At 50.6% G+C, this 144,179-nt stretch overlaps 2 protein-coding genes across 4 annotated transcripts; both read right to left on the reverse strand.

The window, feature by feature from the left end:
* Positions 1-12,450: 12,450 nt before the first annotated feature.
* Positions 12,451-38,619, reverse strand: LOC144730240 (uncharacterized). Its single transcript, XM_078610878.1, has 16 exons — positions 38,365-38,619; positions 36,347-36,457; positions 35,361-35,436; positions 33,892-34,051; positions 32,529-32,577; positions 30,400-30,458; positions 25,857-25,892; positions 24,259-24,311; positions 22,845-22,977; positions 21,586-21,815; positions 20,640-20,685; positions 19,758-19,823; positions 17,719-17,778; positions 16,372-16,454; positions 15,606-15,697; positions 12,451-14,209 (listed from the first exon to the last, which is right to left on the reverse strand). Exons 1-16 carry the CDS (start codon positions 38,399-38,401, stop codon positions 14,175-14,177), a joined length of 1,326 nt encoding a protein of 441 aa, XP_078467004.1. The 5' UTR covers positions 38,402-38,619; the 3' UTR covers positions 12,451-14,174.
* A 4,499-nt stretch (positions 38,620-43,118) lies between these two features.
* ITGB4 (integrin subunit beta 4) lies at positions 43,119-105,281 on the reverse strand. Of its 3 annotated transcripts, XM_078610879.1 has the most exons (43): positions 104,687-105,281; positions 87,742-87,824; positions 87,368-87,453; positions 87,090-87,185; positions 86,007-86,085; positions 85,082-85,213; positions 84,201-84,297; positions 81,523-81,694; positions 80,213-80,476; positions 78,910-78,999; positions 77,784-77,912; positions 76,434-76,598; positions 75,372-75,448; positions 74,001-74,224; positions 73,039-73,142; positions 71,842-71,931; positions 71,033-71,162; positions 70,518-70,640; positions 69,092-69,210; positions 67,901-67,937; positions 66,990-67,175; positions 65,989-66,092; positions 65,483-65,541; positions 65,137-65,160; positions 64,472-64,620; positions 63,299-63,478; positions 62,491-62,639; positions 61,438-61,642; positions 60,604-60,945; positions 59,801-59,940; positions 58,995-59,175; positions 58,259-58,396; positions 57,679-57,861; positions 56,952-57,113; positions 56,314-56,481; positions 54,927-55,082; positions 53,767-53,862; positions 51,876-52,043; positions 50,862-51,050; positions 50,117-50,272; positions 49,411-49,581; positions 48,726-48,860; positions 43,119-46,807 (listed from the first exon to the last, which is right to left on the reverse strand). In XM_078610879.1, exons 2-43 carry the CDS (start codon positions 87,803-87,805, stop codon positions 46,692-46,694), a joined length of 5,835 nt encoding a protein of 1,944 aa, XP_078467005.1. In that variant the 5' UTR covers positions 87,806-87,824; positions 104,687-105,281; the 3' UTR covers positions 43,119-46,691. The 3 variants fall into 3 exon arrangements, with proteins under 3 accessions (XP_078467005.1, XP_078467006.1, XP_078467007.1); XM_078610880.1 differs by lacking the exon at positions 54,927-55,082; XM_078610881.1 differs by lacking the exons at positions 53,767-53,862; positions 54,927-55,082.
* Between the last annotated feature and the right edge of the window lie 38,898 nt (positions 105,282-144,179).

Below are 144,179 nucleotides of genomic sequence, written 5' to 3' on the forward strand. Positions count from 1 at the left end.
CAGGCCAGCTCACACCAGATGAGTCACGTGGGTGGTTTGACCATACTTCACCGCACTGGTTAGTGCGAAGTGGTTCGCACAGCTCTTGCCCGACCCTCAACCTGGTGGCCTTAGCGCCGTCGGGAGGAGCCGTCCATTGGGTGGTCCAGATGTCTTGTGACCTCAAATTTATTGACCCAGATATTAATTTATGTTATAAATAAACATTCCTTTAAAAAACTTAGTTCAAGAGAACTCAATTTTGGGGCGGGGGGGGGGGTCACAAGACATCTAGACCACCTTGTATGTCGCCGTCCATGTCCACCGGATGATCAAACGCCGCTTTGAAATCAGCGCAGGCGACGTCCAAGGAAGGGGTCTGTTGAACTCTCGCTCGGCGTGAGCTCGGAGAGCAGGTGGGGGTGCAAGGAGAGCAACCGGAGTGGAAGAAACCCCCCCCCCCACCCCCCCAGTAAGTAGCACGGTGGCAAATATTGATCCCGGGACAGATAGAAGGGTGAGAGGACCATTTGGCCCAGTGGTTTTCCCATATGGTCTCGTGGTCAGGATTCCTGGCTAGGATTCCTGGTTTTCACCAAGGCAGCCCAGGTTCAACTCCCAGTATGGGTGCGGGGAAAGGACGACAAACTTAACACCAACATAGTTATAAAGAAACTAGTTTTAAATCTAGTTTTAAAAGTGCACAGCTCCAGTGGCTTCCGAATATCGCAAGGAACGAACGAACATTCCAGACGGCCGCAGAAACGCATCTGAAAGCGCGCGATGCAGTGGCCGTCTTTGTTCGATGGCTCGCCAAAAGCCGCTGCCAGGATGACCGGAATTTGCGCGATGATGGTTTAATGCTCGTTAAGCAGATACCATCGGCCTTAAAAAAATAAAGACAATCCACGTCATCTCTCCATTCAGCCGGGACTCGCCCAGAGGTCCCACACGAGGCTGAACGGATGACGCCAGGCGATGCCAACTGGTGCGATGGCCACTCTTGACGATCTTCGCAGGTAAATTTCGATTTAAAGCTTTCGTGACTTTACCGAAAGAACCAAGAAGATGAATCCCTGCAGTCACGAAAGCAGCCGTCCTCGGGTGAGGACGGCTGCTTGCGTTGTGGCCGAAACGTCGTGAGAATTATTTTTTTATGTTTTATTTTTATTATTTTATTACTTCCCTTCTACGTGACTTTACCGAAAGAACCAAGAAGATCTTCGCAGGGTTCGTATCGAGGTCGGGAGATGTCCCACTGCGTGGTCGCCTCACGGCTTCATGCGCGCCTCGTGCAGTGTGGGGAGGGGGGGGACGTCGCTCTCTTGTGTTCACGTTGTGCCGCTGCTCACTTAACGATGGAGTCCTGGAGTCACTCCTTCTCCGTTTCCCCGATTTATTAAAAACAAAACCCACCGTCGTCTCCGGCACGCGTGAATGTAATTCTGTATATGGCCACGCGGCGCTCAGATAATGTAGAGAACAGGCCCCGCAACACAAACTCGGATAATCCATGCAGCACAACAAACCACGAACCCCGTCATACCGCAACAATGCACGCACACGCACACACACACAATTTAATCACCGCAAACCCAAATCCAGCAACGATTCCAACAGCAGCATTATGAACTGGGATTGGCAAATCCAGTTGTCAAGCCAGTCTGCATTCCTCTTTGTGATGGTGACGTGGGGCTCTCATGTTACCTGCTTGATCATAACCACCACGCCCAGCTTCCGTGACGAATCATTCAGTCTACATTCACGGTTTTAAGACGACGCTTCAGTCATGTTACTCAAATCGGCACGTGAAGTTGAAAAAAACATCATCTTGGATTTGTCATCATCATCATCTATCTACTGCTGGAGGAAGGTCTCCCCGAATGCTGTCGCCACCTGTGGCGGGCTTGGGAGGCCACAATCCATCTCACTGCTGCACATGAGCCGTGCTCATCCTCTAGGGCGTTCCTGTTCCTTTTGGCAACTCCCCCCTCCCCATCTCGTCACCAGGCCTTTCAATTGAGCATCGTCCCTTCGAGCCACGGTGTGTCCTACCCAACCCCCTGGCAGTCTGTGTAGTTATTTATTCATTTGAATAGTCAGTACGACGTCTCGAGCTTGCATTTGTGCCACTGTCTCTGGCTTTCCTTCTTGCCTTTTCTTTCCGCGCCATGCCCAGCGGCGTGCATGTTTCCATGCTTCAGTGCAAACTTTTCAGCTTTCGTTCCAATTTTGTTGTGGTTGTTGTTGTTGTCAGGGGTCATGTGTATATTCCACACGTGATAGCAGGTCATTCGCACCGATTAAAAAAAGGTTATTTTCTGGGCACATTGACTAGGCCGCATTTAGTTTTCTAGTTTTTCAAAAGCACTCTCTGCTGTTTCTGGCTTGCCTCATTCTTTCATCATTTTGATCCCGGACAGCTTTCAACAACTGCACAGGGGTGCACACCCTCCGTTGTGTTTTCCAGTTGTGTTCCTCCAACCATAATTGTATTCTTGTTCAGAACACTCAAGGTTTGTAGCTGCTTGGAATCAGAGCACCATTATGGTGCAGTGAGCATTTGGTGACGATTTTATGCCGATGAGTCCCAATACGGCTGAAACCGGTCTACCGTTTGTCTGCTTCTGTCTCACCGCTGTCTATTTGTCGTCACGTTTTGCTCAACTTTTATTTGATGATCACCGCAGACACGAGGACCAACAATGCAGTTCATGATGATTTTTTTTGCACAACGCACACAGGTTGGGTGATGTTTGTACATGTGTCTGTGTGTTGATTAAAACTTTGTGGATTACTTTACCTTTAGATATTACGTGAGAAAAATCGCTTAAAGGAAAGTTATATATAGATGGATTTTCACGGTTTGGCTATTTGCCCCCTTCGATAATCCGAAGTGCTAAACAGGAAAAGCAAGTTTTTTTTGTGAACGAGAGAAGCAATGTGATATTTTGTAACTTGTTTTGAAACATTCTAGACGAGTGGTTACCAACCAAAATAACAACAAGGGCCATTTTTTCGAAAATTCGGTTTAAAAAAAGACTCCATCTCAATATTGAAAGAGCCGCATTGCGTGTGAATAACGTCACGAATAATGTCACGAAGCAGTCCTTAAAGAGCCGCAAGTCACCGACTCCCTTTCTCTAAACCCACATTTTTTTGTGTGGCCGTTCAGTGGCCTACAAGTGATCAGCTTGTCACATCTTCTGACACCCATTTGTGCCGTTTTGTTCTGGCTAGATTTAGCAAACCCAGAACTATGAATAATGCACCGACAAATCACACAGCAAATGAATAACTCAATTTAAGGGGACACATACACACACACTAAACAGCTGAAGTTATTTCTTCATGCCACTACTGGTGGATCTCCGTGAGAACGAGCTCCAAATGATATTTGGACTCATCTTCCATGCTGGACAGACATCCCGGTCACAACTACTGTTCAGCTAACCGTAGTGTATACATTTATATTGCTAGGTGGACAGAGGCAGGCGGATATAAGAAACGAATAACAACAACAAAAACTCGCGATAGAACGTGGACCTACATGGTGCCTAGCAGGGGGAACTGCAGCAAAATCCGTTGTTGTCCTGTACCTCTATGCTCCCGCGTCTCTGCCTCTGTACCTTCAACAACCCACACTGGTCTTGACCAGCTGCATGTGAAATCGTAGTCGTTGCTCTGGGTCTACATCAGCAGCCGTACGCCAAGAAGACCACCACCAGCACCACCAGCACCAAAGAAGTTGTTGCACGAGGGTTGACGGCACACACAGAGATCCCTTCCGCTGTCTCCCAACTCAGGCTGCTGTTGCTGCACCCTCCCCGCCCCAAATTTTGACTTAAAACTTTCGTGACTTCAGGAATTCATATTCTTTGGTTCTTTCCGTAAAGTCACGTAGATAGACAATACAAAAAAAATGTAAAACATTTTTTAAAAATTAAAACGCAAGGGAGTGACGTTCGAGTGCGCGTGTGCCTCTCGTGATGTGCACGCCCAGCTGGTCTCCGCCGCCTGAGCTCCACAGCCTGCAGGCAAAGCGTTGCAGGTGACCGTATATGGGCACGAGCGGTGACCCAGGGAGCCGACGAGGCGCTCAACCCGTTTGTGTGCCTCCCGCCACACCTGAGTCGATGAATTATGCATCGCGATCCGCGTTAGACACACGCGCGCACACGCGCACGCGTGCGTGATGGGAGTGTTACAGTGGGTGTTGTACCCCTGAATAGCCGCCGCGCAAGAATAGGGTTTACCCTTTCTGGCAATAAAACAGGCGTGTTCAGATGTTAAAACACCAAACTGAAACCTTTTGCAAGGAATCATGTCTGCATTAACGGCACATATTTGTGGTGAACATGCAAACAAAACAAAACAAAAACATGCTCTGCTAGTATATGATGCATTGCATTTGAAACTGATTGGTCCACACCAGAGACAGCTTTCTTTAGAGCCTCGTCTCAAAAAGTGTTAGACCAGAGGACGCCAAAAGGCGAACAGCACAACTATGTATTTCTCTGTGTGGGCAGAGGCGGGGGGAATTGCAACAAAAATGTCACCATTGTTTCACAACTGCCGCACCGACTCAGCCTCGAATCAGTACCCGGTGCGGTGTGTAGTAAACATCGCCACTGGGGAGACAAAGGCGGCCGGGCGTGGTGCTGGCCACCCACCCCCTCGTGTGCTGTTCCGGCCTTCATAGGTCCTGCTCGCTAACAGCACTTGCCCCGACAGTCTGTTAAAGGATATACGGGGGATCTTTGTATTGTGTCCAATTGAAAAGTTGTCGTCTTAATTGTTAATGAACACAATTTGTTCGGGATGCTGAACACTGCTATGCAAAGTCGATATTCATTTCGTCGACCCTGGCCTTCCTTGCTAGAAAATACCTTCAGTCACAACGGCATCTCATGTGGTTGAAACGAAAGCTTTCTGTCCACGTGTCTGGGTTCGTAAGTCAAATTACGTGGTCCGGATGTCTAACCGAGCTGTATAATAACACATGTAGAGAGTGAAAGGGGCCTTTCACTTGATATGGTTAACTCCAAACAGACTCGAATGCATCAGATCTCAGCAGCTAAGCAGGGTTGAGTCTGGATATCGCTTGGATGGGTGCCTACCGTGTAGAATGCATGAGACGGGTGTTGTGGGCTGCTGTGAAGTTGCGTTATCAGCAGAGGGCAGCGTACGTCGATCCCGACTCCAACCTGCGCTGATCAGCGTGGGGAATTAAAAACAAACGACTGGACATCTGTGAAAAAAAATCGCTTTATAGCTCATCGGATTCCTCCAGTATAAATACATATTGTGAGTTGTGATGAAACAACGCCCACAGCTCGTGTGGTAGTCCACCACTGTGGAGGCAGCGAGGGTTGGTGGACCACACACACACATGGTTGGTGGACACCACACACACATAGTTGGTGGACCACACACATAGTTGGTGGACCACACACACATAGTTGGTGGACCACACACACATTGTTGGTGGACTATAAACACACATAGTTGGTGGACCACACACAAGGACCTATCCACCAATGTTAAATGAATGAGGTATCAATGAAAGTCCTTGATATGCGAACAATGTTGAAATTACAAAAAAATATACCCTTTGGCCCAATAATTCAGCTCACTTATTAGTCCCCAGCATGCCTTATGCGATCTACCGCATGCAATAGCCTGGCATGTGCCATGAGCCCGATTTCAAAATCATACAGCGAATCCGCGTATGCCATTGGAGTGGAGAGAGAGGTGTGTGTGGAGGGGAGTCGTCGTTGAATAATCTCAATCGCCTTCCCACTCGCACAGGATACAATAAGCTCATTATTCACGTATTGGCCCGACTCCCAAGAGCACTTGCGCTGCGAGATACCAATTTAATCATTCTTGGTTTCTGACAGCTACAAATGTCGATGGTCGTTTGCGCTGTTCTCACGTCCATGCTCCTTGCGAACACCCCCCCCCCCCGTTGTGACCAATGGCCCAGATGGTGCAACGCCGTTTTTTGACCCCAGTTACCGATGCGTGGGGGGGGGGTCACAACCGTGCGCCTCCGTAGACGTTTGCGAGAATGAAGCAGCCGTCGCATCGCGCGGATTCCAACGCTCCGGGAGAAATGTAACGTGGCAAGAATGTGAACACAACGAGCTGTCGATGTTATCGGAAAGAGGAGGATGCGGTGGCCGGAATGTGTGTAGGATGGACGAAGGCGAGTTTAAAGGAACAGGCGTTGGAGTGGCACCCGCAGAGGTCAGCAGCCAAAAGGGAGGAGCCGAGGGCAGAGTGGATATCGTCGGCGTGGATCTTGGAAGTTGGTGTTGAGGTTTTAACGACCACGGGATTCTAGCCAAAAAGGAAATGGAGTGATGGCGAGGTGTAGTGGCATCTAAGGCATGGCCGTGATGACCTCTTGACCTCGCCAATCGAAATCAACTGAATGCACCTCACACATTGTTCAATCGGAGTTGGTTATTGCACCGCGGCATGAACTTGGCCATCTGCGTTGGATTCCCAGCCTGTGACTGATGAAAGTTCATGGCACGTGATACCTGAACAGGCCCCGTGTGACCCTTCCACATTGCCAAGTGATACCTGAACAGTGCCTGTTTGGCCATTCCACGTTGGCAAGTGATACCTGAACAGGGCCTGTTTGGCCATTCCACGTTGGCAAGTGATACCTGAACAGGGCCTGTTTGGCCATTCCACGTTGGCAAGTGATACCTGAACAGGGCCTGTTTGGCCATTCCACGTTGGCAAGTGATACCTGAACAGGGCCTGTTTGGCCATTCCACGTTGGCAAGTGATACCTGAACAGGGCCTGTTTGGCCATTCCACGTTGGCAAGTGATACCTGAACAGGGCCTGTTTGGCCATTCCACATCGGTCATTGTAACGCAGCCCCAACGCAATTCACGATCCCGACTCGGGCGACAAGACAGCGAGCAAGGCCGAGTCGGACGAAGCTCCGCTCACGACAACGCCCACGTGCCTTCCGGTCACCGAGCGAAGGTCACGTGGATGACTACGGTGGTAATGTCAGGTGACATGAGTAATGACGGAGGATTATAACGACGAAGACGATGATGGTGATGATGATGATGCGCCCGAGGGGATGATTATGATGATGACAAATATGTCATGGTGATGATGATGCTGCTGCTGGGATTGGCATGATGATATCGACGACGACATATGAATGAGTGACGTCATAGTTAGGGAGGGGAGGGAGGGGGGGTCACACCCCGAGAACTCCTCCTCCACCCTAACTCCCGCATTCCAGTTCTGCACAAACAAAACTAAATTACGTGATCAAAGCAATGCAACTACGGTCTACCACACATCGCAATAACGTCACCAGGGGAGACAACTTGCCGCGCGTCCGCCCTCCGAAGGAGACCCATCCCAGCGAGGCGTGTGTGTGTTAAGTAAACAATGGAACGCTCACACCCAACGGGACATCGGGCAACAGACGCTACGGGGTGACGCGCCCACGGCCTCGCTACCAACCTTTAAGGGGGACGACGACGACGACTCTTTAAAAGTTATATGATTAGTACTTGGGGTTAACACCTACGGTATGTTTTTTTTTATATATATTGTAACCGTGCGGCAGAACACACACGTGCGCCCGTGACGTCGCAAGGCATGCCAGAAATGTGCACGGGCGACAGGGTCATGGAACAATAAAAAGATGTTTGAACATGACGCACAGTGGAAATTAATCAGCGGGTCAAGTGTCCGAGAAAGCCACCGCGATGCCATTAAAGTGTGTTCGGTTTCGAGAAACACCCCTGCCATTTATGCGAGGGTTGCCAACCATTCCTCTTGAGCCCTGGTCGTGTACCTGTGTGTGTGTGTCTGTGTGTGTGTGTACCTGTGTGTGTGTGTACCTGTGTGTGTGGGGAGCTGTGTGTGTGTGTACCTGTGTGTGTGTGTACCTGTGTGTGTGGGGAGCTGTGTATGTGTACCTGTGTGTGTGTCTGTGTGTCTGTGTGTGTGGGGAGCTGTGTGTGTACCTGTGTGTGTGTCTGTGTGTCTGTGTGTGTGGGGAGCTGTGTGTGTGTGTACCTGTGTGTGTGTCTGTGTGTCTGTGTGTGTGGGGAGCTGTGTGTGTGTGTACCTGTGTGTGTGTCTGTGTGTCTGTGTGTGTGGGGAGCTGTGTGTGTGTGTACCTGTGTGTGTGTCTGTGTGTCTGTGTGTGTGTCTGTGTGTGTGTGTACCTGTGTGTGTGTCTGTGCGTCACACCTCTTTCGCGCCGTACGTAGCCAACCGTGCGAATCGGAGGTGCGGGCGGAGGACAACGAACTTAACGCAAAAAAAGCAGTTGTGAAGAAATGCGTTTTCGATGTAGATTTACAAGTGCATAGCTTCAAGTGGGCTTCCGAATATCGCAAGGAATGAGCGTTCGAAGTCTCCCACAAGCGTAACATAACAACCACCGACAGAAGTCGGTGTTTTTTTTCTTCTGACTCCCAGCAGATTCCTTTGCATTACGCATTCAATACCTCCAAGACAGCTCCAGGTAGTCTTCTCGGGTTTACAAAAAAAAAACCACATTTCTAACATTTCTTTAACATTGCCGAAAAATTGCCATTGCTGATGATATTGGGAGATTAAGTATGTGTGCACGTTTCGAGCAAAATATGTTTAACCTCAGAACCAAGGCCGTATCCACACGGAAAATGTTACTGCTATTATAGTTGGCGCAGAAGCATCAGTTGCTTTGCAGCATATGAAAACGCACAAGTTGTCATGCGTACTTGATGTTCAGTATGATGCATCGGTGTATATTGCACAAGGGGGAGGTGAGAGTGGAACGTGAATAATCTGTTGGTGTCTTGCCGAAGGCTTACACTTAAAAATTGTGAAGGTTGTGCACATTCCTGGGGTCAATTTGATAGGAATAATGAGATGAACCAGTAATCTTTATATTTACAATGAATCGAGTTAAAACTGCAACACTGCTGCAGAACATTTTCTGGGAACCGAATTTATGCCGGCCAAGAATCCCTCTGCCGGGAAGTGGGGGCAGTGGTTTACACACCGCACTCCGCATCAGGTGACCTCAGTTCAATTCCCAGCCACGTCTCACATCATTGGCGGTCCAGCCTCCAACTCCCAAAGCACTCACCGGCGTGGTGAAGTATGGTCAAACAACCCCCATGACAGGACAGACTGGGGGGAGGCCTACATGCAACTGATGATTAATAAAATATATTTTTCATCTTTAAACAAATCTCTCCAGTTGACCGTACGTGCGTAGCCAACTGTGCTAACCAGAGGTGCGGGAAACCTTTATGAACCGTGACAATGTCTGACATGTCATTCTGGAGTAAATGTCGCGCAGAAGAATATTTTGGCCACACGAGCTCCATCGGAAAGTCACAATAATCGTTCGTACCATTAAAACCATGGCACAGGGTGTGCCCATTTAAGTGCAAAGCATCTCAATTTAAATGGCACAAACGCGTAGTGATATTTTGTTTTCTGGCAATAACACAACATGACAACTGCACTGCTGTATCCTCACACACGGTGGCTTATCTACACATCATCTTAAACGGCATAAGATAAACAACTTACATTTACAATTGAAGATTATTGTCATATTTGTTTTGTCTATCTGGTGGAATGAATATCATTTCGAAATGATAACCGCAGCAATAAACGTCGTTTTGTCAAAAGAAAATCTCATCGAGAGTTATCACGGACACACGCACATCTCTGCCACTGGTACGGCGTGTGACATTTAGACGATTTACATCGAAATTGCAGCTTGCAGCCTCACACATGCTGCGTTGCAATCGTTCAAAATAGCACTGAATAATAAGCGGTGAAAGTGGTTGGTGCGGCGGCAAGCACACTGCACAGGGTAGTCCATATGTCTTGTAGCCCCCATTTAATTAAAATAAAAAAGGAAAGTAAGTTTTATTTAAAACAGAAAAGAATATACAAAGGAAAAAATATTAGGGGTCAATTAATTAGGGGGGGGGCACAAGACATCTGGACCACCATCTACCATGAACTGAACTCAATTACCGACCAATAATAAATATCAGATGTTCGTGGACACACAGGCGCGACTCGAGTGTTTTAATTTCTCTCTCATCAAAACAAGCCTCCCACACAGCCATCCCCTTACAACTTGCAGCACATCACGCCACGCGTGCAAACATAAGCTCAATACGTTTGTAAAACTCCAGAGAATTAATAAAACCCACGGATAGGGTGCAGCTTGCCATACACAATTACTTTCAACACATGGATATTCATAAAACGGGTTTGTCCCACGCCTTCGCGAAATACAGTTTCGACAATGTGATGGAATCTGTTCCACAGTATTGACATATTTACTTCCACCTGAGAAAAGCATCTTGAAATCAATTACAGTTATTACCCTCTGGCACTGCAGGGTAATACCCCCTCCAGAGAGATGTGTTCTTTATCAACAACACAACACCATATCGGGAATGGAGTTCAACATTTGAGGTGGCTGGTTGGTTCGGGGGTTAAGAGCGCTGAGTCGGCACCACGCAGATTCTGGGTTTGGATGCGAATATTCACCATCCGTGATTAACCAGATTCTCGAGTGTGCCAAGTGTATGGTCTAAGGCCCGGCCACCAAGGACTGCACACGCAAAAAGCCCCGTAAAAGAAAATTTGGTTTGGCAATTAAATTGGACGATTTCCAGCTCTGAGAATGAGATAACCTGTCTGTCGGGTGACGATCTTACAGCCGCGTGTGTGTGTGCGGGAAAGTGTCAACCCTCTTGTGTGAAGGCCGCTTGTAGAAGTCACGTGAGCAATCTCTTCCAACGGAGCACGCTGCCGAGATTTCCGAGCACAATTGTGATACATTGGGGAAAGGGGGATACCAAGAGAATATTAAGACCTTTAAAATGTGTTTTTTCTCTTGGAAAAGTACCACAACTAGAGCACCAGCGGTGTGGTTGGGGGACATGTACGTGCTGCGGTAGGCATTACGGCAGAGGTCGCAACCGGGTACCCGATACCCGTACCCTACCCGATACCCGGCTATCCGTACCCGGCCGGGTAAGGGTACCCGTTTGCGACCCAAGTGCGGCCGGGTATGGGTAAGGAATGAAAACCCGTTTGCGACCTCTGCATTACGGTGGTGGGTCTCGTTGGATTAACACTGCGGACAGGGCAGGCTGACTGGGGAGCATTGTGGAGTCTGTGGCACAAGTGGATGGAATGACAGGGTGCTTAACTGGGCTGACAGATGTTTAAAAAAAGACTTGTCCTGTTGCGATGACGTGCTCGCCCGAGGAAAAACCGGTTTGTTGAGAAGCTTCAGGGCCCTCCCCCAGCCCACACCCTCACCAGCACCGTGAGCTCATTCTTCACCAGTTCGCTTTGTTTTTAGATCGGCCTTGTGTGGGGGTGTGTGTGTGGGGGGGTGTGGGTGTGTGTGGGTGTGTGTGGGCGTGTGGTGGTGTGTGTGTGTGGGTGTGTGTGTGTGGGTGTGTGTGTGGGTGTGTGTGTGTGTGGGTGTGTGCGCGCGCAACGTGAACAGTGGCACGAGTGTGCGTCGCTGCGAGTTTACGATGCAGCAGTGCTTCTCGTCTTACCCGGGTTACGTGGGCCACAATCCACACAGGGAGATCGCATGACCGCGCATCGAAGTCAATGCGGCGCTATAAACGTTATCGTGACCATCGAGGCTTGGAATGCGATCTAACTTCCCTGCGGCTGATGTGGTGACGTGACCGCCGAGACGCTGCTGGGTCACGACTCTCGCCTCCTCTCGCGTCGACGTCTCAAGATGCCTACACCGTTTTATGGCACACTCATTGCGCTGTTAAATGGGCTCCACTTCCCACACACACGCACGCACACCCGCCACTGAACACGCTACCCGTCTGCCGTGCTTCTCTTCGTTGGCTGGCAGTCAAGTTTCAATTGGAATTCAAGATCCTCCTCCTCCTCCCCCGCAGCCGACAATGCCCTTTAATGATGCCATTCCGTCGTGCACGTGTGATCTTCTCCATCCCCGCGTGCCAGCAAGAATAGTCCGGTCTTACGACTCTGGCCTGCTGCTGCTGCTGTGCGTGCCAAGGTCGACCCACTCTGCTTGATGGGCAACTGGGCCTTTCCCTGTGTGGCCTCCAAGCTGTGGCACCCCCCCCCCACCACCACCACCAGATTTTCGGTATCAGTGCAAAGTCTCTCTCGGTCTTTTTATTTATTATTTACCCATTGGGGGTTCATTTCATTCGGTGGGATGTTCTTGTCATGAGCCTGCGTGCTTTTTTTACTGTTGGGTTTTTTCATCTTACTATTTATTATGGGACGTTATTTTCTTGCCAGTATCAAAATATAACAATAAAACAGCAGGTGTTAAGATGTTAAAACACCAAACAGAATTATTTTTCAAGGAATCCTGTCTGCATTAATCACACGTACTCATATGCATTGTGTGAAATCAGTTTCAAAGACAATGGCGATGTTTTATCAGAGCATGTTTTTTATTTGCATATTCACTACAAGTGGACAGGATTCCTTGAATAAGATTTCTGTTTGGTGTTCTAACATCTTAACACCCGTTTTATTGCCAGAAAGGGTAAAACCTATTGTTATATTACCATTTATTAGCTCTGCACAGTACTCTGTGAACCCTCAGTGAAAGGTGATTTACAAGTGTAAATGTATTATTTTTATCACAATACCGGTGATAGATATTGGTATAAATCAATTCCTTTCATCTGAACGTAGATGACAATTTGTGGACTGTCCTGGTCCAACCCAGATGGGTGGAAGCCCTTGTACCACATCAAGTTGTGCTGACATTCATTTTGGAATGAAAACATTTTAAACCGCATTGCATCGCCAGTACAGACCCAATGCGGAATCCCAGCGCATTAGGGAGCACGCACATGCGATTTCCTTGCTACACCAGTGCATCAGTAAACAAATACAAACAGTTCTTAAATTACTGTTAAAATATGTTCATCAGGCTGTGGTAAATATGAACAAGTCAAAATAACGATTTTGATTCATATAGCATCTTCATGCAACCGCATTCTAAGACTCTTTACAGAAACAATGGAAAAAAATACATTTTACCGTAGAAGACCAACAATTAGTAGCAACCCTTGCCACGAACAGTTCCGTAGCAGGCCCTCGGAGAACCTCCAAAAATAAATATTAAAAATACTGGAGTGTCTCCATGGAGGCTTAAGACGTATTGTCAGGAAGGTCGGGAGGGGGGAGCATTGTTTATACGCGAAATCCCAAAGGTGTAATATGCAGGTAATTTTTTGTTGCATTGAAACCTTTGGTCAATACCAGTCACACATATATATTTCAGCTATGGGAGGAAATCAGAGAACTTAATAGAAAAAAAAACACCCCATGCAGAACTGAGAGAGAACATAGCAGCTCCTCCACGCAGAAAAGTGCCCGAGTTGGAAATTGAACCCAGGAGCTTCTTGCTGCGTTGCCCTGCTGCCCTCACTCGCCCATCGCCCTGGCCAAGCGTGTTGGGGCAAATAATAAAGAAATGGGTTGCACATGTTGGGCGTCACTGGGGCTCGAGAGAAGAGATGAACGCGGGGAAGGTTGCGACGAGCTATCGTGCCGCAGTTGGTACGATGAGAAATGTGCCGACAGGGTTGAATGGGTAAGGATGCACACCGATGTGCCCGCACCTCCGATATAGAACGGTTGGCTACGTACGGGTGCCAAAGAAGTTCTACATATATACACATGGTGTGAATGCGATGAGGTGTGGCGGTTACGTGAAGAAAGCAGGACAAAGGGCAGAGGGAGGGATGAGTGGGAAGGGTTGGGCAGCCATTGCCACAACTATCGAGTGTGCCGGCAGTGCAACCGCCCCCAAAGGCTGGAGGGGCCCCGGTGCCGGACTATGAAGAGAGGCAGGAAATTGGATAGGGGGGGGGTGGCCCCCATTTCATTCCTTGCCTCGGGGCCCATGGCAAGCATGCTCGGGCCATGGTGGGAACAGCGGCGAGGAGGGAAGGAAGGTGTGCGACAAGCAGCAGCGTGACGAACAACGTCTGCTCGTGACGACCTCTGTACGGTTGCTTCCAGTTAAGGGTACGGGTCGAAGGGTTTTGATGTAAACGTTAGAGAAAAGCACGTTGTGCGCGACGGGGGCCTTGGCGGCAGTGCCGGCGCGGAAGGCCCGGTGCAATCCTGCTCGGCTCGCAGTCACACCGTCCACTGGGTCCTGTCGAAGCCGCTCGCTGAAACGCAGAACGAGAGGACGAGGCAGCTTTGCGTCACACGGCAGGTCGGCGTGACAGGGTCGCGCGGCTCAGTGTTTGTTTTTAAGTCTTCTTGAAAGAACTCCGCAAGGGCGTCTACCAGAGGTCGCAACCGGGTACCCGATACCCGTACCCGGCCGGGTACGGGTACCCGTTTGCGACTCTGGTGCGGCCGGGTACGGGTAGACCGTGAGTCACTGGTGAGTCACCGTTTGTCACTCATTTTGGGTAGGGTACGGGTAGGGAACGGGTACCCGCGGGTACGGTATCCATTTGCGACCCTGGTGCGGCCGGGTACGGGTAAGGAATCAAAACCCGTTTGCGACCTCTGGCGTCTACGTCGACGTACGCTCGTGCCGTGCCCAGACGACAAATGCGGTGCGCGTTACAAGTTCCCGGCTGTCAAAAGTCACGGAACCCAGCACGCACCGGTGGGGTGGCACGCAGCGGCCAACAGAGGGGGGTGCTGCTTTTTAGTCACAGCCAGGTTTTTACGCAAAGTGTAAACGCAAAATTCGGCAATTTAATTCCGTGATGCGATGGTTCCGAGTTTGCACGTATTGACGAATTCTGTTGGTGAATATGCAGCGTAGAAGCCCAACAGGCTGATGATAAGACTAAAATATACAATATATTACGTGGCGATACCCCATGAAATGTTATTAATTAAATCAATGCAACTTGATTTTTATGAAGCTTCAAGCTCATGTTCTGAAAGCCACTGTTATTTGAGCTGCGTGTTTGCTTAAGTTCCAATTTCGAGTGATAACTTCCAGATGACGTCTTCAACGGGGCGTGTTGCACGTGCGAAAATGAAAACAATAACTGTAACATACATTGTGTATGCAACATTCTTTATGCATTGCCATGTTTTGAGCACGTGAAAACCCTTACTAATTGGCTGTGTCGGGTGGTGGCGGGTTTAACGACACGTTTATATTTACACAATCTAACCCAAAAACCTATATTATGGATATTGGCAGCGAAAGCCTACGTGTTAAACCAAAATGATAACCGTACAATGTTTATCCGGTAAAGCCTCACCGAGTCTCAAGACTCACCTTTGGGAGGTTACCTGATTTGGGACACTTGGCCAATCCAATGACTGCGCTTTTTTTTTCACGGGGGAGGAAAGCCGGATACCCCGAGAAGACCCGCCACGCATAACGAGCCAACAGCGTTCAATGCTCCACATGGATGGATTCAATAATCCACTGCTGTACACATCCGAAAGGAAAAGCTCTACCACGATGCCTGGTGTTCCCAGGCAGTCCTCCCGCCGAAGTACAAACTTGGCTCAACCGTGGCTCAGCTTCTGGACGGGATCGAGCGCGATCAACGGTGATTTGGTCGCAAGTGCAAGCCGAGGCCTTACCTATCCTTTTGATGATCTCCTCGCACTGGTCACCATTGCCAACGTCAAACACGTAACATTCAAACCTTCTGACCTCATCGGCACCTTTCGAGCTGCGGTCAAAGCACAGGCACACACACACACAACGCGTACACACACACACAACGCGTACACACACACAACGCATACACACACACCGCGTACACACACACAACGCATACACACACACACACACAACACGCACACATACACACACACAACGCGCACACACACACACACAACACGCACACACACACACAACGCGCACACACACACACACACACAACGCGTACACACACACACACCGCGTACACACACACAACGCATACACACACACACACACAACACGCACACACACACACAACGCGCACACACACACACACAACACGCACACACACACACAACGCGCACACACACACACACACAACGCGTACACACACACACAACGCGTACACACACACACACAACGCGTACACACACACACACACAACACGCACACACACACACAACGCGCACACACACACACACACAACGCGTACACACACACACACAACGCGCACACACACACACACAACGCGTACACGTATAAACCGTCGTTCCGTCCGCGCGCGACCCGACACGTGTTATCGGCAGCTTACGTAATCGATGTTGATCGACGAATCGATGCGTCGCTACACTCCCCGAGTTTACGATGCCAGTTTTACACTCGCCCGCAACCAAACCCTTCCCTCTCAGCCCTCCAACGTACCATACGCAGTAGCCGAACAGCGAGGGCTTGTCCAACTGTCGGCCCACCGCTGAGATCTCGGTGTAGGCATGAGTAATCAACAGCTGAAATGAACACAAGAGGGTTATAAATGCATCGCTTGGCGACACGGTAAACGCGACGCAAAGGTTCTCAAGTGGCCGTGTCGACGATGTTCACTTCACAGTATCGTATCGTACCCCCCCTCACCCCCCGTGTGGAACGTTTTCGACACCAAGGGAGAGCAGTTTTTTTTGTCGCCCGCCCGCGCTACACAGAGAGTTACATTTTGTCGCACGGTCAAACAAAACCAACATTTAAATTCTCAACGGCTGGTATTTAGCCGAAATAAGTGGAGTCACTGGTGACGGAGCTGAGACCACCAACTCACTAGACTTGAAGCCCAGTGTGTAATCAAGGGCAGCTGTCTTGAATTCGAACCTGAAATCTCAGCAGCGCCAGCTCAGCACCCGAACATCTCAGCCATCTGGCCATATCCTCCCATCCCAGATTTAACCTTGGCAATGTGGCACACGTTGACAGATACACACGTACTCATCCACCACCTACACGAGATTCAACGAATTGTCGTGCATCAGAGCCGCTATTTTATTGAAGAATCAAGTTTTGTTTTCTTGGACTAACTAGCACTGCACGAGATTCAACGAATTGTCGTGCATCAGAGCCGCTATTTTATTGAAGAATCAAGTTCTGTTTTCTTGGACTAACTAGCACTGCCCGCGCGTTTGAGCGGGATACACGGCTGAGGGGGAGGGATTGGATGGAGGGTGGGCGGCGTGATGTCATCGCAACGCACGATCCTGGCTCAACGCTGTGGGGGCGTGGTTGCGCAACTGTCACTTGCGAATTTGCCCATCCATGGCACCCAGCCAGCAAAACTTTAAGAACATATATAAAGTGTGATATTCACCGTACTATTTGTATTCTTGCTCAGCCTTCTCAGTCTCATTCGTGCATGCTTGCCCACCACATCGGCATGAACGCAACATGAACATATTAATTCCACAAACTGTAAATAATTGATTCTCGAACGCGCAATTCTAACGTATCACTCGCCGCCGATGCTAGCCGTCGGCGGGAGTTGATCCCAGGTCGCGGGGTTCATAATGCAGTGTCACCACTCCACCCCTGGCTGCGTCGATGCATACGCCCGTTAATAATGCCTTCGCCGCCTCCACGCGGTGCCGAAAACGCGCGGCGTCAGAAATAATATTCCCGCAGCCTCCAAGCAGCCCGAGGGGCCCTGTGAATATATTTCCCCGGACACTCGGGCGACGGAGCGGTTTGCTCCGCTGGGAGCCGTTCTGTACCGGGCCGGGGGCCGCTCACCTTCACTGTGCTCTTGAGCACCGTTACAACTTCGGTTTCCCGCACGTCCAGGTAAACCTCCTGCAAACACAAGCGAACGCGCGTTCACCTGAGCCGCACGCGATTATGCACGCGGTAAGCGCTTTTAAGAAACGTTGTGCACGTGCACCGCGGTTGACTGCACCGCAGTTAAACCGGGGGAAAAAAAGCCTATCACGAATAACGATGGAAAGAAAGATTTTCATTATTTTTAGTTTTTCACCAGGTAAGGCCCACTGAGCTGTGTAGCTCCTTTTCAGAAGCGACCTGGCCACAAGTGATAGCCCAATGAAGTGGCCTATCACGTGGAAATGGTATAGCAGCCAAACACTCTTAAACGTATGTTCTGAGCGACCACGGAAAGAAAAAACATGCAAACTCAAAATATACAGCAGGCGTCAGGGTCGGGATCGAACCCACGACCTCCTGTATACCAGGCGAGGTAGTTAACATCTCATAGCCACCGTGATGATGATGAGAGAGAGAGAGAGAGACGCAAACTCCAAATATACAATAGGCGTCAGGGTTGGGATCGAACCCACGACCTCCTGTACACCAGGTGAGGTAGTTAACATCTCGCCACTTTGGGCACCGTCAACCATGCCAAAGTCCGTCAGCCGTTGCCTGAATTAAGAGCCGGGAGGCTTCGGCTCTGAGGACACATCGCCCTGGGCTGACGTGCTGGTGGATTGCACGAGAGCTCTGCGCACGAGAGCTCTGCGCACGAGAGCTCTGCGCACGAGAGCTCTGCGCACGAGAGCTCTGCGCACGAGAGCTCTGCGCACGAGAGCTCTGCGCACGAGAGCTCTGCGCACGAGAGCTCTGCGCACGAGAGCTCTGCGCACGAGAGCTCTGCGCGCGATCATCGACAGACCTTCCTCGGGAATCGGTATTGGCCTGGGGGGGAGTGGGGGGGGGGAAGGCCGAGGTTGACCTGGACACGCAATAATTGAGGCCGATCTCAGACATCGTAATCTCCGAAGCCTGCGCTGGGCGTGGGGGTCGGGCGTGGGGCAGGGGTTGCCGGGTGATGCCTCGTGATAACCGCTACGCCCAGGCTGGGGCCTGTGACTGATCGATTGATTTTATTGTTGCAATAAAAGCAATTTGGAACTTGATCTTTTGAAAAATGTATTTTTACCATGAAGCTCCACATACATGCAAAAACATCACGCATATTGTGATTATCTTATGATGAAAAACTATTCCTTCACAGTAAGTTTGCAATGAGCACTTTAATCCATTACTTGTGCAAATATGAACGTAATTGCAATGAACCATATTTCAGTGAAACACTGCGCAATTAACTTCCGATTTGTATCCATTCTCAAACTTTACGCCACTTTGGTAAGTGCTGAACGTTTCATTTCGACTGGCGGGTTGTGTCCACCTGTATACCAGTCACGATCCAGGGCTCCCTTGACAAAGAGCTGTGAAATCTCAAGGGGGTTCTCATCGTGGCGAAATGAAGTTCTTTGTACGTGTGTGTGTTTGCAATAAAGCTACTCTTGCTGATAGCCCGTGGTGGTTTTCTGCAGCACTGCTGTTTTGCCACTTTACCCGTGACGCGAGCAAATGTTTCCCAATTGAGGTAATGTCTCAGACATTGTTAGAAAGGACAAAAGCCCAACATCACTGCCTTCTGGAAACACGGCATCACACGCATTCACGTGGAATTGTCTCATTCTATAAATAATTAATGCAGCAGTTCCAGCGATGTGTATTTCTTTTTTTACACCAGCTACGTTTGTATGGCATGTATTGTTGTTACACACTGGAGAATATCTGTCTCAATAATACTTTTCATCAGGAACATGTTATAGGCGATAATAAGCGAAAGTGCGTGGATAATCGAGTTTGCGGATAAGAGGAGCACCCCCTCCACCCCCCGACTGTGCTTTTCATACGAGAGTCAAAATCACAATCTTTATTTATCCCGGAGAAATCCGACATCCAGTCGAGTGCCCGTGGATCGAGAGCGGAGTGCGGCGCACGGTCGGTGCCGCGGGGGGCGGGCTCACCTGTGGTTGTGGCTCGCCCTTGAGCACCAGCTGGATTCCAAGATTTATTGACTTCACTTCTCCCTCCTGCGACACAAGACGAGACCCGCGTTGGGCTCTGTTTGGCAGAGTGACTGTCGCGCGCGGAACAAACGGAAGGCGGTTTTAGTTGGTGCGGACGGTGGTGCCAGCCACGGCGACGTGTGGATCGGTAACTCGGGACCGTTGACAAAGGAAAGGAGGGACAAAAGAAGCGTGGAGAGATGCATCAGGGAAGAATTGCCAAGGAGAGATATTGTATTGACTGTTGAGGAAATCAAGTGGGTTTGGGCGAGATGAATTGCTCGAACAGATGATGGCCGACGGACAAGACTGGCGAAAGAATGGCAGCCCAAGGCGAGAACACGCCCGAGAGGATGACCACCGGGGAGATGACTCCATCTCCATGATGGGCGTCCACTCATCTCCATATAGAAGCCATCACGTGCGGCTTATTTCAAATCGAAATGCCTTCACTGCATCCAGAATGACATTTGGTCGACAAAATATAAAGGACGTGCACTTTTTATCCTGTTCGCAATGAGGGTGCGTCATTTGGAAGTAAGGATACACCTTCCTCTGTCCGATTGACTTTCCGAGCAATTTCTGAATCGAATAAACTCCAAGGCCCTCTTGTCGGGCTCCCTCTAAAGGAGGCCCTTCTGTCAGCAGCGGTGTGGCTTAAAATATAACAGAGCTGTACCCTTCATCTTCAATCCTAAACGTTACTAATTTGAATTAAAAAGCGACGGGCAAATTCGGTACCGGGCTAAGAGGATTCCGACCGTTTGATTAGGATGATTAAATAATTGCTTTAATCGCCCCCGCGCAGTTGCAGTGTCTCTGCTGAAAATCACAACTCACCTTGCCGACAGGCACACTCCCCAGGTACTTCATTGTGTGCACGAGCCTGGCAGGGCGAGACACACCTGTCAGAACCACCAAAGATCCCCTTCCCCCCCGCCCCCCGCCGCCGTTCAGACTGACAGACTGTCCTGGCCAAGTGCTGTTTGGCATACACCTGTTAAGGTCGGTGGTGCGTTTCTGGTATTGACAACGATAACTGCGGTTCTCTTCCAACGCAATTACGCGTTTCAATTAATTAAGTTACCAAAGTAATTGGTCATTTGTATTTCAAAGGGTGGCTGGCAAGGACCGGAGAACGCCAAAATGTGAACACTTATCGCTCGGGTCGAGCTACAAGTCTTCTGAAACTTGCAGTGTCTTTGCGCTGTTCGCCTTGTGGTATTATCTGCTCTAACGCTGGTGAGACAATGCCATAAAGAAGGCCGTCTCTGGTGTAGGCCCAATCAGTTTAAAAAACAATGCAATACATCATCAGAGCATGTTTGTTTGCATGTTTTGCCACAAGGTACATGTGGTTAATGCAGACTTGATGCCTTGCAAAAAGCTATCTATTTGGTCTTGATTTTAAGTTTTCGTGACTGCAGGAATCCATACTCTTTGGTTCTTTCGGTAAAGTCACGTAGGTAGAAAATAAAATAAATTACGACGTTTCGGGCGCAACACAAGCGTCCGTCATCAGGTGGGAAAGCTTTCCCACCTGATGACTTTACCGAAAGAGCAAAATACTATCTATTTGGTGTTTGAACATATTAACAAAATTGCAGTTGAATTGCCAGAAAGGGTAAAACCTCTTCATTTAAAAATAATAATAATTTTGATATTGGCTAAAAAAGGTCCCATGTATAAGGGTACGGAGTTTAATTCCCGGTCGGATTTCCCAAAGGGCTGTGAAACGTACAATTTCACGACCGACGCTCATGCGCCCCGACCACGTTCCACCTGCCTGCCATCCAGCAGAACCTTGCTGGGCCTGGCCGTCGCCTCCTGGCCTCCCGACTCGACCGCCTTCTTCCGCTCCTCCACCTCGAGGGGCACGTGCAGCTCGGGCGCCTCCTCGTGCAGGCGCCTGTAGTACGACTTGAGCGGCGGGAACACCTTCCCGTCCCGGCCCACGCGCTTCGTCACCGTCAGCACCACGGGCTCACCCCGCGCCTTCCTCAGCAGCGACAGCGCCTGCGACGGCGGAGAGCGCGAGCCGAGAGCGGTTTTTTTTGTTTTGACGGGCAATGTGAGGACGAAAGTTCGCGCACACGCAAGGAGTTGCGCGACGCTTTCTAAGCGCGCGTTCGTCCCCCTCGGAAATATTTAATTAGCGGCAAATGTTTCGGTAAAAGCCGCGCAAGATTAGGTTATCGCCTCTGCCAGAAAGGCAAATCTGTTTTAGCATGAGCTTTTATCGCCAAGTTTTAACCCGGGGTGTAATACTGCAGAATTAAAATTGCTTTGGATCACAGAGTGACTTTGTTCAAAGAGCCTTTGCATTAATGTCTTGTTGCTAAGCAACAACAGCTGCAATAGCCTGGATGGCATCCAGTGGTAATGCTCAACCCAACATGGCTGAACTTTTTTTAATGCACACGATTGCGTGAAAATGTTTACCAAGGCAGGTAATACACTAATGATATAAATTATTTGACTGTTTTCTTATTTGCGCCTTTAATTACTTACCTAAAATTCAAAGTAACATTTTTTTTATTCATCGGCTAAGCAGGCTCCATACCTTGCCTAGATCCCCTGTTGGGATGCCCTGGGCTATGTTGCCTAGGCGAGAGGGCAGGGTGGGTGTTGGGCCTCCCAACCTACCCTTTATTACACAGTTCAGGGGCCGCTATTAGGGTTGTCACCTGTCCTAGTTTTCCCAGGAAGGTCCGCTTTTTGAGGTATCTGCCATCAAAAGCTGCATAATAACACATCGCTCAGGATGACGCATTTACTCGTAGTTCTACCATCTTCTACTATCGTCAGAAATTATTCTTCCCACGGGAGATGGCAGCGACTCGAACTGCGACTCAACGGCTCGGTAACGGTTCGACCGTGTTGCAAAACAAGAAACAACGGAGCCGCTTTGTCTTTCAACGTGAGATGTCGCACGGCATTCGAAAAGAGCGCGCGAATTTGCGTTTCTTTTGCGCGCAGGAAACGTTTCCACTCTGTGTAACATCGGGACCCCCCCACCCCACCCAAGGGGCGGTTGGCTCTTGCCTGGCCCTTGGCCGAGTTGTGAATGGAGACGCCGTTGATTTCGTCGATTACGTCTCCGAGCGTCAGCCGGCCGTCCTCCGCCACGTACGTCCCAGCCGTCAGCTGGGCCACCAGGGCGCGTCCGTTCACGTAGCTAAGGGCACGGCGCAGGGGCGGCAAGAGCGCTCAGCTGACGACGGCGGCGGCGGCGACCGATCGCAGCTCGTGTCGCACGGGAGCACCGATCCGCAGAGCGCTCGTGAGCGCGCACGAATATAGCGCGCGGCCAATAAATACCGTGCCGCATCGTGAGACGACTAATGGTGGTAGAGAATGGAAGACTTGGTAATCCACCCTTCGCTATGATGCCATAATTAATACATGATTGGGAACATCCTTCTTAGCCAAGGGACCAAAAGGAAACCCACATTAGTTTAATACTGCAGAGTATTTTAAGAAGTTTTTTACTTTAGGTTTAACAAGTAAAAATGAGGCCTATTTTCACGGATAAAATCACGTAATTTGTTTTACTTTTAAAAGAAGTCCTCAAGCTTGGCACATCACGACCGTACGACTGCATTACAGCGCTTAGGTACAAACGCGATGCAGTCGCTAAGTTGGGCAACGACGCGGCCCAGTGGCATCGCCGCTTGGTACAGGGATTCACAGTTTGTGTCCGGCAGCCACTAGAGTTTTCACCTAGCTTTCACAAAATAAACTTAAACTTGGAACAGAACTGCGGACGGGGAGGTTTATATACCGTGGTACGATAAATTAATCCTGCACACAGCTTATGCAAGCGCGCACGATTCCCACCACACCTGCATAGATGAGGACGCCGCCATGGTAAGATGTCAACTGCCTCGCCTGGTATACAGGAGGTCGTGTGTTCAATCCCAACCCTGACGCCTGCTGCTGTATATTTAGAGTTTGCACGTTCTCCTCGTGGTCAAGTGGATCTTTCTCCGGGTCCTCTGGTTTTTTTCCGTCCACATTTAGAAACGTGCCTTTAAGAGTTTCTGGGCTGCAAGAAATGTCCACGTGATAAGCCACTTCGTTGAGCTATCATTTGTGGCCAGGTCGCTTCTGAAAAAGAGCTGTATGGCTCAGTGGGCCTTACCTGGCAAAATAAAAACTTTTGTCATTTAGTTTTAAGTTTCGATACAAGTGTGATGTGTAGATTTACCTGTGCAGGCTGTAAATAACCCTTCAAGTGACAACATCGTAATTAATATCCTGCGCACCTGGAACGTAACCTTGGCCATATTTTGGAAGTGCTTCTGTAGCTAAATGGGAAGCAGACTATAAATGATGCACCAACTGAAAAAATACCAATGTGACAATTCGGTCACAATTCAATTCCAGAGTTCATTATTTAGTCTTCTCATTTTTGATACTTTCAATGGGTGTGAGGTCACGAAGACAAGAGACTCACTACAGCAGGGCTCCCAGCTCCTTGCAGGGGACAAACTCGTACACGTGCCGCACCTGCAGCACAGGAACAAGGACGGCCGTGTGATTAATTCGATATTAGTAATTATAATACTATTTATTTAACCAGGAAATCTGACTGCGTGGCACGGTGTTTGAGTGGTTGGCTCGCAAGTGAAAGGTGACAAGCTATAATCCTGGTCAGGGGTCCAACTCAGCCCATCATCCTTCTGGGGGCCGATAAAATTAGTACCACTTCGTGGGTAAGTAAACAGTGGTCATCCTATGCAAACACTTGCCCCCGGCATAGGAATGTGGGATCATTCTTTCATTGGCTCAGGGCCGCAAAACATGAGATGAGTGTGCAACGCTTAAAAAGTCCACACGGATGGGTTGACAAACCCATTTGCTGCCCTGTCATCTTCGAGGCCACCTTGCAGTCGACAGTCGATTTTGTGAGTTTCAAATTTTTTTTGCGATCCATCAAACGTGGCCCATAAAGTGTTGGACTTAAGTTGAGCGCCACCACGCCCACGACTGAAATGTTTCTGCAAGAACCATGAAGAGAATGATAGCCTGCGAGGCAAGGCCTCGGTGTGTTGCAGTGGAGTGAGTGTGCCCTCTTGTGTTGCAATGTCGTGATATTTACAGCTCTACATGTATTATAGGAACCTTTGCAACATTCGTCAATAGCATTGCCTTAAAAGAAAAACAAATACATAAGCAACGTTCGGGCAATGGCCTTTCCCCATTGAGCATAAGAACGTTTACTTTGAATTGCAGTGAGAAAGAGCAATTGCACGCTATGTCACCAAATATATATATATTTTTTAATTTTAAGGCAGTGTTTTTGACGAATGTGTTGGTGTTGTGCTTGTACATGGCTGCCAATGCAGCATCACCAAATAATGTTTATATTGATATGTGGGGTGGAGTAGTGGTGCAGTGGTTGACGCAGTGGTTTGAATCCAAGCCACAGATAATATCAGTGACGAGGTAACAACTGAACCACATTTCCCTTGCGCGCGTTTGTGCGGCGAGGCGGATTTGAAATAATACCACCTGGGGAACTCACGCTGCCTGGTGTGACATCACACCAACGGTACTCAGATATCACACGAATACGTGTAAAAAAAAAAAACACTCGGCCTTTGTGCAATACGCAAAAAAATAATCCATCAGATCTTCCTGAAGAACTTCATCATGGTCCTCCCGTCTTCATTGACCATCAAAAGTAGCTGTCGGCGGTGTGTTTTGCTTAATACATAAAGGCAGAGTGCTCTTTACACGTTTCTGCGAGATGTGTGAAACTAACGGTTTGCCGGACCTGCGCTATCTTTCTGTGACGATGGTCGTTCCTCGCCATTCACAGGTTTCATCATCACATCGACGTCGCAACGGCGGCGATATTCGCGACACCGCAGTGCCACACGAATCGGCGCTGGCCTGCACGGTGCAAAGGCCCCCGAGCTCACGAGTGCAAGTTCAAACTTGCGCCCTGCTAAATTCGCACGGGCTGTACTGCCAAGCCCTCCTCAGGAGTCTTGTGACCCGCGAACGCTCTGTGGTTTGTCTGCTTTAGCATGCCGGTGTACTACTCACGGGAAGGAGCCAGCTCTCATCCAGGAATGTGGAGACCTGCCAGCACAGGCGACACATCAGAAACAACACAAATACAATTTTCAAGCGAGCCCCACTCTGGCGACGAGGCGCTCCGTGTCGAACCCGATCCACAGCTTGCGTCTACCCAATCAATGCTGCTGAAAGGGAGGCCGTAGGGCCGATGGGTTGTGTAAAAAAAAAAACTTTTAATGTTTTTTTTTACGTGGAGAGATAAGATATATGAAAAATATATATTGCCCACTTATCTATTTCGCAATAGTGTTTGGATTTATGCGGGTGTATGTTGAACTTCTTTAGCACCGTACGTAGCCAACTGTGCTAATCAGAGGAGCATCCAACCAAATGTAGCTGCATCGATAAGACTGTACAGACGCTGTAAAAAACAGCAGGATATGTCCTTCACGGGGAACCACTGAAAATGTGGTTACATATATTCGACTACCCGCCTTGGCCAACAGCAATGGTGACCGATGTCTGAGCTGGTCCAACCCGCACTGACCAGAGTGGTGAAGTATGGCCAAAAACCCCTGTGACCGGCATGGCACGGGGGAGTACTTTGTCCACGCATTCACGAAAGGCTGCATGTTAATATGTATTTACTAATTTTCTAAGGCACATCACAAACGGGGGACAGCCATGGGCAGAAGAGAAAGGGGAAGCTCTTGAGCATGGACTTGTACTGTGGTGGTGGGCAGCTGGCAAAGGGCAGTTCCTGAGTATGAGGGCAGCAGCACAGAAGTGACCTGCCATCACAGCGTGCTATTTGACAACGATCTATATTTAACTTAATTTTAATTATAAAAAAAAAATATTGCGATTATGATTTGCTCGCTATTTTTTATTTCGCTTATCTTCGTCCGTTCGTTTCTCACTCCGCGTGTCCTGATGAGGGTCGTGGTGTCAGCGTGTTGAGAAGGGCCGTCCAGACCTCCCTTTCCCTGGCGACAGACACTAGCACTACACGACTATACACTATACACTACACTATACACTACACTACTATACACTACTCTATACACTACAACACTATACACTACTCTATACACTACACACTACTCTATACACTACTACACTATACACTACTATACATTACTCGATACACTCCTACACTATACACTACTACACAATACTACACTATACACTACTGCACTATACACCATACACTACTACACTATACACTACTATACACTACACACAGACTCTAGCTCTTCCTGGGTAATTCCGAGAGGCCAGCCGAGCGACATCGTGCCGCCAGCGTGTCCTGGGCCGGCCCCGGGGTCTTCTACTGTGACTTGTTGCGCAAGTCGGAGAAGTGGTGTTGTATTTTTGTTGATGAAACCCGATTTAAGGGCTTCTTGGCACACAGGGTAATTCAAAATAAAGTGAAACTGATCACGGGTTTTGTCAGAAGTGCGTGGGGTAATGGAGTGGCGAGCATGTGAAAGGGCAGGGGGGATTGTGACATTACATTATTAATATCCTCCCACCTGCAAAGTAAAACTCACTTTTGAATAAAGATTTGTTTCGTATTGTAACAAGCAGCGTCTACAAGAGCTCCAAATTCTCATGTCTGAAACCTGAAGGATGAACGATCCAATGTCTGCGCACGTTTCGTGGAGTGCCTCCCCCATTCGTTTACCGGCGAAAAGCGTGGCTCTACAAACTACACATTTGCGCGTCGGCAAGAGTCTAATCCGCTTGCAAGGTGAGCAGCCAAAAAAAAGGAATTCGAGAGTGAATTGCAGCAACACGGTGCAAGCGCACAAACGCAAACAGAGGTGGAGAGATGACGTTTACTTACAACCAAGGGACAGTCCATCGAAACCACAAGTCGATTGGTTAGGGAAGACCGAGGCCGAAAGGAGTACAGCCAAACAAACATAATACGCACAAAACACACAATAGACAGGAAGGACAAGATCAATGGGCTCGCATAATGCGCATGCATAATGTACGTTGACACAGTAATCCCTCCCACCAACCACTTTGATCAAGATCGCAGAAACGTGGTCACCACATCTACGCCTCTATATAAGGAATGAAACAGACTCCTCCACAAATCTGGCTGTCGCCTGATGAAGCTGGTTGTAATTACTGGCGAAACGTCGCACTCAGATTGTAAATGTTGTGGCTTGGCTCTTCAACACACCGGTGTACTGTATTCGTGACGAATTGGCACGTTCTGTTTACGTGACAACCCTTACTAGTTGGCTGTGTCGGGTGGTGGTGGGTTTTAACGACACATTTATATATTTATGTGAACTAACCCAAAAAAACCTCTATTATGGATGGTATTGGTCGCGAAAGCCTACGTGTTAAACAAAACACAAACGACCACACCACTGAGATATTGAGTGCAAATCCCAAACGCAATGAGCGTGAGCGTGTGCGGCCAGGATTCATCGTAGAGATGGAGCGCACAGATTCTCGCTCCGCTGGTTGGATCGGTGACGCGATGGAAACACCGAATCCATTGAGCCCTCGGGATTGCCATAATGAACGTGTTTCATAGCACACCACACTACCAGAAGAACCAGGTAAGGCCGAAGATTAAAAAACTAAAAAAAGTATGAATATTTTTGTAAAATTTAAGAACAGGACTTGAACCGATAGAAACATATATGTACACGTAAAAATTCAAAGAACTTCAGAGTAGATAGGGGGGAGTGGCTGCACACTGGTTGGAGCACTGTGCTAAGAATTTTAACAGCGGAGTTTACTTTCTGGTCTTGGCTAACAGTGGTGGTGCTATCACATAACAGTGTTTGCTTTTGCGCAACATTGGGAGTTTTAAAATGAAATGTAGTAAAACTACACCTGCCAGCTATTTGAATTTCCGCAACTAACAACGAGAGTTCGGGAGTTTCTGTTTGATTAAAGTCTTATATTTGTAGATAATGTGTTGGTGAAGACAGGGGCTACAGACATACACGATTCCCAAGCGAATAACTATCTCTCGTGGGAGAAACGGAAAAAAGAATGGTTAAGGCAGTGAACTCAGGTTTTATAACATGGCACATTCTCAGATCTTGAAGCTTTTAAAACCAAGCGGCCGTGTCTTTTACACCCATTATGCATCTCTGCGGCAAGCAGCGACTTGCCAACACTGTGTGTGTGTGTGCGCGCGCAATAAAACTGGGGGGGGGGGCAGAGGAGGGGGGGGGGGCACACAACGCCTGCAGCAGAAGACGACGGGGACCAAGGTAGAAAAGGCAAGTCCCCGCGTCTTCCGCCCGGAATTTGTGCGCTTCAACGCAGGTATGACAGGAGGCAGAAGGCCTCGCAGCAAGTCGCATCTTGGGCCAGCTAAGGATGAACTGGCGCCCTTCGGCGAAGAACCTTCACCGTCGTTTAACGAACGAATTGTGAAAATAAATTACCGACCACTTCAATGGGATTTACGAGTGTCGGATTGAAGGAGTTTGGCACGCGAATTGACGCGAGCTTTTGGCTGGTGCGCACGCGTGCACTTCCTGCTTAGCGAGCGCCAAGTAGCAGCGGGTCCCACCCACAAACTCAGTTCCAGGAGTCCGGATTCCATTCAGGAAAATGTATTACATGCATTTTTTTCATTCTGACTTTAGCAGCCACTAGTGGTTGCAGACATCGCTTGAATTCATTCGATACGCAATATGTGAACTGGAGAACAATTAGAACCATCGGTATGATGGCCTTTATGCAGAAGTGGATTGCCTGTAAACGGTGAATAGTTTGATGTTAAGGGGGAAAAAATTAATGAAGTAATTTACTGAAGTAATGTACTGAAGTAATTTCTTATGCAGTGAGTCAGCGGCTCATTTTCGCCGAACAAAACCAGTCGCTCTTTGGTTGTGGCACCACCTTGTGGCACAGACTCTTAACTGCAGCACCAAGAAACCGCTCATTCCCAAGTCTTTCTTGAGAGCTTTTCACAGAAATATGTTTCATGAAAGAAATGGATCAGGTAAAAAAAGAATGTGTACATTGTCATATTTTACAAGATCTGGGAGATCTTTTGTTTAGCGACATCGAAGTCTGTCTTCAAAACTCACCTCTTTAAACTGGCCTTACCCCTGGGTTCTGACCATTTAATAATGGTTCTGTTTGTATCCTGCTTTCCACACATGGCACATTGGGATCTACGGATGAAATGCTCCTTTCAGATGTAAATTATTATTATCACGGAAGGACGATTTCCCGATTAATATAAATCACAAGACGGAGAGGCGTTCATGTTTGTGTCGGACAAACAGCGGTTATGTTTACACAAGCCTGAACCATCACCCGATTAATTTTAATCTGGCCAAACACGTGGCACGGGTTGGGGCATCGCCATGGTGAAGACTGTAAAGATAACATGAGCGCTACTCATCCAGAATAAAATCAGTGAATAGAATCCCCACCCTCAACCTCAACAGGTCAAATATTGCCGGGGGGGGGGCGTGTACATCGCCATACGTTTACGCTGCAAGTTAAAAAACGCGACGCGGGTCAGACTGGCACACCAGAGGCTGATGTTCACACTTGCGCGCCACCACCTTACCTCCAGCTCCAGGTTGAAAGACAGTTGAGCAGCAGCATTCACCAGCGACAAGAATGGCTCTGCAGAGCACACACAAAAAACCCCACACACCACGGAGCGCACAGCGATCGCAAAAGCCACGGTGCCAACTCGCCACGAAACGGACCCAATCTCGTTGAAAATTGGGAGACTAAGCCGGGTCAAGCTTGGCAATACCAGGGTTCTGTAGGCCTTGGCTGCAAGGCGGGCAGGAGATGGCAGAACATTGGATTATTGGATCCGTCTACCTATTGGAGCTCGGAGTTTCATTCTCTCGTGGGGTTTTTCCCGGCGCTTTGGTTTATTCTCATGACATGGAATTGTCCAAGTATCCCAACGCAGGGTCCTCCTGAAAAAGAGTCTTGAGGACTTGAAAATAGCATTTTTACTCTCATTATATTACTACGAGGCGTAGATTCATACGTAACATACATAGATGGTCCGTAATCAGAGAATAATTCGGTACCACCTTACATTGCAAAAGCGTAGCGCATAAAGTCAATTAAACATATCGAAAGGAAACTGCCTACTTTTATTCAGCACATCAAATTTTAGTCATTCTGGGGTCAAAATAATGTGTTGTCTACTTTTGAGTGCAAATAAAAGTGTGTACATGACAAAACTTGGTTTTGACAATTTTTTACGTGAATCTCGTTAAAAATAATTTGTATATGTACATATTCATTTTAGGATCTCAATCCGGAAAATAACAATGGTTCATTATTGTATGGATAATTCTAATATATTTGAAATAGCGCAATACATTATTTTGTTGCAACAAACACGAAGTGCAGGATTGGCGGGACCTGGACCGCTTCTTTAAATTAAATCTTGAATTGTCAATGCGATAGACGAGTCTGTGTGCAACATTTCAGCTCGTTAGGCCTCGTATATCCAAAGATATTAACGTCTGAAAGAATATAAACAGACAGCAGGGCAAGTGAAATAAAAGTGTGTGAAAAGCGTCGTGATGCGTTGATTTAGCGATTAAAGCTGATTCTCATGGCCGTGCATGTCACAATTGAGCGTTTTCAACTCACAAGTTGTGTGAATTGGGGTTCACATGGACCCTGCAGCCACTAGAGGCTCTAAATTATTATCATAGAGAGAGTACTGTGGATTGTACAGCAGACAAGAACGTATTTCTTGAATTTATCGCAGCTGCAGAAACTTGGGAGAGGAGTTGACAGGAGATCATTCCACATTTGAGCAGCGCAAGCAGCAGAGGAGGATGAATGGGAGGCGTTGCGTCCTGCAGTAAGGAAGTCGAACGCAACATGGAAGGGACGGTACAGTCCATCTGGCAGCAGGGGGCCATGGAAACCCATCACATGCAACAGATATACGAACCGGAAACATTCTGACACCTGTGATGAGATGCGTGGCGTATCGTGAGCTGAAGAAATCCACGTTAATAGATGGATTGACTCATCCCTCCGCCTCAAAGTGAACAGTTGTAGCAATGACAATTGGTTTTTTACCCTTTAATCTGGCAACAAAACTGACACCTTTTTTACAAGGAGTCATGTTTGCATAGACCACAATACCTGCAGTCGTAATGCAAACAAAAAACATAACTCTGATAATGATATGCACTGTCCTTGAAGTTGATTGGTCCACACCCGAGACAGCTTTCCTGAGAGTCTAATCTCACATGGTGTTGGAGCAGATGACGCCAAAAGGCGTAGCAATGTGCTTTGTTCAAGCAAAGGAATACACTCAAGCTGTCACGTGACGAGCTTATCACAAATGCCGAAGTCCGTTACCGAACGCAGCACGTCAGCCGGTGTCTGAAATAGTCAGAGCCAGGAGCCTTTGGCGCTCTTCAGACACATTGCCAGGTCCTGATGATAATGATGATGATGATGACATTTCGAACGCGCGGGATTTTGCTGACAAGCCGACAACTCAGAGGTCTGGAGCCAAGCTCAGGGCTGCTCGAAAGCCTGACTCAGCCAGACGGAGGGGGCCTGTGGACGTTTCTAGAAAGTCAGAGTGCATTTGATGGTGCGGATGTGCAAAGGGATTGACTGATTGCCACGTGGTGTGGGCTATGCATAGGCTTCATGTGAACGATTCGTGTTCTTAAAAAAAGAGGAGAGGTTTGTTACCCAACATGTCTTCGTTGCCAATGATGGAAGAGTCGGGCTCGTACCATTGCTACAGAACGGCAACACGAAAATCACCATGAGCACAGCATGACTGTTACATCCAACGTATTTGTAGCTAACACATGTACATGAAGCTACACCTGTGTCAAACAAGGGCGGAGTGCAGCCCAAGTCATGAGCACCTTGCACGGTGAAACCGGCGACCCGTATTCGATTCCCAGCCATGGCTAACATCAGTCGGCGAGTGATACGAGAACCGGCGTGAAAGTAACAACCGCCGCGACCGATACGGCACGGAGAGGCCTTCACCCAATGGCTCAGAGGTTAAATCCTGAGTTTGAATCCAGGCAGCCGCCTGTGATGGTCTAGGCTGATGGTCATCAATGACTGCACGAAAAACACCTTCACATAAAAGTTTGGATGTGCACTTAATTTGACTAAAATTCCAGCTCTGAGGATGAGTTATCATTTTGACTGTCATGCTATGAACGTTACTCACGGCCAACACCGGTGATGATTATCTGAACCGGTCCTAGGCCTCCCCTATGTCGATTCAGCGTCATATGAGTACCTGGTGCGATGTGTAAACATCGGTACTAGGGAGACAAAGGCGGCAGTACGTGGTGCTGGCCACTCACTGCCACACCTCATAGCTGCTCGCTAACAGCACTTGCCCCAACAGTCTTTTATAGGCTATCCGGGGGATTATTTGTCTTTGTTCCTGTCAAGAGGCAGAGTGTGTGGAGAAGAGCTGCCCCCTAGTGTGAGCCAGAGGTCACTACGAAGGAATCTCAGAGGAAGCTCTGCGTCATCCGCTTCCGCGAGCCGTTCTCTAAAACTGGGTGTTTCACTGCCTCGTGAGAGTTCTGAATGGATATACTTCATCACTTCACATGACACTGATACCACGCCGGTAATTATCAAAGCAGGGAAACAAAGACAAATACGTTTGATGAGGCGACCGCATTTCAAATACGTGCGAACGTTCGCAAGTTACTGGCGTTGTCAAGAGGCCGGTACCGACCACTTTGATGGTGACGTGACGACGAATAACACAAAACGTGATAATTGCGGGGAAAAAATATTTTAAAAGTTCTATTAAGACAGTCTTCGACTTACGAACATTGACTTAAAACGCAAATTGAACCACGGCACTATTTTGCCCACCTGATCGATTCTCCGCGACATGTAATTGAGTCAGCCTCGTGCTGGAGGCGAGTGTCTGCGCGGCCATTTAAACACACAGTCGATTGCTGTGTTCCGCCTTACGAACTGGGCCTCAGGAACACATTTGCCTTCGTAAGTCGCGGACTGCCACCGTCTATATTTAACAGAAAAAAAAAATCCGCCCGCGTCGCGCCACCTGGAGCATGCAGGGCTGCCGTGCGAGCTCACGGACGACGGAGCTCAGCGCCTTCTTGGCGAGCGCCACCCGCACCAGCAGCCGGCCCCGGCCTTGGGCCGTGAAAATGTCCGCTCGGGATTTCACCGTGTCCACCAGGAAGGAGAGCAGGGGGACGTTCCTTGGGGAACAAACGCGCCGCGTGTTTCGCGCGTCTGTGGCAGCCGACAACACGCGCTCGCCGTTGACGGCAGCGCCTTCACGGTCGGCTGCGTACGGTGCGAAAGAAGTTCAATGTGCGTACGTGTTTCACTGCCTTACGAAGTTCAACATACGTACATGTATGTACGCTGAACTTCTTTAGCACCGTACGTAGCCAACCGTGCTAATCGCAACGAGAAGTTGTTGCTTTGGGCAACGATGTTATATTTACACCACGCTAAGCTGCGAATAAAGTGGCTTAGCAAAGCGGCTGGGTGGTGGGTCAGAGGTCGGAGTGCTGAGTGGGCACGGTTGAGATTCAAATCCATAATTCAGCCGCCAGTGATTAAATTGCGCTCTCAGTCGTAGCGAGGTGATGGTCTCAGCCCGGTTACCAATGCCTGCATGAAAACAAAAACATCAGATGCCATTTGGTTTAGTACTTAACATGCCTCAATTCCAGCTCTGAGGCTTAAATATATAGTTTTTTCTGTTCTCATTTAACCATGGTTACCACGTTGTGTTAATAGCTCTGGACGATCCAAGCAAAGCCAACAACAACTGCAAGCCCAGTTCAACAAACGTGTTCAGCGCACCACTCTCAAATAGATCGCAGTCCAGTGGGGGCTCCTTGCACAAACGAGAACGATCGTCAACGCGGTGGTTCAAAGTGATCTTTATCGAGACCGCCGTGCAATTGCGAGGTGACATCTGCCGGTACGCGTGACTCATGACGATCGCCACAACGCGGAGCGACCTGAGCACGCTCGGAAACTGCCCCCCCACCGGTGCAAGGAATTAAATGGGGCCCAACCGTCAAAATGTCCCTGCCTCTTCATGGCCTTGTGTGCCTGGGGGTTCTGCTGCTCCCATGGGCCCCCGGTGCAGTTGCACTGCCTGCACACTCGACAGCTGCTGTCAAGGACGCCACGGTGGCGAGATGTTAACTCCCTCGTCTGATACGCAGGTCATGGGTTCAATTCAGACCCTGATGCCTGCTGCATATTTGGAGTTTGCGTGTCTCTCTCCCCGTGGAAACGTGAATTTTTCTCCGGGTCCTCCGGTTTTCCCCTCCACATTTAGAAACATGCGTTTAGAGTATTTTGGCTGCAATGAGTGTCCACATGATTATAGGCCACTTTGTTGAGCTATCATTTGTGATAGCCAGGTCGCTGCTGAGAAAGAGCCATACAGCTCAGTGGGCCTTACCTGGTCAAATAAAAATAGTTTAGTTTTGGTTTAGTTTACTCGACTGTCAATACACATGAACAGAAATAGTAAAATAGTACCTTGTGCAGTAGCTCAATTCAGAGAGGGCCTCAATCCAGTTCCAGTAGTCCTTGTTTGTAAAACTCAACGCAGACTCTGTAAGATGTAAAAAAACAAAAATAGGATATTTCTTAAGAAACGAATGACAGCTACTGAACGTTATGAGTATCACTAATACGAAGGGGAAGACTGTCAACGGACAAGAGCCGTCGTGGAATGGCAGCCTGAAAGGAGCGAACACGATCGTGGATAAGGAACAGTGCTGTGGTTGAGAGACGAGGTATAAGTTCGCACGCGCAGAAAGCGGATTGTGGCATCCAGGAGTGAATCTATGAATGGCTCAAAAAGATTTAAGTGGGAAAAGATGGAAACATTCAATTTGGAATGCTTCGAGTGAGGAGTGCATCGGCCTGCATCATGGGAAGGCACTTCTTGAGTCCTTTCAGTCGGCCATTCATGCACACTCGATGGCACAACATTGTATTTGTCACGCACTCTTTATTAGAGAAGGAATTTAACAACATTAACTGAGAAAATCAACTCACGACACTTGAGAACTCGGTTTAATCACCGGCAGCTATGCATTTGAAACTAGATTCCATACCTGTCAACCCCTTATCAGTGCCCTACCTTATGACAGACCAATTCAGACCTTATTGGTCACCCCGTGCCCTTACAAATCTCAACGTTCATCCTACAAAGTCCCATCAAAAGGGAGAAGCACAAACAAATAGACAAACATTTTTGCCCGCATTGAAACGGCTGTACGCCATATGGACCTGAAAACTCAATTTCCCTGTACAAGAATACGGGGTTAAACCGTACGGGTTGACAGCTATTAGACTCTAACCTACGCTGGCTCATTACCCAGACACACAGCATTAGCCACCAACCGATCCGCCTCTCAGCGCTCATCCTTCTTACACATTCGAGAGCGCAATTGTATTTTGAATGGACTCAATCCTCTTTGACAAGCACGGAATCGCACGGTGTGCTCCAAGCTCACGTTTCAGGCCCTTCCGCAGGATGTGTTCGATGTTCTCACAGAAGGTGTTGAGCCCTGGGGTGGCATCGCTCACTGTTGGTGTACCCTGCTCCTGCAGGGTCAGCACGCTCCCTGAACACACACACACACACGCAACAACAACCGCCATTCGCCACTATGTGGCGGTGACGTCACCATGTGGCGGTGACGTCACCACGACGCTTGTGCCAGGCTGTGTGCACGTTGAGGCCACGTGAAGTATCGAACGCCTCCCGACAGGAAGCCACGGGGCAGACCCAGGTGCCACAGGTCGACTGACTGAGATGACTGGCCGATGCAGCGCCTGTGCCCCCTACTGTGCCAACTTGCTGTATTTTAGCCGCCCGGCATTCCGCTCGTTGTTGTGAGCGTCGCTTTTCTGCCCTCTGTTGTTGCTGGAGGGCGACAGCGTCTAGCTGCCCAGTCGCGTCCTTCACGAGCCTCCTCCACAGAGGCCGATCTTGACACCGCTGGTACCAGTCATCGGCAAGTCCACTCAGCTCCACATCCTCTTGTACCACATCACTCCATCTCTTCTCTAGCCCGTGCCGTGCCCGTTTAGCCCCCTCTATCCGGCCGAACAAAAGCTATTTGGGCCTGCGGTGGCTGGGCATGCGGGCTACATGACACACACACGTACGCATCGTGCACCGCGCACGTGACGGGGCTGTCGCATTGCTCGCCAGACCCGTTCACTGAAGCTGCGCTCCCAGTCACAGTGTCGGGGGGGGGGGCAAAGCTGTAATCGAATATAATGAAACGATCAGTGATTACCTCTCTCCTCTCCTGTAAGAGTAAGTAAATATTTATTTAATTTATTTTACGAGGTAAAGACCCAATGAGCTCGCTCTCAGAAGCGATACTTTCAACAAATCGTCGCCCAACGAAGTGGCTTATCGCGTGGAAATTGATCGCAGCCAAATACACTCAGACGCACGATTCTAAATGTGGAGGGAAACACCGGAAGACTCGGAGAAGAATCCATCGTCCATAAATGACGTCACGCGATTTTAGACGATTTTTGACCCCCCTCCCTCGTCACACGGCGTCACAAAAGTCAGACCCCCCCCCTCAAATATGACGTCACAAAGCTCTGCCCCCCCCCCCCAAAAAATAAAACATGCTTCAAATCGCTTTAAACTATTGTCATTGTAGTGCGTATTTAATGTGGCGCTGCACTCTGATGTTGTAGGAGAAAACATTTATTAAAAAGTCTATTCAATTAAGTAGAACATGCTGTCTATATTTATTTAAAGTTTCACATTTTGATGTGACGTCACATTTCTCAACCCCCCCCCCGTCACACATCGTCACACATTGTCACACATTGTCACACATCGTCACAAATGTCTGACCCCCCCCCCCTAGGTGCGTGACGTCATTTTTGGACGGCCCCAAACTCCCAATATACAGCAGCAGCAGGCGTCAGGGTCGGGATCGAACCCACGACCTCCTGTATACCAGGCGAGGTAGTTAACATCTCATAGCCACCGTGACGCCCCTAGAGGTCCGCAGCGTCGGCACTGGGCAGGTGTTCAATCTCACACGGCTTCCACATCAGCGGTTGTAATTCAACTCGACTGGCTCACTCCAGCCACCGGCTGCATCCATGTGCATACACGTGGCTCCAGCCGCACCAGTCTCAATACATCATCCTAACACGGCTCCATCCCTCACCCTGCCCCATCCCTCACCTTGCCCCATCCCTCACCTTGCTACATGCCTCACCTGGCTCCATCCCTCACCTTGCTACATCCCTCACCCTGCCCCATCCCTCACCCTGCCCCATCCCTCACCTTGCCCCATCCCTCACCTTGCTACATGCCTCACCTGGCTCCATCCCTCACCTTGCTACATCCCTCACCCTGCCCCATCCCTCACCCTGCCCCATCCCTCACCTTGCCCCATCCCTCACCCGGCTGCGACCCTCACCCTTCAACCCTCACCCCGCGCACACCCCCCCCCTGCCCGGACCGCGCATGTTTCCGCGCCGCGCTCACGCTTCAGCTTCTGCAGCAGCGGCTCCCTCCGGGACATGGCTGCCCAGTGGGCAGTGGCTGTCCAGTGGGCAGTGGCTGCCCCTCGGCTGGCCCGTGCGTCCTCTCTCTCCTCTCCCGCGGCGCGAGGAGCAGCAGTCCCCTCGGCTGCGTCTCGGCGTCTCCACGCGCTCACCAAACACCCCGAGATGTGGGGGGGGGGCGGCAGAGAGGGGATGGGAGATGACTCGGGGTGGGGGAGAGACTGACGACGCGGAGACCCGGATCGCCGACTACCGGGGTGGTCACGGCGCCACCTGGTGGCCGGGGCCCGCACTGCGGCAGCTGCGGCTGCTGCCGCCAGACTCAAGCCCCACCTCCCTCCCCTTCCATGTTGACATGTAGGGGTTGTCTTGAGTTGGGGGTGAGATCGCGTAAATATATAAACGTGTACTCTTTGGTTCTTTCGGTAAAGTCACGTAGGTGAAAATAAAAATAATAATTAAAAAAGTGAAAATAACTCAATTAAATCACGACGTTTCGGGCGCAACACAACGTGACTTTACTGAAAGAACCAAAACTTCAAATCTAAAATATAAACGTGTGTCGTTAAGCCCGCCACCACCCGACACGGACAATTAGTAAGGGTTGTCACGTAAACAGAACGTGCCAATGTCATGTGTGGTTTTTGACCATAGTTCACCATGTTGGTGAATTGGGAGCGGGGGGGTGAAATCAGGGTAACCCAGAACTAGTTCAGATGCCAATTACCAGTGATGTTAGTCGTGGCCAGGAATCAAACTCATGTAGCCTGGTGCTTAGTGTAGCGTGCCACCATCCCACCCCTAAATAAATAATAGAACTATGCTAAAAGTATGATGAGTTATAGAAAATGAAACAGTGATGAGACTAATTGTCTCAATATCAAGATTTCAAACTCTGGTCGAGATGAGGCCATTAAAGTGAGGAGCACTTTGTGGTAAGTCAACAGTGATCCTCATGCAGGTGGATTCGTACCTGCCATAGAAATGTGGAATTTCCACCACCAGCAAAGCTGATCAACATTTTGACTTAAGTATTATTCACACACTGCGGATGTAATTCAGTGCATGTTCAATGTGCAGCCTCGCTGTTTCTGTGGCCATCTCCTGACAATGTAAAGAGACAGAACAGCAAATGTGCAGTGCCGGATTATCCTCGTAGCACAAGTAGCTACATGTGTAGTAGCTACTACTACATATGTAGTAGCTACGGGCCCCGCATTTTCAAGGGCCCCGCGCTTAAATGCTATCAAGCTATCAATTCCGGTTCAGTGATTCTGCACTTGCTCTATTACTATAGTACTATACTGCCTTCAACTTTTATGAACGACGACTGGGTGTTTAAGGTTAGCGATTTGTCTTATTATCTGGCTGTATAGCAAATGAAAAAATACAATTACTTTACTATGCAAGTAAAACATGTGTGTTTAAATATGTATGTGTTTTTATATTTAGGGCCCCTTTATAACATCATGCTACAAGCCCCGCACTAGCTTAATCCGGCACTGCAAAGGTGTGAGTGTAAATGAGCTCCACCGGGAAAAAAAAATCAAGAGAGGGAGACTGGCAAGAGCGTGGGAAGACCCTATCGATGTAAGGATATTACATGGACAATGGTTTTCACATTTTCCGGCACAAAAACCGTTGAAGAGTTTGAGAGATAAAAAAATGACCTCGTTATACATTGCAAAGCGCCCGGTGAAGGCCGATCTTCAAATCCGACATAGAACAGCAGAATACGCCAAGCCACTCACTCGGCGTTGGAGCCATTAAGTCGAGCGAGTCAAATGGTTTATCGCCGAGCGCGTTTCCGCCCAAAGACGACGAGAGATGTCTAACAACATTCTGGAATCGCCGTGCGCAATCTCTGCCGTATTCGCCAGTGGAGAGAGGTCGGAGTACGACTCCAGCCACACCCTGGAATGCCACCACACCCACTGCGACAATGCTGCGTGATACAGTATTCACACATACACACACACATACAAAGATGCCAGATAATTGCATTGAGTCGTGCTGACATTTAAAGGCCCTTCAAGAGACGAGTGACAAAGTTCACACACGAAATCAAACCTTAAACGCCGCACCCCTCGCAACTGTTCCAGCCTTTGCCACGTCGCCAGGCCATGCTGCTGCTTGCTGTGTTGTCACCACAGCCGTGTGTGTGTGAGAGATACGACGAATTAGCTCCGCTTCACTTGGGTGGATTCATGTTTGTACAAACACAATGATCGTGGGGTTCCTTCTACAGTATCCTGGGTGGCACGTTCAAAAATGCAAGCTCGTATACAATAAATCTCAGAAAGTCCATAATACGTAGGTTCTCGCGACCAATATCACCCATAACAGGTGGACTTCTCCACAAATCTGGCTGTCGCCTGATGAAGCTGGTTGTAATTACTGGCGAAACGTCGTACTCAAATTGTAAATGGTGTGGCTTGGCTCTCCAACACACAACCGGTGTGTTGTACTAGTATACTACTCTACACTATACACTACACTACTATACACTACACTATACACTACACACTAATGCTGTACTCGTGACGAATTGGCATGTTCTCTTTACGTGACAACCCTTACTAGTTGGCTGTGTGGGGTGGTGGTGGGTTTTAACGACACATTTATATATTTACGCGATCGAATCCCCCCAAAAAACCTCTATTATGGATGGTATTGGTCGCGAAAGCCTACGTGTTAAACAAAACACAAACGACCACACCACTGAGATATTGAGTGATAGTTTGGCATGTTGGAAATGCTCACAGTGAGGATGTAATATAAATATAAATAACCCATCTTGGCCGCAAGTCAGGTGGATATGCAGCAATCCCTGAGGCGTCACATACCATTGTGGACAGGAAGGTTCACAGACAAGACGTTGACCTGTACTGTGTTCATGGCGAGCGGGAAATGTCTCCATTCTACCTCTCCTGCTGTAACCCAAAGCTTATCATCCCACCTGTATTGATTGCCTCCGTCGCTCGCCAACGTTTTTTATAATTTGCTTCATCTCTCCCCGTTCTCGTCCCTATATTATGTAAGCCTTATCGTCTAGATTAACAAGTTGTGTCTACCGCCAAAACGCTGATGGCACGTGGGGCGTTGCGACATCGCAAAGCCCTGCAAAGCGTCTTCGTAAAATGTAGTCCTTTATGTAAGTGTCACGTTCATGTTCTGTAAATAAACGAGTGAACGGCATATACAATGTGACGCAACGGAACACAGACAGGCAAAGAAAGTGTAGTAATGCGTAACATATTACTTTAGTGAAAAGTTTTATGCCACATATCCGATAGCCATAATAACTGGCGCTTTGAGTTGCGGTCATGGCAGCGCGTTTCAAATTTAAACTTTTGTCAATTCGAGTTGGCCGTGAATTTAGGCCACGTCCTGAATTCTCTGGGCCTAATTTTACATCATGGGCTGCACTGAATTCCAGACATCAGGATTCAGGCCACGCATATCAATTAAATACGTCTATATATTAAAATTAACATTTAACGTTACATATTTAATTAGATCAGCAACACTGATTATCCTAGTAGCAAAAGTAACTACTTATGCTACGGACCCCGCACTTTCAAGGTTAAGTGATTTTGCACTTGCTCTATTACTATAGTACTATACTGCCTTCAACTTTTATGAACGACTGGGTGTTTAAGCTTAGCGATTTGTCGTATTTGGCTGTATAGCAAATGAAAAAATACAATTACTTTACTGTGCAAGTAACATTTTTACGTGTTTTAATATTTGTGATTTTTAAATATTATGGCCCCTTTATAACATATGCTGCAGGCCCCGCACTAGCTTAATCCTGCACTGCTTTTACTTGCAGATATATTTTGAACTTAACTTTTTTCCTCCCCATATTAGGCCCACTACGCTATACAGCTCTTTTTCAGAAGCGACCTGCCCATAAATGATAGCCCAATGAAGTGGCTTATCACGTGGACATGTTTAGCAGCTAAATACTCTAAACGCGTCTTTCTAAATGTGGAGGGAAATGGTGGGAGGGCTTGGAGAAGAATCCACACGACCACGGAGAGGAGATGCAAACTGCAAATATACAGCAGGCGCCAGGGTTGGGTTTGGGTTTGAACCCACGACCTCCTGTATACCAGGCGAGGTAATTAATATCTCACCACCACATGTATGAAAGTGTGCCGGGAATCATGCGCGCTTGCATATCGCTGTGTTCCGGATTCATTTCTCGTAGCACGGTGGATAAACTTCTCCGTCCGCAGTTCTATTACAATTTTATTTTAAATATACAGCAGCAGGCGTCAGGGTCGGGATCAAACCCACGACCTCCTGTATACCAGGCGAGGTAGTTAACATCTCTCGCCACCGCGGCACTTGACTGGAAAGTACATCTGGGAAGACCTGCCCATTCTTACATCGTGACTCCAGCAACCGAGCACATCACGAAAACATCACACCTTGTGTTTTGGGAAACTCAAATTCTGGAAAAAATTGAGGCAGCTCGGTCCAAATAGTGTTGGCTGTGCCAGGCAAACATCGTGACAGTCAAGCGTGTAAAGTAACATTTATAGAAGAAGAATGTCACATGTTGGATATCCCCCCGCCCCCTTCCATGGTGCAGTGATATTGACAAATGTATTGCTGGTTCTTCTTATTTGTGTTTTGTGCACCACTATAACAAAAAAAATCATTTATTGTTGCCAAATTCTGCAAGTTCTAAATAGGGTTTAAAATCGCTCGGAAAGCACCATGTTCTTTTGAAAACGTTTATTTGTTTTTTTCCTTTACAACTTAAAAAATATTTCAAGCTTTTCTTTTGCAAATTGTAAAATGATTTTTTTTAAAGCATTAATACAGTAGTACCTTACCTTTAGGAATGCACAATATTTCAGAAATGTAATTTTAAACAAAAAAACCGTTATGTATTACAGTAAAAAAAACATGCCAGTTTGCAGTAACACCAGTAAGTTTAACACAAATACAACACGATCGAAAGCAAGTGCATTTTGGGTAAAACAAGAATCGGGAGGACTTGACCAGCCCAATGAAAACTTTGACATTTTGCCAGTCTTTTTTTACTACTACTACTACGGTGCGACGACTACTCCAGTAAATGACATCCACTGCTGCCCTGTGAGCCATAGGAGAACGAAAAAATACACCACCATTGTACCATATGAAATGCTGGTATAAAAAAAGCATGGAACTGCAGCCCCTTGATGTGTGTCACAGATAAACGCGTCGAAGGACAGGCGACCGAGGAGCACAGCGAATATCAACTACAGAAAAAAAAACTGCGTTGTAGTGACCACAAAACGGAATAGCAGTACTGTAATGGGCATCTCAACATACAATAACACACAGGTAAAGATGCGGCCCTGCGATTATCGGCTCATACACCACTGCTGGCTGAAGGACGTCCACTACAAGAAGGTTGAGAGGCCCTCTCGATGGTATTTTGGCCTAGTCTTCCAATGCTGGCCAGACGTCTTGCAAGAGGTGGGCGTACCCACACTTTGACCTGCCCATCGCCTGTGGCGTCACCCGTTTATACTGCTCGGTGGACAGAGGCGAGGGGGATTTAATAGACTCGCTTCATTGTTTCACTTGCCACGCCAGGAGATCGAACCGGCAAAGCCCCCGATTGCAAATCGAGTGTGATAACCATGACACAACGGTAGCATTCTGGCGTACAATAATACTATGCGCTATCAGCTCTTGGTGCCAATAACACACATAATACTTGCTGTGTACTTTAGTTCCATTACACTTTGGATTTCCTTGCCCTTGATGTGAAAACGCAGATAATAGCCCACAGCACTTGAACGAAAAGTTCACAGCACTCATTGGTCAAGGCACTCATCTTGAGACCGAGATACAGGATTCAAAGCGTGTCCTCGTTTAGGCCCAAGCTACCGTCGCCACCCTCGAATTTAACAAAATATGGACAGAGATTGCATACAACAGTGGCGTGCTTCAGTCGTATATCGAACGCTTAGAGAAATGGAACATTGGCGCTTAGAAAAATCACACAAAGTTGTTTTGGGAGCCAAGAGGGTGCTGAGGGCGATCCATCCGAAACGTGCTCTGTCATTGCCAAGCATGGATGGGTGGCAACTGTAGCCTCAACATCTCGTCTTGTTTCACAATAAAGAAAAAATATATATCATCCACACGCCTCAACTACGGAACATCCGTGCAGGCCACGTCATGTTCCAGCGGGTGTCTTGTAATGAAACACTAACTGCTACTTGAAAGCGAAGCAGCAACACGAACTCGAGCTATTTTGTGTTGCTTATATCTGAGTTAAAAGCCATCGGCTTAATTATACCCGATAGAGAAAAGGTCCATGTCATAATTATCAGGCGAAAGTGAACAAATTGCTGATGGGGTTGTTTTTGTTGCTAAATTTGTACAGTTCCTTAACATTTTTACATCAATAAACGACCACTTCTGGAAATCAGGGCTTTTGTGTCCTTGTGTTGAGGTGAATGGAATCTATGCATCCTGCCAAACTGTTACTCCAAGGCAAGGTTTATCATCATCATCATCATGAATTATTCCAAATCATGTATTAAAGAATGTAAAGCAAAGAGCTTCACGGAGGGGCCTAACATTGACGGTGCTGGGATCGGTGATGGTGAATGCCGTATGACTATTGCAAGAGGGAAGAAACGACTACAGTCTGCAGGAATTCGTGGCCACGACCACGCATCGTGTTCACAAATGAGGAATGTGATGCTCTGTAGAATAAAGGATAAACAAGAGTAAGGACTGGCACAGGGCGTGTGTGTCATTGAGATAATTCCTCACAAAAACAGCCTTTCGACACGGTCTACGTGGGCGAGTATCCCAACACCGCACAAACAATATCTGAGGCAAGATCTTTTGGTTCAAGAGTGCAGTACACGATGATTGGCAGAGGTTTGTGTTATTGTCTTGCTGTTAAATGCAGTTAACTTACAAACCCAGCCGTTATCATGTCGATGCCAATGGGGCATTTTGTAACCGTCAAATTACAGGGGGTAACATGTCGGGTTCCAAGTATGAGGCACGCGCTCACGTTGTTCAACAAACTCGCGCGGTTACAAATGTAGTTTGTAAACAACTTGACCAGGTCTCTCTCCTGCGTGAGTTAACAGGCTCGTGACATCTACCCATGCCGTTCACAGTGTTGATTTCTCAAGGGCAGCCATGAGCCACACCAAGCCCCATTCGGAAATAGTGACCCAATGAGGTGTCAGTATTTCTTTGCAAATTGTACAAGTAGTAAGAGTATGAAGCTTTCGTACCATTATGTACGCTTCTTAAGCTCTTGAAGTAACACATATTGTTCCAAGAATATTATATATATAGAAATGTATTATTGATTTCTGGACCTAATTATGAGTGCTATGCATTTTCCACAATGTTTGTTTGGCACTAGAATTACATTAAAAAGTAAAAACTTGGTGAACTACAAAGCCATTTCATAATGAGCGTTCTTCACAAAGGCACTAAAGGTTTGTAAAATATTCAATTAGGTCTCACAGGCAAGGCGCAGCATGCAAACCTATGAAATGTCGTCTTGTTCTCACGAATAATTCGCCACGGATGGTAGCGGAGGGCTTTTTGAAGCAGCAATGAAAATGCTGTGGAATTAACCGCGTGCCCTGTCGGGCCCTGTCCTGCGTCCGCCTCTCATGTGCACGCTGCTGTCACACACAGGGGCCCTGTCAGCCCACGACGACCACCGCTCACGTAAAGTGCACACAAGCCTACGAGAAGCACAGCCAAGCGAACCTCTAGTGTAAGCCCTCAGACAGCTACTGTAGAACTTGCATTTTGTAACGTCTATGGAAAACAAGGCATCGTTAGTAAGACTCGATTATTTGTTCGCTAAAATTCCATAAATGTTATATTTACTTTTAAAAAACGCGATAAAATAACGTAAAAACCCCAACAAAAAAACGGAAAAGAACAAGCAAATATTAAAGAAAATATAAGAACTTGTATGGGTCGAAAACCCGCATGCATGAAACAATAACTACCGCTGTACTGCATTCGCGTCATTATCAACAATTACCGCGCACTGGAAACAAGAGGACTTGGCTTTTTGACATCTGAAAAATATCAAACACCAACACGGAGGCACAAAGATACACACGGGCCGACGCTGCTATTCAATTATTGTAGATGCAAGCTCATTTCAGCCAGTGCTGGCGTGCATGAATGAGGAAGGGATGTGCGTGTGAGTGTGCGTGCGTGTGAGTGTGCGTGCGTGCGTGTGAGTGTGCGTGCGTGCGTGCGTGCGTCGGGAGTTCAGGGGTCGTCAGTGTTCGCCCCCTAGAACCTCATTTCCCCCTGCTTGGACACGGTGCCCGAGTCCATTTTGGTTGTCTTGGTGACGGTGGTGACCTTCTTTGTGATGATGCCTGTCTGACCCACCATCTGCGTTACACCTGCGGCCAGGAACAGAGAACAGAAGTCATTACGTGTCACACCACGAGCAGTGCTCGCCACAAATGAATCACCACGCCTTGCCGGTCTCGTCAAGGAACGGCGGCGGCTTTTGGCTGCTGCCATCGAACAAAGACGGCGGTCACCGCATCGCGCGGCGCTTTCAGATGCGCTTCTGCGGCCGTCTGGAACGCTCTTCCCTTCCGATATTAGGCAGCCACTGGCGCGATGCACTTTTAAATCATCATCATCATCTCGATTGACAACTCATTTCTTTAGACCTGCTTTCTGTGTTTAGTTTGTTGTCCTTCCCCCAACACCATCGATTATCACGGTTGGCTACGTACGGTGCGAAAGAAGTTCAACATACGTACGTATGTGTGTTTGCTTGGTGCTTCCTGTTCATTTCCACAATTGACCCAGGCATCCGAGTGGTAGCTCCAACCTCCTAATATTTCACGATTTTACCATCGCTGCCACCCACCTCCTCTCGCTGTCAGCTGTTGTGCGATATTGTATAAATCAGCGATGTGTATGTTGTATTAAGGGTGTTGGCTATGTGTGTTGTGTTGCATGTATTGGTCGGTCGTGTTGTTTGTTGTCAGCTACGTGTGTTATAGTTTGGCCTGGCTGTGTCTGCCGTATCGTCAGTGTTCGCCATGTGTATGTTACACTGTGTGGTTTTGGCCGTGTGAGGAGTAGGGGTGCCGTGGTTAGCGCGCTGCGCTACGAACCCGGCGACCCGACTTCGATTCCTGCTCACGCCAACACCAGTTACAATTATCTGAACTGGTCCTGGGCCTCTCCTAGGTCGACTCAGCCTTAAAACGAGTACCAGACACGGTGTGAAAACATCGCGACGAGGGAGACAAAGGTGGCCGGGCGTGGTGCTGGCCATCAACATCCTAGTGTGCTGTGTTGGCCTTCATAGGTTGTCACTAACAGCACTTGCCCCAAAAGTTTGTCAAGGCTATATGGGGGATCTTTGTCTTTGTTGACTGTGTACATCATGAAGCATGTGGGGTTTGGCTACGTGTGTTGTGTTGTATTGTGTGGGTAGGCTAAATGTGTGCCCCAAGTTCAGTCTGTTCTCCTATAACACCGCGCGTTGTTCTCGTGATGCGAATTGGATGCAACGCGATTGAGTGAACGGAACTACGACGCGCCAATAGGAGTAAGCGGCCGTGCGGCTGCCTCGGTGTAGCATCATCGCACAGGGCGGGATGCTGCTGGATGCTTCTCGATGCTACACACGCACCTCAGTCTTTATTCAGCCTGCGTACGCACCGCACGTGTTAGTGCAGACCGTGCTTTACCCCGATATAATATACTAGCTTTACTACCTGGCTTCGCCCGCGACTTGGATTCACCACACCCGGCCGCCTTTGTCTCCCCAGTGGTGATGTTCATACACCACACCAGTTACTCGTTTGATGCTGAGTCGATTTAGGGGAGGCCCAGGACCGGTTTAAATAATCGTCACCGGTGGTGGCCGTGAGCGGGAATCGAACTCGGGTCGCCAGGTTCATAGCGCAGCGCGCTAACCGCTACACTACAATGCGTTACCCTTCCGCATGCGCCGGTCACATGACAGATGTGACGTCACAGCTCACTTGCCATGCAAAATATATGCATTATTGCGCCCCCCCTCCCCCAAATGTTTTTTACCAAAGTAATTTATTTTTATTTTTGCATGGTGTACAGTCTGGAAAGTACCCACATGGCAAATTTCAAGTTGGCTGCATGTCGGGAAGTACGCTAAACATTTTGAACAGACACACATATTCACAAATTTCCCTTTTTTATATAGATGACTTATTATAACGGCGAATTTTCCATAAAGTGGTGCTCTTCAGGAGGGCAACTGCCACCGTTACAGGCGAACAGACTGCACTGGTCAGTGCCGCGTGTGCCTCGTACCCATGATTCCTTGCATCATGTCCCCAGGGAAGTCGAACACCTCGCTCTGCATGCTGCTGGACTGGGACACAAACTGCTGGGAGGAAGCAGGGTGCATCATCACGTCCATCCCGCCGGAGAAGTCCTGCTGGAAACCTGAACACACGAAAGAACGCGTGACTCGCCACCACTTCTTAACTAACTCCTGTGGGGGTCTGCCTTCCTGGATCTTATTTCACCACTCATTCCTGTCCTGGTCCATCTCCACGTCCACTCCACAGTAACTTCACATTCCGGTTCACCACTTGTGAACCTCCTCTTTCTAGACTTGCCCTCTCAGTCTTCGCCCCGATGCTTCCAAATAGTTCATCGCAATACTTCCGTTGCGGTCTTCCTCACTTCTTACAACGTGTCCCCCCCCCCCTAACCATCGGAGTTGATATGTTTTCAGTTTGTCTCTGAGATGGGCGGTACTACTCTGGCCTTCATTTCTGACCTGATCGAGTCTTGTAATCCCACGCAGATTCACAACATCTCTCTATTCCTCCCTGGTTTTTAGTAGACAACACACATGTACATACTCATGCTTGCTATGGCGTATGTGCATGCATGTGAGCGTGCAACGTGAACGAGCGAGCGTGTCAAAGCGAGTGAGCGTGCGTGTCAAAGCGAGTGTGTTTTGCGCGCGTGGGCTGCCGAGCAGTACCGTTCTGAGACTCGATGGTGATGATGCCCTCTCTCTCGGGCCCGTAGCCCTGGCTCGTCTTGGTCTTCACTTTGAACTTGTAGGGCACGTTCTCCAGGAGGTCATTCACCACCAGGCTCGTCTCATCCTGGTCGTCGATGGTGAAGATGCGTGGCTCGCCCACGCTGCCCGCTGATAACATAAATACACAGATAAAGATACCCCGTGTGTATCGTACATAGACTGTTTTGAGCGAGCGCGTTTAATCAGCGCCTATGGAGGGCAGCACGGTGCACCAGGGGGTGCTGTGGCCAGCACAATGCCTGGATACACATTTTTTCGCCTCCCAGTGTCGATGTTTACACACCGCACCAAGTACTCAATTAAGGCTGAGTCAACCTCGGAGAGAATCAGGATCGGTTGAGATAATTCGCCACTGATGTTGGCCGTGAGAGCTCACAAACGCACAAACGCGCACTCCGAGCGACAGGTGCTGCGTTGGAGATGCAGACTGGAGATGGATGAAATGAGCAGCTCAAGGGGGCAGACGCGACGTGGATTTTACATCGGAAGGCCGGGAGAGGCGGTGAAGCCTTCATTCAAGCAGCGGACGAACGACGGCGAGGGCGACAATGGCGAACGCGAGCGACGGTGCCGGGCGTGCGTGAATGCAAAACGCGCGAATGCAGCGTGGGCAATGAACGGCGAGCGTCGAGGCTTCACCGACCGATGGGGTGGACGGGCTCGCAGGACACCACGTAGCCCTGGATGGGGCCCTGGGGCTTCATCGGCTTCTCCCACTTGAGCTGCAGCGAGGACGGGGTGAGCGCCGTGAACACCAGCGGGCCCGGTGCGTTGGGCGTGCTCAGCGTGAACGGTGAGCCTGTACGCATCCACGCACGCACGCACGCACGCACGTGGTGCACGTGCAAAACATTGTTGGTCATCATTTATTTCCACGTCCCCCTCACTCCCAATTTTTTTTTTTATTTCAATCGCGCTATCGGCATTGTGTCGTGAGATGTTTGTGTGTTGTGTTTTTTAATTTTTTCGATTTTTCTGGGCAGATGATTGTCCCGTTTAGCCGACTGCCGGGCTACTTTACAAGGGAGGTCCGTGGTGCGTTAGCACGGCAGTAGCAATAACAACACAAACACCAAAACGTCAGTATCCTGTAAATTGCACAATTAACAGACTAGGTATTTAACGGTCATGAATTAAACACAAAGGAAAAAAAAACTGTGCAAATATAATATGAGAGCAAGAAGTGCCAGCAAAGTTAGGGTCAGGTGCAAGTAAGCTCTGTGTTTTGGTCTAACAGTGACATATGAACATACGCGATTTAAAAAAGGAACAGTGCAAACATGTCAGAGTGACAAGGTACCTTTACACAGGTGAGCTCACCTGTCAGGTGAGCTGACCTACAAGGTGAGCTAACCTGTGCGGTGAGTCGATACGTGAGGCCGGCCTACCTGGAATGGGGATGTGCGGGCTCGCCGGGTTGACCTGCGACTCGATGGTGATGACGCCCTCGCGCTCCGGGCCCCAACCCTTGTCGCTGCACGCCATCACCTTGAAGAGGTACGCCTCGTTGGGCAGCAGCTGGTCCACCGTGACGGTCACCTGGTTGGGATCGGCGATCTCCACGTTCCGCGGGGAGCCTGCAAAATAAATTAGAAATTTTACTTTTAATTTTAATTTTACCAGCTTAGGCCCCACTGAGCCATACGGCTCTTTTTCAGAAGCGACCTGGTCATCACAAATGATAGCCCAATGAGGTGGCTTATCGCGTGCAAATTGATAGCAGCCAAATACTCTAAACGCACGTCGATTCTAAATGTGGGTGGGCAAATCCACACGGCCACGGGGAGAACATGCAAATGCCAGATATACAGCAGGCGTTCAGGGCCTGGATCGACTCAAAATACCAATTTTCTTTTTGTCCTAAATGTGGCTGGTCGTTATGTCTCTTAGCCACGTCTAGAAATGATTGTGATGATGATGTCCCAACACTCACGACGCTAACGGTGGGGACACCCGTGCCGTTAGTCTGCCTCAATCGTGGAACTGCTCTTGTACTAGGTTATCTACGTACGTATGTATGTTGAACTTCTTTCTCACCGTACATAGCCAACCGCGCTAGTCGGAGGTGGGGCTGAAAGGACAACAAACTAAACACAAAAACTGTTTGAAAGAATTGAGTCTTCCATCTATGTGAGTCTGTGGGTCGCTGTGTGAGTCTATGGGTCTCTATGCGTGTATGTTGAACTTCTTTCGCACCGTACGTTGCCAACCGCGCCAATCGGAAGTGCGGGGAAAAAGAGGACAACAAACTAAGCACAAAATAAACCAGCCCTACAGAAATGAGTTTTGAATCTCGATTTGAAAGTGGATTGCTCCCAGTGAGGTTCATAAAACAACATGGCCGTCGCCGACCGCCGTGGTGAGCTTGCAGAGAGGGCGGTGTCGCCGGTGCGGGTGCCCACCTCCCGAGAGGGACTGGTACGTCACGCGGTAGCCCATCACTTGGGTGTCGCTCTGCGGCTTCTGCCAGTTGACGCGGAGGGACGTGGGGCCCGTGGCCGAGAAGACGAGGCGGCCGGGAGCCTCGGGGATTCCGGGCGTGCCCAGAATGGCGGGGCTGCGGGGAGAGGCTGCGGCACCGGGAAGAAAGAGGAACACACAAAAGACAAAGATCCCCCGTCTAGCCTGAACAGACTGTTGGGGCAAGTGCTGTTAGTGAGCACCTATGAAAGGCCGGCACGGCACACGAGGGGGTGGGTGGCGAGCACCACTCACGGCCACCTTCGCCTCCTAGTAGCGACGTTAATGTGCCCTCGAAAGAGTGTTCGCTGCATGTCAATCGAACTTCATTCTCACAGGTGGACTAAACCAAATGAAGTTCTAAATCAAATGTGACACGATGCTCTGTGCAGCCATTGGTGACCAGGATCAGACCATCAAATCACTGCAACTTGAGCACCCAATTTAATCGCAGGTGGTTGAAACGCAGATTTGGTCCCAGAATCTCATCGGTGGTGACTCAAGTGTCTCTGAACCCTGGGGTGACCTGTCCACCCCATGCACTGGAACTTTACACACGCACACAAGGCTTTAGAAGCATTGTCTCACGTTGTGCTCAATCCAATGTGATACACATTACTTATCACCAAGCCCACACAAGCTCCCCATACCGCCGTGTTCACAGTCGCGCATTGATTGGTGGTGACCTTTGTGACAAAATAAAGATCCTGCGATTGTGCAATTAGAAATGTCAGCACAGCAATACATTATGACTCTTCACCTAAATGGCCCATTAAATTATTATGAGCACCGCATGTGCCAAGAGAAGCCTCGCGTGTTGATTAACTCGCGTAACGAACATGAGGTTATACATCAGAATTGATTGGCATCTAAAGAAGACCCCATTTGGCAAGAGTTTAGAGTCTGAAACGTGTCCGTCAACTAGGTGCGGAACGATGCATCGATTCTTCGATGAATTCCCGGTGTTTAAGATTAATCTATGAATATTCATTTTTAAGATACGTGCTCTGAATTTCACGTGTTCAAATCTGTGCTGTGCAATTCTGGTAAGCAGCATGTGACGCAGGTTAACACCGCCCCTGCAGCCGCAGTGTGACAGAATAATCAAACGATAGCGACGATTCATTGTATCGCTGGGGGCGACAAATCATTCCACACTGACATTTAAGGACCCAGCCATTAAGTATTAAATTAATTAATGAATTAATTAGTTTAAAAGCGATGCATTTTATATTATGCAAAAACAAGCAGAAGCAGAACTGTTTATCACGTAGGCTTTCACGACCAATATCATCCATAATACAGGTTTGTTTGGGTTAGACTACTAATTGGAGGTGTCGGGTGGTGCCGGGTTTAACGACACATTGATATTTAAGCGATCTAACCCAAAAAAACCTGTATTATAGTTAATCGAGTTAGTCACGCTCATTATGCTTCTCAACTGACTCATGGAATTGTTATTATCGCTACGTTACGCAAAAGCATGTTAGCAAAAATGAAGACGGTCATCGGAGAAAAAAAGAAATCATTCGCAAGGGGCGGTGCTGATTTGCGAAGCGTACAAAAGTGGAGTCCTGCAATGCAAAAGCGCGGTCAGCTAAAGCCGTCAGGGGACGATGTCGGGTCTCCCTCCGCCATGACAAAGCCACCAAAGCTCTCGCTCATCCGGGCTGAAAGGCAAAGTGTGACCGTCGTCATTCCGCCAGCACTCCCTCACCGCTGTCAAAATCATCGTACGGCTTGATTACGCAGCAGCGAAGCGTCTCGGGGGAAAGGGGAAGGAGCAGGGGGGGGGAGGGGGGTTGGTTGGTGGGATGGGGGCAGAGGACGTACGCTGCAGGGCTAAGTCCAGCTGGTGCAGCACCTCCTGCGCCTCCTCCGACTGCGTGCGGTTGCGCGAGCCGGTCATCGACACGCCCGCCCCGTGGCCTGCCGGGGTGCAAACGCAAAGCACGTTGAGCTCCCGTGAACCCTCGCGACCTCCCAGGCGCCGCGGTCACCTTCGCAAACGCCGCCGCAAAGCTCGCTCGGAGTGGAGGAGGTGGGGGGGGGGTCGATTAACGGGAGCTCCGTGTGGGGTGGGGGGTGGGGGGCGGACGGACGTTGTAGGGGGCATCGTGTGAGGGCGCACGAGCGCCTGGGAGGTGAGACCGTCGGGAGGGACGTCAAAGTCTGGCACTCACTCCCCCCAGGCGCCCGTGCTGTTGACTACCCGCCCCCCTTTGAAGGCCACACTTGCCAATCTCCAATATGCTCCTCTGCCCATCACTGACGGCCTCAACAGCACCTCGATATGGAGTCGCATTTCGATATTGAATATATTATACATCATGAAGATACATTTTATTGCGTCGCACAACGCGGCCAGCGTTAAGGGAATTTGGCCAAACATTCCAATGCAGGGGCCTCCTGAATCATAGACTTGAGACTTTTTTCTCCGTGCGTCAAGGGAACGACTCTTATTGGGGGGAGCGGTGGCACAGTAGTTAGAGCACTGCGTGATGAAGCCAGCAACCTGAGTTCGATTCCCAGCCACGGCTAACATCAGCGGTGAGTGCTATCTGAACCGATCCTGCTTCCACCGCCCACCACACCACTCAGCCCTCACCAATGCGTACTGACGGTGAAGTATGGTCAAACAACCCCCTTGACCGACACGACGTCGCGAGGCCTTCAACAGGTTACCTCTCTATACTACCTTCACATATGCTTTGCATTACCCCGGTCGTTACCCCAGAAACAAATAAACAGTTGACCGTACACACCATCGACAATTTGGACAATCGGTAGAAAATTTCATTCACACGGGCAGATTTCTGATTTAGGAAGCAAATGCAAGAATCACTTTTGCAATCGTATTCCACCACCCCTTGATTTTCATTCAATTGCGTTTCACTTGCGGATCCCCCGGCAAAATCTGCCAAAATCCAGCGATTGGGCCCCCGATTGGTCGGCGCAATTAGGCCCGGCGGTGCCGTGTCGGAGTCGACTACTCGTCTGCTGCAGGCTGTGGTAGGACACCGCTGACTCGTGCAGCACAGTGGACACTTGGCTAGCCGATGTCTCCATGACGACGCTCCCTAGCTCCCGCGCGTCCAGATCGTCGTAGCTCGAGGCTCCGCGCTGGCTCCAAGTGCCGGTCGTGAAATCTGACCGAGTCGCATTCGCCGTTCGGTCAAAGCAGGATTATTTATTCTCCCGCAAGAGACTCCCACCGTGCACTGTGTATGGGCCCACACGTCGGTTCATTCACAGACCATGGGAATGTAATACGGTGTTCCCTCGTTAGTCGCGAACTTGCTATCCGCGATTTTGGCTATCCACGAAAAGCATCTGGAACGCTACACGACCGCATTTATAAAAAAAAAGTCTTTACTACTTAAATATTTGTTATTTATTAAATGCACGTGCATTTTAACTTTTTTGTGTTATGATAATTTGCATATATTTAATAGCTTTTTTACATATTTCTTTAAGGTAATTCGTTGAAAAGATTTTCACAGGCCGATATCATTATCCACAAAATTAGCTCTTCACAAGCATCTCCAGAACGGACCCCTTTCGAATAACGAGGGAACACTGTACACAAGGTGACTACAAAGGTATCATCCGTCAATAAAGAGTTATTATCAAACAGCAGGTCGAGCGGTGAGGTGGATAAAATGATACACACATTGCATGGGCTGGGCCGTGTGAAGAGTCCACCATTTTATCACGGGCGTTTCACCCCTCTAAACCTCCACACGTCAATCGTGGACGACTCGGTGACGTGCGACTGCCTCGCACTCGAGAAGCAACGAGGTTGCAGCGTTCAACGTCGGATGTCGCGCAACACACCAAGAAGAGAGTAAGGTTGCGTGCAATCAAGGAAGCAGCACCGTTTCGTTTCTGCTCAACCACTCTGGCCGTCCTTGCCCCCCCTCAATAGAGGAGGGGCCCAGGCCTACTCAAAGGCGTTTGGGGAGGCCTGGGAGCAAAATGTCAGATGAGGACCCCCCCCCCCCCCCCAAGGCTTCTTTAGGCCTCTGTAAGGCTCCCACAGACCTGAGGCCTGGGATTAACGCCCAACCTGCGAGCCCCCATCCCGAGGCCCGGAGGAAGGCCAGCATTGGGCGACGTGTCGGTTTGCCGCCCGTCTTGTACGCTGTGCGTAGCGGATCGTCCTATGCTTGAGGCAGCTGTTGTTCTTCGAGATCTTCCCGGGGACATTGTGGAACAGCAACACGATCACTCAAGACAACGACTGTTACGTGTGAGTCTCTCCTCATCCAATGCGGTAAACATATCCCTCTTCTTTTCACGACAACGTCCCGAAACTTTGTGCCCCTCTCTGAAATCCGAGCGCGTCGCTCGCTCACCCGCCCGCCGGCCCCGACTCACCCCAGCCGTAGGCGTCACCGAGCGTTGAGGAGCCACCGTGCGTGCTCCGCGTGAGCGTGTGCATGTGCTGCGAGCCGCCCGACATGCCCGGCAGCTCCAGCGTGCCCAGCATGGTCTGGTGTTGGTGGCTCTGGTGGATCGTCGTGCTCGTGGTCATCGAACTGCCGCCTGTTGGCACGCGGGGAGGAGGCGGAACGCGCGGCGAGTTTGGGCGACGTTGCCGGCCACGCCGACGTGAAGGGGTCGGGGAGAGACACGGCGGAGGCGGTGGTCCCGTGGCGTAGAGGTCAGAGCACCTGGGTTCAAATCCCAATTGTGCCGTCGGCATTGTGTCAAGAGATGGCGGTTGGCGCGCTGCACGACCGAAAATTCGGCGACCCGAGTTCGATTCCCGCTCACGGCCAACACCGGTGACGGTTACCTGAACCGGTCCTGGGCTTCCCCGAGGTCGACCCAGCCTCAAATGAGTACCCGGTGCGGTGTGTAAACATCGTCACTAGGGAGACAAAGGTGACCAGGCGTGGCGCTGGCCACCCACCCCCTCGTGTGCCGTGCCGGCCTTCATTGGTGCTCACTAACAGCACTTACCCCAACGGTCTGTTAAGGCTACACGGGGGATCTTTGCCTTTGTCACTCACCTGTCTGGCCCTGCTTCGAGGGCAGCGTATGGTAGCTGTAGGAGTCGTCGGAGGTGCTGGGCAGCGCCTTGCCGCCGCCCTCCATGGCGCCGTACATGTAGAAGCCCGCGTAGTCGTCGGGGCCCTGGGCGTCCACGATGGGCACGTCCGGGATGATGGGGACTGCGGGGGGGGGGGGGGGGGCAGAGCACGCGGTCATTCGGTGCAGAGGGGGGCAGTGCGGGGGGACAGGGGAACAGGGGGTGCAGGTGGGCGATGGGGTGGAGGGGGGGAGGGTGGGTGGGCTAGCTACCCCTTCACCGGGGATGCGTGAGCAAAGAGACTTTAGCAAGGGGGCCACATTGTTCAGTCGAGTCGATGTTTGAAATCCTCAGAGCTGCAATTTAGTCACATCGAGTGCGGAACCTGAGAATCAACGCACAGTCTCGGTGAGCGCCAGGGTCTCCACGTGAGTCTGTGGATCTCTGCACGGTAAAAGTCGTCGCCGGTGACCGGGCTGACACCGTTTAACTCACTGCGCTTGAGAACCCGGCTTAATCCCAACCCCCACACCCTCCACCACTAGGCAGACTGCAGTGGGGTGTGGCACGTCGGGTGAACAAGAGACTCTACAATGGCAGCCACGTCGCCCGTCGCCTTCATTGCCACCCCACGGCAACATCAACGCGCGTCGCCGCCGCCGCGGCGTTCCCACGCAAGCGAGCCGCTGGCCCCGGGGCTCACTCACTGGAGAGGGGCCGCGTGGACTGGTTGGCGATGTTCAAGGTGGACTCGCGGGGCGGCCCCCAGCCGGCGCTGTTGCGCGCCCGCACCAGGTAGCGGTACGGCACCATGGGCCGCAGGTTCTCGATGAGCATCACGCGCCGCTTGTTGCCCTGCACCTCCACGCGCTTGGTCTGCCCGATGGAGCCTGTGACAACAGACGACCGTGCTGCTGATAGTGCTGCTGCTATGAAACGTTATCCACACTGCTGTGCGCTGTCGAATGTGCGGTGTGCACTACTACCGGATATGCTTTGCGCTATGGACTGTGCACGAAGGGACTACGCAATATGCATCGTGCTATACGTTACACACTATGTGTGATGTGACATGATGCAATATGCATTGTGTAATGTGCAATATGCGCTACGCACTACATGCACTATCCACCATCCACTCTGCACCACGTGCTCCGTCCTATACACTGTCTGCTATGTACTGCGCAGCGTGTGCCGACGCACCACATGATACGCCGCAGCGTGCCCCGTGCGCTCTGCGGTGTTGCGGCTGGCGGGGGGAGGGGGGGCAGTGGGGGGGGGGCTCACGTCCGTCCTCGCTGATGGGCGTGTACGACGCCTCGTAGCCCGTGATGAGGCCGTTGGTCTCGGGCGGCTCCCCCCAGCTCAGCTGCAGCGTGGTGGCCGACACGATGGTGAAGGCCAGGCGGCCCGGCTCACCGGGAACTGCACGCGCACGCGGGTGGCACACACGTGCGTTTTACACGTGCGTTTGTACACGTGCCAAGGTCAAGATATTTCCCACCTCCCCGTCCCCCCCTCGTGTAGCCTGAACAGACTTTTTTGGAGCAAGTGCTGTTGGCGGGCGCCCATGAAGGACAGAGCGGCACACAAGGGGGTGGGTGGGCAGCATCACGCACGACCGCCTTTGTCTCCCCAGTTTTAGTGCTTTTTTTAGCACACCGTCCCAGGTACTCATTTGAGGCCGAGTCGACCTAGGGGAGGCCAAGGACCGGTTCAGATAATCGTCACCGGTGTTGGCCGTGAGCGGGAACCGAACTCGGGTCACCAGATTTGTAGCGCAGCACACACACACATATCAGAATCAGAATCTTTATTTATTCTGGAGGGAGGAATCTGATGAGCTATGAAGCTCTTTTTCTCAGATGTCCAGTGGGGGCGGGTCAGCAAATTACTTGCCCAAACACACTCGCACGCACACACAAACTGTACATACATACATACACATATATCAGATGGAACTGGTAACATATCCCACGGATCTCACAGATCAGCTGACCACCGGGTCCACGGGCAGCCTCACCTTCCTCAAGCGTGCGGCAGGTCACCACTTCTGACGCGGGCCCCAGGCCGCGTGGGGTGATGGCGTAGACGCACATCAGGTAGTCGCAGTACGCGTAGAGGCTCGTGAGCTGCACCTCCGTCGTCTTGGTCTCTACCAGCTGCCCGTCGCCCTCGTCCTCCCCGTCGATCCAGTAGCGAACCTGCGCGGCCACCGAGTCAGAGCGTGACGCTCCTGCGCGTTGTCGGAGCGGATCTCTCGCGTTCGCTCGCGAACGGCGCGCGGTACAACGCGATGAGACGTCGGAGGGATGGCCATCGTCATCACCATCGTCGTCGTCATCGCGATCCATGGGCAGGTAGCCGCGTAGGTGTCCACTGCACATTTTGTCATTTGTTTCCACCGTACGTATCCAACCGTGCCGCCTCCTCCAGTCACAAGCCTCGAGCATCTCGGGCAGCAGGTGGATGGGTCAGGCTTGTGATGGATTTAGTTTCATGCAATTTTGTATGCAGCTTTTTACTGCTCATGCCAATTGACTAAACGAGATGGAACAGATGAGACAATGCATTGTGGGAAATAACGTAGGCGGTATAGTACTATAGTGATAGAGCAAGTGCAGAATCACTGAACCGGAATTGACAGCTTGAAAGCATTTAGCGTGGGGCCCTTGAAAGTGCAGGACCCGTATCATATGCTACTTTTGCTACACGGATAATCTGGCACTTGTATGTACTGTACGTTGAACTTCTTTCGTACCATACATAGAAAACCCTGATAATCGGAGGGGAAGGACAACAAGCTACACACAAACAGCAGTTCCGCACCTTGTATCCGTTAACGGTGGCTCCGGGCGGTGGCGTCCAGTTGATGCGGATCGTTTTCCCATTCAGAGCCTCGGCCTGCACGTCCCCCGGGCCGGACATGTCCATGTGTGACTTCTGCATGCTGTCCGGCACGATGACTTCTGCGGCACACGCGCCCAGCGCACAGCTCAGTGCCCGCCCAGCGCAAACACAGCATCCGGCGCTGAGATTTCACAGCAACAACCGCTGGGCACAAAACCTGCTCTGTGTAACAACCTGGTCAATGTAACGACGGTCCTGTCCAACGTAGCCTTGCACAACAACACCTGGCTTGTACAACACCAGTCCAATGTAACACTTAGCTTGTACAATACCTGGCCTACACAACTCGCTGCGGTGGCGAGATGCTATCGCCCTCCCCTGGTATGCAGGAGTCCGTGGGTTCCATCCCGACCCTGACGCCTGTATATTTCGAGTTTCCATGTTGTCCCCGTGGTCGCGTGGATTTTGCTCTGGATCCTCTGGTTTTTCCCTCCACATTTAGAATCAACGTGCGTTTAGCGTTTCTGGCTGCTATAAATGTCCACGTGATAAGCCACTTCGTTGAACTCTCCTTTGTGAAAACCAGGTCGCTTCTGAAAAACAGCTACATAGCTCAGTGGGCCTTACCTGAAAAAAGAAAAAAGAGCTACCTGGCCTGCACAATAAAGCACGACCCGGACAGTTCCCCGCCGGGCCTGCCCAACACGACCACGACCGCCACACGCGGCCCATAACGAGTGCCGGGCGGCGGTCCCCAAAACCCCGGAGCGCGCTCCGCTCACCTTGTCCGTGCGCGCTGACGGTGACCACGGTCTCCTTGCGCTGGCCCAGCGCCACGCCGCCCGACGGCTCGTACATCACCACCTGGAAGTTGTCGTCGCGCGTCGGGTCGACGGGCTGGCGGTACGGGATGGTGATGCTCTTTTGGATCTCGCCGTCGGGCATCGCCAGCTCGCCCGACATGTTCTGGTAGGCGGAGGGGCGCGACGGCAGCGAGGGCAGCGTCTTCCACTTGACGCGCACGTCGCCGTCGTGGCCGCGCGTGCGCACCACCGGCACGTGGATCTCCGCCTGGCCCTGCTTGTGCACCTGCGAGGTCTTGGAGAACTCCAGCAGGCCGGGGTCTGTGCGGGACGCGGGGAGGTAAGGTCGGGCGGTCGCGCGGCTTGCCTCCGCCGTCCCGCTGCTGCGGTGCTAGAAACATAGGCCGCCGCCGCCGCTGCTGCCACCTTAACTATAGAACAGCCAAGGCTGCTTGTCACGTGTCACCTACTTGTTGGGGGACTCTGCATTATCTCGGTGTGGTCCAGGACTGGTTTTGTTGTTGTTTTGGCTGCCTTGCCCAATCTCGAGAAATCGGACTCTGTTAACTAAATAATTATTAATATTTTGTTAATTTATTACCGTTTTCTCTATTTTTGCACTCGTTTTTCTTTTGCATTGTTTGCTGTTGTAACCTTGTTGACCCGCGCCCTACTGGACATTTATTAAAAAAGAGCTTCACAGCTCCTCGGATTCCCCCTCCTCCTCCTGCGGCCTAAAGTAAAGATCGCCGATTCCGAGCCTGGCTTGAGTCTCCCAAGCGAGCGGTGAAATACCGAGTGAACCCCGCTCACCGCGGTCATCCAGGAGCGTGATGATGGAGCGCTTGTAGCGGCCGATGCGGGCGCCCAGCTTGGGGTCGAAGAGCTCCACCTCGAACTGGCGCGGCTGGGCGTAGAGCTGGGATGGAGAACTGCGTGCCGGCAGGATCGGAATGGAGATCTCCTTGTCCTTCTCCGTCGGAGTGAACTTGAGCACTCCCTCCGTGGGCTCGTAGTCCTGAGCACGCCGCGCCCAAGCGACCGAAGCGAGGCGGGGGGGGAGGTAGGGAGGGGGTCGTCACGAGTCATACGTGGCCCGGAGTGGAATCGAGCCGGTGGGCGCGCGCTGTCCTGTGGCCTGCGTGAACCTTCCCCGTTGTCTGAGAATAAAATTTAATCCTCAGCTCTGCGCCAGTCTCCCAGCCGGAGGGTTGCCACTTTTCCGCCCAGCCGAGTAGCCGCCTACCTCCACAGTACCACTCTTCTGTATTAAATACAACGCAACAAATTCTAATAATGTGCCCGTTCGTCAGTCTACCGCTCCCACACACACACACACACCTACCGGACTATGGGGTGCACGATCAGATGCTTTGAAAAACATGTGGGGGGAAAAGTTGCGTGTCTCATAATCTTGAGAATAACGTCCTTGCAGCACCCTCTCCCCTATTCCGGCAATGTGATGAGACACTCTTGATGAAGTGTCCCGGTTGTTCATAGCACAGTGGTGCGAGCGAGCGAGCGGCGGGGAGCGGTGGCGCAGCAGTTCGCGCGCTGCGTTACTGAACCCGGTGACCCGAGTTTGATTCCCGCTCACGGCCAACACCGGTGACAATAATCTGAAACGTTCATGGGCTTCCCCTAGGTCTACCGAGCCTCAAATGTGTAACATGGTGTGGTGTGTAGTAAACATTGCCACTGGGGAGACAAAGGCGGCCGGGCATGGTGCTGGCTACCCATCCCCTGGTGTGCCTCATAGGTGCTGCTACTCCTTAACAGCACTTGCCCCAACAGTCTGTTAAGGTTATACGGTGGGGGGCTGGGGTGGTGGGGGGAGATCTTTGTGTGAGCGTGCAAGGGCCGCACCTGCCGGGCGATGGCCGAGAGGTCGTGGGTCTGGTACTTGATCTGGGCAGGACTCTCCTCCAGGATGTTGCGGTCCACAGGCACCACCACCTTGGAGACGGCATTTCGGATGGTGTACGCCGGCTGCACGAAGCTCACGATGCTCTTGGCTGCAGCCACGAGGCGCGACGGTGGGAAGAGGGAAACGGGTGACGCGACGGCTCTTAGAGACGTCGTCGTTGGCGTTCGACGTTGGGCTAGGAACGCCGAGCTAGTCTGTGCTGCTCTACGGTTGCCTGCGTGGAGAGTGGGATAGGCTTTGCCCAATTGTGGCCGGCTGGCTGAATGAACTTAAGAAAGAAACGTCGGTGATAAAAGAATTGGAATTTTTGTAATAATTTTACGTCCCTTATTGTCAATTTGTGCTTTCAGAGGCGACCTGGCCACACGTGATGATAGCTCATCGAAGTGACTGACGTCATTATCATCATCACCACCACACGTGGGAATTTACAGAAGCAGCCAAATCATCTAAACGGGTGCTGATCATAAATGTGGTGAGCGAGCACACGCAAACTCCAAACATACACCACGGGCATCGTCAGGGTCCGGCGTCCAACCGATGACCTCCTGCGCACCGGGCGAGGGAGACGACATCCCCTGCGCCACCACGTGCCGGATTGGTCGTAGGGACCAGCCCAATCGTATTGGGCCACACCAGCCAATGGGCGTTGGCGGAGACTCGAGCACAATGCAGTGAGGAGTGCTTTGGCGCAACGGCGACGAGACCACCGCCCACCCCCCCCCCCCCGACCGTTGCGGCTCGCACCCATGTCCTTGATGATGGTGATGTGCACGTTGCGGCGCGTGATGCGTGCCAGCCCCTCGGGGACGCTCGTGGCCTCCACCAGCAGCTTCTTCTCCATGTCGTCCTCCTCCTTGACGAAGAGCGGCACGCGCACGTCCTGCACGTCCACGCCCTCCTGGTACTCCACCTCGCCGTGGGCGTCTGCACGGGACAGCGTCGCGCCGCGCCGTCAAAGACGCGTCGGGTAAGTTCACGGTGCGTGCGTGTGCGTACGCATGTACGTGCGTTGAACTGAGTCTTCAATCTAGAGTGTTCAATCGATGTGTGGGTCTCTATGTGAGCCTATGGGACGCCGTGTGAGTCTATCGGTCTCTATGCACGTATGTCGAACTTCTTTTGCACCGTACATAGTCAACCGCGCTAAACGGAAGTGTGGGGGGGGGGGGGAACACAAAAAGGCATTTCTAAAAAAATAAGTTCTCAATCGAGATGATTTAAAAGTGCATAGCTCCAGTGGCTTCCTAATATTAACACCGCGCTGGGCTCAATGTCACAGTGGTTTCACGCTCAATGAAATTCATTTGTTCTTTCTTCTAAGTTATGTCAGACCACGTGAGAGACTGTTCAGACCAAACGCCTCTTTTTCAAGAGACTTTGCCTGCCTAAACAATTCACAGACGTCCCATTTTGATTTAAAGCTTTCGTGACTGCAGGGATTCATATTCTTGGTTCTTTCGGTAAAGTCACGTAGAAGGGAAATAATAAGTACGGTCGAATGACTTTACCGAAAGAACCAAGAATATAGACGTCCCATTGTTTATTTGAAATGGACTTCCCATTGCCCTTCGTATGCACGCATCGTGGTACTCCGACATGCTCGCAGACCAAGAGGCACAACATTGGGCGGCCCTACGCCAGAGAGCTGAGCCAATCAGCATCAAGAACCGGCAACACCTGCATCAGCAGCAGCAGCGCTACATAAAGGAGAGCGAAATCGAGCTGCCCACCTCAGTTCCTGGAGAAGCTCAGCAGCACGTGGGGCGAAACGACGTCGGACATCGTGCCGAGCATCACGCAGCGATACACAACGCCCGAAAAACACATCGGAGAGCCATTCAGCGCGGACCTATACGGCTCTCGTCCGCCGGGGTATTTTGTTTGCCGTGGAGGCGGCCACGCGTGCGGGGGTCTCACCGCGGTCGGTGGCCACGGTGTAGAAGCCCGGCACGACGGGCACCTTGCTGAAGGCGCCCAGGTTCACCTGCTTCTCCGTGGTCTCCATGATCTCCCGGAGGGCCGATCGCGGCGCCGGCAGCACCGTGTCCACCACCACGTTCCTGTCCCTGCGCCGAGAGAGGTTCGCGACGGCGCCGGTGGGGGAGAGACGGAACGAGTCATCGGAGAGAAAGAGAGACGGGACCCAGGGACGACACGCGGGAAGAAGGAGAGGGTTCAGATATCGCCCGCCGCTGACGTTAGTTGTAGCCGGGAATCGGACTCGGGCCTTCGAATTCGTAGCATGGCGTGCAAACCACTGCTGAACCGCTGGAACCCCCAAGGAAAACTCTAGCACCTACGATTAGCATGGTTGGCTACGTACAGCGCGAAAGACGTTCAACATACATACATACATAGCAGATTAAATTCATGAAAATAAAATCTATACGATTGTATGCAATGAAGTATGTTTTAATGGGCATCAGATGAAAACATAAATAGTTTAGAAGCTTGAGGTCACTTGACTTCTTAAAAAACTCAACGTTTATTTTCAACTTAATTTATTTGTTATCAGACGTCTGCTCGTGGTACACAATCTGCGTGGGAGGTGTAAGGCAAACCCTTCAGGGACAAACTCTCACCTTTTGCCAGCATTCGGCTGCAATCTGTAACAGCAAAACAATTCGGCATGAATTAGTTTGTGTTATGCATAATGGTCATAATAATAACAACGCCAATTATTTACCCCATGAACGTCTCAAAAAGGACGTGCACTCTGAAGCAAATGTTATGCAGAAGGGCCACTGCCAAACATCACCTCTTAAAAATGTTTGGTCCTGTTAAGGCCACAGCATTAGTAATGAACACAGTGTGTTAGCAGCACCACTACACTTTGTCAGCAACAGCACCAAACGATCCGAGTGAAGTGCACTGCTCATTGTCGGTGCGATTCAGTGGGTGGCGGACGCTGAGACGATGGTGACGCACCTCAGCACCGTGTTGCGGACGGTCTGCGTTCCGATGACGTTGCCGTACACCGTGTTCAGCTGCAAACGCGCAAACACAACGCGAGGTTGAACCAGAACGAGCCGCGCCACGGTGTCATCTTACGTTGGTGGGGCAGTGGTGACGATCGGGGTGGTGATGATGATCATGATGAGGGGTAGTCTAGCGGTTAGCGAGCTGCGCTACGAACCCGGCAACCCGAGTTCTATTCCCAATTACGGCCAACACCAGTGGGCCTACTGGGCCTCCACTAGGTCGACTCAGCCTCAAATGAGTACCTGGTGAGGTGTGTGAAATTATCGCCACTGGAGAGACAAAGGCGGTCGGGCGTGGTGCCGTCCACCCACCCCCTCGTGTGCCGTGCCGGCCCTCATAGGTGCTACTCGCTAACAGCACTTGCCCCAACAGTCTGTTGAGGCTATACGGGGAATCTTTGTATTTTTAGAGGTGTGTGTGTGTGGTGGTTGGAAGTGCTCCGTGCCACTCACATTTTGCTCCACCTCCTTGATGAGGGTCTTGTTCTCCGGAGTTCCCGGCTGCGCTAGGTTATCATTCATGAGCCGCGCCAGACGAAGGGTGATGCCATGGTACACTGACAAAGACAAAGATCCCCCATATAGCCGACATAGACGGTGGTGGCAAGTGCTGTGAGGGGCGGGGATGGTGCGGTCAGAACCACGTCCGACAACTATCGTCTTCCCTATGCTGGTAAACTCATACATTTCGTCTTCACGTCATTCTTATGGAGGCGATGATTACAACGTGTTCTGAAATGAAATATTTGTGGGCAAATTTTTCTTTTTTTTTTCATCATTTTCCAAAAATGTGGACTGTGACTCTGGCGTACACGGCCGCCTCCTTTTGCCGAATGACGCCGAGGGGTCTTCAGCGTCCAGCGTGAAGCGGACGGCGCAAAATATTTGAGAGTGAATACGTCCGCAGTGGTAACCAGGGCGGCCGCTGGGTTCCAACCGTGCGGAGAAACATAGGCCGCTCTCTAACATAGTGGGGTGGGAGTGGGGGGAATTCCATGAGCTATAAAGCTCTTTTTCACAGCTGTCTAGTCGGGGCACGGGGTGATGGCGTCATAACAACAGACAATGCAAAAGGAAAGTGTTGGAAAGGGAAACAAATCACTTGAAAAATATTATACGAATGAAACGAAACTTTTATCTTACCAGGTAATGCCCACTGAACTATTCGCTTATTTTTCAGAAGCGACCTCGCCACAAATGACAGTTCAACAAAGTGGCTCACCGCATGGAAATGTACAGCAGCAAAATAATCCAAAGAATCTAAAACGCAAGAGGCCCGAACGGTCACTCGGTCTCGTCACGTGATGCCGACAGCACAATTGGGGATCAAAATCATCGGGAGGGGGGGGGGGGGAATAAAACGATGAAGACGCGAACGATAGCGCCGAAGGCTGGCGAGGTTGGCGCCGCCGAAAGGTTTCCCCGGCGTGCGGGACACCGGCTTCTCGCCGCACCTGTCTCCTGCATGCTGGGAGGCGGGATGGTGGCCGCCGGCTTGTGGACGTTGTCCGTCACCTTCCACTTGACGATGTCGGGGCCGCCCAGGGGCCCGGCTCGGGCCAGCGGCGTGTCCACGTAGTCGGCCGTCAGCGCGTTCTGGTGGAACAGGTACTGGTCCTCCGTCCAGCCCACCGTGCGACCTGTGGGCGAGCGAACCGGCAAAACTCCGGCAACGTCTAGGACACCGCGCCGCCCGTGTCTCCCGTAGACACTGCCCACCTTCTGTAGACCCTTAATGAAATGGTGCCGCTGTGGAGAGATGTTAACTCCCTCGCCCGGTATGCAGGAGGCCGTGTGTTCGATCCTGACCCTGATGCCTGTTTATGTATTTGGAGTGTGCGTGTCTCTCTCTCTCCCTGTGGTCGCGTGGATTTTTCTCCGGCTCCTCCGGTTTTCCCCTCCACATTTAGAATCAATGTGCATTACGAGTATTGAGCTACTGTAAGTTTCCACACCATACGCCACTTAGATGAGCTATCATTTGTGATAAGCCAGGTGGCCTCTGAAAAAAGCTACATAGCTCAGTGGGCCTTACCTGGATGTTAAAAAAAAACGTAGACAATGTCCCCAATAGCCTTTCTACTGTAGACACCACGTGTCTCGTGTAGATAGCAACCCATCTCATCCGCCTTGGTGTAATGGTGAGCACACTGCACGTTGCAAGGCCAGGGGTCCGCCTGTTTGATCTCCTGGCACGGCCGTTTAAACATTGAGGCACCTTTATTAAAGCTTGCTCTGTGCACCCACGTGGTAGCTAAGGGTAGGATCATTATCAGAACATAATGTGGAATGCTTTGCTTGCCCAGGAAGGCGTTTACATTCAGGCTAGGCCTGATATGAGCTCTGAAAACGGCTGCGTGCTCACCTTTAGTCCAGGCTCCAATCGGAACCTTTTGGTATCCCTGTGGAGAAAAAGAAGCCACGTGATCAGATGTGAATACTGAGGAGGCGTTACACGGTCAGACAACGTAACGGGTAATAATTTCCATTAATCCACAGACCCTTTTGTCAATCCACTTCCGGATGGAGGCCTCCCCACACAGCCGTGCCGGTCAGAAGGGGTCATTCGACCGCACTTCCCTACGTGGGCTGCTCACTGCGAGTTGGTGAAGTTGTGGGGGTGGAACCAAGGACAGCCGTGGCTCCGAATCGAACTCGGGTCGCCAGGTTCATGGCGAGTGCGTGTGTGTGTACGAACGGAGCGGTAGTGTAGCGGTTAGCGCGCTGCGCTACTAACCTGGCGACCCGAGTTCGATTCCCACTCACGGCCAACGCCAGTGGTAATTATCTGAACTGCTCCTGGGCCTCCCCTAGGTCGACTCAGCCTCAAATGAGCACCTGGTGCGGTGTGTAAACATCGCCGCTGAGGTCGGGCATGGCGCTGGCCACCCACCCCCTCGTGTGCCATGCCGGCCTTCATAATTGCCCGTTAACAGCACTTGCCCCAACAATCTGTTACGGCTATAGGGGAGATCTTTGCCTCTGTACGAACCACCGCACCACCACTTTCTTCCCGCCACATGACGAGTATAATATCAGTGTGACACTGAAGTTTCAGGTAAACCCATTAAATGCGGTCTTAACGTCTGTTGTAGTTGTAAGGTAAAAGTGACAAAGGTGTGAATACCAGCGTCTCGGAGTGCATTAAAACAGGCGCTCCTCTCGAAGCTATTATCACAATGGCTCGCAAGCTTCAAGCCTGGACGATGAATTTACACACACACACACTCTCCATACGCTGAGAAGGAGTCTGCAGCTCACTCCGAAAGCAATCTTGCATTTCGTGCACTCCGTACAAGCTGTACGCAGTCACCCTCCAGCAGAGCGTTTACACAGTGATAACGAGAGAATTGTGCCGGTCCATTCCCTCTGCCCTGGTCTAAACTAAACTACATTTTTATTTCACTAGGTCAAGACTATATAGCTCTCTTTCAGAAGCGACCTGGCCACAAAGGAGAGCTCCACGAAGTGGCTTATCATCATCACGTGGACATTTGTAGCGGCCGGATGCTCCCGGCGCGTTGTTCCTCTCCGGGCGCCGTGCGTCAGCCGTCACCTTGCAGCAGGCGAAGCCGCCGACGCAGCACTTCCAGCACAGGAAGGCGAGCAGGCCGAGCAGCGGGATGAGGAGCATGATGAGGGGGATGAGCCACAGGAAGCCAGCCGCCGGGCACTCTGGGGAAGCGACAACGAGCGCACGGCACACGACGACGGCGTCACCACCACCGCGCCACGCCGCCACCGCTATGTCATCACCGCACCGCGCGTGCGTCACACAACGTCGGCACCGCACAGTGAACGGTATCGTCACAACCGCCGCACCACGCCACCACACGTCAGCAACGCACCACATCACGACCGCGCAGTAAAATGACATCGTCGCGACCACCGGACCACGGCACAATGTCACCACTGAATCGCATCACCAAACCGCAACGCCGCCACACACTGTACGATGCGATCACATCGCACCGTTTACACCCAAACGACATCGTCATTATTCATTTACGTGATTGTAAAAGCATCAACATGAAGCAGTCGAAATCCCAAGGCACGTCTACTCTCAAGTAGCCTGCAGGAAGTTTCCTGAGCGTGTTCCCTCATCGTTGACACACACACACGTCACAACGATTGGCCACGCAAAGGTAGATCAGCCCGGCGTGACCCCACATTTTATCGTGAGGCTTAGCAGACTCTCACGCAATCAATGCAAACACAGCAATACAAATCATCAAACGCTGCGAGCAACACAACTGCCAAAATATTTAAAATTATTATTTTTATTTGTAGTGCATCTCGATTAACTAACCTTTCAGGGCCTGCCCTTGGGAGTTTAGAATTGATGTCCAATTTGAACCTTTATACGTTATTTATATTTATTGATCGCGATTTGATTACATTTCCTATTCTCTGCATTCCGATCGTTTTTAAATCCTTTATATTAAGTTCACTTGCTTGCTTGTGCGCTTACGACCGTGCAAATCTTTCGGTCGTTTTTTAACCCACTTCCCGTGATCCAATCGAGCTGACATTTTGCACACAGACTCGTTGTGCGTGACAATTTATTTTCGTGAAAAAATTGTTCAAAATTTTTACACTTTTTAGGAAAAAATAAATTATATTTAATTACCAATTGCTTAATGGTGGCAGGCAATCATCTGACCCATAGGTGGCAGCCATCTCAAGCCAAAGAACGAGAGGACTCTAGCCACCACGCATATAAAGGATTTATAGTGAAAAACTTTGTTTTTACGGGTTAATTATTTTAAATATCGTTTGTTGCTGTAACTTTCTGACCCCCCACCCCGGCTGGACATGTGTGAAAAAGAAAACCTTCAAAGCTCGTCAGTTTTTTTTTATCCAGGAAAAAAAAAAATAATCTGATTCTGATGTTTGGCATAAAACCAAAAAATCGCACAATTTTTTTTTTCATTCCCGGAGCCAGCCACCAGGCAACGGCTGACCGTGTCGCGGCCTCTCACCCTTCTTCTTGAGCGTCTCGATCCTGTACTCGCTGCGGTCGTCCGGGGAGTTCTCCACCGTGTAGTGGTACACGCAGCCGTCCTCCTCGTCCTTGAACTTGCAAACCTCGAGCACCGAGTTGGCTGCACAGACAGACGGCAGGCGAGCGCGACACGCGCGGCCACGGCCAGCGTTGGCGCCACGTTTACCGCGTGTGTATGTGCATGCGTGTTGTGTGTGTGTTGTGTGTGTGTGTGCGTGTTGTGTGTGTGTTGTGTGTGTGTGTGTGCATGCGTGTTGTGTGTGTGTGTGTGCGTGTTGTGTGTGTGCGTGTGTGTTGTGTGTGTGTGCGTGTTGTGTGTGTGCGTGCGTGTGTTGTGTGTGTGCGTGCGTGTTGTGTATGTGCGTGCGTGTTGTGTATGTGCGTGCGTGTTGTGTGCGTGCGTGTTGTGTGCGTGCGTGTTGTGTGCGTGCGTGTTGTGTATGTGCGTGCGTGTTGTGTGCGTGTTGTGTGCGTGTTGTGTGAAGCACCGACCTCCCTTGAGCTCGTCGACCATGACGGTTTGCGGGGAGCATCGCCCGCACTCGTCGCCCTTCTTCTCGCCGGTGCCCCACGCCTGGCACTGCACGCAGGAGCGCGTGTCCTCGCACAGGCCCAGGCACTTCTGCTCGCACCGACGCACGCACGCACGCACGCACGCGCATCACCGCCGGGCACTCGGAGTCATCGGTGTCGCTCACGAGCCATCGTGGCAGGCAGCCGACTCGCTCGGCGTTTCCACGGCGGCACAGCGGCGACTCGCGCGCCGCTCTCTGGAATCCGGTGAGCCGAGTTTGATTCCCGGCCGCGGGTCGAAACCCTCCGCTCGTGATACGCACGTCGAATTGTGCACGTGGGAATCAATTCATTTGTGATTTACGTAAAATTATGCACGAATTATATCATGGTAGATGTAGGTTAACGGAGAAAATAAAACCGTATGAATGAGATAGTGAAAAGAAATTGGAAAAATGTCAATGAGATGGGATAAAAAATACACACAAAACATTGATTCTTAAAGGGGATCATGCCACCAAACCATGGCGAGTCACAGAATCTCTGACAGGGTGTATTGTTACCTACCTCGAGTTTCATGCACCAAAAACAAAGATCCCCGCATAACCCTCAACAGACTGTTGGAGCAAGTGCTGTTAGCGAGCACCTATTACTCCGGCTCCTCCCACACACCCGCCCACACGCACACCCCACGGCACATGAGAATTACCGCATAAAGCTTCTTCCAGGATGTGACCCCGGTACAAATAGTGGAGCTGCGTTGCCCCCCCCCCCTCACCACCACTCACCAGGCAGACCTCGCAGGTGGAGCCACTGAACTGCTGCTTGTCACACTCGCACACGCCGCAGCGACACGTCCCGCGGCCGTTACAGATTCCCTGCGAACACAACGAATCCGTCAGCTCCCCTTCTCGCCACAGAGGGGGAACAGCGCGGCCACGCAGCCACAGTGGCAGTGGATAGAGCAGTCGCTGATGCACGCGCGTGAGCGTGCGTGTAGGTCGACTCAGCCTCAAATGAGTACCTGGTGCGGTGTGTAAACATCGCCACTTGGGAGACAAAGGCGGCCAGGCGTGGTGCTGGCCACCCACCCCCTCGTGTACCGTTCTGGCCTTCATAGGTGCTCGCTAACAGCACTTGCCCCTACAGTCTGTTAAGGCTATACGGGGGATCTTTATCATTGTGTCCGGTAAAATGGACATGACTGGGCAGTTGGAGGCAGTCACCCTCCAACAATAGCAGAGGGTTACGCGAGCCACGCTCAAAACAACGAGCGGAGCGCCGATGAGGCAAAACGCAGCAAGTTGGCGCATTGGCCAGTCACCTCAGTCAAGTCAACCCATGGCAACTGGGTCTGTCCTGTGACCTCCTGCCAGCAAGCCTTTGACACTTCACACGGCCTCAAAATTCACCTGGCCTGGCACAAGCGCCGTGGTGCACTTAGTCACATATTCACTTTAAGATGTTTTTTGTTCATGTTTTTGTTTTTTGTTTGTTGCGGTTGCACCCGATTCAAGAGCTGAATGGCTCACAGGGCTATACCTAATAAATGAACTTGAACTTGAACCGCTACTTAGTGGTGGATGGCGGCTGTTGTTGTTTTGTGAGTGTGAAACCCTTTGTCTTTTCTTGGCGTGTGAATGTGTGAGTGAGTGTGTGAGTGAGTGTGTGAGTGAATGTGTGTGTCAGTCAATGAGTGTGTGAGTGAGTGAGTGTGTGAGTGTGTGAGTGAGTGTGTCTTTGTCTTTGAGTGTGTCAGTGAGTGAGTGTGTGAGTGTGTGAGTGAGTGAGTGTGTGAGTGAATGAGTGAGTGTGTGAGTGAGTGAGTGTCTCTTTGTCTTTGAGTGTGTGAGTGAGTGAGTGTGTCAGTGAGTGAGTGTGTCAGTTAGTGAGTGTGTCAGTGAGTGAGTATGTCAGTGAGTGAGTGTGTGAGTGAGTGTGTGAGTGAGTGAGTGTGTCAGTGAGTGAGTGAGTGTGGCACTCACCCCGCGGCCATCGCGACATGTTTCCACACCTAGGGGGCACTGGCACGCCTCCCCCGTCCAGCCGGCACTGCACTCACACTTCCCGCAGCTGCAGTCGCCGCGACCTGCACTCACACACACGGACATGGACACAGAGACGAGACAGAAAGATGCAACTAAAACCAGAATTTTTATATAAAATAAACTAAACTATTTTATTTTTACCGGGTAATTCCCACTGAGCTCTTTTTCAGAAGCGACCTGGCCCACGTGGAAATTGATAGCAGCCAAATACCTGAAACGCATGCCAGGCAAAGGGAGTTCACATTGAAAGATTGAAAATTAATTTCTTTCTAACGGCTTTTTTGTTGCGTTTAGTTCGTTGTCCTTCCCCACCGGCACCTCCGATTGGCACGGTTGGCTACATAGAGCGCGAAAGAAGTTCAGCGTTCATACAAACATACGTACAACATCTCCCCCATCCCCCAGGGTGAAGCCTAAACAGACTGATAATTGTTTTTTTACCCTTTTATTTGGCAACAAAACTGACACCTTTTTTTTACGAGGAGTCATGTTTCCATAGACCACAATACCTGCAGTCATAATGCAAAAAAACACATAACTCTGATAATGTATGCACTGTCCTTGAAGTTGATTGGTCCACACCCGAGACAGCTTTCCTTAGAGCCTAGTCTCACATGGTGTTGGAGCAGATGACGCCAAAAGGCGCACAACTCAAATACATTGCACCATCAGAGTATGAGAGCTCGGGGTGAAACATTTACACCATTGGAACCTCATTTGCCAGTAAAAAATATGATAATTTTTTTTTTCGTAAAAAAGGTGTCAGTTTTGTTGCCAGATAAAAGGGTAAAAAAACAATTATCATATTTCTTACTGGCAAATGAGGTTCCAATGGCCTAAACAGACTGTCGGGGCAAGATCCGCGCCAGCGGTGGGTTAGGGACGGCCCGCCTGCGCACCGTTGCAGATGATGCCGTTGGCGCGCGGGCACTGGAAGTTGTCGCACTCGCAGTACTGCCCGTAGTACTTCTCCAGCGGGTTGGGCCGCGGCCAGCAGAAGCAGCTGCCGCACACGCAGTCGCCGCGCTTCGAGCAGGGCTCCGAGTCGCCGGGCCGCGTGCACGACGCCGCGTTCACCAACTGCGACGTCCCCAGCTTGCTGCAGTTGCAGTTGGAGCCCAGCCTGCGCAGGGACGGCGGCACACGCACGGATGGGCACGCGCGGGCGGGTGGGCACCCCCCCCCCCTCCTCCCCGGCTCCCTGCCGCCCCCACCCCCCCGACACTTTTGTGTCATTTATTTTGTTGGGACGACCCAAAAGCTCAACTCTTCACGTCTCGCCAAGCTTGCTTTAGTCACGCTACGCCGATCCGCGCTTGTGCAAGGAATGTGTTGCTCATGGGAGCGTTCACAAAAGCAACTAGCATTCATTGGTAGTTGCGCAATAAACTAAACTATGAACTCTTTTTTTATTTCACCAGGTCAGGCCTACTAAGCTGCTATATAGCTCTTTTTAGAAGCGACTTGGCTATCACAAATGATAGCTCAACGAAGTGGCTTATCACGTGGAAATGCATAGCAGCCAAATACTCGAAACGCACGGCAATTCTGAATGTGGAGGAGAAAAAACGGAGGACCCAGAGAAAAATCCACGCGACCACGGGGAGAGACACGCAAACTCCAAATATACAGCAGCAGGCATCTGCGTCGGGATCGAACCCACGACCTCCTGTATACCAAGCGAGGTAGTTAACATCTCATAGCCAACGTGGCACCCAATAGGTAAAGGAGCAACCCCGCAACGTCTTGCTCAAGCCACTGCTGGCGGAAGGGCCTCCACTCGAGGCAACTCTCTCTAGAGAACCCCTCTGAAGTGGTGGTTCTTCTTCACCTGAGATGCACACACTCCCTGGGGGTACGAGATGCCCTTTCTTGTCAGAATTTTTATAAAGGTAAATAATCGAAAAACACAAACTAAGCACCACTACTTTGTTTCATCAAACCCTGTGTGTTTATTAACATTCTTATGGAGAACCAAAGGTGTGCAAGGCTGCAGTGAAGGTGAAGAATCACTGCCCTCCCACACTCAGGATGGGCCACCATCACGCGGTCCAACCTGTGAGGTGTCCCCAACCTGACCAGCGCCATCGACCGGGCCACGTCTCGGTGCGAGTGACCCACTGGCCAGTCGTTCTCTTTTGGAAGTGGTGGGGGAGACCTTACCCGCCCCCCCCCACCACCGCACGCGGCCTGCCGGTCGACTCGTGACGTGAGTCTAAGGCAAAGGTGGAAGTCGTTCCGGGTGGAGCCGAGCGAGCGCCGCCACGTACCAGCCATCGTTGCAGTAGCAGTGGCCGCAGGTCAAGCGTCCGTTCCCACTGCACATGGGGTTCGACACCGGCGTGGCCTGCGGGCGTGGCAGACAGAGGGCGAGGACACGGGGAGAGGCGGCGGCGGGGGGGGGGGGGAGCGAGACGGAGGGGAGTCAGCGTGAAGCCTACACCGGCGTGGCTCGCTGTGTTGTGCGTATGTGCAAAGACGGCCGCGGCATCGCGGCGCTTTCAGATGCGCTTCTGCGGCCGTCTGGAATGCTCTTCCTTCCGACACTAGGAAGCCACTGGAGCGATGCACTTTTAAATCATCTAGATTGAAAACTCATTTATTGAGGACTGCTTTTTGTGTTTCGTTTGTTGTTCCCCTTCCCCGTACCTCCGATTAGCGCAATTGGCTATGTACGGTGCGAAATAAATTCAACATATATGAAATAAGTACAACATGTATGTTGAACTTATTTCACACCGTACGTAGCCAACCGCGCTAATCGTAAGTGCGACAATCGGAGATTTGAGTGCAGACCGTCGCAGATCATCACTCGGGCCCCTCGCTGGCTCCTAATCGAATTCCGGATCAATCAAAGATCGCTCTCACCATCTTCAAGATCTTCTGTGGACTCACCTCTGCCTTCCTCTCCCTTCTCATCTCACTCTACACCCCTCCACGCACTCTCCTACATCTCCAGTCTGAGCTACTGCTCCAGGGAGGTTGCTCATTATCTTCTGCTGTCCCCAATGTCTGGAACTCTCTTCCCCCAGCCATCCTTACTGTCAACTCCCTGCCCTGTGTAAGTCTCAAGACCTTCATTTTTTCCCTCTGCCTGAGACTGACTCTCAGCGATGAATCGTACCACACGGTGGCCCATTGCGTGCTTCTCTCACCAATTTTACGTAGGGGCATCTACCGCAACGGTCGTAAATTGACGAACAGGTGGCATGCGGCAAAACGGCTGGTGACGAATTAACCGACTGCCGCTGCACCAACTGCTATTCGACGTAGCGCGACTGCTGGAGCGAGCGACAGATGACGAACTGGAAGGTTCCAGGTGCTCAGCTCACCTCGCACGGGCAGTCACACAGGATCTCCGCGTTGATGTTGAGGCCGTCGTAGAAGCGCGCCGGCTTCAGCGTGAAGTTGATGTTGCTGCGCTCCCTGGGTGTCATGTCGCACAGCGACCGCTCGTTATAACGCTCGTCCGCCGTCAGCTTCACGCGGTAGTTCACCTGCACGGCGACGCGGGTGGTAGCGGGGGGGGCGGGAGACGGGGTCACGGGGCACGTGAGAGCACGGAGAGATGATGCACGGGGATAAGGGGTCTCGGGGGAGATGGCGGTAGAGGGGAGATGGGGGTCACAGAGTTATGGTGACACAGGAACATGGGGACACAGGGTCATGGGGCACACGGGGGTCATGCGGGACGTGAGTACGTGAGGGCACAGGGACCGTGCATGGGGTCAGGACTCATCTGCCGTACTCCCATCTCCTGGCTACCTCGTTGCCCAAGCCCACAACCCCCGTTCATCTCAAGCAGTCTCCCATGCCGAGTGCTGATGCCTACAACACCTGGAATCCCAGAGCAGGTTCTCATGTAAGGCTCAACTCTGCTCAACTTCCAAGATCCGACGACATCAGGTGCATGCAGGCTGATTCGGCCACAGCCCGTGGGTCTGCACCACAGCATCGAGGGGGGTGGAGAGGACCGAGCCCCTCCTACATTCTGATAGTCAAAGTAAAAAAAGTGTGGGTACAACATTTGACCCTAGTGTCGGTTCGTAGCTTCAGCCTTTGCTCACACACACAGAGCGAGGGAGCGACAGCAGAACGCATGATAGATGACTGGGTCGTGCCCTCCCTCACTCTCAGAGTTTCTGGATGCTGCCCCCCTCTGCCCCCCCCCCTCTTTGAACTAATGGCGTGGTGGCGATATGTTAACTACCTCGCCTGGTAAACAAGAGGCCGTGGGTTCGATCCCGACCCTGACACCTGTATATTTTTAGTTTGCATGTTTTTCTCGCCGTGGTCATGTGGATTTTTCTCCGGGTCCTCCAGGTTTTTACCGCCATGTTTACAATCAACGTGAGTATTTGGCTGCTATAAATGTCCACGTGATAAGCCACTTCGTTGAGCTATCATTTGTGATAGCCAGGTCACTTCTGCAAAAGAGCTTCATATCTCAGTGGTGCTTTACCTGGTGAAATAAAAATATGAAAGTCGTTTTTTGTTCCACATAAATTGGCTGAATTCCACCGCAGAGAATCGATTTCCCTCAAAGGAGAAATCATTTTTAAGAGTTTAAAAAACGAGGTCATGAGGCAGGGCTGCTGCCGTGATCCGCCGCTTGGGCCCAGGAGCCGGGCCTGCGTCACCGCCGGACAACAGCGTGACCCAGCGGAGGAGGAGACACTCACGATCTGGCCCGGCGTCGCGGTCACCACGCTGGCGTCCTTCTCCGTGCCGTCGGCTGCCACCTGCAGGAACTCGGCCTTGAGGTAGCGCGGGAGCCCCTCGGCCTGCAGCTGCAGCTTGGAGCGCAGAGCCTGCACAAGGCCGGGAGCGCGCGGCGCATTAGAGAAGGGCCGGGCAGAGGAACGCCGGTCGCCACCAACACCGCCGCAGTCCGACTCTTACATCGACTGACAAGCAACAGACTTCATTTGCCCCTCGGATAGGTTGCCTGTGGGGCACAGCACCTGAGGGCTGCCCCCTGTTGTGGTTTTGCCGACGATCGCCCTTCACTTTGAAGACGCTGTCCAGGGAAATCTGTGGGCCTTCCTGGGACATTAACGGTCCCGGTAATTTTTTTTATTTATGTCGTAGTAATAATAGTACATCACACAAGACGGTGCATTTACATGTAGCTCTCCTCCCCTTCCTGTAGCGTGAGATATTCCTCTTCGCATGACATGTCCCGTTGATTTTTTAACCTCAGAGGTGGAAACCCAAGGGCTATTTGTATTTGTTACCAGAAGGAACCAGGGATCTAACAGGTATTGATGATCAGCTATGCACAACCTTTGATTCAGTAAAAAAAAACACGAGAGAAAATGTAAATTGTGCTAATCGTATGAGGTGTTAGAAATCGCCAAACTCTCTTCCCATTCATCTACAGCAGAAATAAACATTCCAAACAAAGCCTCAGATAAAAAAAGAAGCTAAATAATGAGAATTCAGCACGCAGACAAGGTGTGCGCGAATCACTTAGGAGCGTGTGGATAACGGCAGCAAGCACGGATCGTGGAGAATTGGACAAGAGAGACCTTTTATCTTCTTGGTTCGTTCGGTAAAGTCACGTAGAAGGGAAATAATAAAATAATACAAATAAAACATCATAAAATACAATGCAATGTTTTATTTTTATCATTTTATTATTTCCCTTCTACGTGACTTTACCGAAAGAACCAAGAAGATGAATCCCTGCAGTCACGAAAGCTTTAAATCGAAATTTATAGACGTTTTACCGTCGTAAAAGGTAACACAAAACACCCCCCCCCCCAACGGGGGGCGCCGGGCCGCTGGGCGTGACGGTGGCCGCACCTTGAAGGAGGACTGCAGCAGCTGGATGATGTTGGAGGAGTCCTCCTGGAGCTCTCCGTACGTCGAGTCCGGGAAGAACTTCGCCAGACTCTGCCAAGACACGGGCACGAGAAACACGGGCGGTCGACTTCCCTCGACCAACAACGACGACAACAACCGCCGCTCATCACTAATTCAGGCAGTGACGTCACCGCGGCGCTTGTGCCATGCTAGGTGCACTTTGAGGCCACGTGAAGTGTCGAAGGTGCCGTCGGTTGACTGACTGAGATGGCTGGCAGATGCGCCACCCGTGCCCCCTACTGTGCCAACTTTCTGCGTTTTAGCCGCCCGGATCTCTCCGCTCGTTGTTGTGAGCATCGCTCCTCCGCCCAAGGTTGTTGCTGGAGGGCGACTGCCTCCAACTCCCCAGAAGCGTCCTACACGAACCTCCGCCACAGAGGTCGATCTTGACACTGCTGCTACCAGTCATCGGCGAGTCCAATCAGCTCCACATCCTCCTGTACTCTAGCCCATGCCGCGCCCGTTTAGCCCCATCTATCTGGCGGAACAGAAGCTGCTTGGGCATGCGGTGGCTGGGCATGCGGGCCACATGGTCCAGCTACACACCACGTGACCTTGGAACTGCTTTTTGTGTTTAGTTTGTTGTCCGTCCCCCGCACCTCCGATTCGCGTGGTTGGCTACGTACGGTGTGGAAGAAGTTCAACATACATACAAAGATCCCTCGTGTAGCCTTTAACAGGCTGGTGGGGCAAGTGCTGTTAGCGAGTAGCACCTATGAAGGGTGGCCAACACCACGCCCGGTGGCCTTTGTCTCCCCAGTGGCGATGTTTACAAACCACACCAGGAACTCATTTGAGGCCGAGTCAACCTAGGGGAGGCCCCGGTTCAGATAATCGTCACCGATGTTGGCCGCGAGCGGGAATCGAACTCGGGTCGCCGGGTTCGTAGCGCAGCGCGCTAACTGCGACACCGCCGCTCCCCTTACACACACACGAAGATCCCCCGTCTAAATTAAATCACTACGTTTCGGAGGCAACACAAGCTTCGGAAGCTTGTGTTGCCTCCGAAACGTCGCGATTTAATTTAATTGTTTTTTCATTTATTTATTTTTACCCACGTGACTTTACCGAAAAAACCAAAGAGTATGAATCCTTGCAGTCACGAAAACTTCAAATCTGGAATCCCCCGTCTAACTTGAACAGAATGTTAAGGCGAGTGCTGTTAGCGAGCCGGCACGGCACACACACACACACACGCCAGCGCGCTCCGCGTGACACGCGGAGCGGGGGGCCTGGGCCTCACCGTGTACCACTCGATGGCGTGCTGCGTGACGGCAAAGATGGGGATGATGTTGTTCTTGCCCAGCAGGCGCACGAGCGTGGGCACGGAGGGGTAGTCCTGGGTCTCGCCCTCCGTGTAGTCGCCGTCGGGGGTCAGGTGGCACTGCTCGTCGTTGCGCTTGAGGATCCCCGCAAGGACGTTGGCGCCGTCGGCCTCGTAGTGGAAGGCCGACTCCGTGGAGAACACCAGCAGGTGGGTGGTGCGGTTGCGCCAGCCGATCTCCTTCTGCACGGTTTTAAAAAAAAGTTTTTTCAGTTTCATTTATGAGGTGTAGCCCTGTGAGCCATTCGGCTCTTGCATCGGGTGCAACCGCAACAAACAAAAACGTGAACAAGGAACATCTTAAAGTGACTACGCGCAAGCAGAAAAATCCAGGAAAAAACTGCAAAGTCTGCCAGAAAAAGCGCCGATTATCAATGCTGTGTGCAAAAATCCCAGTGGGATGCAAGTCAAACAATAACAACCATAAGACAATTTAGATTAAAGGTATCAGTCTAACTCTGTACGACAACAAACACATATGGATAAACCAAAACGTTTTCGAAATCACCAAAATAAAGCTATAAAAGCAATGTAACAGTGATCATAGGAACTGTGATTCAAATAAAAACGATATTACATAACATGTACGACCAAACTTTGCAGCCATAGCTGGCAGCATGAGTCACTCCATAACAGCAGGAGAATCAGTAGGAGTATCAAAACATTTACAGGTAGGAACAACAGGTTCCACACTGCCCACCAGGGATTATTTGTCTGTCTGTCGTGCATATTTGTCTGTCATGCGCTGTCCAACCAAGTTCCTACCTGCCCACTCCGAAAGAACGTGTTCAATGCATGGCGAGGTACGGAGGGCACGTCAGCGAGTGTGTGTCAGTGCCAGTATGTGTCTGTCTGTTGCCAGTGTGTGTCAGTGTGTCAGTGTGCGTGCGTGTCAGTGTGTGCGTGGTCCTCCACGAGGAGCAGGAGTGCAACGGTCATCGCGCTGCCCTACGAAGCCGGCGACCCGAGTTCAATTCCGGCCAACACCGGTGACGATTATCCGAAACGGTCCTGGACCTCCCCCGAGTCAACTCATTGTGCAAACATCGTCACTGGGGAGACAAAGGCGGCCGGTCGTGGTGTTGGCCACCCACCCCCTCACGGTGCATTGCCTTCCGTCATAGGTGCTCGCTAACACCCCCCCCCGCCACCACCTCCATCGTTGTACAGTACTTCTACGTCATCGAGCGCAGTGCCACCCTCGCCAACCTGCCCCCCCGTGCCCTCACCGTGCACACGGCCACTTGCAGCATGGCATCGAAGCCGCCCTCGGGAGCGTCGCGGTTGCCCGAGATCCGCTCGCCCTGCAGCTTGTCCTGGAAGTGCTGCACGTCGGACGTGAGCGGGATGACGTTCTTGAAGGAGAAGGGGGGGTCGCTGTCCTCCCACGGCTGCTTCAGCCTGGGGGGGTAAGGCGGGCGGGGTGGGGGGGGGGGGCAGGATACGCGTCGATGTTGATCGATGCTCCCCGCTCACTCGACCTCCGGCAAAGGTTGTTGGGGCCGTCCATAAATGACGTCACGTGATTTTGGACGATTTTGACCCCCCCACCCCCTTCGTCACATGGCGTCACAAAAAGTCAGACCCCCTCCCTCAAATATGACGTCACAAAGCTCTGCCCCCCCCCCCCTCCCAAAACCATTTTTCCATTTTAAAAAATAAACATGCTTCAAATCGCTTTAAACTATTGTCATTGTAGTGCGTATTTAATGTGGCGCTGCACTCTGATGTTGTAGGAGAAAACATTTATTAAAAAGACTACATTAACACCCCCCCCCCCACACACACACACACAGACCCTGTGGTCTTCGCTCCTGGTAGGCTCATGGTGATGCCATCACCTTGACTCTCCTCTATTTAAGACCGGAAGCAGGAAGACTTCCTCACAATTCTGGCAAATCGCCTGACGAGGCTGGTTGTAAACCAGCAGTGAAAACGTCGTGCTCAAATTGTTCGTGTTGTTGCGAGTTTACTCTCCAACGCCCAACAACCGGTGTGCTGAACTAGTGACGAATTGGCACGTTTTGTTTACGTGACAAGCCTCACTAATTGGCCGTGTCGGGTGGTGGCGGGTTTAACGACACATCCATATTCACGCGATCCAACCCCTCCCCCCAAAAAAACCCTTTATTTTTGGAATTAAACTCACTGATCGGTGTGCCAACCACCGCCCCAGCTGCCCACCTCGCAGCGGTGCACGGCAATTGCCCGTCATTGCCGAACACAAGGGAATGAATGCCCTGTTGCCCCGCTTAAGACGGAGCTCACCAACGTTCCTGCGGCGCACTACCGCAGCAACGGTGCAGTCAGGATGCGCGCCTCGTTGTCCTTGACATATGCGACGTGTAAAACATGTAACGGAGCACTTGCTAAAATAAAAAAAACCTCGTCCCATGCAAGCACAATCAACCTCGGATATTCGCACCCCTTTCTCTCTTTTATCTTTACTGCCCAAGTGCGGGTCCACGGATCAAGCTCCCCCCAGTGCATCGGACCGCACTCCTCTCCACTCCCCCCCCCCCCCTTCTTGAACTGGCAGCACGGCTCCCTCGACGATCATTTCCAAGCCGCAGCTTTGAGCCGGAGCGTTGCGGTGCAATTGACGCGCAGAGCTCCGCACAGGCGCATTCCGGAATCCGCTGCTCTGCAGCCATCTCGTGGCCACCCCCACGGGACGAGCCCACGACACGAGGTGTTACATTTCGATTTAAAGCTTTCGTGACTGCAGGGATTCATCTTCTTGGTTCTTTCGGTAAAGTCACGTAGAAGGGAAGCAATAAAATAAAAAAAATAATAAAAATAAAACATGTCTCCCCGACAGACCTGGTCTTCACCTGAGGACGGCTGCTTGCATTGTGGCCGAAACGTCGTGATAATTATTTTGTTATGTTTTATTTTTATTATTTTATTGCTTCCCTTCTATGTGACTTTACCGAAAGAACCAAGAAGACGAGGTGTTACGTCCGCGTGCAAGGAGATTGCACTTGTAACGTTGCGCAACGGACGTTCAACAACTTGCAAAAAGTGGCCAAACCCCCCACTATCGCCATTCACGTAAAACTTATTTTTTATGTTGTCTTAGCATGCTTGTTTTCCCAGGAAAGTTTCACCAAGCCTGAGGGCTCTCTTTTTAATGACAAGCCCCACTCGTTATCTCAACCGCCACGATGCTACGTACTATTTTATACTCGGGACCTGGTCGCCCTTTGGCGTCGTTCTCTGGTCTGACACTGATGGTGAGACTAGGCCATAAAGAAGGCTGCTGTCTCTGGTGTAGGCCAATCAGTTTCAAGGACAATGCCCATATAAATATCAGAGTCATGTTTTGTTTGCATGTTCACCACAAGTACGTGTGTGGTTGATGCAGACAGGATTCCTTGCAAAAGATTTCCATTTGGTGTTTGAACATCTTAACACCTGTTTTATTGCCAGAAAGGGTAAAACCTATTCTTATTTATTCATACTCTTATAACTGTTGCAAGCACCTTGGAGTAAGGCGTTGTATAAATGCGATTTAAGATGAAGGTGAGAACAAGCAGCAAACGCGCCATTGGCAGGGAGCGTCACTGGCTGCGTGATGAGCGGTTGTGGTGGTGAGATGTTAACTTCCTCGCCTGGTGTGCAGGAGGTCGTGGGTTCCATCCCAACCTTGGCGCCTGCTGCTGTATATTTTGCACCCATCTGTCTTCCCGTGGTCACGTGGATTTTTCTCCGGATCCTCCGGTTATCCCCTCCACGTTTAGAAACGTGGGTTTAGAGTATTTGGCTGTGGCTATAAATTGACACGTGATAAGCCACGTCACTGGCCACGCCATTTATGAAAAAGAGCTGTAATAGTACAGTGGGCCTTACCTGGTAAAAAAAAAAAAGTTTATAGTTTAGAAAAACACGACCGCAGTGTCCTCACTTTTCCGGCCGCATGTCCGTCTGCGGCGCCACCACCTTGTCGACGAACTTGCCGAAGCCAATGTGGAAATCCTCGGAGAGCTCCTGCACGACGCCAGCTGCAGCCACACACAGCGCACGAGATGCAGTGCGTGAGGTATGGAGCACGGGACACGGCGCACGGGACACGGCGCACGGGATGCAGAGCACGGGACGCTGAGCACGTGTACGAGACACAACACACGAGACACAGCACACAGGATACAACGGATGGGACACTGCACATTGACGCAGCAACGCGGGACAGCACGGAGCTCACGAGTGCAGCCAACGCTGTCGGTAGAGGCGAGCGTGTACCCGAATCGTGTCCGTGGGCATGGACACCCAGAGGGATAAATTTTGCCCAGGCCTCACACAAAAGATGTTAACTCCCTCGCCTGGTATGCAGGAGATCGTGGGTTCGATCCTGACCCTGACGCCTGCTGTATATTTGGAGTTTGCATGTTTCTCTCCCCGTGGTCGCATGGATTTTTCTCCGGGTCCTCCGATTTTTCCCTCCACATTTAGAATCAACGTGCGATTAGAGTACTTGGCTGCTATCAATTTCCACACGATAAGCCATTTCGGTGAGCTATCATGCGTGATATGTCGCTTCTGAATAAGAGCGAAATAGCTCAGTGAGGCCTTGCCTGGTAAAATGAAAATGAGTTTAGTTTACAAAAGAGGGCCGCATGGCGGGCCTGTGTTGTTTATTTTTTGAGTCGCGAATTACAGAGCAGCCCCCCACGTGGTATTCTGCCGAGGGCCCTCCAGGAACCTTTGGGCAGCCCTGTGCACGTGCGACGCTTTTGTTGATCCACCGCTGGACGAGGAGCCCCCCCCACTGGGAGCCCACGAACTCACCCAGCTGTTTGCCCAGCTTCTTGAGGTTGTCCAAGTCGTCGTTCATGGAGTTGGAGTCGTCCATGAGGAAGTAGAGGTCGACAGGCGTCTTGAGGGGCTCAATTACCTGCATGTCAAACTTGAGCGAGTCCCCTGCACACGTACAGAGACAAAAATCGCCCGTATAGCCTTAACAGACTGTTGGGGCAAGTGCTTTTAGCAGGTAGCACCTATGAAGGCCGGAGCGGTACACGAGGGGGTGGGTGGCCAGCACCATGCTTGGCCGCCTTTGTCTCCCGAGTGGCGATGTTTACGCAGCAGGTACTCATTTGAGGCCGAGTCGACCCAGAGGAGGCCCAGGACCAGTTCAGATTATCGTCACTGCTGTTGGCCATGAGCGGGAATCGAACTCGTGTGGCTGGGTTTGTAGTGCAGTGCAGCGCTAAGTGGTACACTACCGCTCCCCTGCACATGCACCTCCGATTTGCACGGTTGGCTTCGTACGGTGCAAAAGAAGTTCAGCATACACACGCACGCACGCACGCCACCTCGTCAGGGAACCCCATAACACTCGTAATCTGCGTCTATACCATGACCCGAGTTTGATTTCTGATGAGGGGATGTTTGTCTGCGTCATTGTATCTGCGTCATTGTGTCACCCTGTGCACTTCTGTCTGTTCCACTGTATCTGTGCCACTGTATCGCTGCACCTTTATCACTCTGCGAAGACGAAACTTTTTGCCGAATATAGATTCAAAAATGACCGACGTCACCTTGATTATGCAAAGCCGGCTGAGATTCCTGTTACGCGTGTGATATATATTTAAAGCGCTTGTTTTTTGCATTCTCTAGATGAAGTGTGTTCGTCGACCGGGGCCTGGAGTTCGATCCTCGCTGCTCATTCTAAACAGGCTGTGTGGGTATGTCTGGTGGACTCGTGGCTCACCTGGTCTCATCTTGATGTTCATGGACTGCGGAGAAACTTGGGCGTAGCGTGAGCTCATCATGTCCGAAGTGGACAAACTCTGCGACACAAAATCAGACGAGAGGACGCGCATTTCGTCGACACGCACACACGCAGCTGAAACCGGTAGCCCGACAGCCCTGCCACTCGTACCACTGTCCCACTAGCACATCCGAGCTGAGCCAGCGCACTTCACGGTACCGGCGGATTTCCACCGGGTATTTGACGTGCCGAGTCGGATCCAAACCGTGATAGGCTGACCTCACAAGACATCCGAATCTACCTTGGGGCCAAGCATTGTCCAGGGGCGGGGATAACGATGCATTCATTGTGTGTGACGTGGGTCAGTATTTGTTGACGTGCAATGCCAGCGGCACGGCACGGCTTCTGCAGTGGAAAAGAAACCCGGAGCCTCCAGAGGCGAGCGGGGCTAGCTCGGCACAGCCTCGGCGCGGCTCGGTAGTGCAGTGGAAAAGAGGTATTGGTGCCAGCTGTCGGCACAGACTCACTCGTTCCTCCAGCTCCGCGAGAATGCGCAACACGAGTCTCAACCAAATTTGAAGCCCTATGAATTCACATTTTAAGTATTCGCCTCACCATCGTGCGACAGCCTCGGAGCGCTTGGGAAAGTGCGACCCCTGTATGTACACGTATGTATGTTGAACTTCTTTCGCACAGAACGTAGCCAATCATGCTCATCGGAGGCGCGACCCCCTGATGTGTAAAGGGACCAAAGGCGACGTGAAGGATTTTTAGGGGCCCTGCAAAACATGCGGTCTTCCGCAGCTGTTCTCTGGGACATGGCGTGTACCGTTCCGTGAGTTTTCCGAACGGATCCTCCGTCTCATGACACAAACACCGATTATTATCGCAGTTGGAATAAATGTGCGCGGGTCCGAAAAGAACGATCTTTTCTTTTTCAATCATTACCGATCGATGATCGATCGGCACGTCGTCGGCACGCCCCAAAATACAAACCCGCGATAAGAGGCTCCACCCCGGGACGCTGCATCAGTTGGCGGTTCCTCGTTACCCGCCGGGGCGTCGCGTGCCCCCTTCGCTCACCTTCATCACTTCGGAGGACGTGCGCACCATCGTGATCTGGCCGCATCGCTTGGCCTGAAGATTCTCCAGCAGGTCGCAGCGCTTCTCCGTGAAACCCTGTCGCACGCCGGAGAAGGTGGGGGCACAAGTCATTCCCCAACTCAATGGAAGGTCGCTCCTTCATCTCTCCTGCACCCCCCCCCTCCCCCCGTGTCTAAGACTTCATCCTCCTGCGCGGCTTCCGCACCGCCGAGAGGCTTGGCGCGGTGGTCGGCCGGACGTGCGACCGTGCACCTCACCTCCTCGAAGCAGTAGGAGCACTTGGGGCCGATCTTGAGGCATTCCCTGCAGGTGAGGGGGTTGTTTGAGAGACATTGGTTTATCCCTGTGGGGGGGGGGGGCAGAGAGGGGGGAGGGGAGAAGACGCATCACACCCCACCCAATTCCGCCCTGCTACCACTCGACTCGTTGGGGGGGGCCACCATACACATTTAGAATCAACATCACGCGTTTAAGAGTATTTGGCTGCTATCAATTTCCACGAGATAAGCCACTTTGTTGAGTTATCACTTGTGGCCAGGTCGCTTCTCAAAAAGAGCTACACAGCTCAGTGGGGGCCTTACCTGGTAAAATAAAATAAAAAACAGCTTCGTTAGTTCTAGCCTTGACTCACCTTGGGTCTGCCCGTGACTCAGGCCAAAGGCAGCCAGGAGCACCAAGAGCCACGCTGCCTCCATGCCCTCTCTCTCTCTGTCCCTGCAGGTGAAAAAGACAGACACAGACATGCCCACTGAGCCCCTTGTAAGCTCCCAAGGACCAAACGCTGCCTGTGCGCCAGCCTGCCCGTGCTGGCACGGCGCGTGAGTGGGACAATGTCTGGTGTGCGGCATTGCCACCTTGTCAGAGGTTGACCAGGACAGTCTGGGATTTGGCGTCTTTGTCCGGGTAGCAGCAAGAATTGATTTTTATATCGAGATTTGGTACCGGTATTTCCACGTTGAACTTTTCACTGCGGTAAACTGGCACAGTTTTGATAACAAGACGTGGGCTGACCGAGAAGTATGGCCCCATGAAAAGTGTGGCAGCCACAGAGGGGTAGCCAGAGCCACAGTTGTATCCCCAGTGTTCATATTTCCACACTGTACCACGTACAGTACTCATTTAAGGCTGAGTAGATCTAGAGGTGGCCGAGGCCTGGTACAGATTTCACTCGCCATTCATGGCTGGGAACCGAACTCTGCTCAATGGGTTTGTAGTGCAGTGCGCGAACTACGCCACCACTCTCCACAAACAAGCAACAAAAACAAAGATCCCCCGTGTAGCCTTAACAGACCGTTGGGGCAAGTGCTGTTAGCGAGTAACACCTATGAAGGCCGGCACGGCACACGAGGTGGGTGGGTGGCCTGCACCACGCCACAGCCGCCTTTGTCTCCCTAGTGGCGATGTTTACACACCGCACCAGGTACTAATTTAGAGGCTGAGTCGACCTAGAGGAGGCCCCAGACCGGTTCAGATAATCGTCACTGGTGTTGGCCGTGAGCACGTAAAGTATGTTACGGAGGCGCTCGCATTCATACACGCATGGACCCAAGCCAACATGCAAATATTCACACTGGCACACACACGTCAAATGTGATGTCAACGGATCACTGTAGCTGGTACTCATTTAAAGGCTGAGTGGACCTAGAGGTGGCTGTGGACTGGTTCAGATATGACTTGCTACATACGCACGTACATAAATCTACCCTTAGAGTATGCCCAGTCGCGAACACAAAGACAAAGGTCTGGTTTAGTCTTGCATACCGAATACCAAAGCGCCTTAACTTTACACGCATGCAAAGTCAAACTCGGCGGGTTCACACGAGGTCCTGGCCATAAAATTGGCCAACCCTGCAGCCCAATAAAATGTCACTGATAGACCAGAGTAGACTAAACAGGGTTTCTGTGACACGGGGGCAAACAAAGAAAATGTTTGATTAAGTCTCGCACGGTCGCACCCAGGGCTGTCATATTTCGTGTCTCCTCTTGCCTCATCCCATCGTCGTCACGCTCACGGTCTCGAATATTTAACGCTGTATGGGGCGCGCTCCATCTACGCAGAATGCAGCCAACTACAGCTCCGTAGTGGGCATCTCTGCGCAATGTTACGCTGCCGCTCCAATTAAAATTTAGAACACAACGTGCAACATTTCCATTAAAATACATTTAAACTGCGCTTTAAATCAGCGTCTGTGTTCTTTCCCACTGTTGTTGAAAACAAATCTTACGGTGTTTGTCAAGGGGGGGGGCCCCCCCAACTCGTAGCTCTGGTCACCAGGGCGGGCGAGGGGGGGCAATGCACCCCCTCTGCTCCCCACGCTGCTCGTTATGCCACTGACAAGGGCTCATTTTTACCCGAAGAATGATGGGCTACGTACGACCCAGGTCAACTGAACATGGCCATGTGTTGTTTTTTCGGTTAGATCGCGTAAATATAAATGTGTCGTTAAACCTGCTACCACCCGACACAGCCAATTAGTAAGGTTTGTCACGTTAACAGAACGTGCCAATTCGTTACCAGTACAGCACCACCGGTGTGTTGGATAGAGAATATCCACATCGATGTGTTGCTCTCCAACACACCGGTGTGCTGTACTAGTAACGAATTGGCACGTTCTGTTTACGTGACAAACCTTACTAATCGGCTGTGTCGGGTGGTGGCGGGATTTAACGACACATTTATCTTTACGCGATCTAACCCAAAAAAAAAACCTGCATTATGGTTGATATTGGTCGCGAAAGCCAACGTGTTGAACTGAACATGACCAACATTTTCAACCACGTCACTCTCATGGAGGGGAGTGGGAAGTGCAGTGGTCAACGTACTGCGCCGTGAACAACGGAGACCTAAGTTTGATTGCCGGCCACGGATAACACCAGTGGCGAGTGATACTCTATCTGAATTGTTTTTGGACCACCGCGCTGTCACCAGCCTGCACTGACAAGCAATTGGGAAGTAGGGGCCATCACGCCGCGTGTCCAACAAAGGGCCGTGAGGCCTTCATCTGAGAGGGAATTGACGCAGCGCTGCAATTGAGTATTAATTTGTTGTGCTTGTTACTTCTGTTGATGTGCTTTGTGAACATTTTAAACTGGCATCGTTCGCATCTTCAGGAGACTGGAGGTTACTCGTGCAACAATTTTTTTTAAATATGTATATAAATCAAGAATTGTAGTTTAGAAGAAAAAAAAATATCACCACTTATTCAGAACGGGGCTGGTGCCGGTCCGTAAGTCAGCTTTAAAAGTAATCAGGCCGAGGAGATGAGGGTTTTCAGTCTATTGCCAACGAATCGCGATGGACGGTCTGATAGCAGCTATCAAGAAACCCCGAGGAATGATGTTTGTTGGCCGTGAAAAGCACACGCAGCACACGAGCTGTCACTGCCCATCCCCTCTCAGATCAAAATCCAGTTATGCAGGTGTCAGGAGCATGAAGTTGTATCATTATTGCTGGACTTGCCTGGAAAACTGGTGACATGCACACGTTTACAAACATCTTCCACTTCCCCAGCAAACGCACGCTTCTGGTGCCTGTGACAGACGAGGTGCATCTTCGATGCCATGTGGAGTGTCAAAGTTTCACAGGGCAAGGAGCCACGGGAAATTCCCAGGTGTGATGGGCGATCGTAACTGAGATGACTGTCAGATAAACCACGTGTGCAGTGACAACTCACGGCGCATTTTAACTGCCCGACGCTCTGCTTGTTGTTGTGAGTGCCATTTCGCTACTTGTTGTTTCTCAAAGGTTGCTGGCAACTGTTCGGTGGCGTCTGTCATGAACCTCCTCGCACAGCGGCTGACCTTGACACTGCTGGCACCAGCCGATGGACGCTAAGTCCGCTCACCTTCAGGTCTTCCCGTACTGCATCAGCCCATCTCGTCTCTGGTATGTGCCGCACCCATTCAGCCCCCAACACATGGAAACGTTAGAGTGCTGTACGGGACTGTGCTTTAAAAGTATTTATGACTCACCGATCCTCTACAGAGACTACTAAATGCCTCAATAACCTCGATAAATATGTACAATGTTGCCAATATCACCCCTGCCGTATGAAATCATTAAGTAACACATTTTTTACAGCCCTTTGTCAATCCACTGTTAGAGGAAGGCCTAGCCTACACTGTGTCGGGCATGTTTGTGTCACCATACTTCACCCCACTGATGTGTGTACATTGAACTTTTATTTCCCACCGTGCGTAGTCAACCGCGCTAATCGGAAGTTCGGGGGAAGGACAACAATCTACACACAAAGCCAAAGCCAGAAATGCGACTTGAGCCGTTGGGGCTCATTGTGCAGTGTGCCAACTATTGTGCAAAAGTGTTCATCCAGCAGTGGATTGACAAAGGCCCGTTCATTTAATATTTACGTTTATAATATGACATAGAGTCAAAATGTGATACATTCACTTTGTCCAGTTTTTTGTTGCTGTTATAAAGTAACGCAGTCTTCACGTATCACTCCACACCCAATACAAAATTGTTTGCAATCTGAAAATTTGTGCATGGCACTTGCCCCGCGTCTCTTTTTATCACGACGGTTTCGTTGTGTGTCGCGCGTTCGTTGATCCGGCAAAAGGCGTCTCTGCCTTAGAGCCACTCCCTCGCGACCTCGATGAACCACGAGACTGTGGATTTTATCATCCGTTCTGCATCGCAGTGGCTTTTGCAACACCAACTGCTCACGTTCCCATGATTCCAGCCCTTGTCAGCAAAAGAGGTGTGTGGGTGGGGAGCGGTGACACAGTGATCGTCACCATTTATCCCTTGATATCCACCCCTTGCGAAAGTATAGGTCACTACCTGATGGGCCCACATACCTGTCAACCCCATATCAGTGCCCTACCTGAGACCAATTCAGACCTCACTGGTCACCCCGTGCACCTTATAAATCTCAACGTTCATCCTACAAAGTCCCATCACAAGGGAGAAACACAACAAAATTAACATTTTTAAAACTCTATTTCCCTGTACAAGAATACGGGTAAACCGTACATTTTGACAGGTTATGGGCCTAATACAATTTAGAAGAACTGCCCATAGGTAGGAGCACACTTGAACTTACGATCACAACACGTGTTTTTTATAAGACGACTTAATGCAATTGTATACACCGGAGTGTATACAATGAACTAACACGGTAGAAACAGCTCCTTTATTGCGACGTCTTTGTACGCGTAAGGGTATATTGAGTAGGACCGTGCAAGGTTTGAAAGTTGGGTGCTATGTGAAATTCGCCGAGTGATATTCCCTGATGTGACTATTTCAACCTTTTCTGGACCTATACCTCACAAATCCGCAGTGACCACCCCTCCTCACTATATTGCAGCAGTGGATTGGAAAAATGTCCGTAAAATGTTTACGCGAGTCCAGGAATGATGTTGTAAACGATGAGCGTGATCGTGAAGTTGATCCAGGACTAATTAGCCAATAGATGCACACACCACAACGTGCGAATCGCTTTGTTGAAAAGCTCTTTCGTGGTGTCTATGTATTGCCCCGGCCTGCATGAAGCTGTTGTTGTTGTGATCGTTTCCAGCCATTTACAGCTCTGGATTAACGGGTCAATCGCTGCGATTTGACGTACAGTCGAGGGTCGGATTAAGGTTCTTGTGGGCGCTCGGCACTTCAGTTTCGTAGGCCTTGCGAGTGATAACTTTCTGCAATTGGTGCTGCTGATGCCCCATGTCACTACTACCGTCGCTGTCACAACGCCTTTGTCATCCCTAGCACCGCTCTCTAATGAGAGTGTGCGAAAAAACACATTTGAAGATGTTGATAATTCACTATGTTACACGATTTTTGTTCCTGGGTAGTAAGTGTTCTTTTCTAATTGCTTATGCCTCAAGAGCAGAGAAAATGTCTCTATTATTATTATTAATGGAGTGGATTAATGATTAACTTTGCTTTTGTGTCCTGGTCACAAAAGCAAAGTTTGTGGGGAATAAGCAATTAGAAAAGAACACTTACTACCCAGGAACAAGGAATATATATTTATATATTTTGTTACAGTGTTAATTTTGCAATGAAAAACATCTCTAAAAGTTCACCACCGGTGTTAATCTCTCTCAGCTTATGAATAAAAAAAGACGCACGACCACATATACACTGTGCCTATCCTTGTTATATAAAGATATTTAGATTTAAAGCTTTCCTGACTGCAGGGATTCTAATTCTTGGTTCTTTCGGTAAAGTCACGTAGAAGGGAAATAATAAAAATATAAAACAATAAAATTCTCACGACGTTTCGACTGCAACACAAGCAATCATCATCAGGTCTGAAATCCACAACAAGAACATTTTCTTGCTGTGGATTTCACACCTGATGATGATTGCTTGTGTTGCAGTCGAAACGTCGTGATAATTTTATTGTTTTATATTTTTATTTTTTCCCTTCTACGTGACTATACCGAACGAATCAAGAATATAAATATATTTATTCAGGAATATATCTTGGTTACATTTTTTTTTGCATACAAACAAAAAACACGGTCAAATGTTGATGCTTCGCAGGCCCTTTAGTTTCCCTCGGCCCTGGGCACATTGCCTACTGTGGCCTATGGGATAATAGGGCCCTGGTAGAAGTATGGTAAGTCGAGTGAGTGTACGACGGCCTGCGAGGTGTGACGGTGTTCACAGTTTAAGTTGCATTTATTTGGTATAGCCCTGTGAGCCATTCCGCTCTTGAATCGGGTGCAACCGCAACAAACAAAAAACAAAAACATGATCAAGAAAACATCTTAAAGTGACTATGCGCAAACAGAAAAATCCAGGAAGTCTTCCAGAAAAGCACCGTATATCAACGCTGTGTGCAAAAATCCCAGTGAGATGCAAGTCAAACAACAACAACAACAACAACCACAAGACAACTTAGATTAAAGCCATCATTCTAACTCCGTACTACAACAAACAAACATGGCCCAAGTCTTCACTTCTCACGACAGCCAGCTGAGCCAAAGGCTGTGTCACTCACAGCTGAGTTCTTACTCCATCTGTACAGAGGCCATCCAGTGTTTATACATCGTTGAGTTTCGATTTAAAGCTTTCGTGACTGCAGGGATTCATCTTCTTGGTTCTTTCGGTAAAGTCACGTAGAATGGAAATAATAAAATAATAATAATAATAAAACATCATCAAATAATTCTCACGACGTTTCGGCCACAACGCACGGCTGCTTGCGTTGTGGCCGAAACGTCGTGAGAATTATTTAATCATGTTTTATTTTTGCATTATTTTATTATTTCCATTCTACGTGACTTTACCGAAAGAACCAAGAAGACATCGTTGAGTGTTATTACCCCCCGCACCCCCATCCACTCAGATGTTTGGTATTTGTATCTGAAGGGAAGTGGGGGGGAGGAGCAGGACTGGCTAGGAACAGGTAAGAAGAACCCTTCTCCCTGCCCAAGCTGCCTCGCCTGTCATCACCACGTGGCGAGCGAGAGTGAGTGGCGAGAGAAAGGCATTGCAGCATGTACCTGGAGCGGCTTCTCAGGCACCGGCTGTAGCGGCTTTCGTTATTCACAAGGGGCCGTCCATAAATGACGTCACGCGATTTTGGACGATTTTTGACCCCCCCCCCTCCCCCTTCGTCACACGACGTCACGAAAAGTCAGACCCCCCCCCTCAAATATGACGTCACAAAGCTCTGCCCCCAAACCCCCCCCCCCCCAAAATAAAACATGCTTCAAATCGCTTTAAACTATTGTCATTGTAGTGCGTATTTAATGTGGAGCTGCACTCTGATGTTGTAGGCGAAAACATTTATTAAAAAGTTTATTTAATTAAGTAGAACGTGTTGTCTATATTTATTTAAAGTTGCGCATTTTGATGTGACGTCACATTTCTCACCACCCCCCCTCCTCGTCAAACAACGTCACAAAAGTCTGACCCCCCCCCTAGGTGCGTGACGTCATTTATGGACGGCCCCCAACACGATCTCATCACTCGATGACACAAGAGGACGACATTGAGCACATAACGACGACTGACTGCATCGTCTTGATTTGAAGCTGACTGTGTAGTAGTAGTAGCGGCGATAACGACGACGACAGTGGCTACCACGACCCCCACAGAGTCCCAGGACCCCCTCTTCTCGCCCCCTTCTCTCGAACTCTCTCGCAAGGTCCCTGAAGCTCCCAGATCCTCCCCCTCTTTGTTACACCCCACCCCGCCCCCCCCCCTCTTGTAGCCGCTAGTCGCATATATACAGGCAGTCCTCGACTTACGATGGAGATGCGTTACGACGACCCCATCGTAAGTCGAAAATTACGTAAGTCGGACCATCATAACTCGGGGACTACCTGTATATGGGTCTCTGTAGTCACCACGTGTCACGTGTCCTGTCTCCACAGTCGTAGTCACCATACGTCACGTGTCCTGTCTCCACAGCCGTAGTCACCATACGTCACGTGTCCTGTCTCTACAGCCGTAGTCACCATACGTCACGTGTCCTGTCTCCACAGCCGTAGTCACCATACGTCATGTGTCCTGTCTCTACAGCCGTAGTCACCATACGTCACGTGTCCTGTCTCTACAGCCGTAGTCACCATACGTCACGTGTCCTGTCTCCACAGCCGTAGTCACCATACGTCACGTGTCCTGTCTCTACAGCCGTAGTCACCACGTGTCACGTGTCCTGTCTCTACAGCCGTAGTCACCACGCGTCACGTGTCCTGTCTCTACAGCCGTAGTCACCACGTGTCACGTGTCCTGTCCCTACAGCCGTAGTCACCACGCGTCTCTTTTCAATGCACCGAAGCTCGAAGCAGGATTTGTTTAATTTCTTTCTTTCTTTCGGGAGCGCTGGATTTGAGACTCGAGCGGGAAAGGTGGCGGGGGACAGGAGAGAATTTTTTTGGAGGCTCGAGGCAGCGAGATGGCCAGGGCATTCTAACTTGACGAGCCACTCTCACCCACGCCCCCGATGGAGACGCGGAGTTTGGATAGTGTCGTCCGTTCGGCGTCGAGCAGCCTGCCTCAACGCGAACTTGCTCCCAAGTACTCCCAAATGCCGGCCCCTTGCCGGGCAAGGCGTTTGCGGGGTGGCTAAGCGTAGAGGGGGGTGATCGTGGTCACCATTCATCCCTTGGCATCCGCGGCTCGCGAAAGAACGGATCGCGTCCACCGATTTGTGGCGGTTGGCTACGTACGGCGCGAAAGAAGTTCAATGTACGTCCACCAGTGGTGGGTGAGGCGATGTCTGGACTGGTCAATGGATTCCTCAACGCATGCTGAGGAACCGGTCTGCCAGACTGTTTCGTATTGTCCACCACACTCTGCTCAACCACCACTATCACACAGTGTTCAACCACCACCACCACACTGTGTTCAACCACCACCACCACACTGTGTTTAACCACCACCACCACCACACTGTGTTCAACCACCACCACCACCACACTATGTTTAACCACCACCTCCACCACCACACTGTGTTTAACCACCACCACCACCACCACACTGTGTTCAACCACCACCACCACCACACTGTGTTTAACCACCACCACCACCACCACCACCACACTGTGTTTAACCACCACCACCACCACCACACTGTGTTTAACCACCACAACTGCAGATCCCAACACCGCTTCTCTTTCTGCTTCTTCCCACGCACTTGCTCCAGAGCGCAATCGCTTCATAACCTTTCTCGATTCAAGAAATGTTATTCGTTTCCCATTGCTAACCAGGGCAAACTTCGTTAATAATAATAACAACAACAACAACACGAGTACAGTAGCGCTCTGTTTGTTGCTGACCGCTTAGTCTACACCGAGCGAAACACGTTCCCGGCTGTTGGCTTCAGGATCTCGAGAGCTCTTGGCATCAAATGGGGGGACACGAAGCGACCTTTGCGACTGCTGCGTTGGTGGAGAGAGGTGATAGCGGCGAGCCGTGAGCCACGCCTGTTGCTCTCACCACTCACCCAGTGTCTCACTCCTTACCACACACTCAGTGTCTCACTCCTCACCACTCACCCAGTGTCTCACTCCTCACCCAGTGTCTCACTCCTCACCACTCACTACACACCCAGTGTCTCACTCCTCACCACTCACCCAGTGTCTCACTCCTCACCACTCACCCAGTGTCTCACTCCTCACCCAGTGTCTCACTCCTCACCACTCACCCAGTGTCTCACTCCTCACCCAATGTCTCACTCCTCACCACACACCCAGTGTCTCACTCCTCACCACTCACCCAGTGTCTCACTCCTCACCACTCACCCAGTGTCTCACTCCTCACCACTCACCCAGTGTCTCACTCCTCACCACTTACCCAATGTCTCACTCCTCACCACACACCCAGTGTCTCACTCCTCACCACTCACCCAGTGTCTCACTCCTCACCACTCACCCAGTGTCTCACTCCTCACCACTCACCCAGTGTCTCACCACTCACCCAGTGTCTCACTCCTCACCACTCACCCAGTGTCTCACTCCTCACCACTCACCCAGTGTCTCACTCCTCACCACTCACCCAGTGTCTCACTCCTCACCCAGTGTCTCACTCCTCACCACTCACCCAGTGTCTCACTCCTCACCCAATGTCTCACTCCTCACCACACACCCAGTGTCTCACTCCTCACCACTCACCCAGTGTCTCACTCCTCACCACTCACCCAGTGTCTCACTCCTCACCACTCACCCAGTGTCTCACTCCTCACCACTTACCCAATGTCTCACTCCTCACCACACACCCAGTGTCTCACTCCTCACCACTCACCCAGTGTCTCACTCCTCACCACTCACCCAGTGTCTCACTCCTCACCACTCACCCAGTGTCTCACTACTCACCCAGTGTCTCACTCCTCACCACTCACCCAGTGTCTCACTCCTCACCACTCACCCAGTGTCTCACTCCTCACCACTCACCCAGTGTCTCACTCCTCACCACACACCCAGTGTCTCACTCCTTACCACACACCCAGTGTCTCACTCCTCACCCAGTGTCTCACTCCTTACCACACACCCAGTGTCTCACTCCTTACCCAGTGTCTCACTCCTTACCACACACCCAGTGTCTCACTCCTCACCCAGTGTCTCACTCCTTACCACTCACCCAGTGTCTCACTCCTCACCACTCACCCAGTGTCTCACTCCTCACCACTCACCCAGTGTCTCACCACTCACCCAGTGTCTCACTCCTCACCACTCACCCAGTGTCTCACTCCTCACCCAGTGTCTCACTCCTTACCACACACCCAGTGTCTCACTCCTCACCCAGTGTCTCACTCCTCACCACTCACCCAGTGTCTCACTCCTTACCACACACCCAGTGTCTCACTCCTCACCCAGTGTCTCACTCCTCACCACTCACCCAGTGTCTCACTCCTCACCCAGTGTCTCACTCCTTACCACACACCCAGTGTCTCACTCCTCACCCAGTGTCTCACTCCTTACCACACACCCAGTGTCTCACTCCTCACCCAGTGTCTCACTCCTCACCACTCACCCAGTGTCTCACTCCTTACCACACACCCAGTGTCTCACTCCTCACCCAGTGTCTCACTCCTTACCACACACCCAGTGTCTCACTCCTCACCCAGTGTCTCACTCCTCACCACTCACCCAGTGTCTCACTCCTTACCACACACCCAGTGTCTCACTCCTCACCCAGTGTCTCACTCCTCACCACTCACCCAGTGTCTCACTCCTCACCACTCACCCAGTGTCTCACTCCTTACCACTCACCCAGTGTCTCACTCCTCACCACTCACCCAGTGTCTCACTCCTCACCACTCACCCAGTGTCTCACTCCTCACCACTCACCCAGTGTCTCACCACTCACCCAGTGTCTCACTCCTCACCACTCACCCAGTGTCTCACTCCTCACCCAGTGTCTCACTCCTCACCACTCACCCAGTGTCTCACTCCTTACCACACACCCAGTGTCTCACTCCTCACCCAGTGTCTCACTCCTCACCACTCACCCAGTGTCTCACTCCTTACCACACACCCAGTGTCTCACCACTCACCCAGTGTCTCACTCCTCACCACTCACCCAGTGTCTCACCACTCACCCAGTGTCTCACTCCTCACCACTCACCCAGTGTCTCACTCCTCACCCAGTGTCTCACTCCTCACCACTCACCCAGTGTCTCACTCCTTACCACACACCCAGTGTCTCACTCCTCACCCAGTGTCTCACTCCTTACCACACACCCAGTGTCTCACTCCTCACCCAGTGTCTCACTCCTCACCACTCACCCAGTGTCTCACTCCTCACCCAGTGTCTCACTCCTCACCACTCACCCAGTGTCTCACTCCTTACCACACACCCAGTGTCTCACTCCTCACCCAGTGTCTCACTCCTTACCACACACCCAGTGTCTCACTCCTCACCCAGTGTCTCACTCCTCACCACTCACCCAGTGTCTCACTCCTTACCACACACCCAGTGTCTCACTCCTCACCCAGTGTCTCACTCCTTACCACACACCCAGTGTCTCACTCCTCACCCAGTGTCTCACTCCTCACCACTCACCCAGTGTCTCACTCCTTACCACACACCCAGTGTCTCACTCCTCACCCAGTGTCTCACTCCTTACCACACACCCAGTGTCTCACTCCTCACCCAGTGTCTCACTCCTCACCACTCACCCAGTGTCTCACTCCTCACCCAGTGTCTCACTCCTCACCACTCACCCAGTGTCTCACTCCTTACCACACACCCAGTGTCTCACTCCTCACCCAGTGTCTCACTCCTTACCACACACCCAGTGTCTCACTCCTCACCCAGTGTCTCACTCCTCACCACTCACCCAGTGTCTCACTCCTTACCACACACCCAGTGTCTCACTCCTCACCCAGTGTCTCACTCCTCACCACTCACCCAGTGTCTCACTCCTCACCACTCACCCAGTGTCTCACTCCTTACCACTCACCCAGTGTCTCACTCCTCACCACTCACCCAGTGTCTCACTCCTCACCACTCACCCAGTGTCTCACTCCTCACCACTCACCCAGTGTCTCACCACTCACCCAGTGTCTCACTCCTCACCACTCACCCAGTGTCTCACTCCTCACCCAGTGTCTCACTCCTCACCACTCACCCAGTGTCTCACTCCTTACCACACACCCAGTGTCTCACTCCTCACCCAGTGTCTCACTCCTCACCACTCACCCAGTGTCTCACTCCTCACCACTCACCCAGTGTCTCACTCCTTACCACTCACCCAGTGTCTCACTCCTCACCACTCACCCAGTGTCTCACTCCTCACCACTCACCCAGTGTCTCACTCCTCACCACTCACCCAGTGTCTCACCACTCACCCAGTGTCTCACTCCTCACCACTCACCCAGTGTCTCACTCCTCACCCAGTGTCTCACTCCTCACCACTCACCCAGTGTCTCACTCCTCACCACTCACCCAGTGTCTCACTCCTCACTACACACCCAATGTCTCACTCCTCACCACTCACCCAGTGTCTCACTCCTCACCACTCACCCAGTGTCTCACTCCTCACCACTCACCCAGTGTCTCACTCCTCACCACTCACTCACACCCAGTGTCTCACTCCTCACCACTCACCCAGTGTCTCACTCCTCACCACTCACCCAGTGTCTCACTCCTCACCACTCACCCAGTGTCTCACCACTCACCCAGTGTCTCACTCCACACAGCCCTCACTACACACCCAGTGTCTCACTCCTCACCCAGTGTCTCACTCCTCACCACTCACCCAGTGTCTCACTACACACCCAGTGTCTCACTCCTCACCCAGTGTCTCACTCCTCACCACTCACCCAGTGTCTCACTCCACACAGCCCTCACTACACACCACAGCCCTCACTACACACTACATACACACTTAACGCCACACCTAATGCCACACACACGACTAAATACACCACACGTTCACGCACACAACACCACACACGACACAAACACACACACCTGGTCACGCCACCGCCACACGAACTATTTTATGTCTGTTGGGCTTGGTCACTTACACTGAAGATATTTTTTTTCTTAATTCTCGATCCAGTGTCGGTCGGCTGAGTGTTGTTGTATCACAAAGCCAAAGGCTAACCGCGCAGGAATGGAACGCACCCCGACATTTTCTGTGCTAATAAAAAAAAAACCCACACACCTGGATTCACTCACCTGCCCCAACGCGCAAGATTCCGTTTTCAGAGACTCGGCGTCAGCTCCTATCGGCGAGGGAGTTCGTCGATCGTACAACTGCGCGTGCACTCACGATTCTTTTTTAGTATAAATCCTCTGCTGGATGAGGACATCCCAGCACCTGCGCCTGTCCACGGCGCGTTATTGGCACCACACTAAACCGCTCTGCTCGGTGCGCGTCAGTCAAATGCTGGCTAGCACACACGTGGCAGCATAGAGGTGCAGTCCAACAATGGGTTTATTTGCTGTACAGCACTGTTACTGCCCACGACGCAGCGACGACGCCTATGACAGCCGGTTTGTGCACGGGGCGGTCGCCCATCCAAACACTATCCAGGCTTCAGACCTGCTGAGCTTTCGCGATGTGATGAGTGCGGTGTGAAATGGGGCCGGTTTGCTTGGAGGCAGCGCGTCAACGCAGCAAATCACTCGGAGGTCGCGACCGGCCGAGGAGACCTCAGGAACGGAGAGGTTGGGACGCAGGACGAGGGGCAGAGGAGTGGGAATTTAAAGGCTCAGAACAACAACAACAAGCGCCATTCGCCACGAAGTGGCGGTGACGTAACCACGGCGCTTGTACCAGGCTAGGTGCACGTTAAGGCCACGTGAAGTGTCGAACGCCCGCTGGCAGGAGGTCACGGGACAGACCCAACATGTGCCACGGGTCGACTGACCGAGATGAGTGGCCGATGGCACCACCTGTGGCCCCTACCGTGCCAACTCGCTGTGCTTTAGTCAGAACAACAACGATGCCAGAACAACACACAGACGGCAACACACACTACACAGCACTGACTTTAAACGTGGGGGGGGGGGAGGGATTTCTTCAGCCAATGCTATGATCCACATTGCTTGTGTTCAGTTGGTTGTCCTTCGCCCGCACCTTGGCTACGTGCGGTGCGAGAGAGCGTTCAACATACGGTGCACAGAAACACGTTTGTTCTTTTTGGGTTATGCCGCGCTGGTCGCCTTTATGGCAGAATGTCTCGTCATCAATCCTCCGTCACTTTATCTGGTAAAATAAAAAAATTAGTTTTTTTTGTTTTTTGTGTGATTTGATATTTTCTATACTTTGTGCTTTCTGACCCACCCCTCCTGGTCGTCTGTGAAAAAAAGTTTTATAGCTCATCGGATTTTATTTGCATTGTTTGTTGTTTCAACTTTCTGACCAACCCCTCCTGGACATCTGTGATAAAGAGCTTCATAGCTCATCGGATTCCACCCCCCCCCCCCGCAGTGTAAATAAAGATTCAGATTCTATGGACGGCCCTGGCTACGGGCAGTGTTGGTGCCTTCAAACCCCCTACGCGTGTTCAGGTTGCAGCCACCACCACCACGTCCCAGATGAGAGATGCCCTGCTCCTACAGCTATAGTCGTGGCTTCTTCCACTCATTTCTAGATTTGAAGCTTTCGTGACTGCAAGGATTCATATTCTTAGGTTTTTCCGGTAAAGTCACGTAGGTAAAAAAATTAAATTAATAAAAGTAAAATAAAAAATAAAATAAAAATCACGACGTTTCGGAGGCAACACAAGCTTCCGTCTTCAGGTGGAACCGTCACAGCACGATTGCTGTATCAAGTGAGAGGAATATTCTTCCACTCACCCTCGCAGCCCTGGCAGGTGCTCTCCCCAGCAAGTCCTTGCACAAATGGCTCTCCACTTTCTGTGCCACCTCGAGCTACGGGGTCGCCATGTCCGCGAGGCACAGATATAACCAGGACGTGTCACGTGGGACGAAGACGATCGTCACGATGCGTTCCGGAGGAGGAGGGGGGTAGAGTCAAGTCAAGTTGACTTTTGTTTACATTCGTGGTGGTGGTGGTGGCTTTTTGGCACAAATCTACCACTCAAAGCACCTGAATCACCTGAATACTCAACATAAAATAAATACGTGAACATTCTAAACAATGAGAAAATATATACTGATAAAGCATCTACAGTTGTTCTAAAGCAAGTTTTAAAAGCAAGTTGTGGCTGTATGATCGATCATACAGCCACAACTGGTCAAAAACAAAAAATTACACGAGAACAAAGACAAAGATCCCCTGTATAGCCTTAACAGACTGTTGGGGCAAGTGCTGTTAGCGAGCACCTATGAAGGCCGGCACGGCACACGAGGGGGTGGGTGGCCAGCACCTTCGCCCGACCGCCTTTGTCTCCCCAGTTGCGATGTTTACACACCGCACCAGGTACTCATTTGAGGCTGAGTCGACCTAGGGGAGGCCCAGGACCGGTTCAGATAATCGTCACTGGTGTTGGCCGTGAGCGGGAATCGAACTCGGGTCGCCGGGTTCGTAGCGCAGCGCGCTAACCGCTACACCACCGCTCCCCCCACACACAAACACCCACGCAAAGACAACATACACGTGAATAAATGCACACACACCCGCGCGCGCGCGAATGCATACCCACACAAACACGTGCAAATGCATAACATTAAGGTGGAAACTCGCATGCACATCCACGCACGCGTATAGCGTGTATGTCTAACTGCTTTCGCGTCGTACGTAGCCAACCGTGATAATAATCGGAGGTGAGGGGGGCAAGGGCAACAAACTAAACACAGAACTCAGTTCTAAAGAAATTAGTTTTTAAATCTGAAAGATTGAAAAGTGTGCGTAGCTCCAGTGGCTTCCGAATATCGCAAGGAGGAACGTTCCAGACGGCCGCAGATGCGCATCTGAAAGAGCGCGATGCGGTGACCGCCCCCTTGCAGTGACCGTCATGCACACACACACGTACACACACACACGCACGCGTACACACACACACGCACGCGTACACACACACACGCGCGCGCACGTACACACAGACACGCGTACACACACACGCGTACACACACGCGCACACGCGTACACACACGCGCATGCACGCGTACACACACACGCGTACACACACACGCGTACACACACACGCGTACACACACACACGTACACGCACGCACACACACGTACATACACACACGCGCACACACACACACGCGTACACGCACGCACGTGTACACACACACAGCAATTCACGCACATAGCTCCACTCGCGGTGTGTGTATACTGCATAGACTGTCACAAAAACAAAGGTCCCCCCCCACCTACCCTCTAGCACTCTGTTGGGGCAAGCGAGCAGCAGCGCCTGTGAAGGCCGGAACGGCGCACGAAGGGCGTGGGTGTCCAGCACAACGCCCGGCCGCCTTTGTCTCCCCAGTGGCGATGTTTTTACGCACCGCACCGGGTAATCATTTGAGGCTGAGTCGACCTAAGGGAGGCCAAGGACCGATTCAGATACTCGTCACCGGTGTTGGCCGTGAGCGCGAATCGAACTCGGGTGGCCGGGTTCGTAGCGCAGCGCAGCGCTAACCGCTACACCACCGCTCGCCACAGTCACGCGCACACAGACACACACACAGCCGTAATCACAACTCTCTCACACACACACACACCTCGCCTTACCTGTTGCGGGCCTCGAGCGAACGTTGTCGGCTCAAAGTTCCACTCCGCCTCTCGTCCCCCCGTGGATTCCTCCCCCCACCTCAGGCGAGACGGACAGGGAACGGAACGTCTCGATGGCCCCCGTGCCCAGCAGACGTGAGCGGCGCGAGTGGTAATCCCTCTCGCGCTGCCAGCGGAGGATGGAGGAGAGTGCTGGCGAGTGTCGAGAGGCAGACAGAGAACGAGAACGCGGGGACACTCCTCAAGAGACGACTTGGGGGGGGTGGAGGGGAGGAAGTCTTAACACGCTACTCGGGGCGAGGCGTTGACCAGCCCTGCGTGAGAGTCACGGAGACTCGGCCGTGCGCCCTCGATGGACACGTGCAGACACCGTCTCTCGGACGCTCCGGCTGGTGGGGGTGGGGGTCACGGGAAGCCTCCGGGCGCGATGGCACCACGAGCGCGCCGCGAGATGGAGACGCTTCGGGTGCTGCGTGGAGGCTCCGACGGGACGGGCGATGTTTGTCGGCAAGGCAAGCGTGGAGGCGGCTGGAGATGGAGGCTTTGGGAGTGGTGCGGTGCGCGCGCGTGTGTGTGAGCGTTACCTCTGTCACTCCGCTCCCCGCATGGCTCCTCCCCCCCCCACTCTTCCTCCGTTCCCCTGACTCAGGTTGGGGTCGCATCCCCTCCACCCCCCGGCTGCGCCTGGGGGGTGCTCGCTCACCCCTCGCCGGATACATCCACCGGGTTCAACCGCAGGTGTAGGGGATGACTCAGGTCCAGGCGGGAACTTTGGCGCACGCCGAGTACCACAGCTACTGCTGCTGCTGTATGCATGTTTTCAAGTTTTCAAGTTTCATTTATTAGGTGTAGCCCTGTGAGCCATTCGGCTCTTGAATCGGGTGCAACCGCAACAAACAAAAAAAACAAAAACATGAACAAAAAACATCTTAAAGTGAATATGTGACTGAGTGCAAACAGAAAATCCAAGAAAAGACAGCAAGATATTGCAGACAAAACACCGTTGAACTTCTTTCGCGCCCTACCTAGCCACGCGCGCTGTTACTTACAGAGGGGCGCCCTCAAGTGCCGCATGAAGCTAGTGCGGGGCCTGTAGCTATACGAGTGTTTACATTCTCTAGCAAATGTGCCGAATGAATTGATTAAAGCAATGCCCGACTGCTGATGAGACACTGACTGGCGAAACCGGTCCACCAATTCCCTGATACTGAATCAATGCCGTTGTTTGTCTGATAGGTTGTGGTAGAAATGCCTTTATATGCTTTATACGCGGAGAGCCAGATATACAAAGTAGACGTAATCTCTGCCCTTTCCCTGCGGTTAGTGATATCCTGCACAACGATGATCATGATTTTGTAATCAGTGTTAGATAATGTCGCGGCGAACGAGGACCATCATCTTAAAACGACGATCCTTGCCGATGCACCGCGGCGAGTTCAGAACGTTTTGGAGCAAGCTCTCGCTCAGCTGATGAGACACTGCATGAATTTCGATTTAAAGCTTTCGTGACTGCAGGGATTCATCTTCTTGGTTCTTTCGGTAAAGAATAGGTCTATCGAGAAGGCAGAGTCTGTCTTCTCGACAGACCTGTTCTTCACCTGAGGACGGCTACTTGCGTTGTGGCCGAAACGTCGTGAGAATTATTTTATTATGTTTTATTTTTATTATTTTATTATTTCCATTCTACGTGACTTTACCGAAAGAACCAAGACGATGAGACGCTGCATGTTGGAAACCGGCACAGGGGTTGCTTGTACTGCACCAATACTGCTGGCATTACGTACTGCCAGCAGGCTGTGTAGACCACACATATGCTGAGTGCCACAAACACACTCCAGTTGCTTTCAACTCAAACATCCAATGCTCTTGAAGTGTTTTCAAACGTTGCCGCAGCTACAGACCCAAAGACACGCCCCTCCCCTCCCAATAGTTTTCGGTTAAACACAAATAGAAGTGTAGGCAAAATTCATTTCTGCACCTACACACGTAATTACAAATGTGTATTAATCCACCATGCATTGAGATTATTTAGATTATGTTGGTGCTTGAAATGTCCAAATGATGGGGCCACTTTGTTGAGCTATTATTTGTTGCCAGGTCGCTTCTGATAAGTTAATGCTTCAGTGGGCTTTGCCTGGTAGGATGGGGATGGTTTAGTGTCGTTTTTGTTTGTGTGATTTACACCATTGGAACCTCATTTGCCCGTAACAAAATATGATGTTACTGGCAAATGAGGTTCCAATGGTGTAAATGCTTACCCCGAGCTCTCATACTCTGATGGTTCATTGTCCTTGAGTTGTGCGCCTTTTGGCGTCATCTGGTCCAACCCATGTGAGACTAGGCTCTAAGGAAAGCTGTCTCGGGTGTGGACCAATCAATTTCAAGGACAGTGCATACATTATCAGAGTTGTGTTTTTTGTTTGCATTCCGACTGCAGCTATTGTGGCCAATGCAAACATGACTCCTTGTGAAAAAAGGTGTCAGTTTTGTTGCCAGATTAAAGGGTAAAAAACCAATTATCATTTGTGTGATTTGTTTATCTTTCTTATAATTTGCACCACTATCGTGTGTTTGTACTGTTTGTTGTTGTAACGTTCTTACCCGCCCCGACTGGACATGTGAAAAAGAGCTTGATAGCTCATCAGATTCCTCTAGTGGCAATAATTATTCTGATTCTGATCATCAAGTAGCAATTTGTTTAAGCAAGCAAACTCTTGATCGTTTTCTTTCTTTCTGGGTCTCAACGGCAGAGTTGGGCTACAATTTAGAATGCGTTCTGTGTTTGCGTTGATATAACATATGAACGAGCCCATCTTCTCGAAATAAGTTCGACGTACGTACAACGGACTTTGCGATCATCCTGCAGTTGGAGAACTTGTGAAAAAAAGGACTGAGGGCTTTTACAACACCGTTTGAGTAGACATTCCGTGACACGCTAGAACACAGCAATTCATCAGCGCTAATATTACGACCACAAATAAAAACAAATACTTGTGTATTTCAAATCGTTAAGGCTTTCTTGACAATGTTCAAATATTCCCTGGGGCAAATTCCCCTGAAGCTAAACAATAGAAACAATTTCGATTTAAAGCTTTCGTGACTGCAGGGTTTCATCTTCTTGGTTCTTTCGGTAAAGTCACGTAGAAGGGAAGTAATAAAATAATAAAAATAAAACATAATAAAAGGCTAGACCCGTACTTATATTTCATTACGTGCAATTTGCTTGAACAACACAGGCAGGCAGAGGCGATTCCCTTCCAAAACTCTTGTTTCGTTGGGGGCGAGCGGTCTGAACCGGTCCCGGTGTAACAGGCCGTACTATACCCACAGGCCGTAGTATACCCGGGGTTAAAACGGCCTAGGCTAGATTATACCCGGGTATATTATGGCCTAGGCCAATTTATACTCTGGGGTATATTATGGCCGAGGCAAAATCATGCTCCTCTTGGCCAAATCATACCCCCATGATAGTAATAGTGTTGAGCGATATACACATGAATTACTAAATTTTTCCAACATTTTATTTAAAACTGTAAACGCATAGACTTTAATTGCTTCAACCAGAAAAACGTGAATAATAACCCTAACCCTAAAAATGCTTCAATTGATCAAATTGAGATTCTTACTTCCATTGATACGCTTTTTAGAAATCGTTTTAAGTTCGTTGTCGGCTGTTCTCTGTATGGATAATTTCCTTTGAACTTTCACATGGGGCATATTCTGGCCTGGAGGGGTATGGTCTGGCCCAGTCTAGTTTAAAGCCCCGGGGGGCATCGTTTAGCCTATAGGACACTTTATCCCCCCGGGTATACTCTGGCCTGGGCCAAACTATACACGGGGTTAATCGGGGCAGGGGTTATTCTAGCCTGTTACACCGGGTCCATCGTGACGTCCAACCGATCCGCACTGACCAGCGTGGTGAAGTATGGTCAAACAACCCCGACGACGAACACGGCACGGGCAGATCGTCATCCAACAGCGGGCCGATACACGGCCACACATTATTACGGCTAAATTCGCGTTCATTAAGAGTTGGGAGTGGAACGGTTGCACATGCAGCGATGTGTACCACTTCACTAGAAACCTGGCGACCTGAGTTTGACTCCCGGCCACGGCAGACACCGGCGGTTATTGATATCTAAACCTTCCGCTTGAAAAATCTGCACCGACCAGCGTGGTGAAGTATGGTCAAAACACCAACATGGCCTCATCATGCAGCAGCAGTGGAACAACGAAGGGTCTGTAAACTAGTGCAACATACTCTTTGGTTCTTTCGGTAAAGTCACGTAGGTATACAATAAAATAAATTAAATCACGACGTTTCGATTGCAACACAAGCAATCATCATCAGGTGGGCTCTACCGAAAGAACCAAAGAGTATATGGATCCCCCCTGCAGTCACGAAAACTTCAAATGAGTCCAACTATTTGTGTTCACGCTTCTAACAGTTAGACGGAGAGAATTACTTTTGACCCAGGTATACAGTTATGGTTATAGCGGGCGGCGGGGGTGGGCTGCTGGCAGGTGATCCATCCCTGCCCAGACCTCCACCTTGCACCCCGCCTCGCTGGTGGGCAGAGAGCCGTCGGCCCAGCCACGTGAATGTGTCTGTCGCTGCACGTTGCACCGCAGGAATGTGGCAGTGGGAGCGGGGAGTGGCGGGTGGGGGGTGGGTCTCCTGTGTAGCGGCAGCAGCAGCAGCACACGCCCCTGTCACACGGGCACGATCAGGAGGGAGGGAGGGAGGGTGACGCGAGTTGCGGTGCGAGATTGTGAGTCGTTGTGCGGGTCTGGTCTCCCCTCCGGCTACTTTCTCTCTCTCTGTCTCTCTCCCTCTCTGTCTCTCTCTCTCTCTGTCTCTCTCCCTCTCTGTCTCTCTCTCTCTCTTTCACCACACACACGTTGGTGATGTGCACGTTTCTTCGAACGCTGGGGAGCCGGAAAGGCCCTCTGCACCAGCGTGGACGGCACCCTCGTGTTCACCTTCTGAAGCGCTCGCTCGTCACCGTGGCGTGCGCGATGACACCACCACAACCACGTGGCTTTTATTTCGTGTTGTGCGCGGTGCTTTCAGCGCCACAGCGCGTCGATTTGTAGCGTTTGTTTTCTTTTGTTTGCTGGTGACTTTGTGTATTTCATATTGAAATCGCCTCCAGTGCTTTTGCTGCTGGCGGCAATAAAAGTTGTTTAAAAGTCAAAAGTCTCTCTCTGTCTCTCTCTGTCTCTCTTTCTCTGCGCGCACATTCCCCCACGTGGTCTTCGCTAGCACGGTGAACCCACAACCCCCCCGCTCCCAGCACGACACGATGACTGGGTTTGCAATTGAATGAAGTGAATGAGCGCATACGACGGAGACATCGCAGCGACACACTCCGCTCTTCCTGGGACGCTGGCTGTCTTGCTCGACCGCCTAAATCACCGCCACATGATTCCAGGAGTGGCCGTCGCTGAGAAGCAATTCTGCTTTGGAAAGCGGAGAATTTTCGTCAACCATTCTCATGACAAACAAAACAACTCAACACATCGATGTATAACATAAATCATGTATATGCTATTAAGAAGGGCCATTACCCAAAACGTCGCCTACTACATATTTTTGTTCATGTTAAGGCCGCATATTGCTCGTTCAGCACTGCAACAGCATCGCCGAAGAATTCGTTTCATCAAGAAGTAGAAAACATAACTGCGCTTACGAAATAACAGAGGGCCCTTCATAATTTCACTGCCATTCGAGTTGTTTGACAATACTTCACCACACTGGGCAGCTCACGAGAGGGGGACACAAGGACCGGTTCAGATACCACTTGGGCATGGCCGGGAATTGAATTGGGTCGCCGTGGTTTGAATCGCAGTGCGCTAACCACTCGCCCTCGTCACATCCAATGGCGGAGTCAGGATTTTCAGGTAGGGGGGGGGCAACCCCTCCAGCAATGAAAAATGATAGAGGAGTTGTTAGTAAGTAAGGAGTTGTTAGTGAGTAAGGACTTGTCCCTTGCTTTTATTCGACGCGTGTGCGGCGATGGCGCAGCCATCGATCGAGGGTCGAATTCGAACCGCGTCGTGTGATCGGCATCGCGCTCGCTGAAGGTGTTGATGCCTTCAGGGAAGTCGTGTTGACTGTATACGCAACTGCGCACAATTCTGTGAGTCGCTCATAACTGCTTTGCCGTTACTTGTTGGCAATTATGGACTCGGACTATTGCCCTATCATCTCATAGAGTCCATGGCACGTAATAACATGCTACACAGTGGCAGTGGGGGTCGAAAATGTCGATTTATTACTAATAAACCCCAATGATCCGATCGAAATGAGGGATTTCGATCGGATCATTGGGGGGGGGGCACGTGCCACCCCACCCCTCCTCACATCAACGCCGTTCATTAACTCGGCACGCTTTCACGTCTTGTTGAAGTATAATCACGACAGCGGTGTAAATAGCCCCGACAGTAAGCAATTATCAACGTCACGTAAAAGTTGACAGACGCAAATAATTGTAGGGAAAGTCAAAGAAAGATTAAAAAAAACAACCGACACTTTATAACCCACACTCTAAAGCGGTCGTGACATTAACTCTTCGTCAGAGCGCGCCCATAAATCCCCACACCTTTGGCAGCTCCACAATACACGAGGCGAACGGCAGCAACAACAACAGGGCGCGCCACCTAACCCACAACGCATTGCAGTTGCCCTTAAGGCGCTTCTTGCACCCAGCGTGGAGTAGCAAGTGCATCGTAGGAGCGAGTCGTGGGTGCCATCAGGGCAACTGCAATGCGTTCGAGGACACACTCTTCTCGCTCTCGATAGCAGCCACCTGGACCACCTGCCGATCGCCGGTCTGCCTCGTTCTGGCTTCCCACCAAGTGAATGAAGTGATGACATTAAAACAAATAATGTCGTTGTTGTTCTTCTTGGTTCTTTCGGTAAAGTCACGTAGAAGGGAAATAATACAATTATAAAAATAAAACATAATAAAACAATTCTCACGACGTTTCGGCCACAACGCAAGCAGCCGTCCTCAGGTGAAGAACAGGTCTGTCGGGGAGACATCGTCTAACGGCTGCTTGCGTTGTGGCCGAAACGTCGTGATAATTATTTTATTATGTTTTATTTTTATAATTTTATTATTTCCCTTCTACGTGACTTTACCGAAAGAACCAAGAAGATGAATCCCTGCAGTCATGAAAGCTTTAAATCGAAAGTCGTTGTTGTTGTTGCTTGAAAAAATAAAATACCAGCACGTGGTGGTGCTGTGGCTCGATCACTTCACTCAGGATATGAAGGTCACGAGACCTAACACGGCCAAGGTCTTTGATGTGAATCGGTCGAGCGCTTCGTCTCCCCGGGACACCCAGCGCCACTTGCGCCGCTGGGCGGACAGAGGCAGCGAGATTTTAAGAAACTTTGCCCCGTTGCGTCAGACTGCCGCCCTGGGAGATCGTATTAAAACAGGGACAAGGCCGGTGTACAGACCATCACATCGGAGCAATATGCCACCCTTGTATAAATGGATCCAACGCTGGCCTCGTGATAAGATCCACCTGCAAAGGCACAGATCCCCCGTATAGCCTTGACAGACTGTTGGGGCAAGTACTGTCAGCGAGCACCTGTGAAGGCCGGCACGGCACACGAGGGGTGGGTGGCCAGCGCCACGCCCGGCCGCCTTTGTCTCCCTAGTGGCGATGTTTACACATCGCACCAGGTACTCATTTGAAGTTGAGTCAACCAAGGGGAGGGCCAGGACCGGTTCAGATAATCGTCACCGGTGTTGGCCGTGAGCGGGAATCGAACTCGGTGCGCCAGGTTCGTAGTGCAGCGCGCTGACCACTCCACCACCGCTCGCCGCATCCTCACACTCATTCACTCACTCAGACACACTCATTCAATCACACACACTCGCACTCACTCGCACACACTCACACTCACTCATTCAATCACACTCACTCAAACTCACTCATTCAATCACACTCACTCACACTCACTCACTCATTCAATCACACTCGCACACACTCACTCACTCACACTCTCGCATACACTCACTCACTCGCACACACTCACTCGCACACACTCATTCAATCACACTCACTCAAACTCACTCATTCAATCACACTCACTCACACTCACTCACTCATTCAATCACACTCGCACACACTCACTCACTCACACTCTCGCATACACTCATTCACTCGCACACACTCACTCGCACACACTCATTCAATCACACTCACTCAAACTCACTCATTCAATCACACTCACTCACACTCACTCATTCAATCACACTCGCACACACTCACTCACTCACACTCTCGCACACACACATACATTCCACCGAGATCCACACGCACCCCTCAAATTCACGCCGCTTTCATTTCAAAACATCGCCGGGACCCGAGCACCCGGCGGGGCTGTTTGCCTCCGCGCTCTTTGAGCTGCTCCGCACCTCGAGGGCCGCCACCCCGGTGACATTGAACTTCTTTCATGGAAGCGAGAACGACCCCGTAACAACAACAAAAGTGTCACATAAACGTGGAATTTGCACGGTTCATGCGAGAGGTGGGCCCCGTTCCCCCTGCACCCCTTCGCTGCACTCACGAAATCTCGAATTACAAACAGAATTCCTGCAGGTCAGTTCTTCATTTCTGGTCAAACAAAACAAATATGGTATATATATTGTACTGCATCCCCGAATGGTTTTATAAATTAATGCACCCGTTGTTTAACGGAGGGGGGAAATATGAAAACAGAAAGGCAGCAGCGGCACAGTGAGCGATTACCGCACTGCACTAAGAACCAGTCACCTGAGTTCGATTCCCAGGCGCGGCGAACGCAACTGAACAGTGGTATCGGAACTGCTAACTGTGCCTTTCTCTTCTTGGTTCTTTCGGTAAAGTCACGTAGAAGGGAAATAATAAAATCATAAAAATAAAACATAATAAAATTATTCTCACGACGTTTCGGCCACAGCGCAGGCAGCCGTCCTCAGGTGAAGAACAGGTCTGTCGGAAAGACAGCGTCTGAATGCCTTTCTCACCAACCTGCGGCGACCAAGTGGTGAAGTATGGTCAAACAACCCCGACTACCGACGTGGAGTGGGGCGGGAGGTCTTCATCCACCAGTGGATTGACCAAAGGCTGCTGCTGCTGCTGCAATTCTCAGTCTCAGTCGTGTTCGTGGTCGTACCAACACGAACCGTCCGTGATGGAGGAAGAATCCCCACCGTCAGCCTGGTCGGCCTCTGTGAGCCAGCACACGTGGTGGCAGGGTCGCCCAGTGGCAGCCGGGAGGTGTCTGGGTGGTGTCCGACCACGAGTCCGTCTCCTCCCGCTGTTGTCCCAGCCAAGTTTGGCGCGGGCGGTCACGGTGGAAGCGGAGGGGGGCGAGTCCATGATGAACATCTTAACTTTTGTTTTTTTTAAATCGTTTTTTCTTCTTCAATGATTAAACAAGGGCCCGGTACAAAGGCGCAAGCGACGGCGGTGGGAAGGGGGGAGGCAGGGCCGTGTTATTCAAAATGCCACAGTAGGCGCTGTGCCTAGGATCTACGAAAACTAAAGGGCCTGCGAAACACACAAATTGACCATGTTTTTGTGTTAGTGATAAAAAAAATGTCACCAAGATATCTTCTTGAATAAATATATTTATATAGCAAGGATAGGCACAGAGTCGTATCGATCGTCTATTTTTTATTCATAAGGTGAGAGATAAATTAACACTGGAGATGAACTTTGAGATTTTTTTCATTGCATTATCAATAACATCTTCAAATGGTGTTTTTCGCACAATCTCATTCTCCATAGAGAGCGGTGCAAGCGAAGACAAAGGCGTTGTGACAGCGGCGGTCGAAGTGACAGGGGGCAGCAGCAGCAGCACCAGATGTATAAAGTTATCACTCAAGGCCTACAAAACTAAAGTGCGAAGGGCCCACGAAAACCTTAATCCGGCCCTGGGGTGGGGGGTTGGGGTACAGACGACAACCCCGAGGCCACGTGCCGCACTGGGCAGGGGAGAGACAAGGTGGTTCGGCTCCCTGCCCCACCACTCACGCTCGTATGGTACCGTACGTTGAACTTCTTTCACACCGTACGTAGCCAACTGTGCTAATCGGAGGAGCAGCAACGATCGGGTGGAAGCGTCGTGTTTTTAGGGGAGGGGAAGAAGGAGGTGGGGGTGGAGGGGAGCATCTTATTTGTTTTAATGCATTCGCTTTGCTCTCATTGCATGGGAAACGCATGTTTAAAAGGACGTGTACATGTGCGCCTGTGTGTGAGTCGGGTAGGTGTTTGTGGAAGGATGAATATGGATTTGCATCCGTCTCGTACGTTTTCCAAGCGGCTTTTATTCAAATCGTCACCAGCACTCGGTGAAATAGAAAATTGCCAAACCCATGGCAGCTCCAACTTCAAAAACTGGCTCACTGCCCGCTCGACGCATTAATTCGGCAAAACGTTAAAATAAAATAAAAAAAACAGCTTCAGATGTCTGTCCATCCGATCGATTTCCCTAATAAAATATTTGTTTAATTCACAATCATGAGAACTTTATCGGAAAAAAGCAGGGAACTTGAGAATCCAGCAAATTACATCGGAGCCCTAATTTCACTCACGAGCAACTTCGATTATGACGGCTGGCTACGTACGGTGCGAAAGAAGTCCAACACACATACTGTACGTACATACATCATCACAACCGCGGACCACGCCGTGCGCAGTCGCCCCCTTGAATTTGCATTCCTGCCGGACGACGGACATTAATTGCGCTGTCCTGCGATGTTCGTGACTCCGGTAGCGACACTACACCTATCCTTTCGATTTAAAGCTTTCGTGACTGCAGGGATTCATCTTCTTGGTTCTTTCGGTAAAGTCACGTAGAAGGGAAGTAATAAAATAATAAAAATGAAACATTATTTTATTAATAAAACAGTATTTTATAATGTTTTTATTATTATTTTATTATTTCCCTTCTACGTGACTTTACCGAAAGAACCAAGAAGATTCACCTATCCTTGTTGAGTTCGCTCTCTCCGTAACGACAGGAGGTGACCTGGTAACCCACCGACAGGAGGTGACCTGGTAACCCGTGCCAACGTTACAGTGAGCACGGAGAGGTTAGTCAAGGTGTGGGAGGGGTTGGTGGTGGTGTGGGAGGCGGGCAGAGGAGGACCCCTCCCCCCCAAACTCCCCCCCCACCACCCTCCCAGGTGGTGGTGGGGGGGAGCACCCGGATCCACCATACAAGGTGGTGGGGGTGGGGGGCTTAGCAGGACCCCTCGACTACCCCATCCTCAGGTGAAGCCAACAGGGCCGTGGTTGTACCAATCCTGGGCCAACTGCGGGGCTGGAAGGGAAATGCTGCTGCGTCCATTACGCACACCTCTCTGCAGGGCGGTTTACTTGAAAGTTACGAATGATAATTTCTTTATTTATTCTGATGCATGGTCAAACAATGCACGGTAACCAATTAGAATCGATGCCAACTCAGCGCCCTGTAAGAATAAAGTTCAACTTTTATTGGCTCGCATTTAATCATTTATCCGCTGACATTGGAGGGACACGCAAATTTTGTCATCCTGCAAAAGCGCTCGCTTTGAGCATTCCGACACCGGTGTGGTTTTTTTTGTAATAAACCCAGAGTCTGCGTTGTTCCTGTGAACATAAAGCGGTCACTGAATCAACTATAAAGTCCTTAAGCAAAGAAAGTCAAGGTTAGACTTACCATGTGTTTGTCTTTCGGCTTTGGAGCAGATCGAAACCAAAACGGGGCGTTCTGATTGGACGTGAATATTTCCTATTGGGTTTGCTTTTGTAATATACGGCTCACTTTGTACACGTGGGTTGAATGTATCTGTGATGAGCGTTATCCCCCTTGCACGCTCGGGTGAGATTTCTCCGGCCACTCTGGTATCCTCCTATCGTGCAATTGGCCAAACATCCCAAATGGCAGGAGCCTTCTGAAACTGCGCCCAAGTTCGTGGCCAAATAAATTCGCCATTTGCCAACAACGCTCCGTGGCCCTGGCCCCTTCGTGTTGGCACGGGATGAGAGCTGTTCTCCATCCGGGAATCGGTTTCCGGGGAGAGGGTTGGCGGTGGCGACGACGTTACTCCACACACACACAGGTGCCCGTCTCCTCGTGCCCCCGCCTGTGGCGTGCTGGGCGTGTCAGCACACATCGTGGGTGGGAGGGATGCAGGCAGGCAACGGTGGCGGAAGCGTGAACAGGTAGTGGAGTGGCTGACTGTGGCTTTGCCGCACATAGCTGAGCGGTGAGTGTGTGCCCGCTCGGTTACGGGCGCAACGTAACGCAGCGGTGTGAATTCCACCGCCGCAAATCATTGGCTTCCCGTGTGATTCATTTACACGGCCGCTTTCTCTCTCGGTGTCTCTTTGGGTGGGAACGGTGGTCGGTGATGTGTCATGCGTTTCTAAGTATTTACAGAACGAAATTGGTAAAGATCTTGACTTTTAGTACCATTGCAACGCCTCTATTTGTCTAAAATTCCGAAGATTATTGCAACAAATGTCCAGTAATTTGCCTTGGTGCTGACTGGCGTGTGTAGGAGAGGCTTTGCCGAGCTCTCGTTTGGTTTGCGCTGGGTGCACGGAGGTTGCCACGCGTCCACGTGCAATGGCCGAGCGCATTAACAACACGGAACTAATTACGTGAACATTTTAAATACTTGTGAGTTTAAAAAATATATAAACTTGTGCCAAAACTCAATCCACTCCGTCAAACGTTTACCTGAGTGTAGAATGTCACGTTTCGTCACATTCTGTGAGATGTAGGGAAAGGACAGCTGCGATGGTGAGTCACGAATGAATGACGATGCACCACCACCACCACGGATCACTGTGGAGTGGCCAGTTGGCGAGAGTGTTGAGCGTTCGCTCCCTTCGAATGCGGGCTGGATTTCGTCTAGGCGCTCCCGAATGAAGTTAAACACGCTTGGCTCACCATCGAACAAAGACGGTCACTGCATAGCCGCGCTTTCACGCACGCTTCTGCGGCCGTCTGGAACGCTCTTCCATCCGATATTAGGAAGCAAATGGAGGCGATGCACTTTTACATCGCTTCTGAAAAACGAGCTACAGGATATAGCTCAGTGGGTCTTACCTGGTTTAATAAAAAATAAAAGTGTTTCGTTGTAGTCTCTTGGGTGCCGCAGGTGCTCACTTTGAAATCCCAACACTGCAGCGGCTGCACGCAGATGCATTCATCTCACACCACCCCGCTACTCCCCCCTCTCCTCCACGATGACGCGCGCCTGACCCCCCCCCCCACCCCCTCATGGGGTGGCCTCCGCGTCGCTTCGTCCAAGCCGCACACGAGGAATCGCCGCTCACGAAACAAAAGCGATCGCTCCCATTCCTCTGGTGGCCAGGTTCTTGAGGCTGTCTGTCACGCCGCTCGCGAGCCCCGTGTAGTGGCTCTGCTCCCTCGCGGATCGGTGGAGAGTGGCAAAGGAAACGGGCTGTAGCAGAGGTCATGGGCTGTAGCAGAGGACACGGGCTGTAGCAGAGGTCACGGGCGGTAGCAGAGGTCATGGGCTGTAGCAGAGGACACGGGCTGTGGCAGAAGACACGGGCTGTGGCAGAGGTCACGGGCTGTGGCAGAGGACACGGGCTGTGGCAGAGGACACGGGCTGTGGCAGAAGACACGGGCTGTGGCAGAAGACACGGGCTGTGGCAGAGGTCACGGGCTGTGGCAGAGGACACGGGCTGTGGCAGAGGTCACGGACTGTAGCAGAGGTCACGGGCTGTGGCAGAGGTCACGGGCTGTAGCAGAGGTCACGGGCTGTAGCAGAGGTCACGGACTGTGGCAGAGATGGGCTGGCGGCTAGCGCGCGTACCGACTGTCCATGCAGGGCCGGATGAAGATGATGATGATTTTTTGTTTTGTTTAAATTCTTTAAATGGTTTGCGACAAGGCCACTTCTTTTCTAGCCATGCTGCTGTAGCTGAAGGTGCAATTGGCTCCCTCGCACCACTGCCTGCCACAAGTGGCCTCTGCTCGTGGGAGACCTACAGAAAGCCTCTTCTGAAGGGTTTTTTTTGGTTCTGCTCTTGCACAGATTCTACATTTATTTGAATAGGTGGAGTGCCCACACTTTAACCTCACTGCGCGCAACTGGCCGACCGACTCATTGTGGTGTTACTACCCAGGCGAGGGAGGATTTCACAAACGTACAACGTTTTGTTGGCAACGACCTCTGCATTGCACGCCCAGTATTCTAACCATTGCACCACCGTGGCAGCATTTCATGCACTTATTTGCTGTGCTTGGGAAATGTCACGTTCGTCCGTCCGTCCCGTCAACACTTGTATGTTGAACTTCTTTCGCACCGTACGTAGCCGTGAGCGCTAATTGCAGGTGCGGCACTTCGCGCGTCTTCCTTAGACTTCCAAAGCCCTTGAAGCAATGGCAATGACGCGTATCACGTGCACACACACGGCCTCACTGACACCAATGCCACCAATCTCTGGAGTTGTATTTGCAACAGAAATCGTTGCCGTACACCGCCTGTTTGTGACTTACCGTTCGTCCTGTCAGATGCGCGCGTCTCGTTTGTATACGTACGTTTGTACGTACTTTTGTATACATATGATTGTACGTACTTTTGTATACATATGATTGTACGTAAGTTTGTATACGTATGATTGTACATTTTCACGTCCGCTTGCGTCCGCAGATTTTTTTGCACAGACGAATTTCTGAACAAACCAAAGACTTCTACGTTGGCCAGGTGCGTCAGGGACAGGTCCGGATTCAGGTTATGACGGGACCAAGATGGATACGAGGGAAGGTGCCTGAGTATGTGCAGGGTGTTATTACATCTTGCAGCAGAATAAAAAATAAACATTTAGCCATCAAGCATATTTATCAACCGATGTGTAACTAATGAATGCATTCAAATCAAGGCAGATTCATCAAACATAATCCAGGTTTTTTGGGTGGATTAGATTGCATAAATATATAAATGTGTCGGTAAACCCGCCACCACCCGACACAACCAATTAGTAAGGTTTGTCACGTAAACAGAACGTGCCAATTCGTTACTCGTACAGCACCACTGGTGTGTTGGAGAGCCAAGCCACAACAGTTACAATCAAACATAAACCACTCACTGCACTCCTCTCTTCAAGCAAGCAAAACATTGCATTCCCAGCTTTAGCTGTGTGCGAGAGAGAGACGGGGGGGGGGGGACTCAAAGGCTCGAGGAGGAAGCACAGACGAGTAGCGGGCAAAGACAGGCAGACGATGAGCAGGCGCCAGATACTCGACACTGAGCTCTGCGGTCCTCTCTACATTAAGGTGTTATCGATCAATTTCATACGCCTTGTTTGTTGTCCTTCCCCCGCACGCTCCGATCCGCACGGAATACACAGTAAATACTTGTAATTTTCTTGTGTTTTCCAGCAGTTGAGAAGCAAAAAAAAGTTACAATTCACACTTTACAAACGTTGCCCTGCAGAAGGCAGAGAGGTGACTGAACCCCAGACTCTGGTGTGCACTTGGCGCCGACATCCGCTGTAAATATTTGTCTCGGTGACACTTTCCCCGCCACGCCGTGCTCGGACTCCGCTACCCGCGCACCGACACGTGCCTCGGCGCTGCTCCTCCGCACGTGTAGCTGCCCGCGTGGCTACGAGGCACGTGTAGCTGCCCGCGTGGCTCCTCGGCACGTGTAGCTGCCCGCGTGGATACGAGGCACGTGTAGCTGCCCGCGTGGCTACGAGGCACGTGTAGCTGCCCGCGTGGATACGAGGCACGTGTAGCTGCCCGCGTGGATACGAGGCACGTGTAGCTGCCCGCGTGGCTACGAGGCACGTGTAGCTGCCCGCGTGGCTACGAGGCACGTGTAGCTGCCCGCGTGGCTACGAGGCACGTGTAGCTGCCCGCGTGGCTACGAGGCACGTGTAGCTGCCCGCGTGGCTACGAGGCACGTGTAGCTGCCCGCGTGGATACGAGGCACGTGTAGCTGCCCGCGTGGCTACGAGGCACGTGTAGCTGCCCGCGTGGCTACGAGGCACGCGTGGCTGCCCGCGAATCCAGCAAGCGTGGGAGGTCTGGCAGCGAGGGTTCGTGGGTCACACAAATTTCACGAAAGTCACCTTTCCCGTGGGCGTCGAGGAGGTGCTAACTTCCTCGCCTTGCCAGAGTCGTGAACTCCGCCGGTTCCATCTGTGCGGGATGAGAGTGGTTGCACCCCTCGCGAGAGTGCCGTTTCCTCCAGGCTCTCTGGTTTCATTCCACAGGACGTTGAACTTCTTTCGCACCGCGCGCCATATATTTCGTGTTTGATTTGCTTTCACTCGCGTGTTTTGTGGCTTTGGGTTGTTGGCTTAGAGCAGGGGATGAGCAAATAAAATAACAAGAAGAGACATTTTTTGTTCGAATTCGGTACAAAGAACTCGGTATTTTAAGTGCCGCAATGCACTGTGTGATGAACACGAGTCGGCGGAGTCCTTAATACATTGCGTCACGAAGCAGTCCTTGAAGAGCTTCTTGAACATTTCTCAAGAAGTCACGGGCGGCACACTCAGACGGTTTGGACACTTTGTGGAGAAGAGATGAAGATGGTGCAGCAAGAACAGACCCGTAGACTCACATAGAGACCCATAGGCTCCGGTAGGAGACCCATAAACTCACACATGTCCATGGGCTCTCAGAGAGACTCATAGTCTCACATAGAGTTGCACAGACTCACGTAGAGACCCACAGACTCATATTGAGACCAATAGACTCAAATAGAGAACCATAGAATCACATTCAACTAAACTTTTTTTAATTTCACAAGGCAAGGTCCACTGAGCGATGTAGTTCTTTTTCAGAAGCAATCTGGCTCAACGAAGTGGCTTATCACGTGGAAATTTACATCAGCCAAATACTCAAAACTCATGTTTCTAAATGTGGGGGGGGGGGGGGGGAGGGGGGTGGAAACCGGAGGACCCAGAGAAAAATCCATTCGACCACGGGGAGAGAGACACCGCAAACTCCAAATATACAGCAGCAGGCGTCAGGGTGTTTCGTTTGTTGTCCTTCCCCCGCACCTCCGATGAACACGGTTGGCTACGTACGGCGCGAAAGTGCCTGCGTACTAACTCACGACCTCCTGTAGACCAGGCGAGGTAGTTAACATCTCGCCAACGTGGCGCTCAAAAGAGATTCCCACACGCTCACAGAGAGACTCGTAGTCCCGCACAGAGTCGCATCGACACACACAAAGACCCATCGATGAGAAGAGGTTGCATTTATTATCAGAGTATGTTTTTTTTTTGCATTCTGACCACAAGCATTGCGATTAATGCAGACATGATTCCTTGTAAAAGGTTTCAGTTTGGTGTTTTAACATCTAAACACCTGTTTTGTTGCCAGAAAAAAGGGGAAAACCCTATTATCATATTTTGGTACTGGCAAAGGAGGTCCCATGATGGAGCAGAGGGTTATGAAGATTCTACCGGTGAAGGGACCAAAGGAGTAGAGGGAGACTGAGGGTGAGATGGGAGAATGCGGTGGAACGAGACATGAGGACAGTGCATGTGGCTGGAGAAGAGGCGCAGAATGCGTGGAACGCGGAGAGAGCAAATGCGAGCAGCCAACCTCATGCAGTGATCAAACGTTCTGCTTGAAAGAAGGCTGAGTCGACCTAGGGGACGCCCAGAACTGGTTCAGATAATCGTCACACACACACACTCACGGACACATACGTACGAAGATCACCCGTTTCGGCTTAACAGACTATCGGAGCAAGTGCTGTTAGCGAGCGCCTATGAAGGCCGGCACGGCACACGAGGGGGTGGATGGCCAGCACCACGCCAGGCCGCCTTTGTCTCCCGAGTGGCGATGTTTACGCAGCGAACAAGGCACTCGTTTGAAGCTGAGTCTTTGGGGAGGCCCAGGACCGGTTCAGATAATCGTCACTGGTATTGGCCGTGAGTGCTTATCGAACCCGGTTCGTAAGCGTTCGTAGCGCAGCGCGCTAACCGCGACACGCAGACAACATCTCTCTGCGCATCAAGTTCAAGTTTCAAGTTTCATCTATTAGGTATAGTCCTGTGAGCTATTCGGCTCTTGAATCGGGTGCAACCGCAACAAACAAAAAAACAAAACATAAACAAGAAAACATCTTAAAGTGACTATGTGCAAACAGAAAATCCAAGAAAAGACAGCAAAATATTGCAGAAAAAGCACCGTACACCAACACTGTGTGCAAAAATCCCAGTGGGATGCAAGTCAAACAACAACAACAACCACAAGACAACTTAGATTAAGGCCATCAGTCTAACTCTGTACTACAACAAACGAACATGGCCAAACCGAAAAACTTTTCAAAAATTACCAAAATAAAGCCATAAAAGCATCCGTGCGATCAGTAGGAGCTTGGTGTCGTGTATTGGCTGTGTGAGCGGGGATTCACTTCGGCCGTTCTCCCTGTGCAGTAATTGCCACACACTGAACCGGTCCACCAGCGGCAACTCCTTAATCCATGACCCCCCCGGCCCCCCCCCCCCTGTAGATGGGGCCGTGTGATAAGGATCGGGGCTTGGTGAAGTTATTGTTCAGGAGGCCGGAGGCAGAATAGACGAGGGGGTGCTGGGTGGTCAATACCACGCCCTGTGCAACAGCATTACAGCTCTGCTGCACGTACAACAGACGTACACATTTTTTTCGATGTAAAGCTTTCGTGACTGCAAGGATTCATCTTCTTGGTTCTTTCGGTAAAGTCACGTAGAAGGGAAATAATAAAATAATAAAAATAAAACATAATAAAATACATTCATTCAGACGCTGTCTTTCCGACAGACCTGTTCTTCACCTGAGGACGGCTGCTTGCGTTGTGGCCGAAACTTCGTGAGAATTGTATTTTATAATGTTTTATTTTTATTATTTTATTATTTCCCTTCTACGTGACTTTACCGAAGGAACCAAGAAGAGACATACACACACATATATATCTTTAGCAAAAGTCGCTGTGACCCTGTCTGGTGAGTGCTGTGTGTAAGAGGTCAAGAGGAGCAGAGTTCAAGAGGGTCAGAGGTCAAGAGGCGTTGAGGGTCATGTGGGAGCTCGAGGCGTTGAAGGCCGAAGAGGCATCGCGCTCTGCTGCCTCCAGCGTCTGCTGTGTGCGGTGGGGGTGCAGCAGCCACCTGGACACCCCCCCCGCATTACCCACCCCGCCCCCCCTAAAGTGTTTTGCTTTAAAGAAATCAATTTTGTAATTAAATTGTGCTGATTGCCATTGCCATGGATGGAGATATTTCTGGCAATGGCAGAGAGAGAGAGAGCAGGCGAAGGTCCCGGAGTGGACGCCGAGAGAGACGCCTCCTGCCAGCGGGCGAGATTGGCCAAGCGAGCGTGATGGAAGGACGGGGGCATTGTGGCAACTCCGACAATTATCTCGGAGGTGGTGGAAAACAATCACACGCAACATCAATGCAACCGCAATGCAATAAGAGGACGTTTGGCTTGGAGGTCAAAGGAGGTGAAGACGTTTCTATTCATGATGCTTGGGAGTGAGTAAGCAGTGCACTACCCTGCGTCAGAGGGCAGCCCAGAAGATGACATCGCAGAAACGCGTGTGCAGGTGTGCACGAATTTGACTCTTTTATCCGCACTCGGGGGGGTAAAAAACCACATTTATGTGCCCTGCAAAGTGTGTTCGTCGCATGTCAATGTAATGGAATCTGACAGCATTCGTGTATTGTACGGCGCGTCTATTGATAAGAGGCTGGTGCGGCGAATTTGCGAATACAAATGCACGGAGAAATCCCAACAGAAGAGGAGGAAACACTTTTCGATTTAAAGCTTTCGTGACTGCAGGGATTCATCTTCTTGGTTCTTTCGGTAAAGTCACGTAGAAGGGAAGTAATAAAATAATAAAAATATATTATTTTATTAGATTAATATATTATTATTGTATTATATTATATTATTCTTTTATTATTATTATTATATTATTATTATATTATTTTATTTCATTATGTTTTATTTTTATTATTTTATTACTTCCCTTCTACGTGACTTTACCGAAAGAACCAAGAAGAGGAGGGAACACCTCACCACAGTCGCAATGTGCGCTGCGGCTGAAAGACCGCGGCGCACAAACCACCTCGTCTTTCCCAATATCTTCATCCCCGTGACTTCCCCTCTGCTGGCAAACAAACGCCCATTTGCTGAGCGCACTTTGGGACAGCTTCCACTGGGGTTCCCCTAGGCCAGACTGCAGCAGGGCATTGTCATGGCTTGACATGTGATCAAAGGGGGATTTCATTACTACAGCATTTAAGCAAGCGCTACTTTAAAAGCAAATCATTTTCTTTTTTTTTTACAAAAAATACAAATATCCCCCGTATAGCTCTTAACAGGCTTTCGGGGCAAGTGCTGCCCGTTAACACTTGTCCCAAAAAGTAGCAGAAACTCATTTGAGGCTGAGTCTACCTAGGAGTAGGCCCAGCACCGGTTCGGATTTTCGTCACGTGGTGTTGGCCGTGAGCGCTAACCGCTGCACCACCACTCCCCCCTAACAGTGCAATGATATGGCACGTGTTTAAACGCCAACGCAAGCGAGATTCGAGCGTTTTAAATCTCGTAACATAAGATTCCGTTTTGTTTTGAAGATCGTCTGCGTGTGGGTGGGTGTGTGTGTGTGTCCTGCGAGCCCCACGCGTTTCACCTGCATGCCAATGCAGTGCCGCAGAGCCCAAATCAAAACAAGACAAACAGCTGATCCTAATCTGCACAGCACGCACGAATGTCAGCGCATTTCTCCGCTTGCAGCATTCTCGTTGAGATGCCTGCTAGGCCTTCCGATTTTTAGTTGTAACATATATATTTATATTCTTGGTTCTTTCGGTAAAGTCGCGTCGAAGGGAAATAATAAAATAATAGAAATATGAAACAATAAAATTCTCACGACGTTTCGACCGCAACACAAGCAATCATCATCAGGTGTGAAATCCACAGCAAGAAAATTTGAAAAAAAATATTATTGCTGTGGATTTCACACCTGATGATGATTGCTTGTGTTGCGGTCGAAACGTCGTGAGAATTTTTATTATTTTATATTTATATTATTTTATTATTTCTCTTCTACGTGACTTTACCGAAAGAACCAATACTATGAATCCCTGCAGTCACGAAAGCTTTAAATCAAAATATATATTAATATTTTTTAATAAAAAAAAACACGTTCCGCAAACGCTTTATGAGCTCTTTGATCCCTTGCCACGCAACACAATCTCCTGTTGTGTAGAGAAAGCATACAAGGGGTGTTTTTTTATTCTTCTCTTGTTTAACCACCAGCTTTTATTATCGATACGCAACTGTTCTGCCATATGGTTGGGTTGGTGTAGTGGTGGCGCAGCGGTTGGCGCAGTGCTCTCTGACCCTGGCCACCCTAAGTCTGGTGCACCGTGGGGTAAATATGAGACGGTCCTTAATACTGGTAGGAACCTCTGGTTACACCAGCCTACAGGGGATTATTGTGTCCGTCCGTCCGTCATGCAGGGAGGGGCTGGGTGGGAAGGGAGGGGCTGGGTGGGGAGGGGAGGGTCGGGAGGGGCTGGGTGTGGAGGGTGGGGCTGGGTGGGGAGGGGAGGGTGGGGAGGGGCTGGGTGGTGTGGGGATGGGTGAGGAGGGTGGAGAGGGGATGGGTGGGGAGGGTGGGACTGGGTGGGGCTGGGTGGGGGGGTTGGCCACCCCGTGGTGCCCTTATAAAACTCAACGTTTAACCTACTCACGCCGGCTTGTGCCCGCCCTCACAGTCGGACATATTTGCGGAACACACCACGCCGCCGTTGACCCTGGCCATTGACCGAGCAACCCAACGTTCCTACCAGCTCCCTCCGCAGGAATGTGTTGAATAACGCCGTTATGTATATATGTTGATCTTCTTTCGCACCGTACGTAGTCAACCGCGTTAATCGTAGGTGAAGCACAACAGTTTGTAAAGAGCCGCATGCTTCTCCGGAGCCGCAGGCTTGCCGACTTGCTGGGCCACAGTGGGCTGCTCGAGGGCAATTACAGAATTAGATGCTGAAAAACACCGTCGTGTGTAGGTCCATCATCTAGATAACCACAAGCCACTGCCACGCTCATGTTGAGTGAGGCCCCATTGCAGGTGATGTTTTATTTTTATTATTTTATTATCTCATCTTCTTGGTTCTTTCGGTAAAGTCACGTAGAAGGGAAATAATAAAATAATAAAAAATAAAACATAATTTGTATTTTATTATGTTTTACTTTTATTATTTTATTATTTCCCTTCTACGTGACTTTACCGAAAGAACCAAGAAGATGAATCCACGTCGTTTCATAATCCCGTAAGTGTCCCGTCCCAAATTGAGTTAGGATTTGCGAACACCCATTGCAGTAACAATAACAATAATCATCATCGTCTGGAGAGAAGCATAACAATTAGAATTAGTAATGACAGAGGCTTTAGTCTTTCAAAGGAAAACAACTTTAAATACAAATCCTTACATCCTCTGATTGGGGGGTTAACGGATCGATCTGTGACTGGAGATTTTACGGTGCAGAGATGAGCGTGTCGATTCACCGTGTCATATTGGCTGTGGAAGGCGTCTGGAGATAGGGTTGTATGTAAATGCGATGTAAATAAAATATCGCTCTTCTTAATTTTTAATCTCACGATACAATCATTACATTTCGTGTGAGAGAATCGATGTTTTGCGGGCTTAGAAATGGGACAGGATATATTTATGTTTTCAAATTTGCCGTTTACAATCTTTCATTCCGAGTTTTATGTAAGTGTCATCTATATTCCGGTGGCCGGAATTTATTTGTACCGAGATCTGGTACCGGGTATTGTGTTCAACGAGGCAGACTAAGAAATATATACGGGTTTGGTTTGTGAAACTCCAATATCAACAATGAAACATAACAGTCGAAAGAGTGGCATATCGTTGCACCCCGAGGTATAAGGAATATCAGTAAACACTTGAAAGGTACTTTTTGCTTTAAAGTGCCTCTTTTAGCCTGCTTCTCTGAGCCTCAGGCATAAACACTGAACCATAGAAAATGTACCCATCTACACCAGCAATGTCCGCCATGTTGGCAACAGGCCCACTCCCGCCATCTTTACAACAAGCCCACACACGCACAGTGCGGGGCTACATCTACGTGGCTTTTTATGACTTTTAACTTTCAATAAAAAATAAATCTGAAGAGGTGGCTCAGAGAACAGAGCACTGAGATGGCAATGCTGAGGTTCTGGGCTCGAATTTGGGTTTCAATCAGCCGTGAATGAAACAGAGTTCTCAAGTGTGGTGACTCACATAGAGACGCAGTGGCGCACGTAGTATGGGCTGCAATTGAACCAGGTGTTTTCAAGTGTACTAAAAAGTTCTCATGTGAAATGTTTGGTTTTGCAGCTTTTTTTTTTATAAATCCCAGCTCTCAGAATAAAACAGATCAAGTTTGACTGTCATGCGATAAACATCAGTACTCTGTCAAGCATGCCAGGCGGTAGAGTGCTGCTCCCGAGTGTGGATAAGAGGTCACTTGAAGGGACCTCAGACGTAAGGGGGCTCCGCTGTGGCGAGATGCTGACTGGCCTCGCCTCTAATATACAGGAGGTCGTCGGTTCGATCCCAACCCTGACGCCTGCTGCTGTATATTTGTAGTTTCCATCCTCTCGTGTGGATTTTTCTCCGGGTCCTCCGGTTTTTCTCTCCACATTTAGAATCAACGTTTAGAGTATTTCGCTGCTAGAAATGTTCACACGATAAGCCACTTCGTTGAGCTATCATTTGTGGCGAGGTTGCCTACTAAAAAGAGCTATAGAGCTAGGTCAGAGGGGCCTTACCTGGTCAAATAATAATTCGCTTCACTCATTCATTCCTCCACCCATGATGAGGATTGGTCTCCCGGACTGTTTCATCGCATACACTCTGTGGTTAGCCACCACGCTGCAGGTCACAACACTTTTCTCATCGCTTCTTCCCTTTGCAATTATCCCCCACTGTCTTTTGTTTCAAGTTCTTTCAATAATCCTTGCTCCGTCCAAGAAACGTTACTGTAAATACTGCATTCTCATACGAGGCACCGGGAAATAGCACGCACCACAAACGTGTGCCCCTGTGTCAATTAAGGTTTTACAAATCTGGCCCCAAAGACAAAGATCCTCCGTATACCCACCCCAAACATTTGATTTGCAATACAAGGTGGGAAAGTGTGTCTTACAATCTGGATAATAGGTCTAACCCGAGTAGGTATAACTCTTAAAGACAGTCGCGGCATCGCGCACTAACAAATGCACTTCTGCGGCCGTCTGGAAAGCTCATCCGTCCAATTATTGGGAAGCCAATGGAGCTATGCACTTTTAAATCATCTCGATGGAGAACTTATTTCTTGAGAAATGCCTTTTTGTGTTCAGTTTGTTGTCATTCCCCATGCACCTCCGTTCAGCGTGGCGCGAAAGACGTTCAACATAAATACATAATCTGTTACACCTTCGAAATTACAATTAACAACATACGCACAAATTAGCAAACGCATGCACAAAAGCTCTCAGCCTTGTCCAGACCACCAGCATCAAACGAACTGCATGCGTACCAATTGTGCTGTTCAAGTCCATTTCTTCATGAAGTTCTGTGAAGCTGTGCACATTTCTCGCATGTCGTTAAATCTATTTCGTTTTCCTGGCAGCACTCACGTGTCCGTCGTGTGATGGATGTTCGGATGTTCTCGTCAAATTGACAGCTTTGAACCGCCTGACAGTTTTGGGCCTTTTTTGTTGTTGGTGGGGGGGAGGAGGTGGGGGGGGCTTTTTACGTGATTCAACAATAAACACACACACATATAATATAAATAATTTCAGAAGAACAGCCCGTTCGCTGAGCGGTCCCCCTGAGGAATGTCGACATGTCTGTGTGCCGTCTGCGCGCACGGGCTAAGGCGGCGCGCCCTCTCTGCGTGCTTGTGGTTCGCGCGAACCTTCATTCATTCGGGCGTTCGGGCAGCACGGGGCAGCCCGCTCTGGCCCTGTCTGGTCTGGGTCCCCAGTCCCTCCTCCTCCCCGGGGTGTGGGGCTGACGGTGTTAGCGGGGGGTGTGGACACACGAGGGGACGACGCGGGGGCACATTCCATCCCCACCCACCTTCTCCACCCACCTTCTCCACCCAGCTTCCCCACCCACCCTCCCCACCCACCATCCCCACCCACCCTCCCCACCCACCTTCCCCACCCACCATCCCCACCCACCCTCCCCACCCACCTTCCCCACCCACCATCCCCACCCACCCTCCCCACCCACCTTCCCCACCCACCTTCCCCACCCACCATCCCCACCCACCCTCCCCACCCACCCTCCCCACCCACCTTCCCCACCCACCCTCCCCACCCACCATCCCCACCCACCCTCCCCACCCACCTTCCCCACCCACCATCCCCACCCACCCTCCCCACCCACCATCCCCACCCACCTTCCCAACCCACCTTCCCCACCCACCATCCCCACCCACCCTCCCCACCCACCCTCCCCACCCACCATCCCCACCCACCCTCCCCACCCACCTTCCCCACCCACCATCCCCACCCACCCTCCCCACCCACCTTCCCCACCCACCATCCCCACCCACCCTCCCCACCCACCATCCCCACCCACCTTCCCCACCCACCTTCCCCACCCACCTTCCCCCCCCCCACCTTCCCACCCACCTCCATGGCAACTGCGACCACAACCTTCACGTGGCCACGGTGAGCACGGGGAGGGATCTGTGCGTGGCCGCTCGCCTGGAGGCGATGGAGCCTCCCCAGTGCCGCATGAAGTTGGTGCGAGGCCTCTAGCATATGATTGATGGTATAAAGGGGCCCTAGATATAAAAAACACGTACATATTAAACACACACATTTTTTACTTGCATAGTAAAGTAATTGTATTTTTTCATTTGCTATACAGCCGGATAATACGACAAACCGCTAACCTTAAACACCCAGTCGTTCGTAAAAGTTGAAGGCGGTATAGTACTATAATAATAGAGCAAGTGCAGAATCACTGAACCGGAGTTGATAGCTTGAAAGCATTTAGCGCGGGGCCCTTGAAAGTGCGGGGCTCGTAGCTACTACATATGGAGTAGCAGCTACACACATGTAGCTGCTACTACACACATGTGTAGCTACTACACATGTATGTAGTAGCTACACACATGTAGTTACTACACATGTAGTTGCTACTACAAGTGTAGCTACTTGCGCTACTAGGAGAATCCGGTACTGAGCCTCCCACTGCCCCCACCGTGTGAGAGTAACGCTCACTAAAGTAATCCCTGCTCAGATGAGCTGTTGAGACGGTGAACATGTGCCGTCCACAACCCTAAGCCATGGCGGTGGGAATTCCACATTCCTATGGCGGGTGAGGTTGGGGTCGAGCCGGTAAACGTAGAACTTCGTGCCTCACTCCTCTCTCGAGCACTGCTACGTACGGCGCGAAAGAAGTTCACACGTACGTACATACGGTGATGCAGTTTGCTGTTGTTGTTGTGGTTTTGGGTTGGATCACGAAAAATGTGTCGTACACCCACCTCCACCCGACAGCAGCCGCTCGGTGAGGTTTGTCACGTGGACAAAACGTGCCAAATTCATTGACTGATTCGGCACCACCGGTTGCGTGCCGGGGGAGTTCATCGTCGTACATAGCGGGTGGCTGTCGCAGCAAGAAGCAGCAGACGAGGTTTGACCCCGCGCAGTCGCCGATGACCTGGGCCGAGCCGTGGCTAACGGGGGCGCGACTCGCCGCGTCAAGGCGACGTCGCATTCCTGTCGCGCGGTGCCTCGGGTGGCCGTGCGAAGCGCCTTGTTTACTGAAACTGGAAAATGCCTCGAGTCCATTGGGTCGTTCCTTCGCTTTGCAGATCAAGTGGCTAAACGTTCTACTGTACGTGGCCGGTTACCAGTGCGCCGCTGCCACGCTTCGTTTGGTTTCAAAACAAAGAAACAAAAAAAACGTGACGGTAAATTGTAGTGAATGAAACTCGGCCGACTTTTACAAGGTGTCCCCCGGCCAACGCGAACGCATTTGCACCCATCGGTAGGGCAACATCTCAGCGCCAGGGCAGTGGAAGGTGGCTCCTTGCTGCTGCGCGTGGAGGCGATGTCCAATTCCGACAGTGACAGTTTGGCTTTTTGCTCGAGGAGACCGCAGAGCCCAGAGACAACCCACCCACGGACACGAGGAGGGGGTGACACTCAAAGCCCACGCGCGGATAGATTCAAGAGCTTCCATTTCCTGCGTGGCCACCTCGAAGCCATTGCTAACCCGCCCATCCGATTAGCGTAGTTGGCCACGTGCGGTGCGAGATAAGTTCAATGCACGTACACAGAGACCCACAGACTCACACAGAGACCCACAGGCTCACACAGAGACCCACAGACTCACACAGAGACCCACAGACTCACACAGAGACCCACAGACTCACACAGAGACCTACAGACTCACACAGAGACCCACAGGCTCACATAGAGACCCACAGACTCACATAGAGACCCACAGACTCACACAGAGACCCACAGACTCACACAGAGATTCACCGACTCACACAGAGACCCAGACTCACATAGAGACCCACAGACTCACACAGAGACTCACCAACTCACACAGAGACCCACAGACTCACACAGAGACCCACAGACTCACATAGAGACCCACAGACTCACACAGAGACTCACAGACTCACATAGAGACCCACAGACTCACACAGAGACCCAACAGGCTCACATAGAGACCCACAGACTCACATAGAGACCCACAGACTCACACAGAGACCCACAGACTCACACAGAGATGCACCGACTCACACAGAGACCCAGACTCACATAGAGACCCACAGACTCACACAGAGACTCACCAACTCACACAGAGACCCACAGGCTCACACAGAGACCCACAGACTCACATAGAGACCCACAGACTCACACAGAGACTCACAGACTCACATAGAGACCCACAGACTCACACAGAGACCCAACAGGCTCACATAGAGACCCACAGACTCACACAAAGACCCACAGACTCACACAGAGACTCACAGACTCACACAGGGACCCACAGACTCACACAGAGACCCACAGACTCACATAGAGACCCACAGACTCACACAGAGATTCGCCGACTCACACAGAGACCCAGACTCACATAGAGACCAACAGACTCACACAGAGACTCACCAACTCACACAGAGACCCACAGACTCACACAGAGACCCACAGACTCACATAGAGACCCACAGACTCACAGAGACTCACCGGCTCACATAGAGACCCACAGACTCACACAGAGACCTACCGACTCACACAGAGACCCACAGACTCACACAGAGACCTACCGACTCACACAGAGACCCACATACTCACACAGAGACTCACCGACTCACATAGAGACCCACAGACTCACACAGAGACTCACCGACACACATAGAGACCCAACAGACTCACACAGAGGCGCACAGACTCACATATATTGAAAAATCTGGATTGAAAACGAATTTATTTTTTGTGTTTCGTTTGTTGCCCTGCCTCCCTCACCTCTAATCAGCACGGTTGGCTACGTACGGTGCGAAAGAAGTCAAACACGCGATCAGAACCCTAACAACCCTCGCCACTCCCACACAGTCTCCATTCACGCACTAACCAGGCTCAAGCATGCCAAGCATTGCCAATTCAAAACGTTATCCCGAGGGGATATGTAGACGTGTAACACCCTCCCAAGCCCACCGCACTGGGTTATGGCAACTGAAGGTAACGAGTTGAGCCCCGGGAGATCCACGCACCGTTAAACCGCAACCCCCCCTTGATTGCCGCTGTTGCTCAACAAACTTTCCGTTTCCGTCTGTCTCGAACGTAGCCGCATCTCTAACACAAAGGCGGCACGCGGCACCTGGACGAGCAAGCGACGTACTATGTGGCATTCACAACGATAGGGTCATCTGTGCAGTTTAGTTTCCATGACAGAAATATACTGGAAGAAAGATAAGGGGCCGTCCATAAATGACGTCACACACCTGGGGGGGCGGGGGGGGGGGTCAGACATTTGTGACGATGTGTGACGAGGGGGGGGGGGGGTTGAGAAATGTGACGTTACATCAAAATGCGCAACTTTAAATAAATATAGACAACACGTTCTACTTAATTCAATGGACTTTTTAATAATTGTTTTCTCCTACAACATCATAGTGCAGCGCCACATTAAATACGCACTACAATGACAATAGTTTAAAGCGATTTGAAGCATGTTTCATTTGGGGACGGGCAGAGCTTTGTGACGTCATATTTGAGGGGGGTCTGACTTTTTTTGACGCCGTGTGACGAAGGAGGAGGGGGGGTAAAAAACCGTCCAAAATCGCGTGACGTCATTTATGGACAGCCCCTAAACCATAATAGAGGTTGTTTTGTTAAGGTTAAATCGCGTAAAAATAAATGTGTCGTTAAACCCGCCACCACCCGACACAGCCAATTAATAAGGGTTTGTAACGTAAACAAAATGTGCCAATTCATTACTAGTTCAGCACACGGTTGTGTGTTGGAGGGTAAGCCCACAACATTAATATTTACACGATCTAACTCCCAAAAAACCCTCTTTCATGGATTATATTGGTCGTGTTAAACAGAAGGATAAACATTTTACCTAAAAATAAATCGCGGCTGCTAAGGACAGGGCCAAGACGGCCAGCAACAGACAGCACGGTTGAACGTGTAAAAGAACAGCAGTGACTTCGTTTCTTAAACTGAGTGCGGTTATTGTGCAAGGACTTGGCACAAGAGACGATGAGATGGAATTCCAAAGTCGAGCGGTGCGAGAGGGGAGTGGCACAAGGATTAGTGTTGTGGCCTGCGGTGTGGTCTAAATACCGCGTGTTGAACTTCCTTTGCACCGTACGTAGCCAACCGTGATAATCGGAGGCGCGGGGAAAAAGTCAACAAACTAAACACAAAAACCAGTTCTAAAGAAATTAGTTTGCAATTTAGATGTAAAAGTGTACATAGCTCCAAGTGACTTCCTAATATCGGAAGGAAGAGCGTTCCAGACGGCCGCAGAAGCGCCGCAGCAACATCAGATTTAAATTTTTATTTTTTACAAATCAAACACCCCTGTCACCTCATTCGCTGCAGCCCCCCCCAACCCCCCCCCCCCTCCATTACACATCTCACATCCATCAATAAGTATATTGATGAATTCCTGATTTGTGTGAGTGGCGTTTACATTCGCTTGGATGCAACGCCGTGGCAATGCATTGGCTGGCGGTGCTTCAACACCGCGCAACGCACGTGGTGATGGTGGTGGGTCAGAGGCGGTTTGCAACGCGAGTTGACGACGCCCTGCGGGTGTTTTTTATGCGCCGCACAAAGTGACCCACGGCTGCCTGTGAGAAGCGAAGACGTCGCCTCCCGTGACATTTGCTGGCTGTGAGGGGGGAGGGAGGATGAGAAGGAGCAGAGCGAAGCCGCGTGCGGTGATGTTGGGCCCAGCGCTGGCTGGGAGCTTTTTCCGCTGCTACTTGTAGCTAACGCAACAACTCATTTAATTATATTTCTTTTTTTTTATTTTGCCAGGTAAGGTCCCACTGAGCACTGGCTATCACAAATGATAGCTCAACGAAGTGGCTTATCACGTGGACTTTTTGTTGTTGCAGCCAAATAACTCTGAACGCGTGATGATGTTGGTTCTAAATGTGGAGGGGACAATCGGGAGGACCTGGAGAAAAATGCACGCGACCACGAGGAGAGCGGCACGCAAAGTCCAAATATACAGCAGCAGGCGTCAGGGTCGTGATCGGACCCACGACCTCCTGTATACCAGGCGAGGTAGTTAACATCTCCTAGCCACCGTGATGATGATGATGAGAGAGAGCGACACGCAAACTCCAAATATACAGCAGCAGGCGTCAGGGTCGTGATGGAACCCACGACCTCCTGTATACCGGGCGAGGTAATTAACATCTCATAGCCACCGTGATGATGATGATGATGAGAGAGAGCGACACGCAAACTCCAAATATACAGCAGCAGGCGTCAGGGTCGTGATGGAACCCACGACCTCCTGTATACCAAGCGAGGTAGTTAACATCTCCTAACCACCGTGATGATGATGATGAGAGAGAGCGACACGCAAACTCCAAATATACAGCTGCAGGCGTCAGGGTCGTGATGGAACCCTCGACCTCCTGTGTACCGGGCGAGGTAGTTAATATCTCACAGCCACCGTGGCCCGCCTCTCTCTGCAGAGTTGAGGCAGGCAGGCAAGGAGGGAGACCACACAAAGGACCCTTTCATGCCACAGCAAAAAAAGTGTGGAGCTGATGCGTGCGTTCTTTTGTGTCCCTTTTCAGGACCCGTTGCCCATAGCCACGCGGATACTCGACCCCCCCATCCCCCCCGCTCGCATTCATCGACCAGAGACGAGCCCACGAACAGTTCAGGAGGACACACAGAAAATTACTAAAAATGCGACATTACGCTTCGGCAAAAAAAGCCTGCGGAGTGCAGCGGCGGCCGTGCTGGGCTAGACGCGTCGTCTCGTTTCACAGCGCCGCCCTCCGATCGGGAACAATCTGCGCCGAATTAAATTTCGATTTGAAGCTTTCGTGACTGCAGGGATTCATCTTCTTGGTTCTTTCGGTAAAGTCACGTAGAAGGGAAGTAATACAATTATAAAAATAAAACATAATAAAATAATTCTCACGACGTTTCGGCCACAACGCAAGCAGCCGTCCTCAGGTGAAGACCAGGTCTGTCGAGGCGACAGCGTCTGAATGATTTTTTTCAAAATGAATGATTTCAGACGCTGTCGCCTCGACAGACCTGGTTTTCACCTGAGGACGGCTGCTTGCGTTGTGGCCGAAACGTCGTGAGAATTATTTTATTATGTTTTATTTTTTATAATTGTATTACTTCCCTTCTACGTGACTTTACCGAAAGAACCAAGAAGATGAATCTGCGCCGAGTTGGGCACTTGACGGGGAACTTGCAGGAACGCCGCTGTGATTATTCACGCTTGATCTCGCCTCTTGTTTCTCCACGCATTCACTCAACGTCTTTACAACTCGGGGAGGGAGGTGGGGGGGAGGCGAAGGGGGTGTCACTGTGAACGGTTAAGAGACCGGCCGTCATGTCTTCATGACCGTTGCCGACTCGGCGACTGTCGCAGTGATCATTTTAATGGGAACTCTCATAAAAAAAAATGTTTGAATGCATATTTACTCAAGAATAACTGCGGCGAAGATGAATTCACGGCGAGCAGAAACATTCTCGCAGGTCGGCAACACGTTCCTGGTGTCAGACGTGCGTGCGAATTCATGTCTTAATTGTCACTTTCAAATATTAAATGCTGCCTGCTGTTGTTTTTTTTTATGTGCGAGGGTGAATGGTGGCACAGTGGATTAGCGCATTGCACACTTCTTCTGCACTATTCACCCCACCCCCTCCCCCAGGCAGCGTAGCAAAGGCAAAGACCCCCCAGGTAGCCTGCACAGGCTGTTGGGGCAAGTGCTGTTAGCGATCACCTATTAAGGCGATCATTTGTGGCCAGGTCGCTTCCGAATAGCTCAGTGGGATTAACCTGGTAAAATAAAAGTAGTTTAGTTTTACTTGTATATAAGTTGAAGTGATTTGTTTACTTTTCCGAAACGTAGTTAATTGTTGCAACGTTCTTACCCGCCCCTACCGGACATCTTTGAAAAACGAGCTTTATAGCTCATCGGATTCCTCCGGTATAAATAAATATTGTGATTCTGAATCGGGGCTCCAAAGTCATCGCTGAGAGATCTGAACTGATCCTGGGACTCCCTGGAACTGGCCCACACTGACCGAGGTGGTGAAATGTGGTCACCCAGGATAAACATGAAAGTTGCCAATTGATCTCGTTTTGTTACAGGGCATACATTTTTTTTAAAAAGTACATTGCACAGGCTGACAATAAGACTGCTGACTTAATGTTCACCCCTCTGGCTTTTATTGCCGAATCTCTTTGTTTTCTGAACGAGTTCTGATACTGAACTCGTAACAACTGAAAGGTCGCAAGTTCAAATCCGGGTCAAGGATCAACGCAGCCCATCGCCTCTCTGGAATTGATCAAAACAAGTACCACTCCGGCTACTGGAGCCACTAGACAATGGTGTTTCTATGCAAAGAAAGTGCGGCATGCCGTGGGAATGTGGAATTTCCACCATTGGTTCTGGATGCTATCCCACTCAACCGAAAAGGGGCACGCCTTGTAGTTTTATTGAGCAGATGGACTGCGCGTGTGTAGCTTGCCAAAGAATATTGGTCAACATGAAAACACGTAAACTGTTACTGCCCAAGATGCAGAGCCCTGGAGACAGGAGCGCTTCTGCGTGCAGAGGAAAAGCTGTAACTCTCTCCGGCTAAAAAAGTGGCTCAACGACATTGTCAGTGACCCACAAGCTGACGATCCGATCCAATAAGGGGGCCTCGTTGTACTGGTTTGCCAGCTTGAGGAACGCGCGTTTAGAAACAGCAAAGACAAAGATCCCCCGTATCGCCTTATCCGACGATTTGGGCAAGTGCTGTTAGCAAGCACCTATGAAGATCAGCACGGCACACGTGGGGGTGTGTGGCCGGCATCACGCCAGGCTGCCTTTGTCTCCCTTGGGGCGATGTGTCCACACCAAACTAGGTACTCATTTAAGGCTGTGTCAACTTACGGGAGGCCCAGCACCGGTTCAGATAATCGTCAGTGGTCACGCACATACATGCAGACGCCACGCGTTGGTGTGCCATTTGCTCGGGTTGCCAGCTGTCCTGGTATGGCTCGTATCCTCCTCTGTTGGAGGTAGCTGCTGTACTGCAAAATCTGCCTTTTCTTCCCACGACATTAACATTCAAGATTCGTGACAGTTGCGATAAAACAACACCACTCAAGACAATACATTTACGTGTAGATCTATATTTTTCTGGTCATTGTGACATACAGTATTCTTCTTCCCATGATATGTCCCGGGTTTTTTTTTATTGTCGTTAGTACCATAGGTGGCAACCCAAACCGCTCACACCCACGTGGTCACGGTCTAAAGGCACGCACGCTAACAGCGCTGGTAGGCAGTGCAACGTAATCTTCGAAATAAATTTAAGAATAATCTTTCTTTGAAAGAATTTAATTGCCACTGTTGCCAAAAAAAACGAAACAGATATCGTTGTTGGCAAGCTGTGTTGCAAATTCCGGAGTGATTGGTTAAGGGGTTTTTTCTTCAGTTTTCATGAGAATCTGTTTTATGTCCCCTATGATTGAACGTACACAGGTGACTTTGACACAACATTGCCCAAAGGTGCTTACAGACAGGTCAGCAAACTAATAAGCACTCGAGATCGTGTGCAAGAGAGATGCTGTACCATTGTTGTACATCACGCAAGGTGTCCGCTTGACCAAGGCTGCTACTAAACAGCAGGGTTTGTTGAGGCAGGCAAATGCTGGGCAAGATTCAACTTGTGTTTTTCTTGTTAGTTTCTCTCACCAGCACAGTTAGGTCTAAAAGCACCCGACCATGAAAGCTCTCAGAAGCTGTGCAGGGTTGAGACGCAATCCTACTGCGGGGCACGTGACCGCCAGGGCTTGCCAGGTGTTGTAGTCGAGAGGCTGTAAAGTGACGACAGCAAATTGTGAGGGAATGGCAGCGTGAGATATCAGCCCCTCTTATTTGTATGTCCCCTGGACGTTGACTGTACCATATGGAAGCTGAGAAGTGCATAGTAGCAGAAACATATAGACATTGGAGGGACGCTAACCAATGTGTCTGGATTAACATTGGAGCCATTATAATAACAAGCTGCTAACAATGGACGTCATCGCATCTGCTCCTCTATTTCAGGAACGAAACAAGAGGATGTCTCCACGAATATGGCTGTGGCCTGATGATGCTAGTTGTAATTACTGGCGAAACGTCGTACTCGAGTTGTAAATGTTGTGGATTTGCTCTCCAACACACCGGTTAGTGCTGTACTGGTAACGAATCGGCACGTTCTGTTAACATGACAAACCTACTACTTGGCTGCGTCGGGTGGTGGCGGGTTTAATGACACATTGATATTTATGCGATCTAACCAAAAAAACCTGTAATATGGATTGGAGCTATCATATGATGTCCAGTATAGCTCGATGGATTGTTGCAATTAGCACACTATTAGACAGCCATGACTTGGGGACGCCTTCAGCCAGCAGTGGCACGGCCATGGGTAATGTGTGTAAACTGTGTGTGCATGTTGAACCTCTTCCGGACCGTACGTAGCCAAACGTGCTAATTGGGAGGTACGGTGGAAGGACTACGAACGAAACACATTTTGTACAGGTTCTCTCCGGCTTCCTTCGATTTCCTCTCACGTGAAGCCTCATTTATAGAATCGGCCAAGCATCTCAACGCAGGACCCTCCTGAACAAGAGTCCCGAGGTGAAGTGAGGTGTTAGCTGGGCAGTAGTGGCTATGCACGCCTGCGATCCAGCACCGCTCAGGCGAGGGTAGGTGGATCGCACAACTGTCGTGGACCGTGTGCCATGTACCCTGGCTCGCCACGAGAAGGCGGTACGGCACTCCACTTGTGACGTCTGCATGGGATAGAGTGTTTCTCCCTCGCACGCGTGGGTTTTCTTCATGTGCCCCGGTTTCCTCCCACATGTGAACGCTCATTAATTGTCCGACAACGCCTTCATGTACATATAGAGAGTGGAGCGCAGAGCTTGGACAATTGTTGGCGTCGGCCCTACCGCATGGCTACCTCCCAGCTGTGCGTGTTGCCAGCTTGAGATCACGCACACTGTCAAATCCTCACTAAACAGCGTCAAACAGTATGCGCTGGGCCACCTTCGATTAGCGCTCGTCGGCTACGTATGGCGCGAAAGAAGTTCAATAGGCGTGCGGACGCAACAGCCCTTCTAAATTGAATTGCGCGGTCAAACCTGCCGCATCGGCACTGATAGGGTTTGACAGGTATGTAGTGTATAGTGTAGTGTATAGTAGTGTATAGTGTAGTGTATAGTAGTGTATAGTGTAGTGTATAGTGTAGTGGTGAGTGTAGTGTATAGTGTAGTGTATAGTGTAGTGTATAGTGTAGCGTATAGTAGTGTAAAATGTGTAATGTATAGTGTAGTGGTGAGTGTAGTGTATAGCGTAGTGTATAGTAGTGTATAGTAGCATAGCTGTCAACCCATTCGGATTACCCCCTATTCTTGTACAGAGGAATTGAGTTTTCAGGTCCATACGGCGTGCAGCCGTTTCAATCCAGGCGACAAAAATAAAATAAAAATGTGTCTATTTGTTTGCGTTTCTCCCTTGTGATGGGGCCTTTATAGGATGAACGTTGAGATTTATAAGGGGGCACGGGGTGACCAATCAGGTCTACATTGGTCTGTAATCAGGCGGGGGCACTGATAGGGGCTTGACGGGTGTGTGATTATCGCGGCAGGGACGCGTCTGCACGACAACGTCCCTGCTGCTGCTGCTGCGACGTGATCAACTAGCATTGGCCGCACCACGCGCCGTGCTACGAATCGCGACCAGACTTTGAGCCTCGATCCCCTCCCTCCCTCCCTCTCTTTTTATGATCAGAGAAAACAAGAAGATGCTCGGTGTAGTCGGCACTTTGCTTCGTTCATCATTTAGTTTTTTTGTTTGTTTTTCAATGCTTTGCTGGGTTCGTAGCACAGCGCGCTGACCGCTACACTACCCAGGTCGACACCCCCCCACCATCACCCCCTAACACCACCACCACCACAACGCCCTAACACCATCACCACCACCTCCTAACACCCCCCCCCCCCCACCAACACCACCACCACTCGAGTGTTTCGCCCCGTGCAGGAGTCGGTTTCACGGCGGTTGTTCCACTGAAAATAAGAATCCCCGTGCGTGTTGAGTGTGAAGAAAGGCAGCTTTGTTAATAATCTCCTTTACTTCGGCAATGTTGAGCATTGAGAATGCGAGGCGTTTGAACGGCAGAGGTGACGCGGCGTCTTTTAGACACTCGCCTCTGAAACCGGCGACCAAAGTTCGCTTATGAAAAATAAGAACAGGTTTTACCCTCTAGGGCAATAAAACAGTAGTTGTGTTAAGATGTTCAGACACCCAATATAAACCTTTTGCAAGGAATCAAGGTACTGCATTCACCACACGGTGAACATGCAAACAAAACATGCTCTGATCATGTATGGGCATTGTCTTTGAAACTGATTGTTCTACACCAGACAGCCTTCTTCATGGTCAAGTCTCACCAGTGTCAGACCAGAGATCGAACAGTAGAAATACAACGCACACATCATATCATTTAAGCTCGGGGTGAGCAGCCATATCATGGGACCTTTTTGCCAGTATCAAAAATAAGAATAGGTGTCATCCTTTCTGGCGATAAGTTCGCTTACTGGCCATGGATAACGTCCGTGGCGAGTGATGCCCCAACGAGCCTTTGGCAACTCCATCACACCAACCCACGTTGACCAGCATGGTGAAGTATGGTCAAACAACCCCCGTGACTGAGCTGGAACGGGGAGGCCTTCACCCAGCAGTGGATCCACACAGGGCTGTAAACACAAGGCAATGAGTTTATGAGCAGTGTGGCTCAGTGTGAACCCGTGTTCCTTATAAGAAACTAAATCCTATTACAGACGGGCGCGGGGAGGGGGGGAGCAGTGGTATAATGGTTAGCACAATCCGCTTTGAAATTGGTGACCCAAGTTATATTCCCAGCCATAGCGAAAGTAATGTGACATCTGAACCTCAGTCCTGCACCCATCTTCACCAACCCCATTGTCGTCTTGGTGTAAGGCTTCACATCCAGCAGTGTATTGACAAGCGTGTAAACAGACCCATTCCGTTTAACACGTAGGCGCGACCAATATTATTCATAATCAACGTTCTTGGGTTAGATCGCGTTATTTATAAATGTCAACGTGACACTTTTTTTTTGCTGATTGGCCATGTCGGGTGGTGGAGGGTTACGACACATTTATAAATAACGCGATCTAACCCAAAAACGTTGATTATGAAAGACCCATTCGGGCTATTCCACACACACACATCAACGCATCCGTGAAACTATTCAACGTGGCATAGCCAAGGCAGCAGAGGCCAGCCTGGGTTTGCGCCCAGATTGCAGTGGTGACGTTGAGCCGGCGTTGATGGCGTAGCATTGCCAGGCACGCGTGCAAGTGCATCGGCAGCTTCCCCTCTCCAGCCGGGGTCGTTCATCCTCCTCGGAGACCTGCCGCTGCGAGGGCCCACTCGCCCCCCCGGGCAGCCCCACGTGACCGACCGTTCATAATCATCCCCCGTCTCGCAAGCGTCATTACCGGACTTAACATTGTTGGTTTGCTTAATTCCCTCCTGACCCGAAGCCCGTCGTCAATGGTGGTGACGTTCCGCTGTATTTTTTTGTTACTACAGTGCGTTTGTTTCTGCCAGTTGTCGCTCAACTTTCTTGCGTGGTTTTCCAGCACGATCGCCGACGATCCAGAATAAGCGCGTAGTCACTTTAAGATGTTTTCTTGTTCATGTTTTTGTTTGTTGCGGTTGCACCCGATTCAAGAGCCGAATGGCTCACAGGGCTGTACCTAATGAATGAAACTGAAAACTGAAACCGAGCACCTTGAGGAAGAAAAAGGAAAAAAACGTGGCACGAAACGTCGGACACCGCGCCGAACGACACGCGGCGCGACCAGAAGACGCACCGTGGAACCTTACGAGGTGCCACAAAGTGGAATGTTCTTTGGCGATCTGGGCTGGTGTGTCTCGAGTCGACGCTGGTGAACTTCAGTGTGGTGACAAGCAGCGAGAGACGTGCCATTATTGCTACATCAGCCCCATCTGTCGGAGCCGCGTGGACATTTCACACTTAAAACAGGGATACGTGAGCACCGCTTAGCGACAAGTGACAATTTCGGTAACATGGCAAGCCATTATCACAAGATGCTAACATTGGAGCTAGCATATCATGTGCAGTAGAGCGAGATGGATTGTTGCATCGGCAGACTGAGACAGCCAGCGACGACTTGGGGAGGCTTACAGCTAGAAGTGGCCATGGGTCATGAGTAACGTATGTTCGTTGAACTTCTTTCGCACCGTACGTAGCCGACCGTGCTAGTCGGAGGTGCGGGGGAAGGACAACAAACTACATACAAAAAGCAGTTTTAAAGAAAAAAAATTTCAATATACATTTGAAAGCGCATAGCTCCAGTGGCTTCGTAATATCGCAAGAGCGTTCACGACGGCCGCAGAAGCGCATCCGAAAGGATTCGGTGCAGTGACCGTCTTTGCTCGATGCTCCGAGGATGATCAGGGTTCACGCGATGGTTTATGCTCCGTGACGAGAAGAGTTTTGTGTGTGTGATCTGCGCGGTTTCACTACAAAAACTAAAAAACGTGATCACAACAAAGCGAGGATACATCACACTCCCACCAGGCAGTACCCGGACCGCAGTTACGCACGTTAAGCAATGTGTGTGTGTGGGTGGCCGTCAAAGAATAATATTCTGTGCCACTGTC

This window comes from Lampetra planeri, chromosome 35 (genome assembly GCF_965212315.1).
Source record: "Lampetra planeri chromosome 35, kcLamPlan1.2.h2, whole genome shotgun sequence".
Lineage (NCBI taxonomy): Eukaryota > Metazoa > Chordata > Hyperoartia > Petromyzontiformes > Petromyzontidae > Lampetra > Lampetra planeri.

Excerpts from the sequence above, each read along its gene's own strand:
- LOC144730240 (XM_078610878.1), bottom strand. The coding sequence starts at position 38,401 with ATGTCCCGGAGGGAGCCGCTGCTGCAGAAGCTGAAGC. Across the intron at positions 36,458-38,364 it reads GCTGCTGCAGAAGCTGAAGC|GGAGCGTGCTGACCCTGCAG; the intron begins GTGAGCGCGGCG and ends GTGTGTGTTCAG. Across the intron at positions 35,437-36,346 it reads CCTGCGGAAGGGCCTGAAAC|AGTCTGCGTTGAGTTTTACA; the intron begins GTGAGCTTGGAG and ends TACATCTTACAG.
- ITGB4 (XM_078610879.1), bottom strand. The coding sequence starts at position 87,805 with ATGGAGGCAGCGTGGCTCTTGGTGCTCCTGGCTGCCTTTGGCCTGAGT. Across the intron at positions 86,086-87,089 it reads CGTCCTCCGAAGTGATGAAG|AGTTTGTCCACTTCGGACAT; the intron begins GTGAGCGAAGGG and ends TTTGTGTCGCAG. Across the intron at positions 52,044-53,766 it reads GCTGGACTTAGCCCTGCAGC|CCTCTCCCCGCAGCCCCGCC; the intron begins GTACGTCCTCTG and ends CCGGTGCCGCAG.